This window comes from Ptychodera flava, unplaced genomic scaffold (genome assembly GCF_041260155.1).
Source record: "Ptychodera flava strain L36383 unplaced genomic scaffold, AS_Pfla_20210202 Scaffold_31__1_contigs__length_3010019_pilon, whole genome shotgun sequence".
NCBI lineage: Eukaryota > Metazoa > Hemichordata > Enteropneusta > Ptychoderidae > Ptychodera > Ptychodera flava.
In genome coordinates, this window is record NW_027248353.1 from 1,436,140 (window position 1) to 1,580,318 (window position 144,179).

General features: G+C 37.5%; 4 protein-coding genes and 2 long non-coding RNA genes across 6 annotated transcripts; 4 read left to right on the forward strand and 2 right to left on the reverse strand.

Moving 5' to 3' along the window:
• The first annotated feature begins 9,361 nt into the window (after window positions 1-9,361).
• LOC139127348 (tripartite motif-containing protein 2-like) lies at window positions 9,362-10,150 on the forward strand. The gene has a single exon (XM_070693264.1). It carries the CDS (start codon window positions 9,362-9,364, stop codon window positions 10,148-10,150), a length of 789 nt encoding a protein of 262 aa, XP_070549365.1.
• Window positions 10,151-19,375: 9,225 nt separating this feature from the next.
• LOC139127386 (large ribosomal subunit protein mL37-like) lies at window positions 19,376-56,480 on the forward strand. The gene is given in 11 exon segments (XM_070693301.1): window positions 19,376-19,503; window positions 42,760-42,932; window positions 43,341-43,530; window positions 51,179-51,218; window positions 51,221-51,279; window positions 51,575-51,713; window positions 51,956-51,982; window positions 51,985-52,088; window positions 52,090-52,144; window positions 52,822-52,970; window positions 55,980-56,480. Coding segments are annotated over 10 exon segments (1,140 nt in total). The 5' UTR covers window positions 19,376-19,503; window positions 42,760-42,813; the 3' UTR covers window positions 56,238-56,480.
• On the forward strand, window positions 32,943-33,785 carry LOC139127407 (uncharacterized). Its single transcript, XR_011550997.1, has 2 exons — window positions 32,943-33,206; window positions 33,608-33,785. It is a non-coding gene; the product is annotated as an uncharacterized lncRNA (long non-coding RNA).
• A 3,407-nt stretch (window positions 56,481-59,887) lies between the features above and the next one.
• LOC139127382 (uncharacterized) lies at window positions 59,888-69,027 on the forward strand. Its single transcript, XR_011550990.1, has 3 exons — window positions 59,888-60,059; window positions 67,539-67,638; window positions 67,985-69,027. It is a non-coding gene; the product is annotated as an uncharacterized lncRNA (long non-coding RNA).
• Window positions 69,028-118,796: 49,769 nt separating this feature from the next.
• Window positions 118,797-121,141, reverse strand: LOC139127349 (uncharacterized). Its single transcript, XM_070693265.1, has 2 exons — window positions 121,134-121,141; window positions 118,797-120,630 (listed from the first exon to the last, which is right to left on the reverse strand). The coding sequence occupies exons 1-2, from the start codon at window positions 121,139-121,141 to the stop codon at window positions 118,797-118,799; spliced, it is 1,842 nt and encodes a 613-aa protein (XP_070549366.1).
• Window positions 121,142-126,027: 4,886 nt separating this feature from the next.
• On the reverse strand, window positions 126,028-128,769 carry LOC139127350 (uncharacterized). Its single transcript, XM_070693266.1, has one exon. It carries the CDS (start codon window positions 128,767-128,769, stop codon window positions 126,028-126,030), a length of 2,742 nt encoding a protein of 913 aa, XP_070549367.1.
• Between the last annotated feature and the right edge of the window lie 15,410 nt (window positions 128,770-144,179).

Sequence of the window (144,179 nt, forward strand, 5' to 3'; positions counted from 1 at the left end):
ATAATATGTACATACACTGTATCAACAAGCTGTAGCAGGTGTTTCACTATGCTATGGGGAGTACAAGAGCTCACTCCTGATATACAAATCGAAAATAGTGGAATAAATCATCAAAATTTACAGCTACTGACTGTTTGAGGGCAGTGTCCAGCTTGATTTTACATCTCATACAAGGGTACTGATTAGTATATTAATACAGTCCTACTTCCTGGGCAACGGACGTTACTGGAATCCCTAACCAATTACTTTGATTCAAACCTAGTAATTGTTCTGGTTAGGAATATCAAGAATAAGTGGTTAGTTTTTGTTTTGTTTTGTTTTTGTTTTCCATCTTTCTCAAAACTCAAGGGTAGCTTCTGGATTTTTTTGGTAACACTGAGTAGCATCAGAAATTAAAATAGGGAATCCTATAGTCACATTGTTACTGTCACAAAATATGATCGAGGAATTTAATAGGAGACCAAAAAAACTGACATGGATTGGAAGGACTGTAAAACCTCAGTAACAGGACTGTAAAACACATTGTGAAATTTATCCATTACCAGTGTTTTCCAAACACCATAGCTGTGATGTGTCCTCACTTTGTACCATGCACACTATACTATAATCCCAACTGACAGGAATCATGGATGAAATCTAGATAACTGTAAAAGAAAAGATTTGCATATTTTGAGTCATCATCTCCTGATATTGATAAGAAAACACTTGCACTTCAAATTGAAAATACGGTGTCATCAATCAGGTTGAACTCACAGCGTACGGAACCTAGTCACCAAGTGGAGAAGCATCAGACAAAACCACTCGGCCAAATGGTTTAATAACCAAGCTAAGTTGTAATCTCATATACTGCCTATTTAAATACAAACACTATTCTGACAATGAAGCATAGAACACTAAATTCCTAGAAGGCCCAATCAATAAACACCTTTATCAACAAACACCCCATCAACAAACACCCCATCAACAACACCCCATCAACAAACACCTCTCATCAACAAACACCTCATCAACAAACACCCCATCAACAAACACCTCATCAAACACCTCTCATCAACAAACACCCCATCAACAAACACCTCTCATCAACAAACACCTCATCAACAAACACCTCATCAACAAACACCCAATCAACAAACACCCCATCAACAAACACCCATCAACAAACACCCATCAACAAACATCCCATCAACAAACAGATCATTGATACAGAAAGCACAATGATAGTAAATCAACAAACACGTACCTCATCAACAAACACCTCATCAACAAACACCCCATCAACAAATACCCCATCAACAAACACCCCATCAACAAACACCCCATCAACAAACACCTCATCAACAAACAGATCATTGATACAGAAAGCATAATGATAGTAAATATCTAATCATAAATTGCAATGCTGAAAAGAATAATGTTGTTGATGTATCACATATGCACAACATTGTTATGATCAAAATAAACATCCCATTATTGGCCATAGAGTTTACAGATTCTAGTGTTGTTATCAATGCATAGGTCAGCTACCTCAGTGAGTCACTGCCTAATTTCAGCGATCAGTGTTTACCTTACGTACATATTACACAACACCTTGTATAACGGATAAGACCATCCTTGATTTCATTGTGGATTGTGGAATGTGCTTAGAATGTCATCTGATTTTAAAAGGTAAAATATAATTATCATCTGGTGTGATCATGATGTTTTTCATTGCAAGTCTATTGCTATAATGTATTTACTGTCACTCTCTCAGAGGATGATTTTCTGTTTTTTTCTAGCGTTTGTAAACTAGTAGATTGGCACAAAACTAACATTGTAAACTAGTAGATTGGCACAAAACTAACATTGTAAACTAGTAGATTGGCACAAAACTAACATTGTAAACTAGTAGATTGGCACAAAACTAACATTGTAAACTAGTAGATTGGCACAAAACTACCATTGTAAACTAGTAGATTGGCACAAAACTAACATTGTAAACTAGTAGATTGGCACAAAACTAACATTGTAAACTAGTAGATTGGCACAAAACTAACATTGTAAACTAGTAGATTGGCACAAAACTAACATTGTAAACTAGTAGATTGGCACAAAACTAACAATGTTTTTATAAGGTAACTGTCATAATTCACCGAACCTAAATAAACACAACCCTTCTAAAACAACATATAATTAATTTTATTTAATTAGCTCAATTGCTTTATTAACCCTTTTCTTGCAAAGTAGCACTGTATCAGTTTACCCAATTTGGTGCATTTGAACAAATTACTGAACATTTGAAGGCTTCTGAAATCACATATAGTATACATGGTTTTTATGGACGTAAGCTATTGGAACAGACCAAGCTAAATGTGTGGTAATACGTACCGTACAGTTTTGGGTCAATACTGCTTTTCACTGAGTTGGCTGGATTGGGAATTGATACTGTCTGGCAGGAAAAGGGTTAATTAATTGGTCCAACTACATTAACAGCTTAACTATAATAGGGGGTAGACAATTTGATCTCCTAGGGGTATAAAAGATTTTTACATGAACAATACCAACAGATTATCACACCTTTGAAATAAATCTCCAGCTATGGATGGACACAGTCCCTCTATCACATATAGAGGGACTGTGGATGGTAGGATGGTTTTGTCAGACTACCCTATACATGATGTCCATTGTTCTTGCTTACTATGGGCTAGGTGTATGATGACCTGTCAGCAAAAGATTTTATGACATTAAGAATGGGATACTGATAAAGTTTCCTTATTTATGCTGCAGCTTTAAATATATATTTTTTTCCAATTGGAATTTTGCTTCTGTTGGTAAGGTAATAATGAGAAATCATTTTGTGTTCATACAATTTTAAGAGTTCATGAAAACTGCTCTGAAAAACTCCAAAATGACCACAAAATGACCATTTAAGTTAAAATATTCAAAAGTTTCCGTATCAGGAGGGGACCAACCATTCCTAACATCCTCAAAGTAAATGGAATAATTGTGTCCATCCCCTCTTTGCATTTTTGCAGTACTGTTTCAAGTCCTGCCCACAATGCTTATAAGCCTACTATCTAGAACTATAGGTAAATCACTAATGTACGTAGTTCTGTTTGTTCACAGACTGACAGTCAGTCCAAAATGACTTCTATTGCAATCACCATTTCCTCCAACTTTAATATGCTGTTATTCTCTTTTAAACTCTCCAGCTTCCTGATGCAGAAGTGTTTTGTGATACCCCAGCAGTTCCATGTCAACTTTTAGCTGTCATGTCATGTGAAAAAATCATCTCAACACAAAGAATAGGGAACATTGACATGCATGCATATTCAGCAACAAGATTACTCAGTGGGGGGTGGGGAAATAAAAATGCCACAAAAATGATGCCAGCTAGATGAAGCAGGGAGAAAAAATAAATATTCCCCAGTCAATCTTCAAGGCCTCCTCTAAGGATATGAAACAATCCACCTCTGATTCATTTTTAAATGAACCATTCGCTTACAATGAGATCAGAACTCTGCGCTAGAATAATCACACACACAGAGGAAATTTTTGCCAGTCCCCCTAGTTTCTGCTCATTTATACTGACCACCTGTAAGGCTGTTCGCTAGAAGACTGAGTATAAATTTAAAAGTGACTTTCAAAGGCAATGACAACATGACTCCTGCATACAACAATTAAAGTGATCTGCTGTGGTCTGACTCTTATTCTCCCCCTTCTTCAAGTAAGAAATACCATCAACTTACAAACACATCAAATATGGTGGATGTGTCTTTCATATGATACACGTAAACTGTAATGCTCACAGCCACTGAATATCATAATATCCATAAGCTATTGCAACCACTTTTTCTCCATCATTATTCTTGCTGCAGTATGGGTTGTTCCTCTACTCATTTCCAACTTTCAGGAATATGCTGTATTCCTGTAGTTACATGTCGACTTTGTGCTGAGTATTTCATTCCCAATTCACTTTTGTCATGTCATGTAGTAGAAATCGTCTCAACACAAACAATAGGCAGCATTGCCATGCAATCCTGTACAAAACAAAGATTCCTCTGAGTGGAAAGTAAAATGTCAGCACTGGAGGTTGAAAAGAAATGACAGGTGAAGCAGGGAGGAAAAATAGTACTCTCACAGTCTTAGCCTAACTTCAGACCCCCATCCCATCAGGGTATCACATGGTCCATGGCCAAATCATTTTAACATGGACTATAACAATGAGATCAGAATTCAGCTGCTAGAATAATCACACACAGAGGAAATATTTTCCATTCACCTCAGTTCAAACTCATTTACGGTATATCGACTGACAGTTTGTTAGACGATTGAGTACAAAATGTACATTATTGACTTTCAAAGCAGATTAGAAACAAATTCCTACACAAGTAGACCTACTTCATTCTCATGTGCCATCTCCTTGTCTCCATTCTTCAATAAGAAATAAATACCAGCTCACAAAGACATCAAATATGGATGTCTTTCATATAATACACCTAAACCATGAAACTCACAGCCACCGAATATCGCAATAGCCAAAAGCTAGGCTTGCAAAAATTAAAAAAACCTGAAAACCCATGCCTTCAGCAAACCATGTATAGTAACTGTGTATCACAGCAGAACATGTAGCTCTGAATTTTGGTGATGTGTAAACTGTGTTGATTGATTGATTGATTGATTGATTGATTAGAAACGACAAGTTATGATTAACCTTGGAAAATTTGACAACGACATGCCTTTTCACTGTTGAACCATTTTGATTGTGTGTGAAAATCTAAATATAAACTCACCATCACATCACTAGTTTCAAAATGTATGCAGAAATCTACACAGTACCCTACTCTGTGCTCTCCCTGGCCTTTCAAATTGTTAGTAAATTTACGAATTGGGTTCAAAATATATTAGTACATGTAAGCACAAATTATGTAATGCTGAGCCTGCCAATTTTAAACCAGCACTTTTGGCACTCAATGAATGATTTTAAGGGGATAGAAATGATGAGTGATTTCATGAGAGACAAAAGCAAACGAAAAATTCCTTTTTAGCTTTTTATGACAATTAACACTGTCTCATATTTTGATATGCATTTTCAAAAGATCCATCACATAACACAGTACATCATGGGTCATAAATGCTTGTAACATTGAAATGTCTTCCTTGTCTCAATAAATTGTGTCATTTTGGTCAAACGGCCCATGAATGTTATTCAATTAATTGATCTTTATTATTATTTTATTTCTCAGTGGTTGATGATTATATACCGGTATATTAATATATTAAGTTGTCATTAATATTATCAGTGTTTGCATGTAAGTTTTAGGTGCTAGAAAATATGTCCCCTGTTTTTCATATTTGGAAAGCTCTGTTACCTTGAAAGTATGGATGTCATCCATAGGTACAAGGTGGTGCCTCTATAGCTGCAGTCATTATGCCATATTCAGCTCTAAAATTCACTGATCAGAACATTGGCAGTCTGTGGTTTCACAAAACTTTGTCTCATTATAACTGCAAATTTAAGTGCGCGAACTGAAAGTGCAGTGATCCTGCTAATGTTTTCACAGAGACAGTCACATTTTTAAACGCTGCAGATGATCGTTATTTTTTTGTCTGGATAAACTTTCGTCGTGCGACTGTGCACAGCATTGTCTCTGGAGCATCAGAGAAAACTATCAGTATTCAAAACATTTGCTGAGACAGTTTCTTGTAAAATATTTTGAAGGAAACCTATTACAATTGGAAAGTTCACAGAAAAATTCAATCTGCATATCGTCAAATGACAAATCTATGACAACTAAGATTTCCGGCTCGCTTTAGGGCCTCCATGCACAGACAAACACTTTGCAGTACGTCGTTCAACATGCGCGTTCCAGACTACAGTTCGACTGTCTTTCAGGCTGACTGTTCTTGATCTCTTCTCAGCGGTTTCATTGTTTCCAATTTTTTCATATCAGTTGCCGTTTTTATCCGTATCTTTCTTTCCTGCTGACGATACTATCCATCTAAAGCATTTGTAACTGCCCACTTCCCTCGATCCGCTTCAACCGTCCATCGGAAAGTTGACAGTGTGTGAGTATTTGGGTATCTCAAACTACTGTAATGCATGGCACACCAGTATCTGAGTGCACTGAGTATCTTGAAACCTTTTCGCGCATGCTCATGTTAGCACAGGTCAAAGTCCAAAGCTATTGCTATGTGTTGATGCGCCGATGATAGGGGCAGAGTAGTTTTTGAAAGACGAGATATGACAGTATTTCCCGGAATTCATAATCTGAACCAAAAATCAGGCTTCAAAAATAACAAAATTATTCATAAATGGCCGACCGGGCATTTTTTTTTTTCATAAATTTTCATGTTTGTTCGTAATTTATGAACGTTACGAGCAACAGCGAGAGCACAGCTACTGTAGAATTGCATACAAAGTTCAAATTGTCCAAGTTTGCTCAAAAATCCTATCAATATCAAAGGAACTGCGGTGTTGCATCAAAAATCCTATCAATATCAAAGGAACTGCAGTGTTTGATCAAAAATCCTGTCAATATCAAAGGAACTGCAGTGTTTGATCAAAAATCCTATCAATATCAAAGGAACTGCAGTGTTTGATCAAAAATCCTATCAATATCAAAGGAACTGCAGTGTTTGATCAAAATCCTATCAATATCAAAGAACTGCAGAGTTTGATCAAAAATCCTATCAATATCAAAGGAACTGCAGTGTTTGATCAAAAATCCTATCAATATCAAAGGAACTGCAGTGTTTGATCAAAACTCCTATCAATATCAAAGGAACTGCAGTGTTTGATCAAAAATCCTATCAATATCAAAGGAATTGCAGTGTTTGATCAAAAATCCTATCAATATCAAAGGAACTGCAGTGTTTGATCAAAAATCCTATCAATATCAAAGTAACTGCAGCGTTTGATCAAAATCCTATTAATACCAAAGGAACTGCAGTGTTTCATCAAAATCCTATCAATATCAAAGGAACTGCAGTGTTTGATCAAAAATCCTATCAATATCAAAGGAACTGCAGTGTTCAATCAAAGATCCTATCAATATCAAAGGAACTGCAGTGTTTAATGAAAAATCCTATCAATATCAAAGGAACTGCAGTGTTCAATCAAAAATCCTATCAATATCAAAGGAACTGCAGTGTTTGATCAAAAATCCTATCAATATAAAAGAAACTGCAGTGTTTGATCAAAAATCCTATCAATATCAAAGGAACTGCAGTGTTTGATCAAAAATCCTATCAATATAAAAGAAACTGCAGTGTTTGATCAAAAATCCTATCAATATCAAAGGAACTGCAGTGTTTGATCAAAAATCCTATCAATATAAAAGAACTGCAGTGTTTGATCAAAAATCCTATCAATATCAAAGGAACTGCAGTGTTTGATCAAAAATCCTATCAATATCAAAGGAACTGCAGTGTTTGATCAAAAAACCTATCAATATCAAAGGAACTGCAGTGTTTGATCAAAAATCCTATCAATATCAAAGGAACTGCAGTGTTTGAGCAAAATCCTATCAATATCAAAGGAACTGCAGTGTTTGATCAAAAATCTATCAATATCAAAGAAACTGCAGTGTTTAATCAAAAATCCTATCAATATCAAAGGAACTGCAGTGTTGGATCAAAAATCCTATCAATATCAAAGGAACTGCAGTGTTGGATCAAAAATCCTATCAATATCAAGGAAACTGCAGTGTTTGATCAAAAATCCTATCAATATCAAAGGAACTGCAGTGTTTGATCAAAAATCCTATCAATATCAAAGGAACTGCAGTGTTTGATCAAAAATAGTATCAATATCAAAGGAACTGCAGTGTTTGATCAAAAATCCTATCAATATCAAAGGAACTGCAGTGTTTGATCAAAAATCCTATCAATATCAAAGGAACTGCAGTGTTTGATCAACAATGTTCATCAATTAATTGAATTTACATATGGTAAGATTTCATTCACTTATAAGCAAATAAAAGACTCATCTATTGAATTTCAAATTAAGAGCCCAGTGTGTCAAATTTGGTCAAAATCAGTCTAGAAGATAATACTCTCAATATTTGTTTATGAGATTCACTGACCCTACTAAAGTACAAGTTTCAATGACCGTCTGTCTAAATTAACGAGAAATGTTGTAGAACTGTAAAAACGTGAGTTCAGATGAATGTGCTATTTTCACCACAGTCCAGGAAGAATACTAGCTATTTTATTGTTTACAGTAGAATAATATCTGACGAATGACACACAAAGTTTAAACATCTGGTTCTGTAATAATATCTCATAACAGGTGTGAACAAGATCCATCGATTCAGATATTATTGTATTCCCTTTAGGGCTATCCAGGTGAAATAGATAATTTGCCTCATAAAATATTTTATGTAAAATAGTTTGATAGCTGTAAGTAACAATCAAGTTTTCCAAGTCTTATAAAAACTGCACCAATACTCCAGCACTAGTAAATGTTTTTTTTAACATTATTTTCATGGTTAAATACATTTTGTAACAAAAAATTTGGTTAGGATAATGTTAACAAAATTCAAAGTTTGTCTCATGATACTTTGTGAAACCCGACTAAAATTTATTATAAACTCAATCTGTATTAATATATAACTATTCCAATAGCAAACTCCATATAGAGATCCACTATATAACATGTTATACAATAAAACTAAGAATTTTTGAGGAAAAAGGAGTTTTATCTATGCTTGTTAAAACATTTGCAGAAAATCCCATAAATTATAATTGTTTGTTAATCATGATTTCAAAACATTTCTAGGTCTTTCAAGAGATATATTTGAACTACGAGTTTGATCAATAACTATTTTTGAGAGTTATGTCATAAGATGATTTAAAATGAATAAAACACTGATTGGAAAGCGTCATAAGAATATCAATTTCTCAATGAATATTAACTATTTCAAATTTGGTGAAAATCCATCCAAGATGAAGGAGTTGTGTCCTCTTTTGTAGTTCTAAGATTCTTATAATGAATTAATTAAATAATTATTAGAAATAATTTGAATAAATTACAACTTTTCAAAACACTTCAAAAAAGCAGCAAGAATTTTATTAGCATCTACTAATTCAAATTTGGACAAAATCGAGGCAAAATAAATGTCAATGGTCAACTGTAGCACTACACTCACTTTTTCTGTCAAAAGCAGTGATATTGGCATTATTTTTCACAAAAATGAATGAAAATATGGTTTTCAAACATGTTACCATGGTAACGGTGGTCTTATGGACTAGTTTCTGATGTGTTTGTCGATTTCTGCTGTTGCCATGGTAACAATTGTAGGTCAATGTCATGTTTTGATTACAAAATGTAGATTTTGTGAAGGTGGTCTGCTTTGATGACCTTTGACCTACATTTGTAATGGCAGGTATTGTTCCCAAAGACACAGTCAGAAATTTTTCAAGGCACGGCAATGGACCAGGAGAATTCTGGGATCCACGGGGATTGACAATAAACCAGAATAGACAAGTAGTTGTCAGTGACAATGGACCCGGTGACAAGCCTGGCAGTGTGAAGACAGTAACAGCAGACACTGCACAGATCATATCAACAATCACTTTTCATGGCTTGCCAAATATTTTCAGACCAAGAGATGTGAAAATGTCTAAAAACAATTTGTATTACATTGCCGACAATGGCAACAAATGCATTCTAGTGTGCGATGCAAAGAGTAGATTGAAACAAATAATATATATTGGTGAAGTGAATTCACCTCAGATATGTCTTGGTCCAGACAACACTGTTTTTGTAGCAGACTACAATGGCCGTGTGATAAAATACAGCAAGGCTGGTGAAATGATTTCAAGTAAACAACTCAGTAAACCCTACGATCTGACCATGAATAGCAAATATCAACTCATAGTGTCATGTGAAGATGAACATTGTATCTATGTTTTGGACAGTAATCTCAACACATTGCACACATTTGGACATGAACACTTAGTAGAGCCATGTGGAGTCAGTGTTGATGCAATTGGAGAAAATATTTATGTAGCAGATGAGAATAAAGTAAAGATCTTTAGTGCACAGGGTGAATACCTGACAGATGTAACTGTAGATGGAAAGCCTAACTTCATTGCAGTGTTTGCAGACGGTAGAATAGTTTATACAGATTACAGTGATCGCACTGTGCGTGTAATTTACACGTAAGAAATATGAGAAGACAGTTTATGCAAGTATTGCAGCAAATACAACTCTACAACACAACAACACCATCCAAAGTGAAAATTCCTCTTTTTTCACCAAAATCTCAATATTTCTCAGCCAAGTTTGGGCTAGAATTTACGTTAGGACGTAAAGAAGAGACTCCAAGTGAAATTGAAGTCATTGGTGAAATTTTGTATTTTTTTAAAGAGTAATTTTTTGCACAACTGTCAAGAAATTGTATTCTGGTTTGTTGAAGAGCAATTGTAATGAATGCAAGAATACAAATATTCTCATTTTTCTGAGAATTGTTGATATTTTCCCTGCCATGTTTGGGTTAGAATTTTACGTCTTGATGTAATTGATCAGGGAAAGTGGAAATTTAAATGATCAGTTGAAATTTTATATTTGTTTAAAAGAATATTTTGAAAATTGATGAAGGTATTGTTTGTATTCAATGGTTTGAGATGATTGCATTGCAAAATGTAAACATTATCATGGTTTTTCTTGGAAATACTTGAAATTTTCCATGGCATGTTAGGGTTAGAATTTCACGTCAGAATGTAATGAAGCTGAGAAAGTGAAAATCAAAGCAATCGGTTGAAATTTTCATATTTTTTACAAGTTGTGTTTTGATAATTTTATACATGATTGCATTGACAGTTGTATTCATTGAAACCATTGATCAAAGCATCGCTGTCAAATCTTGTCATATTTGCTGCAAATCAATAGATACAATGTTCAAACTTTACCTGTAGGTCGGCTGAAGTCCAAAGCACTTGTGATTTCTTACATTCCACTCCGATCACTCAAAAAAGGTCAGAATTTCACGATTTTAAACGGAAACACGGTCCATTCAGTCTGCTACTAATCCAAGACACACTGTTCATGTTGTATACGTCCGCAGGTTGACCTCATCACTATGATGAAAAATAGTGCGTAAGAGATTGCTTCGGTGATTTTTTTTGAAAGTGACATTTGAAGATTTTACTGATATTATAAAGCATGTTTTTTGCTTGATATTATTTTCGCACCTTTGTACAACAATATAGCATAAAATATTCCTTGTAAACAGTGGATGAAGTATGTTTACCCAACAAGACGGAATATCAATCCACTGTAGGGGCTGTTGATGATGTACAACACACATTATGGGCAACCCTATAAATGTTTGGCCGTAAGCCTTTACCCATCTTCCCTAAGCTATAATTTGAAGGTGAAAACTTGAACTGGGAAATTTTTATGTTGACTAACCGCAAATTTGAACAATTCATGCAAAAAAAGCCTAACAGATCATGCCTTCTGTGCGTTGATGATCGCATCGGCCCCTGACCTAATGTGCGCCCGCTAGGTGGCGCCGTCATCGTTGAACCTGACCATCACAAGCGATTTCAGTGATCGCATTCCTATACTGGATTTTTTTTGAATTTGAAAGACGGGTAAATAAAAAAAAAGTCAATCATTGTATTTATGTTTAAGTTGTGAATATTATCGTTCACAGATATGTAGGCCTATCATAGTTATATTAAGCAAGAATGTTCTATTATTTTATGTGTTTCTGAACCTATAGATGTGTTAGATTTCTAGCGGAGTAAAGGGTTTTGTTTGAACTTTCAACACTGAGTTATTTTCAATTCTATGTACATGTCTTTAAACAAGTTACTTCTACATTTCATATAACAATGGTAGACTGATCCATTTAATTTTGCCATGTAAGCTTACATCTTTTGATATTTGATCAAAAAATTGTCTTTGGCAAACGATAATGTTTGATATTGGTTGGCACAGTGCGGATTGTATTTTACTGTACGATACTCCTGGGAGCTTGTAATTTAAAGGAGATTAAATAAGTGTTTGCTTAACTTTGTGTGTTTTATCAGCATTAAAATTATATATTTTCTGTACACATCATTAAGACTGTCGATTACGAATTGTCTGTAAAATTGTCAAAATTTCGGGAGATTTATGTCGAAGTATGACATCTGTCTGCAGAATCCCCCATGCTAGTAAATGTGGATTTCACACTTTTGAGAACTTTCTTTGTAAGTTAGTCATGGTATTTTGATACAAAATTTTACATTGTATAAAAATGAATCATGCTAAGGTCCTTACTTCAGATTGTATTTTTCTCATTGATAGATAGATTGAATTTGTTGTACACTTGTTTTATAAACATGAAGTGATAAAACGATTTTTGTCAGACATTAAGCTTAGTTAGACTTGGGGCATGTCGTCTTAGTTTAAAAATTCTCTTCTGTTTCAGCAAAGCAGATTTTGTAGGCGATCCCACTTGACCTGTATTTGTAATTTTTTGTATCCTAGGAAGCCGAGAATTTATTCATTTAAGTAGGAGTAGAAAGAAAGTCTCAGCGTTACTTACTTTCAAGAGTTGCATTTGAAACATAGCGGTATAGTATAGCAGAAGGCTTTGTTGCCATCAGTAAAAACAACCTTGATAAACATAGATGAAAATGGCAGACTATTTCACAAATGTATTCAGGAGAAATTTAAACTTTTATGTATTACAGTATTTTCAGGAACATTTTATCAGCAGGTTTTCAAACTTGTAAATTTTCCTTTGACCGTAATAAGATGTAGAAATGTAACGAGGGCGGTAAACCTGTTCGCTATGTATTGTTTTCACGTTATTACGATATTTGTACGCCATAGTGTCTATACTGTCATCGGATTAACTTTAACAAAGACAACAACGAACGCACCAGCAAGGGTATACTGTGGATGCTCTTCCTGCTTCGTTCGTTGTTGACTTTATAGGTGACGTTGACTTTTCTCTGTTTCATGTGTTTAGACTGGCGGCTCTTCTTTGATCGTAGCTTTGTATTGTTTCTGGTGATGTTACAAATATTTAAAACAGTTTCCACTTGAAGTGCATTTTCAAATGCACGATTGGCAAAATTAGATATTATTTGAACCAAACACCATCTCGATTGAATTATCTGCGAATATTTGGCAGTTAATTACTATTGATGCAATTTATTGCTTTTTATCAATTTTTATCAGCTTGTTTTAACTAAGATGTGTGAATATTGCACAGTAGAGTGTGATTTAGAACTTGGTATTGTTGATTAATGAGAAATTTATATTCATTGTATTAGTGACTTAATGAACATAAGCTATCCCAATATGTCATTTAATTTTATTTCTTAAGAATGTGAGTCATCTACTTTTTTCACACCCTTTACATTTCGAAATCTATGCATAGAGAACTTTCAGTTTTGTCATGATCATAATTTTGCAAAATAGTATTACAGCTCTTATAAGTTTTCTTCAACTTGAAGGGATACTTTTGGAACATGTACAGCTGCTGTGAAATCATCACTATGAGTAATAAACTGCTTGAATTGTATTTATGTCTCTGTGATTTGTTTTACACCAGCATTATACTGCGTACACGAGCATTGCTAATTTCCCCGTACAGAAGTACAGACACAAACAAGAAGCCAAAGAAGCCAAAGATTCTTATCCAAAACCTAAACATCAATGGAAACAATAGCCATGTTAGATGTACCTGCCCATAAGGTCTATAGGTCCATAAATCTTTAGCACAGAATACGGAACGGTAGAGAGAAATCAAAGAGAAATATATTATGTAATTCCATTTAAACCACAGAAGTTGTCCGGTATGCCGAAGGAAGTGCAAGCGTCACCATCGACACGCGAAATGTTTTAAGTGACGATGGACCACAACAATTGTGCAGAGCATGTAAACGTTACTTAAAAAAAGAATAGAGGTTATCCAAGAACATCAAGAGAGTCTAATGTGTTTAAATTTTTACCTAATTGGCTTTTCACATGTCCGCGAGTATGTCTATGGGAGCCAGTGGTTGAGAGAAACACACGTACTGGGCTATAGACAAAGGCTTCAAAGTTGTCGAAATAGAGGGCGCACTCATATTCACTGCATGATGTCCGTCATACTCTCGCCAACAGAAAAACCAGTACAGAAAGTATCAACAGAAATACAGATTTACTTCCGATTGAAAAACAGAGAACGAAGTTTTCTTACAGACTAAATTTTATTTTGGTTTTTGATATTGTTTTGTAATTTCGGAATCTGTATAAAGGTTAATGAACGACACAACTGAACTTTTTCAAGTCTGTGTAAGGGTTCATGATCGGTACGAATTTTCCTCATGTAAGAGTTAATGAACATTACAAATTTTCCTTCATCTTGGGTAAAACTCCGTTGACAGGGACATTCAATGTATTTTCGTCATTGATACCTAATTATCAAGGATGAAGATAGAAACTTATAATGGTGACATCTAATTGTCAAGGAAGTAGAGTGATTTTTTGTCATTAACACCCAAATTAATCCCAGACAGGACCCTGGGACGGTTACGTAAGGGAAATATTATAGAACCATGATGTAACATATGTAGACTATGTAAAATTTAATATGATCGATGCCCAATAAGTGAAAGTTTAGTCTTGTATTTCTTGAAGGGAAGAATATTTAAATTATTCTAACCAATCAAGAATACTATCTTATTAGTGATTGGAGTCTTAACCAATGTAATCTACTGATGATGCTACAACATCTTTTAAAAGGGATGATCACCCACTATCTTCAGCTGGGCATCTGATGTGTAAACTTTACACTTCAGCAATAAATCACCATCGATTGACATCCAACAACTTTGTGAGTCTCTACTCTGTCCAAGATCTCACCTTACCTCTCAGCAGTGAGTAAACTCCCTAGACCGACGAGATAAGGCATAACAGTTAGATTCAGCGCTGACAGTAAACATGCGCATGCTTGACCAAATTCATCGCTTCAAGTTGTCAGTGAAAGGCATTAAAGCTCTATTTCACTTTATATCTTGCACTAGTGTATGTCAGCAGTCAAGCAATCTAAAAAATCTAACCATACAAACAAACTAACCGACTAACCAAAAAAACACAAAACCAAAAAAAAAAAACAAAAAAACTACTTAAGCGTTTAATTTTATTCTGGAGAAGTTTAAATAATAGTTCCTTGGCGGAATTTGGCGCTCTTAGACTTGTTTGAAGTCTGCGATTGCTGTTTAGTCCATGGTGTCTGTGTATGTACACTACTTTTCTGTTTTTTTTTTCAATTAGAGCACAGGGAACAAAGAAATCTGGTGTTGAGTTGTTGTTGTTTTTATCCTTGTTGTTGTTGTTGACCCTAAATTCAACGAACATAACTATTGTTTTGTTGTTCTTGTTCTTTTGTTGTTGTTGTTGTTGTTGTTGTTGTTGTTTAGAACGTAATGTGGATGTCATAAGAAATACTACTGTGACACTATCGTTATTCGACCCGATGCAACTCTCTCCAAAAGTACACCCTCTTCCTATACTTACAACATAGGGGCAGTTGAAATGTCCGTCTCCAGGGGTTGGAGCGGAGTAGGAGTGTCTTGGTCCAATCCTAGCACTGGATTTTCTTTTTTCCTTCACTGTGTCATGTATTTGTCTTTTGGCAATCTTACGCAATGTTTTTTATCACTGTGTTGCGTCTAATATCAATCTGATGCGTTTGATTGCCTAATGCGCTAAAGCAAGCGAGGATAAAGTCATTAATCTGTGGACGCTATCACCAGATTATCACCGGATTAACTTTGACAAAGATAACAACGAACGCACCAGCATAACAGTGTATACCCTTCCTGCTTCGTTCGTTGTTCACTTAATGGGTGACTTTCATTGGTTCCATGTGTTTAGACTGGCGGTTCTTCTTTGATCGTAGCTTTATAGTGTTTCTGGATGTAACAAATATCTAAAACACTTCCGATTTGAACAGCATTTTCAAACATTCTAGGTTTTCACGATTGGCAAAATTAGATGTTATATTTGAAGCAAACACCATCTTTATTGAATTGTCTACAAATTAGGGGCAGTTGATGCAGTTGCCTATTTCATTTTAAGCTGGCATGAAGACTGGATTTTTTACTAAGATTCGTTAATATCGCATTCTATGATGTGATTTAGAACTTTATATTTTACATTGAGATTAAGGATCTTTAGTGAGAAATTTATATCTATTGTATAGGTGACTTACTGAACACAAACTATCTCATTGCATGTTTTTTTTTCTTTAATATTTTGAGTAATCTACTGGTTTATTTTTCACACCGTTTCTTTTGAAATCTATGCACAGAAAAAGTTTTAGCTTTGTATCAATTAAAAATTGTGCGGAAATTATATCTCAGATGTTAAAATTCTTACAGTGTTTTGGCGAGTTTTTGCATATGGGTACAAGTTCTTTTGAATTGTATGAGTAATAAACTCTTTGAATTGTATTCCCGTCTCTGTGGATTCTTCACACTGGCAGAGACCTGCGCATGCGTACACAGAACTGCTCATTTCCCCGTCCAGAACAACGGTATTGACACAGCGAAGAAGAGAAACATTCTCAAAAATTTAATACTAACGCAATCCACGGGACTGTGGGCAATTGAAATAATAGCTACGTATGTGCATAGCGTAAAAAGCCAAAAAATAGATTGTACCAGCTGTTCTGATAACATGGTTTTCAAAAATAGGGTTGGTAGGTCGTCAGGATTTTTTTCCCAAAATATGTTTACTTTTAAATATGCATTTTTCAGGGGTTCAGAGCTGCCAAACACTGGCCGTAACATTTCCAGAAAAACATACCATACATATAGAAGGAAAAGAAAAACATAAAAGACATCCTCGTTCATGCAAAAATCAAATGCCAAGTAACGAACGCGTGATTTTATGGGGTTTTCTTTCTTTTTGATTTCGTGTTTACGTAGCTCTAAAATGTTTGGCTTAAATGTAAAGTTAAAACAAACAATAAAGGTTGTCCAAGAACATTAGAAGAGTCTATTATGTGTTTTTAAATTTTTACCTCATAGGTTTTTCACATGTCGGTGAGTATGTCTGCGCGAGCCAGTGGGAAATAGAAACACACGTACCAGCTCATACTTAAAAAGTTTCAAAGCTGTCGTGAGAGGGCGCACTCCTCTTCGCCGCATGCAACAGTCCGTCACCAAATAAATCGGTCCCAAACAGGCGAAGTATACATAAAACCTGTACACAAAGTATCAACAAAAGTACTGAAACACTAACGATTGACAAACAAAGAACGGAGATTTATCCTATACTTCAAATGTGTAGGCTGACAATAAACGTGAGCATATCTAACGAAATTCATTGCGTGTCTGAGGCAAGGGGTGTAGCTGTGTTTCACTTTATATCGTGCTCTAGTATCTGTCAGTAGTCCAGCAATCTAAACAAACAAACAAACAAACAAACAAACAACACAAAACCAAACAAGTAAACAAAGAAAAATGTTTAGCGTTTTATTGTATTGGAGAAGTTTAAATCATAAGTTCCTTGTCGGAATTTCACATACTTACGGACTTGTTTGAAGCACGGCGGAGAGTTTCGCCTGACGTGGGCGCGTGTTAATTATCTGCGATTGCTGTTCAGTAAGTTATGCAAAAAATTACAAAACGATTCTATCGTGTATTGGTCATTACTGATATATTCCTGCTAGAGTGTTTTTGTCCTGGCATTTGTAAATCTAATCACAATAATCTCTTCAATCGATATTTATTTGCCACCAGTAACTTTCGTATGCTCTTTCAATGTTTTGTACGAGAAATCGCGGGAAACGTACTAAGCCTGTCTGCCTCCAGGTTGCCCCCCCCCCCGCACCCTTTTTGTCTCAAAATTTGAGTTTGTCGGTAACGCATCACCGAAGGGATACATTTTAATACTGGCTTTTACATATTGTATCAGTGCTGACTGGAAGATTGAAATATCAACCTAAAGTTCCTGATAGCCGGCCGACATTTGAGTAACGCAAGGGACAATAAATTGCGACCTCTTGCGCCAAGATTTATTTATGTTTACAACAAAAACGTTTTGTACTGAAAAGATCTTCAGGTTTTTATATGAATTCACAGTACAATTAATGGCATGATTGTAGGATTTATACATTTATTGAATTCAATCACGATTACAGGAATAGTAAAGAAAACTAAAACAATTATGAAAACGCCATACAGTCTTCTTCTTTCTGAATATTATCAATGAAGTTCACAGTCCTAACCTAGCCATTTGCAGTACTGTGTCATTCAGGCGTATGTGGTGAAGAATATATGTATCGCCCTGGGACTCTGATCATGAATTTATAGGGCTACCAGACGTCATAATTGCAGTATTAGCCGATTGCAGATTGACCAGGCGGTATCATTACCATCTTTTGCTAAGTTGAAAAGTATAAATTTTCTGGAAATCTGAAACTGCAGTAGTTCTGAAGAAAGTGGACAAACGACTTTGATTATGTGCATATCATGTTGCCGGATTTTCCTCAAACGTCAGAAAAGTTTACCTGTAAGAGGCTGTAGTTTTGATCACAAGAAATCGCAACAAAAACTTCGCCGGGCGCGGCGCGGTCTAGCACACTAAAGTCGATATTTAAAGTACGGTTGAACATGTTTTACACTGTGACTTGGTACAGTCTCTCTTTCCCTAAAGCGATTAATATCTTAAAAGTTCAAAGTTTATGCAGCTTTGAGGTAGCGTACTTGTATTTTATCCGCGCACCTAGGATGTGACCCGTTCGTTTAGAGCTTCTTAGAAGAATTGAGTGTCTTCAAAAAAAAAAAAAAAAAACCCAACAAACCAAAAAACAAAAACAGAGATGTAATTATTTTCCGTACTAAAATATAAATTGTACTCTCGGTAGAAGGCTTAAATTACTAGGTGTACCCGATATCACTTACTTCACTGTGCATGGATTAAAGTTGAAGAGGAAACTCATTATTCTAAGGATTTGGCACCTCGATCGCTTCCTGTGGTTTCATACTCACGGATCAACTATGTAAAAGGATTGGGTGTTCGATATTGTATCAAACGGGATTAACTTTTGGGTTTGTCTAGTGCATTACAGGAAAGTTTTGCTGACATATAATGATTAGAAAAGCAACGGCAGTAATATTCAGATAGCAACTTCTGTATTAGCTTAAAATGTGGTCTTTGTATTATTAAAGTCAAGTTTAAATTTTTTGTTCTTGGATAAGTTTCGATGGCGCTGAAGTTATTGGATATTTGTCTTTTTTATTTTTGTCTTTTTTTGTTTCTTTTTATCAATTACTTTTGCTAATGAGATTCGATTCAGAATGTGAAACTTATCGCTGAGCCCTCATACAGGTCAGGCCTGCCTAATGAGCATCCTATGAGGGCGCCATCTTCTGTTCGGGCCTTGGGTCAGGGGTCATTCTTTCAAAATGTCTGCGCCCATGTGAGCAACTCCTCGCCAGTTTGGTACTTGCAAACACAAATACTTGACACGTCGCTTCGCGAAGCGACGTGTCAAGTGCCTGTACCTGCAAACATGTGAGGTAACGTAACTTTTAATCGACTATCCTCTGCCCAGGTTTTAGATTTTCAACGAAATTCCTGAGATGATTATGACTTCATTTTGCTTTTGTAAAATAAGAGAAGCCCAGGCCTCGTTGATTAGATGTAAAGGCGCAGTCTAGTTTAGCCTGTCATGGACCCACAGCTAGGCAAATGTAGCCCTGCGTACGATGCTGTGTGTTCCGGGCGCTGCATGGCCTGGTGGGGCCGTACAACGCTGGGAACACACCGCATGGTACGCAGGGCTGGACCGAATGGTATCTGTACGCTACTACCACAGTCGTTTGGAGAGCTATTCAGCGCTGGGACTATTCGCCCCATAGCTGCAATAATTGTAGCCCTTGGTTGGTGGGGATTGGGCTTCTGTCGTGCGGCTCGCGCCTTGCCCCAACCAGGGCTACAATTTCTTCCTATACCTGCTAGTGTAAAAGCTGCAGTGCGGATCTGCACTGCATGGTCAAGGCACGCACGGGGCCGCATTATTAGAGAATCTCGCCTTACCGTGTGCAAATTTCACTATAATCCTGCTCCCGGATAATGTTAGAGCCCTTGTAACTCCTATCGATGGTCAACTTTACTCCTTGCAGCTGAAAAATGACAGTTTAATGACTCAGGCGCGAAGTCAATTCGAACTGGACCGCCGTCGTTGAACTCTGTACCCAGCCGACTTGTACCATTACATTTTAGGGGTGGCCGACAGGTGTGAGGGAGCTGAATGAGCATGCTTATGGGTAGCCCTTCTCTGCCTCCGGAGCCAAAGCCGGACACTCTTGCCATACTCGTAGGACTAGTTTATGGGATTGAAAGGGGTAGGTAATTTTCATGACAATATATAACTCTTGGTGAATAAAGAGAGATACTTTTGCCGAAGTTCAACTACGCATTTTAATTAGTTCAATAAATCCTGTGCTCTATCTTCCCAACTTTCTCTATGTTACGTACTAGTTCAATAAATCCTACACGGGAACGGGTCCTTTGAAGCAGTTAGAACTTTGTGTCCATGCACATTGTTCAGAGGCGTGTGCCTAAGTTAAACTCCATAACTAGTTCAACTTTCACAACTAAGTTCAACCATCCACCTCCATGGTACAACTACATTTACAAGATGCCGCTGTTGTTCAATGTGGAAAGAGTGGTTCCAAGCAAAATCTGTTCGACTAAAAAGGTCACAATGTGTGAAGTGGGGTGCCAAAACGGCATTCTTGTCCATGACGGCGTGACTTTGAACATTTTTTTTTAAATCGGATATTTTCCATCTAGTATCAAAGTTTGACATATCGACGATTTCGGGATTACTGTGAAATCGCCGATCGACACTGGACTCAGCACTCTGCGTCTGTGAAATCGCCTATAGGCCTACTTACAGAATATTTATCGGCAATTTCCGGACTCTAGACGATACTACAATGACTAGCCTTGTGCCACGGCACGCCGGGTCTGTGAAATCGCCGATATTTATTTATAGTTACTTATAGTGCAGCTTTGCCAAATACTTTGGTATTTGTATACAACACGTAGGTATTTTACTGTTTTTGTATGGTCGTAGCATTTCTTAACTCATTACACAAACGCGGATTAGGGACTGGACATAAATTACAGGGGGGGGTGGGCCGGTGTTTTTCGAAAAACCGCTGCGTAAAAAATAGTGACCCTTCAAAAGTTCATGCACAAAAATTAGTGACCCTCCCCCTTATCCGTGCATGAAAATAAGTGACCCTCCCCTGTTACTCAATACCCCCAAAAAAACCGCAATGTGTTAAAGACCCCCTTCTGACTTGCTATACTTTTTAAGTCGCCCTCCCGAAAGGAAGGCAAAATGTGGCCGATATAACGCGTTGTCCAAAAAATATCAAATCATATGTGTGTGATAATTCATGTAAATGTACTTTGCTTGAAGTGGCAGGTAAAAAGTGCATGCCTGTACAAAAAATGTAATTTTTAGATTTTATCGATAATGTTGATTCACTATACATGTAGTCGACTATAAGAAAACTACGAATGTGTATTTTCCAGTATAAAACTAGCTATATCTGTTCATATACAGATGTTTAATAACTGATATAGATATACTTGATTAGCATGGGTTGTTTACAAGTGCACATGTGAACAAGATATTTGATTTTGGAATTTCTCTCAAAATGTTGATCCACTATACATGGGAGTCTATGACAAAACTATACATGGGAGTCTATGACAAAACTGTCAAAAATTTTCAGAATTAAAAATTTGCACTATTTGTGCATATATGGACCCTGAATAATTGACATAATTGTGCTTGATTAGAAGAGGGTGGTAAAATGTGCATCTGTGTACAATAACTTTGTTTTTGGAATTTCGCATAAAATGTTGATCCACTATACATGGGAGTCTATGACAAAACTGTAAAAAAAAATTTTCAGAATTAAAGATATGCACTATTTGTGTATATATGACCCTGAATAATTGACATAATTGTGCTTGATTAGAAGAGGGTGGTAACACGTGCATCTGTGTACAATAACTTTGTTTTTGGAATTTCGCATGAAATGTGGATCCATTATACATTGTAGTCTATGATGAAACTATGAATAATTTTTTTAAATACAAAACTTGGCAAATCTGTGTATTTATGTATGCTTGATTATTGATATTTATGTTCTTGATTAGACTAGAGTGGTTACAAGTCCATGTGTGTGCAAGAAATTTGATTTTGGAATTTCACCGAAATGTTGATTCACTATACATGGCAGTCTATGGTGAAACCCTATGAATAATTTTTTTCCAATACAAAAATAGGTAAATCTGTGCATTTATGTACACTCAATTATTGGTACTAATTTTCATGATTAGACTAGAGTGGTTTCAAGTCAATGGTTGTGCAAGAAATTTGATTTTGGCATATCACTTAAATGTCGATTCACTATACATGGCAGTCTATGATGAAACTATGAATAATTTTTTTCCAATACAAAAATAGGAAAATCTGTGCATTTATGTACACTTGATTATTGGTATTAATGTTCATGATTAGACTAGAGTAGTTTCAAGTCAATGGTGTGCAAGAAATTTGATTTTGGAATTTCACTGAAATGTCCATTCACTATACATGGCAGTCTATGATGAAACTATGAATAATTTTTTTCCAATACAAAACTTGGTAAACCTGTGCATTTATGTACACCTAATCATTAGTATTAATATTCATGATTAGACTAGAGTGGTTTCAAGTCAATGGTGTGCAAGAAATTTGATTTTGGAATTTCACCAAAATGTTGATTCACTATACATCGTAGGCTATGAGGAAACTACAAATAACTCATAGGTTATCTGATCCTAAATTGTTATTCAAACGTTGTTCGACCTGAAGCTTCCAGTTGTTATTGATGACACTATGCACTATTCTGAACAGTTTGTATTCTGTCAATGTCCTCAAAAAATTAAAAAATGTACATACAGCGACATGAACGTTTGACACCGACCTATACCCAATGTATTGTCAATGGGAGAATGATGTCAAATAAGTAATCTCCCAAATTGTTATTGAAAGAGTCATTATAGGGGACAGTTATGCACAATAGTGTTGAATAAGTAGAAATCATGACAACTTAAATCAATGTGGCTGCTTGGATCATATACACATTGTTTATTATACCTGAAATTTGCGCCCGAAGGGCGCGCCGAAAATGGTAATGGCAGAAAATGAAAGTGCCAGGAGGTATTTTTTCTTTTTTCAGTATTCCATAACGTGCACATGCAATTTCAGCTTTGATGCATGAAAAGAGGTGACCCTCCCCCATAGGCTTGCACAAAATTTTATGACCCTTCAAAAATGCTTGCGCGAAAAATGGCGACCCACCCCCAAAAAAACACCGGCCCACCCCCCCCCTGTAATTTGTGTCCAGTCCCTTACATTCCAGGTTAATTTTCTCACAGGACATTTATGTAGTCTCGCTTCGAACCATAGTGAACTTTACAGTGTGCATGATGAATTCAGTATGGAAATAGGGTCAATATAGGAACGACTTCCTCCAATCTGATTAAAATCAGAAGAAGAGTACAGCGACGTCTTCTTATGCGTACGCGGTATTCTCTCGCTGTCGCGTAGTGAGAGGCGACAGCGACTCGGAGAGAATACCGCGTACGCATAAGAAGACGTCGCCGTAGTCTACACCTGATTTTAATCAGATGGACTTCCTCCATCCGTTTGCTCATGACTACTTCAATAATGCAGTGTTTATCAATATAAAAATTTCGGCATTTTCTTGTCTGTCAACATACATCTTAATGATGAAGTAGGCCGGGTTGTATGAGGATTTCTTTACAGCATTTTCACATCTGTGCTTTTTCATGGATACATCTTTCTTTTTGTAACAAATGCCTTGAATCAGCATGTTTTACATACATGCTTTGATATTGACCTCAGCAGTTTTTGAATAAATCTGATAAAATTTGAAGCACCGAAGTAGTAGTAGTCACAGTACAGTAGTAGTATCTATTTAAAGCTTCCCATTTTTACACAAAGTTGAGAATGTTCCGGACTAATTAAACTCATGTCATGATGAGTGTGGGGGAAAATGACATACATAACATGATCAAAAACAGAAGTGGACCAAAAATGGACTCGTGAGATACACCGCACCAATCGACAAAACATGAGCGTGTACACCTAAATAGCTAACATTGACTTCTTCCTGTAAGGTCTGATCGAAACCACTTCAGTGACAAATCAGAAAACATGTACACAGAAAGTTCGCTCAGCAAAATGTTATGATCAACGATGAAAAAAATCTTTAAGTATATCTAAAAACAATTATCTTCATCTATATTCTGTAAAAGTATAGACCCTGGTCAGTTAACTTGACTAAAGCAATGTGACAAGAGTGATGTTGTCTGATGATTGTGAGTTGTGACAAAAAAGATTAAATGCATAAAACTGTAAAAACTAATATAAACATGTTTTTCTAGTATTTTAGATAGAACTGGTAGAAGGGAGATAGGCCTATAGTTGTTAACATCACTTTTAGAGCCTCCCTTATGAATCGGAACTATTTCAGCACATTTGAAACAGTCGGAAAGTGTACCACTATAAGTTTCAAGATTAAAAAGAGTCGCGAATATTTGTCAGACATTTCACCACTTTACAGCTCTGGCCAAGCGCTAGTCTGGCTCGAACTTCGCTACTAGATGATACTAGAGTTTGTTAATTAGGCGGGTAAATATCCGATATATATCGAAGATTTTATAGCCTTAGAGATCTATATCATATAGTATAGTAGCCGTAAATATCGATTGGATATTTTATAATTATATTGCGGTGTCCTCTTGTTGTCAGAGCATCTGTATAAAATGGCAAAGACGAGACGACAGACTTTGCATTGCGTAAATATCTCTTTCACTTCTCAGGAAATAAAGATGGCAAGTTCTTCAATGGTCACTGGTCTCTCTTTGCTTTCAGCGATAGTGGTATTCTAGCAGTAATTGAAAAGGAGCAAACAGTCCTATGGCCTTTTTCAATCCTTCGAAAAGATAGCGTTAAAATAACAACAACTTTACTGCCACTAGCGCGCTACTGTACTGCTAGTGCCACCGTTTTCATTAGTCCCTCACACCTGTCGGCCACCCCTAAAATGTAATGGTACAAGTCGGCTGGGTACAGAGTTCAACGACGGCGGTCCAGTTCGAATTGACTTCGCGCCTGAGTCATTAAACTGTCATTTTTCAGCTGCAAGGAGTAAAGTTGACCATCGATAGGAGTTACAAGGGCTCTAACATTATCCGGGAGCAGGATTATAGTGAAATTTGCACACGGTAAGGCGAGATTCTCTAATAATGCGGCCCGTGCGTGCCTTGACCATGCAGTGCAGATCCGCACTGCAGCTTTTACACTAGCAGGTATAGGAAGAAATTGTAGCCCTGGTTGGGGCAAGGCGCGAGCCGCACGACAGAAGCCCAATCCCCACCAACCAAGGGCTACAATTATTGCAGCTATTCGCCCCATAGACGAGTGTACAGAAGCGAGAAATACCCCAGTCTGGAAACAGAATGGCTATAAAAACCACGCCATGTCACATTCCGTGTCCGATTTCACTGTGAAAATTAGCAAGTTCATCTATCATGCAACCGTCGATCGTTCCCTATCATTCTAAAATTTCATACCTGATACTTTATCTGATTCAAAAACGCTCGTTTCGTGTGATTTTCGGCCGAATTCGACGGACACCTCGCCAAAACCTGGGGGTGAGCAACATTCCGGTCACCTCTTGGGTACCTCCACTTTACTGACGTTGGCGCCGCCTACCCATTAGGGATGACTGGAATGTTGCTCACGCTTTAGCCCTGCGTACGATGCTGTGTGTTCCGCTACAGCTAATCGCCCCGCTCACCACAGCCCTGCAAAGACCCGTACGTAGAGTTGGTGACTTCAAATCCATTTTTGGACTTGACGTAAAAAGCCAAATTACTGCCGAAATTCAGCGTTCTTGGGCCAAAGTCGTATCCCTGCCTACCTCAGCTACTCGATCGCTTCCAAAAATGCCAGTCTTTTATTCACTTTTCGTAATAGCCCTGCGTACGTACGCAGTGTATGCTGTGTGTTAGGAACGCACACAGGGAATGCACTGCGTACACTGCGTACGTACGCAGGGCTAGCGAGAGAGTTGCCGACATCGACGGTTATTTACGAAAAAAGAATAAAAGACTGGCATTTTTGGAAGCAATCGAGTAGCTGAGGTAGGCAGGGATACGACTTTGGCCAAGAACGCTGAATTTCGGCAGTAATTTGGCTTTTTACGTCAAGTCCAAAAATGGATTTGAAGTCACCGACTCTACGTACGGGTCTTTGCAGGGCTGTGGTGAGCGGGGCGATTAGCTGTAGCGGAACACACAGCATCGTACGCAGGGCTACTCATGCTTATGTTTTGGCCAGGTGTCTCTCGAACTCGGCCGAAAATCACAGGAAATGAGCATTTTGTAAGCAGATGAAGTATCAGGTATGAATTTTCGTGTGATTTTCGGCCGAGTTCAGAAGACACGTCGCCAAAACATAAGGCATGAAAAACCTTCCAGTCGCCCCTCATGGGTACGCAGCGCTAATGTCAATAAAGTGGAGGTGCCCAACGTCCACTGTGAGGTGACCGGAATGTTGCTCACCCCCAGGTTTTGGCGAGGTGTCCGTCGAATTCGGCGAAAATCACACGAAACAAGCGTTTTTGAATCAGATAAAGTATCAGGTATGAAATTTTAGAATGATAGGGAACGATCGACGGTTGCATGATAGATGAACTTGCTAATTTTCACAGTGAAATCGGACACGGAATGTGACATGGCGTGGTTTTTATAGCCATTCTGTTTCCAGACTTGGGGTATTTCTCGCTTCTGTACACTCGTCTATGGGGCGAATAGTCCCAGCGCTGAATAGCTCTCCAAACGACTGTGGCTACTACTGGTATATCGGCATGACAGGGCAGTGTGTCACTATGTATGGGCCTCTGGCATCCAGCATATAGCACAGGGCACAGAAATCAGTCCCTTGGGGTGGGAGAGGGGTGGGAGGGATTTTTGTGCAACGGTTTACTTTATTTGATTTTAATATGTAACAGGTCTGACCTGAGAGCGAGCGCAGCGTAGGGTATATGACGATATATACTATATCGTCATTGATGTTTTCAGGCAATTCTTGACCGTGGAGTGACGTCACTTTCACCTCACGCACGCGAGTGAGGTGAATTGGGATTTTACTATACAGGACAGTGAACAATGCAAAAATTATGTGATAAAGGACAGAACTTAGTGTTTATCATTGACATAATGTTGAAACTTTGAATACTGGTGTAAAGGTTGAAAAATCCACACTTCAATATTTGTTCTCACAGCAGTGTGACGCAAAAATGAAGTAAAAAACCGCAAGTTCCAGATGTCCGCGGTCAAGAATAGCATGCTAATTTCTGTGTTTGATGCATGATGCATATTTTGGTTGAATTGCTGTCTTTTCTAGAATAACATTTATATATTATTATAGCAATTTAACTCGGAAACGCCATGTTCACTAACGAAAATTATTTAAAACTGGTAAATTATATGATTCCGATCAGTTTATTGTAACAGGGGTGGGAACAGAGGCAGTCTAATGTAAAACACGTACTTCATATTCCCGTCAGTAGCTCTCAGCACACGATTTTTAATTCTCGCGTGAGTTGACCGTTCATTCTCACAAGAGTTGGCTTGTTTCAAAATGGCGGCGCACTGTGATGACCGAATCGGGCTTTCAAAAGTGATGGAAAATAGTCATTTTGAACAAATTTCACACTTTCTTTGAAACAGAGAGATTCTTTTGTCGGAAATACACATTGTAGAGTAGGATTTGTGGTAGATGATAACTTTAATTTCACGCAATCCATGTAAAAGTATTCAAAATGGCCGCCTCCATGGAAGTGCTCACTTTTCAAACTCGTAGGTATATAGAGATTCCATTCTAAATTTTGTGTACACGGGTTAGTCTTAATGCTTGCTTCGCGAGCAGCCTTCGGCCGCTCTCGCTGCGCTCGCTATTAATTTTGAACGTGGTATTTCAAATAAAGATTTCGACTCCACACCGCCTGACTGCTTTATACCGGTATATTACCGACAAGTTATTGTAAATAGTAAAATAAATTTTAATGCGCGTGGGACGGCTGTGGTGTTGACTCAATCAATTAATCCGCTGATACGGACAGCGGATTAGCAAGTTGGCAATGTTTTCGGAGCAATTACAGTGGTGTATACACAAGTTAGATAGGAGATAAGGACTTGTCGGTAATATATAAAGCAGTCAGACGGTGTGGAGTCGAAATCTTTATTTGAAATACCACAGTCAAAATTAATAAAATCAAATAAAGTAAACCGTTGCACAAAAAACCATCCCTCCCCACCCCTCTCCCAACCCAGGGGACTGATTTCTGTGCCCTGTGCATATAACCGGTAACACACAGCCCTGCCAGGCAAAATCAGCCTACTGTACTCTCCAAATCCAAGCGCCGGTGGGCCATGGACTCCTGCTTGCTACAGTTTTGTAGCCCACAGCTTTCCATGACAGTGGTGTGTGCTTTTACCATTTCCCAGTGTTCTCCCCAGGCCATTTTAGCGTAGCGGTCCCGCTACGCTTTCGCCTCTCCCCGCTACGCTTTGATTCTCCCCGCTACGCTTTGAAGTATTCCCGCCATCCTTTAGTTCACACGCTAGCGCTCTGCGTAGCTACCAGCTGTTGCATGCAGTGTTTTGTTAAGGCCGGTACCCCGGTAAATGTTACCTGGGTTCCCCAGTCATTTTACCGGGGTTCCCCTTGGTATATCAATGAAATCAGATTGGGGACAGCAGCAATGTTACCGGGGTTCCCAAATCATTTACCGATATTCCAAAACCTTAGCAAAAACACTGTGCATGCATTGTCTACACATTAGCGCTCACAGCAACTTTCAACCTGGTGAAAGAGTGGAAGGTGTGAAGTATGGTATGCGTCTGATAACTTGTCCGTAAGTGTTGAGAGGAACGTTAAAACAATAGAAGAATCGGCTGGGTTGTTCACAAGTTTTCATTCTACAACAACTATTACGACCAACAAAGACCTTCAGTCGGTATACATCGAGGACAAGTATTCACAGAGTTAGGCGGTGTAGCACTAGCGGGGCCTTTGATCACATTCCCATGCTTCGATCAACGAAATGGACCGCAAAAGAAACAAAAGAAGCAGTTGACTAGTGAGTGTTGATTATGATTTTACAACGATGATCTTTTTTAGTCCCCACGGACACCGTCCGGGGGGACTTATAGGTTTGGTCATGTCCGTCCGTGCGTGCGTCCGTCCGTCCGTTCACGCAGATATCTCTGAGATGCCTGGAGTGATTTCATTCAAACTTGGTACAAGGATTACTTCATATGTCATACAGATGCACGTCAATTTGTTTTGTGATACGATCCAATATGGCCGCCAGGCGGCCATTTTATTACGATTTTTTCATGTACAGAGCCATAACTCAGGCATGTTCCAACCGATTTTATTCAAAGTTGGTACAAGGACATCGACCAATGTCATAGATATGCACGTCGATTTGTTTTGTGATACCATCCAATATGGCCGCCAGGCGGCCATTTTATTACAATTTTTTCATGTCCAGAGCTATAACTCAGGCATGTTCCAACCGATTTTATTCAAAGTTGGTACAAGGACATCGACCAATGTCATAGCTGTGCACGTCAATTGTTTTGTGATACGATCCAATATGGCCGCCAGGCGGCCGTTTTATTACGATTTTTTCATGTACAGAGCCATTACTCAGGCATGTTTCGACCGATTTATTCAGAGTTGGTCAAGGACATTGACTAATGTCATAGATATGCACGTCAATTTGTTTTGTGATACGATCCAATATGGCCGCCAGGCGGCCATTTTATTACGATTTTTTCATGTACAGAGCCATTACTCAGGCATGTTTCGACCGATTTTATTCAGAGTTGGTTCAAGGACATTGACCAATGTCATAGATATGCACGTCAATTTGTTTTGTGATACAATCCAATATGGCCGCCAGGCGGCCATTTTATTACGATTTTTTCATGTAAAGAGCCATTACTCAGGCACGTTTCAACCGATTTTATTCAAAGTTGGTACAAGCTTATTGACAAATGTCATAGCTGTGCACAGCAATTTGTTTTGTGATACGATCCAAAATGGCCGCTGTGCGGCCATTTTATTACGATTTTTTCATGTACAGAGCCATAACTCAGGCATATCTCAACCGATTTCATTCAAACTTGGTACAAGGATTACTTCATATGTCATACAGATGCACGTCAATTTGTTTTGTGATACGATCCAATATGGCCGCCAGGCGGCCATTTTATTACGATTTTTTCATGTACAGAGCCATAACTCAGGCATGTTCCGACCGATTTTATTCAAAGTTGGTACAAGGACATCGACCAATGTCATAGATATGCACGTCAATTTGTTTTGTGATACGATCCAATATGGCCGCCAGGCGGCCATTTTATTACGATTTTTTCATGTACAGAGCCATAACTCAGGCATGTTCCAACCGATTTTATTCAAAGTTGGTACAAGGACATCGACCAATGTCATAGCTGTGCACGTCAATTTGTTTTGTGATACGATCCAATATGGCCGCCAGGCGGCCATTTTATTACGATTTTTTCATGTACAGAGCCATTACTCAGGCATGTTTCGACCGATTTTATTCAGAGTTGGTTCAAGGACATTGACTAATGTCATAGATATGCACGTCAATTTGTTTTGTGATACGATCCAATATGGCCGCCAGGCGGCCATTTTATTACGATTTTTTCATGTAAAGAGCCATTACTCAGGCACGTTTCAACCGATTTTATTCAAAGTTGGTACAAGCTTATTGACAAATGTCATAGCTGTGCACGGCAATTTGTTTTGTGATACGATCCAAAATGGCCGCTGTGCGGCCATTTTATTACGATTTTTTCATGTACAGAGCCATAACTCAGGCATATCTCAACCGATTTTATTCAAAGTTGGTACAAGGACATTGACCTAACCCTTACGATTTATGTCAGCTTGGGCCAAGTTTGTACAACATTGCTGTAAGCTTGCTGCAATCTTGAAAACCCGGCTGGTAACTTGTATCAAGGTTTGGCAAGCTTGGAAAGTATTGGAACTAAAATTAATACACTTGTACCAACTTTTGTTCAAATTTCATGCACGGTTGGCAGATACAATTTTCTTACAAGGTTTAGTTTTCCATACTTCGTTCAGTGAAGGTTGTAAGATGCAAAGTTATGATTTTGTACCTCCTGTTCTGTGTGACTCATTTCCAGTGTGCAATAATAATAATAATAATAATATTTTTTATGCTTGCTTGTAAATATAGGATTTACATCACATTTGTGGCAATAAAAGTGTGATACAAAAATAAGTTAAAATTTTCTTCAATAAAGATAAAGTATTACAGTATAATAATAGTAGCTAATAATAAATATAACTAGGTATTTCTTTGTTTATATAAAGTAAAAATATAGTGTATAGTATATAGTGTGCAATTGATCCGATGCACACCCAAATGAACATGTCATTTTACGTGGTATGAACCTACATCCATTTTAACTACTCTCACAACAGCTGCACGGACAGTTGCCGATGCAGGGAAAGACTTGAGCACTATCATTACGTATTCAAAAAAATGATTTTGCTAGACTCAATAGGTTTAAATTTCTCATTCATCACAGCAGGATTAGAGACAAACACATTCACAGACTTCACTCACAAGATTAACAAAATGTGAGTAAATTTTCCAAGTGAACAAATTTATTTTCCATTTATTTTCCACAACTGACAATCCAAAATTTTAAACGACAAGAACTGGTGGAAAATAGACAGCCTTTCACTTGTGGTTGTGCACAATTCAGCTGATTAAAAGCATCAGTTTTTCTAGTATATACGTTGGCAATCACCTAAGTTTCTATACCCAAAGACATGAGGCAAGTCTGAGCTGAGAGTTGAGTTTCGAGCTTACAAGTACGTATACAAGATTTGAGAGTCTCTGTAAAAATCAAGCAAACTTTTAATATTGTCGACGATCTTGTTTTGTAAATCGTGGTTGTTGTAAATCGTGGTTGGATCAACAGCTGAATTTTTAAGAAAATAAAACAAATTGTTCAACAGGAATTTGTATGTTTTTATAGCGAATTATATGAAAGGAAGAGAGTGCTGTTACGGACGCAATCCGTACACCTCTTTCAAAACAAGCAACAATAACGGGTCGTAGACTTATTGTTGCTGCAAATTTGTACCATAAAAATGTCAACAGACCAGGACTCTTCACTGTTGAAACGTACATAAATGTCAATGCTTTCAATGTTTGATATGCATGGAGGTAGAAAGAAAGATACATCAAGCACAGTCCCTCAGCTAAAGAATGCACAGCATACGTTACATATACAATCTGTGTCACTTGATCATCGATGCTGCCAACAAAATCTCGCCTTCAGAAGACGGGGATTGAGGTTATGGCTCATGTTTTATGCATCAGAGCTATATTGCAGTCCAAGCTGACTAGCTGTACGAATATCCAATACCGCTAGCTACTTTGCCAAAGCGTGAGCCGAAGCCGGCTGGAAGCAGCCGATTTGTTTACTCCGAGATCACCAGCTGGTTACGGTTTACCAAGTTAAGTTCGCGCATTGATATTGAATCTTCGTGCTGAAAGAACTGTACACTCTTTTGAGTATTTCCAATCATTAGTATATGATTATTTTCATAATTTAATAAAATAAATTACTATTTTGAGTTTGCAATGTACTAGATTAGGGTCGATCGAAAGTCAAAATCCGACGTTCACCAACAGGACTACGTTATACATCGCGTAATGATTTATTGATCTCACTTCCGTGAACGTCACAAGGATCGAACGGCTAAGTAAGATTTCTGTACCGTCGACTTGCTATTTGTGATTAGGGGTTATCTGGCGGAAAGTTTCGCGATCTTTGTATGGAATCACTAGCCGAATGACATCAAACTTTCGCAGAAATGTGTATAGAGTACCAGGGACAGACAGAGTTCTAAATTTGTGAACGCGAAAAGTAGCTAAAGATGCCGACTATATTTTCCGAGTAACTCGTACCGATGTGCTGTGCGTGCAGCACCGGAGAGACGTCTTCGGCGTCTGCGAGCCGTTCACAAATGCAGGTAGGTCGATGTAGCCGCATGGAGCTGGAACCTGATAACGTAAATTTGTACCTTGCATTGCCATTAAATTACTTATTCTGCAACCTTGGTACCGCTCTATTTAAACACAGATAAGTTTCGTTGGAAATTCGTACGGAAATACGGAATTCACTTTCAATTCACAACGATGCTAGAAAATAGTAAATGGAAAATAATTGCGAGATTTTTACAGACCGTTTGTCACCGCTGTCCGTTTTAAATATTATTAATATATGATTATAAATGTTTATGCAGTTGGTTTCTATGCTTTTCAAGTAACTATTGTCTCATTTTCAACTAATAATTTTTATTGATTTCATTCATCAAATTGCGGTCAAACAGTAAAGACGTACACTCTTCCCTCAACCATTTGTATTTTTCAGAATTCGTTGCTGGTACTGCAGTATAAATAGACAAGAAAGTCAGAAAACAGAAGCTAAATCACTGCCTTTGACAGTAATGTAAATTTCACATGAACCTTACCTTTATGAAGACATTTATGTCGCATGAAAAAACATTGGCATATACGGTAAAATAAATCGTACCCTAAAATTAACTTAACCTTTTGTTTCTCTGTTTTATTTTTTTTACTGTTTCTTAGTATTTCAGAAATACATCTACGCTGATTTACAGTCTGCAATCATGTTATTAGTCATGTTTAGACAGCTGATTTCACTACTCGGTGTACATATCTGAACTTTCAAAATGTTAAAAGTGTGGTACAACTACAAATGCACAAATTTTGCTGTCACTAAAGTGTGTTGTTTCTTTGGTTTCAGTATCTACAACATATTTAGTTTTCTATTTAACTGTTTGGAATTATTTTTCCTTGTAAATTGGTAAATGCATTTATTCGAGAGCTTACTGTTCTGGGGTTATGCCAACTTTTACAGGAATTTTGGCAGGATAAAATGCACAAAAGTATGAGCAGTGAACCCATCAGGGTAGGTAAAATGAAGTCTCCATGGCAACATACTGATAAAACTACAACCAGCAAGGAATGATGGGAAATCTACAACTTTGACACAACCTTTGAGGCTTGAAAATGAGTTAATATGGAGCATACAAAGTTTAAATGCACAACCTTGTTAAAACTTGATACAAGTGTGCAATACTAAACTTTCAACCAAGCTTTTAACAGTTTCATTTTAAGCTTGGCTGGCAAGCTTGCCAGACAAAGCTCCCACAAGCTTTGACTGAGTTTAAAGCCTTTTTTATCTCCAACCTTGGTTGCAAGATTGGACACGAACCTTGAGCCAAGTTTGCTCCAAACTGATATAAATCGTAAGGGATGTCATAGCTATGCACATCAATTTGTTTTGTGATGCGATCCAATATGGCCACTGTGCGACCATTTTGTTACGATTTTTTCATGTCCTGAACCATAACTCAGGCATGTGTCAAGCGAATTTGTTCAAAAGTATTTGTATCACAGACCTAATGAAGAGGACTCTATCCTCTCTGAGGACCTGTAATCAAAATACCCATTAACAAGTGGGGACTGTGTCATCAACGATGACTTTTTTTTGTCCGAGTACGATCACGATCGCGATCGAGTTCACATTGCATAAATTCCAATATGTCGGCGGCCATGTTGGCCGACGTGTTTATAACGTGTTGACATTGATCCTGGCGTCGCGTGTGGTTCCACTCTGACACGTTCTCTGAAAGATTTTACACCTGATTTTCGAGTGATTCTAGTCGTACTTAGTTCATGTCTTGTGATCATCTTTGTGGTATTTTTAAAATCAAGAATCGAACGACGATGTTCAGTGGCAGTGGTAGTTACGCGGGGAGGGGGGTCGGCTGGTTGAAATTGATCCCCGTGATGAAACATTATTCGCGGTGTTTGTCGTTCAAAAATGATATAAAACTCAATTACATTTGAATTGTGTAAAGCTTAAACTTATGAATTTTCCTCTTTGTTGGCAATTTTTGACAATTTTATTAGCAATATATGTATTAATGAAACTCCAACCAGACGAACCATTTCTTGCTTTCAATCTGAACTTGCTGTTACTGTTTGAATCTTCTATTTTAATTGCAATTGTACTATACTGTGCAGTGTGATGATTTATTTAAGTGTAATAAAGAGTTTCCATGATGTTCAAATTGCATACTTGTGTGTTACCATTGCATTTTGTTGTGAGTGTACATGAATGCCTGGGTGCATGTGCAAGCTTATATCCATATGCAAATATAAATTAATGATATGCAAATGATTATGCAAATTAGCCGCTACGCTTTTGCTTGATCCTGGGGAGAACACTGACTTCCCAATACACAAATCCCCAAGGAAATTGTGGACCATGGAACTTTTACAAGGCAATTTCTTGGCGACAATAAAAGAACCCAAATTACGTACATACTCTGACCATCTAGTAGCTGCAAAATTGTTGCTCTACGTTGCTCTACGGCGTTACGTACGACCTTCCACTACAGCTCTGCTGACTGTCATGGACAATATTCTCAATTTGTACCCCCTCACAAAAAACTACTTTTCTAACTACTTTCGGCTGAAATGAACTCAATTCTGATCTATGCCTACCCGAATGACTAAACCTCTCGCAAACTGCAAACAAATTTGCGGTCGTGACGTCCCAAACCGTAAGTTTTCCAGCGAAGCACAGTCAAGGGCCCACTGGGCAGCCAACATGTGTATCTTGTATGAACCACAGTCCCTCTGTGCATGAACGTATCTTATGGCGAGCTAATGGTTTGGGTTGTCACAAGAGCAAATATTTTCTGCAGGACTCTGCGAGCGGTTGAGTTATTCGGATAGGCATAGATCGGAATTGAGTTTATTTCAGCCAAAAGTAGTTAGAAACGTAATTTTTTGTATGCATTCCTCTGGTTTTGTCTATGGCAGTCAGCAGGGGGCTGTGATGGAAGGCTGTATAATGCCGTGAACATACAGCATCATATGCAAGGCTACCATCTTGCCAAGTGTCCACCATTGCAGTGATTCTGCTGCTCAAGTATATGCTTAGGACATATGTCCTAAATCGAGAAAAATCTTTAGGACAATCCCATAATCCTTTGTGGTCACTTGTTTACCTAATCGCACCGTTTGTGTCAGAGAATATTGTTTTTAACACACACATATACACCATAAAGGTACCAGCCTTGTTGGTAACCAACAAGGCTGGTATCTTTATTCAGAACGTACAATACACTTGGAAATCTGGAACACAAACAAATGAAACAATAAATTTGAATGTGAATACATCTCTGAGCTGTTTATCCCGTGAATTGTCAGAAAGATGAAATTTCAAGTCTCAAAGTGAGGTTCACAGACAAATTACGGTGAGGATATCACATAACTGTGGTATCTTCACTGTAATTTTGTTTCTGAAAATTACTTTAGAACTTTAAATTTTAACTGTCAGACAGGGTCATCTGCAACAGAAAAGCTTTTCCATAAGATGGCCCTGTCTTCACTCAAGACACTTGAGAGATCTATCTCAAATATTAGTGTTCCCTTAATTTAACTCTCATCACCATATCTTGATGGTTAACAGTTAAACGATTTCTGAGGGGTGTGGAGAATATGATTTTGTTCAATAAAACTTTTTGTGAAACAAATACTGACACTGTGTTGAATCTAGGATCAGAGAGTAGGGGCATTTTGGCCCATGGACTTCAATTTGGGGCTTTTTTCATTCATTAATGTCCATAAGATTAATTAATATTTATTTTTCTTACTGTTATTATTTATCTGGTATTATGATACTGTAATTAAGCAGTGTTTTAGCCAGGTTTTGCTAGCATGAGGACACAGTGACCCATAGTAGGTTTAAATGGGGACAAAGGACCCATAGTAGGTTTAAATGGGGACAAATTACATTTTTAAGGGACATAATATTTTTCAATAAAATAACACTGTACAGTGTCATTGTGTATCATCATCACCTGGTACTATATTTGATGTTAAATAGACTAGTCAGGTGAGTGCATTAAAGGTAAGTAATAGACCACTGGTGTTGTGTCAAATTGTACCAACATAAAACCTTCAGTATCATTTAGTTTACTGCATTCGCATAAACTGCAGGACTTCCCTAGATCACCAAAATGATTAGCCAACTCGTTAGCCAAATCAAAAATCTTGTAGCCACTTTGAACAACTTTTAGACAGTTTACGATTTCAAGTGTGGCAATAGCTTTGTTGGCATTCAGAAGTTCCAATTATACAAATCAAGATGTTTTGTATGTTGTTCATGATAATTTTTACAGTAAACAAATATTTGTTCAGTTTTTATTACATTGACTATCTGTGTTTTATGACATTAGAAGGATAGAAATATTTTTTCATTTCTGGTGGTAAACTTTTTCACCAGAAATAAAATTAGGTGGCAATTCTACAAGTCTGGTAGCAATGTGAAGTGTATATTACCACAGATACAGAATACTTCTTCAGCATTTATTCAGTATTCACAGTATGACAACTTATCATATATGTAAGCTAAAAGCTCCTCATGTGGCTAATTTATGCAGTCTTTAAAGTCATGTTGAAAATTTTGTGAGCCACACAAATAAAAATTTTAGATGAAGAAAGCATTTGGTAGCATAGTGGCAGTATAGATACAAGTATTGTGGTGTTTAAGGCCCTGGTGTTGTGTCATACGGTAGTTGTGATCAAGCAGGCTCAATAGCATCTTAAGCATAATATTTTTCTTGAGGACAAAAAGGGTCGGGCCCAAATTATGTAAGACAAGCAAGACACAATGATATCGTTCATTTAATTTCCCAATGTTTTTAAAAGTAATCATTGTATTAATGATTATGATAACATTTTAGCCCAGAAATATGTTCATTTGATATTTTGATATCATCAAGAACTGTCTGGTAATGTTCACTATTGCGTCATTAAACTGTTGGAATCTGCAAAATATTAAAATCATCCAGAATCACATCATTTCTTGTAGAAGTTATAGTGATTTGAAATAGGCCAATGGACAATTTTCATACCGGTAGTTCTACTTTTGAATTGTTGCTTTGATGTTAAGTTACCATGCAAAAATTGCAGTTCTCAAATGTGACGATTTGAAAATGGATATGCTTATTGCAACAACTGTTCACAATGTCTCTTTGCCATGACTCTTAATAAACTTTTGATTTAAAACTGACAGTCAAGCTAAATACCATTAAATTGGAAGGTACCAAGGACCTTTGAACATAAGATTGTACCTATTGGACCTCCATAGGTGGTTTCTTTGAACCATAATTGTGTACTTAAGGGGTCTTCATTCATGACATCACATGAGATGACCCAGATTTGACCTTTGAGAAAACCTCAGTTTTTCTCCTCTTCCCTTGTATTATGATTCTGTTTGTGAAAGTTTCCTTTGAAATTATGGTTTTTACTAACAAACTGAGTAGTTACAGGCCAAATTTTTATTCAAGCAAAGTAGGTAAAATTTGGACTCATAGATGACTCGGGACTCACAGAAGTGAGTCAGTGTATTCATGGACGTATCGAACAGCAACAATGTTTGCTTCACGTACCAGGGAATTTGTAACTTTGTAGAAAGGAGAGTAAACTGTTTCAATACATTGCAACTTTGTAGGAAGGAGGGTAAACTGTTTCAACATCTTACAACATTTTACTTTTAGCTGTAGTTTTCTGTTGAGGAGGCAGCCACTAAAATACAGCCGATGGGGATTGCAACTTTGTGCCTAAGGGCCTGGCCGATTGAAGTTGGTTTGTGACAATTTTTTCCCGGCCATTTGTCAGAAATTACAAAAAAACTTTAGGACATTTTGCAAAAAAACCGGCCATTTGCCGAAGGCCGGTGAGTAACTGAATCACTGCATTGTGAGATACCATGGCTAGGTAGAGCAGGCACTTTTTAAATACTATTATCATATACCCATGCCCATATTGCTACATCCTAGTGACGTTCAACGTAAAATATCAGCCGTGATATTTCACAGTAAACGTTGAGATATGCACGATGAACGTCATCAGTTTAGAGTTTTCCCGAACTACATTAGCAGTTTGTTGGTAAACAACGTAAACAACAAAATGGCTGCCGCTCCCCGCCTGCGAAGCGATGTCGCCGACGTAAAAACTTGAAGGGCTGCAAGGAACACGGGTATTTCTGGTTGCAAAATACGGAAATATCATGTTGAGTCTTGAAATGTTTTCCCATGGTATTTTTTTGGTCAAGTTCTAGCAAACATTCTGCCGTTCGCACGGCGCCTGCACTGTGCACGGTCTCCACCGAACAGGTAGTGAGCGCGTGGCGTGACAGCGATGTCGCGCGCGCAACGACTGTTGACATGGCAACTCTTAAGGTAAACTAACAAAATTGCGTCCCCTCTCTGCGCAAGCTCCATGCCGTACGACGATCAAAATCAGGATAGATTTAAAGCTGAGCAGTTTTTGATCGGATACAGTTGTAGTAGCATATTGCACCTTAAAATGTTCCTTCTGTGTGACGAGTTTTGTATCCCGGTGTCTTTCTTCTTGGGTTTCATTGAGATATGGACGACTTGCAGCGATGTCGCGCGTGATGTTGACATCTTCGTCGTATACTAAATGAATGAAGCCTGTTCACATAAACATTCTGATATTTATGCGCAAGGCGTAATAAAGTAAAGCCTCAAAATTAAAGATTTTTCGTTCTATTAGTAAAAATTCCCTAAAATTATGGGCATGGGTATATGATAAATCGGTTATTACCCAATATCGCCTGTTCCTTGTGTCGTATCAGCATGAGTGTCATTTGTGCTGCATCAGACACTCGACTTCGTCTCGTGTCTGACGCTGCACTAATGACATTCATGCTGATACGACACAGGAACAGGCGATATTGGGTAATAACCTCTAAGTATTCAGATATATGCTAAGATGATACTCCCAGCCTGTGAGGGTAGTGGGGACAAATTCATGTATGAATGAAGGAAAATCTTCTCTAATATGCATACGATCAAAATAGCCACCTTTTGATAAACCTGCCATTTGTTGTGATCTTTTGCCAGAAAAGTAAGCAAATGAAGCCCACAGGACTAATGACAAAAAAATGTTCGCATCTAACTGTTACTCGACCTCAAGTTTGATCTAGTGAGACAGATTATGTTTATGGCAATCAGTCCATGGTATAGACTGTAGAAGAAACACCAAAAATATAGAATAGACAAGGGATTATGAATACCGAGAGTCTTGTCCTTTCTGTGACCTACAGTATGTTGCTAAGCAATGTTGTGTAAACTACTGCATACATGTATATATCATAGAGACAAACCATTGTTTCAAATTGAAGACAGATGTGTTATACATGATGGCACAATGATCAAAAGAGACGTTCAAGTGTTCTTCACTTCTGCTTTTGTAGAAACACATTTTGCTTAATTTCACTGCATCAGGTAACTCTATTCGGTCACATAGGGGAAAGGAAAGGGTAACAAGTACCTATGTGGCACTGGTTAAGCCCACTAAGCTATGTTAACCACTCAAATACAAAAATATGATGTTTCTCGCTATTTTAGCTGTAAGAAATTCCTCATTTTCAGATTAATTCATTGCCAAGTTCAACTTTATCATCCACATGACTGTACTGTATGACTTGAACAATTTCTGTTTGTGTGATTACTCATGAGTATTCACAAATTTAAAAACAAATATGGCATCAATCTACATTGTACCCCATTGTTGACAAATTTAAGGTTCCAAGACAAGAAATTAACCATTTTAAACTAACAATTCTGTAGTGTTTAATAAGCTCAAAACCCCTGTAAATGTATATTTTCAGAAAGCCTAGATATAGGGGAACATTTTGGTACCATAGTGTCACCATTGTTTACATAACTATCACGTGACAGGTAATTTACATAACCTTTCAAAAATCGGTTTTCCCTATGTTTTGTTTCAATGCTTTGAGATATGTGGCTGAAATTCATGTGAGTGCAAGCTATCTAACAGGTCTTCAAAAGTGTGTCTCAGAATTTTTTTAAACCTCCTTAAACAGTTTTTATGCCAGAAAAACTTCCAGAGCAGTGAATTTTACCATAGTTGATTTCTTTAAAATTGTGCTCCAAAAAACTAAGCAAGGTATAAAAAATCTGAGACACACTTTGAAAGGGCATTGTGACAGCTTGCATTCCAGCAAGTTTGAGTCAGATATTTGAAGTACTGAGACAAAACATAGGGAAAACCGACTTTTGAAAGGTTATGGGATAGTTATGTAAACAATGGTGACACTGTGGTTACCAAAATGTTCCCATATATGTAGGCTTTCAGAAAATGTATACTTTACTGGTGTTCTGAGTTTATTAACCGTTAGAGGATTGTTAGATTAAAAAGGTCACATTTCTTGTCTTGGAACCTTAAAAGTCTGTAAGCAACACCTTGTCTAGGTATCGCCTCTTTTGCACGATTAAATTTGCATATTAAAACTAAACCACATTGACTCAATTCATAGTCCAGTCTTATTTTGGCTGCTAATTTGCCTTTGCATCAGATATTTTCCTAATTGTCTTATTCCTCGTCATCCCCACTGCTGATGAATAGAAAAATCCAGGGTCTGTTCTATTTTTGTGGAGTGCTGGTGGTTCTTCCTACCATGACATATCCTTTGGGGTATGTCTATATTCACTCATCACACAAACATCTTCAGATGAGCAATCGTTAATACTTAGACACAGGTCAAGTGTATTTCAGGTGCCCATTTCGTCAATGCAGTATGGTGTTTAGAATCCTAAAATATAACTACAGATAGTATTTTTAAAGAAGCTATCAAGTATCTTCACAATTTTCAAAAAAAAATTTTAGCTGGCATGAAGACCTCCTGGAGTTTACATTGTCTTTGTATATATTCACACAAAACTGGCAGTTCAGTTACACCAAATGTAGCTGTACAGCCATGTAGGTGCTTCCTGTGTCAATTACCCCGGTTGAAGTCTGTGTAGCTCTGCAGATAGAGCTTTACCTTCCCTGAAGTTCAGGGCTTGCTCAAGGGTCTGAGAATTTAAAAGGTTGTGGAAATTTTAGAAAATGAAGTTTTGACTTTTGCCAGCAAGTAGGTGTTTGTGAAACTGTGTGAAGACATCATTGTCATACACCAGTGTTAAGTGGCATACCGTATTTATTGTACATTGAACTGTGTCAAGCCATGTCAAGCCAAGCCAAACAGATGCTGATACAAGAGTGAAAGTCCAGCCTTGTCACAGGCCTGTGTACACAGTAATGTCTTTGCAGCACTGTATACTTACTGTACTTGTACTGTATCAGCACTCTACAGCCCTGTGCTGTGTTGGCAGACACAGACGTGTGACTCAAATTTTTGACGGGAAACACACTGTCTGTTACAGGAGTGGACATGTTTTTGCTGTGTATTTGAAAATTTAACAAGCATGGCACTCTTTACACCATGCGGATAGTGAACTTTATTACCATTGCATGCTATTTACACTACAGAAGTGATTTACTGTTTTACACTTTACATGAATAATGTGAGAGTACTGTGTGTTCAATGTAACATTTACTGTGTATAGATACCCTCTAGAAATATGGTAGTGTTTATCATTGTTGCAGGACCAAAGATTTACAAAGAAAAGGTAAAAAATAGAAAGCTGTCACAGACTTGGAATGCTGTTGAGGATACCAGAAATCCGCAGGATACAGCTACGTCACTATAAACCTGCAAAACTAGAAGAAATTAAAACACGGAGGAAACGCAATCCAAGTGTTTCAGTTCTCAATGCAAGGTAAGTACCGGTATGTAACATTGTGCAGTGAATTCTCTTGTAGTAAATGTGTATTCTTTTGAAAAAATTCTCTGATCAAATTTTAGAGACCTCAAATGAAACAGCTGTGCTGTGAAGGGGAGACTGCCTCTTTGAAGGTCAATGGCCTTGAAAACAGTGCAATCAGTGGTCATACCGGGTACTGTCATTTCTTTTGTTGTGTACATGCACGAATGTATTCATTACATTCATTGAAGCACACTAACATTGATGGAAAGTGCAGAAGGGGTAGATCTCTTACGAAAGGCAAGCTTCATAATAAATTGACTGACAGATTGTGAACGTATCCTACAACAGAGCTGCCAGTTTACAAATGTAGGTCCCGATATCATTCAAACTGTCACACCTGATTATGAATTTTCCCTTCAGGATTATAGGAGTTGAGCAAAAACATGAGCCAGTGGAGGTCCATGATTTTAGGAAGAAGGTGAAAAAGCCGATAGAGGAGCATGTCTTGTACAAAGAAGAGGCATGTTACTTCTTCCAGCAGAGAACCAGACTACTGGAGGGTGTCAAGCAAGCATTGTATCTATCCAAGTCTAAAATGATGGCAGAAGAGGTAGGAATAACATCAGACACTGGTGGGTTAGAGATTGTCATTAAAAAATGGACATTACAGACTTTACAAAGTCCTTTATCAGTCCCCGCGGGACGCAGTCTGGCGGGGACTTATAGATTGGGTCCCGTCCATCTGTCCGTCCATCCATCTGTCAGCAGCCGTTTCTCTGTCACCCCAGTGCCGATTTATTTCAAAATGTGTGCAAGGATAAAGTACTGTGGCATACAAATGTATGTCAATTATTTTGCGATACAATCCAATACGGCCACCAGACGGCCATTTTGTTGCAAATTTTTCATGCATTTGAACCATAACTCAATCATCTTGGAAACCAGTTTCATTCAATGTTGGTACACAGGTAAAGTACAATCATGGCATATGTATGCACGTCAATTTATCTTCTGATACGATCCAATATGGCCCCCAGGCGGCCATTTTGAATCATAACTCAACTATCCCTAAACTGATTTCACTCAGTGTTGGTACACATACCGGTATTAAGTACTGTACTATGGCATATATATGCATGCCAATTTATTTTGCGATACGATCCAAAATGGCTGCCAGGTAGCCATTTTGTTGTGATTTTTTCATGTTTTGAACCATAACTCAACTATCCCTTAACAGATTTCTTTCAAACTTGGCACACAGACATTGTATTGTAGTGTGCATGTCAATTAATGGTGCGATGCGATCCAGTTTATAAATGCAACTATTGATCTTGCCATGGAAAACACCAACAGCCATAACTTTACTCTCCCAAGTACACAAACATGACCCCCCCCCCCACAAACAACTGTCATGTTATTTCCCAACATTTAACGCTGCATATGCTCATGAGGGGTCACCCCTTGTAAACATAACCAAGGCCGCCACACTAAGTTACGGGTTGACTACAATGGTTGCATATTGCCACCTGTTAAAGCGGCGGCCGGTCTGTCCCAAGCAGTCTCACTTACCAAAGGTAACACACAATAACAGGTCAATTAATCTGAGTTAAATATCTGCTGAATACACGCTGTATTTAGATCACATTTGATCATGATTTTCTTGAATTGGGATCGGCTACTGTTATCGCTCGAGTGTACTTGAGAACACTCACCCATACATGTGTTACAGTAATACGCCAACACACTATCAAATGACCGGGCTCTAGTCACGACATCGCTGGCAAAGAGGAGACCTTTATTTCCAAAGGCCAAACAGGAGTCCAGTCAACAATTAAGCAAGTGACCGAAATCTACTGTACGTAGCTTGCAGAGCAATGCCCCCTGCAGCAGCTGCAAGGAGAATGTGTTTAGTGGTCTATGTGAACGTCGATGTCGAGAGAGTGGGTATATGGCGCTCCCCGTTCGGCTGTGGAGAATACGACTCCACTACAAAGTTTGCCCCCATGGTGTGGTGCAACCGATAATTCCGAGTACAGTTATCAAGTCAAGCGGAGGACCTGTGATTGGTCTTTTTGTGGTGTTATCTCATTTGAATGAGGATACAGACCCGCCCAACACTCAGGAGGTAAAGTTTGCGTAGCAGCGGTAGGTCTACACTGGGCCGTTCGATCGCTGTCATGACCGTTGTACTCACAGCATCTCTCAACACGTCCCTATGCGTAGCCATGCAATTTTCGTGCCAAATGCCGTCAAAACCCGCTCGTTTTGTGTATTTTTTCCTGTTATTTGACTATTTCTTGCCACGCATTGCTAGAAGAAGTTAGCAACTGTGATCAACAGTGGGTCATGAGTCAAGTCTGCCGCGGGGCCGGTACATTGTGGGACCGGTTCTCTTGTATCCGTGTACGTCAACATGGTGACCGTTCTCCCTTATCGATGCAACGGCGTCTCCTGTCTCCTGCTCTTGCTTGCCGATCATTGTGTGTAATTTTTGTGTGAGGCATTCCACTTGTTGCTGGCCTAAATATATAAACAATGTTGATCATTTTATTGATGTTTTATTGCTGTACTCTACATAGCATTGTGTACAACCAACGTGACTGTGCGTGATCAAACCCCATTTGTTCACTCTAACTTAGTGCAGTAGCTAATATACGGTATACTCAGCGATATAATAGTGTATTGATAATGTATTGTCTCAATGTTCGTAACCTTACACGAGTTTATAAATAGAATTACGCCACTGAAGTTCGTTTCCGAAGTTAATATTGTACTGTCGCATGATCTTGAGTCTTAGAGAGGCATTTACAAATTGAGGGGTCGCTTCCATCTCACTCCTATTGAAGTTGAGAAGGCTTACATTTACAAGAATTTATGTTTATCAACAAAAAATGTGCGCACGCGCAGTGTGACGACCACCGCCCTTTAACAATTGCCTTAAACAATTGCTTTTCTGAAAGAAACTGTACGCCCCTTTCATAATCAAGAATGGAAACTAGGGGCCACTGTGCAATGTTTATGATTAGAAAACTATGTTGATCTTGAAAATGGCAGTTGCACACTGCATTGACTCTGTGAGGAGAATTGTACTTTCAATGTCACAAGACAAATATGGACTAAAGAAATAAATATGATTCCAAAAACGTTAATATTAGATGAGAAAAATACTGCTAAAATAATTGTCCATAAAATAACCAGAGGATTATTCGTCCTAAAAAACAATGGCCCTCCTGCTTTGAGAAGTGAACTGGTTAATTAAAGTCATCAGATTTTCCAAACGTTAAATCTGTAGGATTCTAGGTTTCAAAATCTCATGGATTTGCCCTGCAGAACATTTTCTTTAGACCATCTAGAATGAATCACTTTCTTCAAACTCTCCCACAAAATGTAGGCTCTGAAGTTTTCAATGATTCATACACTGTAGGCCATGTAAAGAGACCTTATCTGTCTTTTGGAAAGAGCTGTTGAGTATACTGTTAAAAATGAGAAGTTCTTAATTGCCTTGTCAAAACCTTGCTGTACAGATGTATGCTAGTGATCTGTTTATGAATGTGTCCCTCATTGAGTCTTCAATGATGAAAGAATGTCAGATAACTCAACAATCACCCTGTCTTGACGATTTGTCCATTATCTGTCAATCTTGAACCCATCTGTAAATGTTTATTCTTTATCATTTTTGGACACCGTGGTGCTAAGCACCAAAGGTGTCCTTTGTCGCCACAATGTCTGTGTGTGTGTCCGTCTGTCCGTCTGTCCGTCCGTCCGTCCGTCCGTAGACAGATTTTGTTCCACTCATAACTTAAGAACCCTAAGTTCCAATGTCATGCAATTTGGTATTTGGTATGATCATGATGAGACTTAGATCTGATTAGATTTTGGTGGGTGTGGCTTATTAATTAATTGCTCATTTGCATATTTTATGATCTAGTGGTCAGAACCAGTAAGGCCTTTCACGATGCTGAAGTTAGACACGGTTTCGGATTCAGTTTCGGATTCGGTTTCGGATTCGAGAGACTGAAAGAAATTTTATATTTTCAGCCAATTGTTACACTGTGGAATACTGGATTTTCCTTACTTTCCCTGGACCTTTTTTCAGCTAAAATAATATCTAATCACACTAGACAAAGTGAAAATAAGATCACAATGCATATATTTCATGGCATAAATTGTGTGCATATATTCACAAGTAAAATGGTTAAAAAATAGAAATTACAGAAAGCTTCATAGGACTCTAATTTAAAATTTAAAGGAAGTGTCGAGCAAGGAAAACAATATTTACAAAAACATACTTTAATCATTTTATATGTCACAATGTGTGTCACATGGTTTAATGTTAATATGTTGTATTAATTTGATGTTTTGATTGATGTTGTTTTACATAAATTGCATTTTGAATGTACCATACTAAACTCTCGGACTAAACTATCAGTTAATATGTTGCGTAATAAAGATAGCATTGAATGCATTTCTTTGAATTGTGCGTAGTACTGTTAGCTTGAATAGTCTGAACTGCATAATGCCCATAATTGAGATCGACAGCTCATAAGTTGTAACTTTTGACTGATTTTTCAGCAGTTTTGTCTTGTGTAGTCATGCATTACAGTTCCTAAAGTGTTTTGATTTTTTAAACTTTATAAATTATGATTATATATGAAACATTTATGTCATGAAATACATGCTACATTTATGTGATAAAATACATGCTATTTGTGCAGTCATTTCATCTAGTTAAAATATCTCCTTGTGTATCAGTAGTTATTATATTCTTCAAAAAAATAATAACATAAGCTTGAAATATAATAATCGCAAACATACCATTCCATAATCCAATGACAGTAGGTCGGAATTCGCAAGACAATAGTTGTAAACATAGACACAAAACAGCACAGAACAGACAGTAAATAGACGGTACACAAACAAAGTCATATTCATGAAAGAAAGATATATGGACCTCTGGCCAGAAGACCAAGAAGTGATGTCAGGTGTTTCGAAAATGGTAAGCGCATCCTGCCCCACATGTGGCACCCGCCATATATCAATCTATAAGTCAGATAGGTAGTGGTCACTAACTAAGGCCCAATGTCACCGATGCCATCAGTGATCATTTGATGAAGAGAGATATTGTATTTATCTACCAGCTTGCGATACCTGCCAAAAAAGCATTTGAATGTAGAGACAAGTCTTGCTCTGGTGTAACCTTGATTTAATAGTTTGTAAGAGAGATGGCCATGTCTCTTTACAAAATCACCATATGAACTGCATGCTCTAGCATATCGAATAAGCTGGGAAATGTATACCCCATAAGCTGGTGAGAGTGGAATATTACTTATGAGGTGTGGAAAATTGATGATACTAAAGTTAAAATCATCTCTCTTGTCATATAGCCTAGTAGAAAGGTGACCATTAGAGTCAAATTCAAGTAAAATGTCCAGATATGAAGCAGAAAAGGCCATTTCTGTAGTTTCTTTAATCTCCAATGCTGGAGGATAAATCATATAAAACTATTCTCAGTTATTCGAATCCGAAACCGAATCCGAAACTGAGTCCAACTTCAGCATCGTTGATATTTCAACCTCGTGCCATACTTTCTGTGTGTCGCTACGAGATTCAGTTCCTGCTACGTCTATCTACAGTCACACCAGTGGAGCCAGTACGACATTCGGTAAGAGGTTTATTTTTGTATCCGTATTTAGAGCATGTGTTAACTTTGCGTGTACCGATAATAACTGTTAGTGAATGAGAGGTGAGATTGTGAGAAGCTGTGTGCGGAAAGAAACGGCCTAGAAGGTTATCCAAAGCACGTCACTAATAAGTCGTGTTAAAACTGATAAGTCGTGTTAAAACGTGTGGCAACATCTCACCACACATCGAGTATACAGTATGGGCCCTAATTATGGTCTAGTTTAAAAAGAGTATCTAAATTTACGAGCGATCGACTGTAATAGTGTTTTCAATATTCACGGAGTTCATTCGAAAAATGTTAGTCGCGTGATGACGACGCCATATTGTTTTACAATTGGGGCTTGGGCGTGCATTAAAAACAACCGTTCCCCTGATTTCTACCACACTTCGATTGAAATGATTCTTATAGTGGAAACTGAAAGTTCAACCCCGATTTGCGAGAATTTTTGGTTGTTTTTGGGCATCGTAACTTTTGTGGAGTACGAGTCGGGGGCCCCTGTAAGGTGTGCCGTCACGGACATAGCGGAGTAAGCGAAATGTGGTGTTTACATCATGGTTCAAACTAGGATATATTTTCATTTTAATATACCGAGTCTGAAAACAAATGACCCTCCTGGTTTCACTTTAGTAAATTACTATATCTTGTATTTTCACTGATATCGTGAAACTTGCCAAAATGTGAATCGTTGCTATGATTGGCGGAAGCGTTTTCATGCCCTTCGGCATGTCGATAGGGGCCATGAGGTAAATTTTCTCAGTAAACGCAATATCAAGAGAAATACGAGCGTGCGGAAGTGGGGCAAAGAATATGTAAAGACATTTAACACTTCTAAATAAACAACAATTATCAAACGTTTATAACCCATGTGTTGCAAAATGTAACTGGCGCATTTTTCTTTCCGACCATTGTACAGCGGTGCACGGACAGTGGGCTATCGCCACCGGAAATATTCACAATATAGCAAGGCATTTCTGTGTTCAAGATATGACGGTCGATGAATTTCATTCGGTTGTAAAACGAATTTTAAAATTACCCCTCTGTGTCATAGTGTGGCGTTCAAATTATGGCTAAACATTTCAGTTTAAAATGTTGAAAAATGAAGTGCAGTCCACAGTTTGTTTCAACACATGCATATTTATTACTGGTATGTTATTTCATTTCAATAATTTAGCCCATCTTTAGTGTGTATTTTTTTATTTCTTTAGTCCATATTTGTTTAGCAGTGTTCTAAAATTTTTGAACAATTTGCAAATTATTCTGATGATATTTCAGATGCATATATTTGTGGTGATGATAACATAGTTGGTACTTTGTACAAAGATTGTGAATTTTGTGCAGTCCAGCTGCAATTGAACATCAACTGATAATGGTGTATTAGTTTCCTATTGGATTTATCTGTCAGAATTGCACAAATCTGTGCTGAATTAGAATAATGACGCTGATCAAGAATCGCATCTGATTTCAGTTTTACAGTGGCTATTGGGAGAATGTTGTTCGCAGAGGAAATGCATAATGTGCATTGAATGTAAAATCAAAATATTTAATATGAAATTTAAATCATTTTAGTGAATCATAGCTAGACAACCTATCTCTGACATATTTTTCTTTCTTTTGCAGTACTGGTATTCACTGTGTCTTTACTGCAGCTGCTAATTAAAAAAAGAGCCAAAATAAATCAGAATACACACACTTAATACACAGACATTTGACAACAACATCCAACAGTGACATTGACAATACATACTAACAAGCAGAGCTTGTTAGTTCTAGAATATACAGAATATTATCTCACATAGTGAGTGTCTGAATATTATTCTGAATTGTATTCCAAAGCACATTCTGAAAGTACTCTTCTGAAATATCCAATAACAGTATCTTCTGAATACTTTCTAGAAATACTGAGCTTTTCATAGTGCACCTATGCACGTATTTTGAACTATCATTGATAGCGAAGGCAGTGACAATAAACATTTAATATTTACGTGCATTATATATTTAATTGAACTTGACATTTTAGAAGTACACTGACAAATATGAAAACAAAAAAGAAAGTCAAAAAGCATCAAACCTTGCAAAGAAATTATACATGGAGAGCCGAAGGTCTTCCCAAAAAGCCAATATGAGATTGTCTCAATCAGAGGTGATGGCAATTGTCTATATCGCGCTATAAGTTATGGGATCTACAATACTGAAGATTACCACATACAAATCAGACTTGGTGTTATTGATTATTTAACTACACATTGGGATGATTATGAAGATGTAATCAAAGTTGAATATGCAAGGTGGCATATCCAAACGAAAGAGGAATATGCACACTATATGAGCAGACATGAACCAGGTTTAGCTACATTTGCAGGTCATATTGAGTTGACTGCAGCTGCTATTGTGTATAATGTATGTATCCAAGTACATCTTGACCCTGCAAATAACCCCATAGACACTGTTGGCATTTGTGTTAACACACAATTCTTATTTAATGTGCAATGGTCAAACACTATCCATGAAATATCTACACATCTCCCTAATACACTGATGACCCACGGTGTCCACTCAAGTCTCACTTTGATTTCAGATGCCATCAAGGTTGCAACATTTTGCAGACACAGTGGAGATACAGACCAGGAAGAGGAAGTGTTCAGGTCAATAGAGAAATCACGACTCTTTGATGAAACTGTTCTCAGAAAACCATGGAGACGGAGAAAACGTGGGCTCCACCAGAGAGATTTAGGTGAGAATTTCCAGTGTTTAATTATGAAGCCACAGTGTAACTATAATTTTGGGGTGTTTCTGAGTAGATCTTTTGTGCCCAAGCTTGTGCTTTTCAATCTGTTCCGTCTCCTTCCAGCCGAAAGGTAACAATGTAAACTTTGTGAATTGAGAAAAATATTTTCCAATGTTGTACATTTCTGAACTATTCTATACTTTACATTTGTTCCTCTGTTGGAAGAATCTCTCTTTTTATAATAAGTTGTATTTATATTCACATTACAGCTATACTCAGCTAATGTGTTTCCTGAATCTCTGTGGTCGACTTACACCACAGTATCCCAGCCTTCTCCAGAGAGCTATCGTCAATGACTACACACTAGCAGCACCATATCGCAGAGGTAAGACTCTTTGGAGAAATTTCATGGAACCTTTCATATCAAATATTTAAACATGCAATAAGTGACATTTAGCATGTTTTCAAGACTTTCAATCTGTATGGACAAATTATACTTTCTTAGTCGACTCTCTCTTGGAGAAAAAAATGAACCGAAATCGTAGGAAATGCATAGAAAGTTCAAGATAACAGATCTTTCATAAAATCAAACTTTATATTCCCTTGTCTTTCATGTGTTTCAAACAGGCAAGGATCGCATACAGATTGGTGGAAGGTAGGTTCTCTCATTACGTCAAAGCTACCTCTGTCGCCACTGGCAACAGATGAAGAAGTCCAGGATACGGCATCGCATCAGTTGGAGTCATTGTACCCCATCGCGCACAACCATTGACTTGGCATCATTACATCACTACAGAGATGATCATGTAACAACAGGTAAATTCTATAGTATTATCTTACATCCAGAAAAGTCGGGGATTACAATACATTTGGATCACTAGAGATGGGTTTATAATAATTTATTTATGGTCGGAGCACAAGTTTTCACAGTACCAGTATGTTTCTTTTTATTGGCACAGCATATGCAATGTGACAACTTTTACAATCACATTGTGCAACATAATATTGTACATCGCAAATTAAAGAAAATAAAAGTTGAATTCTATTTTTTTCCTGCAAACTGTCCATAATACTAGTAGATTGTTAATGTTCCAATATTTTCATCAAATTGTCAGCAAAAATTGCATGACATGTCCTTCCATTTTCAAAGACTAAAATGAAATGAAATACTTTTCTTCAGCTACTATTCTATTGACAATCGTGCTATAGGAAGGTTCATACGTGTATGTATACATGACTATACAGTGGCCATGCGCATTTTTTCGGACACAGGAAATGTAGCCACGCTATTAAATTGTACTGTTCCACTATACAGATCATTTTTATCATGTGTCTGAAGCACTGCTACAGTGCAGTGTCACACACAGCATTGGAATTACTGGAGAGCATACAAATCTTTGTTGGCAAAATCTGCACATACTTTAATCACCTAAATCAGCTAAATTACAGGTTGGGACTGTGTCATTTACAATGACTTGTTTACATGTTTTCAGGTTTAGCGGAAGGATACCCCTACCCACATGCACATCTACTACTGGTACTGAACACTGAGGGCTGGCTGCCTGAGCATCTCGATGCCAAATTAATTCTCTTTGCCTTTGGCAACTGTTTAGCTAGAGCTAAGCTACAATACGGTGTCCAGGTAAGAATTAAATGGCTGGGATTGGATGAAACATGAAAAAACAAATTCCATTATGACACAACAGAGAACGTTCATGATACAGTGTATTTATTTGCAGCGTTCTTCTTAGAATACAATCAGAATGGCAAGGGCACCAATCTGCTTCAATGTGCTGTCTCTCTATGCTCTGATGGCCACCACTACACTCTATGCTCTGATGGCCACCACTACACTCGGCCAGATCGCTGTTGTCTACACTTCCAGCTAAGTGTTGTGTACAAGTGGTCAGTTCATTTCATTCCATTTCTTTTTAAATCAATGTATCCATAAATGGATTTTCATGCATTGAATAAATAGAATACAGCACAGATAAAATTAAAAACAGTCAAGTAAGACTAAAGTAATAAGAAAGTCAGACAGAAAATAAAACATGGAAAATGACAACTCTTAAAATAAATGCCAAGATATAAGGGAAATGGAAAAAGTGAAATTGGGCAGATAAAAATGGCAAAATGAAGAGCCAAATCACGTACAAGCTAATGAGTCGGATGAAAGTTTAAAACTAAGTCATGAAAAGTAACTTGGCTGTAAAGAGCGAAAGAATAGAATTTTCACAGCTTTTTCCAGTTTGAAGTATTGTATGACATTTTTAGCTCCGCTGTCAGCGACGCGGAGCTTATCAAATAGGTTGATTTTCCGTCGTCGTCGTCCGTCGTCGTCGTCCGTCGTCGTCGTCCGTCAACAATTGCCTTCTTCTCTGAAACCGCCTGTCCGATTTCTTTGAAATTTGATATGCAGTTTACTTAGGGTGACCTCATTTAGATTTGTTCAAATCGTGGTGAAATTTGCATATTTGTATTTTTAGCTCCACTGTCAGGGACGCGGACCTTATCAAATAGGTTGATTTTCCGTCGTCGTCCGTCGTCGACCGTCGTTGTCGTCCATCGTCCGTCGTCATCCGTCAACAATTGCCTTCTCCTCTGAAACCGCAAGTCCAATTGCTTTGACATTTTATGTGCAGTTCATTGGGGTGACCTCACTTGAGTTTGTTCAAATCGTGGTGAAATTTGCATATTTGTATTTTTGGGGCGTTTTTTGGTGTTTTTGGTAAAAAATCTTCTCTGAAACCGCTTGTCCAATTGCTTTGAAATTTGATATACAGTTGACTTAGGGTGACTTCAGTCAGATTTATCAAATCGTGGTGAAATTTGCATATTTGTATTTTAAGGCAATTTTTGTAATTTTTGGTAAAAAGATCTTTAAAAATCTCCTTCTTCAAACTACCAGTCAGATAGCTTTGATATTTGGTACATATGTCCCTAGGGATGATCTTTTTCAGATTTGTTCAAATTGTGGAGAAATATGCAAATTTGCATTTTTCGGGCAATTTTTGCCATTTTTAGTCAAAAAATGTATTTCTCAAAAGGTACTGGTCTGATAGTTTTGAAATTTGGTATACAGGTTTCTACAGATGAACTGAGTAATATATATTGAATCTCTGATGAAATCTGTAATGGTCAAAAAATGTGTTTCTCAAAAAGTACTGGTCTAACAGCTTTGAAATATGGTATACAGGTTTCTATAGATGAACCAAATTTAATCTTTTGAAATTATGATGAAATCTGCAATTTTTGTTTTTAGGGGCAATTGTTGCCATTTTGGTCAAAAAATTTTACTCTCAAAAAACTACTCATCAGATAGCTTTGGTTGACATGTTCTTAGCGATGATCTGATGTGATATATTCAAAGTATGATGAAATCTTCAATTGTGTATTTTTGCAGCTATTTTAGCCACTTTTTTCTGGCCACTGCATTGAGCTATCAAAGATTTCCACCTTCTTCATCAACATGTATCAAAAATAGTTATTCTCTACATAAACACAGCGGAGCTATATCGGCCGCTAGTCGCTTGTTTAAAGTTACCACAGTCCTTCTGCCATTGCTTTCCTCACACGAATCACAGTCCACGAGAACAATTTACTGTTTGCATAGGCCACTTTATAGAAGATTCTCTAAGCCTTTGGCTATGCATAGAGGCAGTATTGAGACTTGAAAATTCATGAATGCCAATTCGAAATTCTCCATTGACATATTTTGTGTGGCGAATAAAATTTGGCATGTGAAATTTTCACCTCACACACAATATTTCTGCAGCATTACAAAGATACGTATATAGCCAGTCAGTGAAATTTTTCTTATGCCTTATAATAATTTGGCTGCAACAATTGTTTCTCAGTGCTGAACATGAAGCGTGTAAGAGCATGTCAGTGAACATAAATGTTATTTCATGTAACTATCTAACCACTTGTTCCGCTTAGAAAAGCAAAAATTACAGTTTCTATGCTGCCATCTTGACTTTGCTGTTTACAAATAATTTTCATGATGAACATTCTAAGCTAATGGTTGTTTTCATTGCAAGACATATTATGTACGCGAGTTTAATATCAAAAGAATAAAGAAAACTAAATTATTCTGAGGGTTTTGTATACTGCCATATTGAAGCTGTTGTACATACACATGATTGTACCCAAACCCAAATGTGTTATGCAAACATTCAGGCTTGCTGCATGTAGACAGTACTGTATGTCTCAATAAGGGAAATTTCAATGATCTATTTCCACAATCATCGTAACTACTATCAGATATAACAACACTGATCCTTTGATATTCTTGGAAAAGAAATACCAAGAAACGTAATCACAAGACAATCAGTATGATAATGTTGTCATGTAAGACAATCATCTTCTCTATTTCAATCCCATGAATCACCATAATCATCTGTTATGCTCTTCAGCATATGATTAGATCTATTGATGTCGCTGAAAAAACTAGAAATATGCACATACAGAGTACTGTCCTTTGATCATATAGTTTACCTTCAGTGGCATTTATAGATGCAGTACATATTTAGGAAAATTGAGTTGAAAAGACAACAGAGTATTTGCTGGACACCAAAGGCTCAAAACTTACATCCAGAGGTGCAATACTATTTGAAATCAAATGATCACTTTACTCTTTCATTTTCTGCAGAATGAAGATGTTGATTTGGAAACTCCCATTGTCACACATGCTGTCGGTACCAATGGACGGCGGTGGTCATTTGCTAGCTTCCAGCTGAACACTCTGAAACTGAGAGATGATGATGGAATCAAAAACATGGTGTGGTTGGAGAGTAATAAATTGCTTTATTGGACAATTACAAGGAAAGACAAGAGAATCGCTGGTGTGAGACCTGAAGTGTTCAGGAAATTCCTTGCATACTACCTTGATGGTGGAGTTTCAGTGTAGAACTGTGGGTCTTTTGTTTTGCATTACAGAGGACATAATACAACAATTATTTGCAGTCAAATCCCCAAGAACAGCGTATACTCATATGCAAATTTAATTCTGGTGTTTTCGAGACAGCGATACCATATGCATTCATGTCACAAATGGACACATATTTTCATACCTCAGTTTGACATCACAGTTTCATCGTAAGTGTATAAGTTTCCACACAAAATGGTGAATAAAGCCTAATCTTCAATATTACAGCTTCAGTTTGTCATTGGACTCCTCTTTCTGTATGTATAATCTCACGGAGTTGTTGGTGTCTATTTTTTGTATAACACATATTTTGCCCAAACAAGGGACTACCTACCCAAGGGCAGGTGACTGTTTAAGCTCCTGACATCAGGCAAATGGTCTCTTGCCTCAAAGGTATTTAATCCCATGTTTGGAAAAAAAACCCGTTTTTATTAAAAAAGTGTCTCACAAAGATTTTGCTCCAAATTTAGGAGTTTATTTGCAAAAGACATCATACAATTTATCGCTTTGTTAGATTAAAAATCATTTAAAAACAACTGAATAATTTCATCATCAAATGGCGCATTGACATAATTACATACTGTTATATTGTTGATCGATTTTCGTGAATAAGTTTCGAAAATCTGGATTTCCCATGTAAAACATGATTTGATCATTTGTATATCCAAAGTTGTCAAGATGACTATGTTTGGACAGCTACATCATCAACATGTTGCTATTACATCATGTGGGGTATACCTTCTTTGATTTTAGAGGCATGTAATAGCTCGTCTAGTGAGCTGCCAAAGGTGGTCACAAGCTGCACACTAATATGCCTGTGTCAGTTTATCACGATAAGCTTAAAATTCTTCATGGCATGGTCACTGCCATTGCAATCTCATGATTCTTGTGATTGCATCATCGTGCATCATGGCCCAGCTTCCATTGATTTTTACACGTAGACACTTGATTATTGATATTAATGTACTTGAATAGACTGGGGTGGTTACAAGAGCATATGTGTACAAGCATTTACTTTTGAATTTCACCGAAAATATTAATTCACTATACTTCGTAAATTATGAGAAAACTGTGAACAATTTTTTCAATACAAATCAGCTAAATCCGTGTATTAAAAAACGTTTGATAATTGATATACAGTTCGCCACATGTCCCATATGTTTTTGTCTCTTGTCTGTCATAAGTTTTAACAGTTCAAGGTGTTCAATGTAAGATGCCGTGCTTGTTAAGCTTGTGGATAATTGTATGTATTTAAAAGAATAGGTGAATTTTGTCGGTGATTTTCTGTTCAGAAATATGACATTGACAATCAAAGGTTAAAGGTATACTGTCACCTGTTCAAATTTTACCACAGTTACCATGGAAAGAGAAAATCTAACCAATCACAGACTTTAAGTGGTGGCGGCTTTTAAAAACAGCGCCTCGTGTTGGCATTTTGAATAACAAGGAACGGCCCTTTGACCATATATGGGCATATTTAGATTACAGGTGACTGTATACCTTTAAGCTCTAAAATCAGCTTTTGTGAAAGGCAACCCTCCCCCAATTACCCAGCCCACCCCCACCTGTAATTACTGAAGTCTCTTCACAGGGCAAAGTGTTGGATTTAGTCATAACTATGTATATTTTGACGTCTGCGTAATTTTCATGACGGAAAATTTTAGTCTTGGAAAGGAAGGATCGTACTGACTACAGTTACAAATGTGGGCTTTATGTTGACCTCCCCTTGTTTTAACAAAAAAATGAACAGAACGACCTGGAAGATGGTAAATGAGAGAGTTTGCATGTACCGGTAAGCCCATATGTCGTACCCAAGGGGATGCATGATAAGGTAGTTTACTCAGGTAAATCTGCTTACTAGCTAACGGTCAATCAAAATCAAAGTGTTGGATATGAACCATGGTATGATGTCATTTGCGCTGATGTGCGTATTTAAAATTCCAGCTGACAGGCAACGTGCCTGTACTTGGGAACGGCAGTTTTATGGTTCACATGTCTAGATCACGTGATTTATATTAAAGAATACCTGCTTGCCAATTCAATTTTGAAGGAAAACTTTCCTCTCGAAAGTCACACAGTCAAACCATTGGGTTCCAAATTCCCCGGTTCCAGGGGTCAGCGTTGTCGTGCATGTAAACAATATTTTCATCTGTCACATGCGTTTATTGATGGTTTACATCATATAAGATCTTCTGGCAAACTTTGGCCATTTTGTTGTCAATGCGAAGTATGAGTAGCTTAAGAAATTTTAAGACACTAAAGATTGATTTTAAAAAATAAAAAATTGGGAGATTTATCTGTAGAGCGGCGCTGCATAAACATGCCTGTCAGCAGTCTTCGATGGACTTTCTCTATCACCTTGAAACTTTTCAAGAGACTTGTCAGTTTTACTTTTGTTTTTAGCGAATGGTTTAATTAACCCACGTAATTGCAAATTATGACAACTCCAAGAGAGTGCATGTATTTTGAATAGTGAAGATTACAAACTTATAAATGATTTAAGTCAAAGTTTAATGATCTTAAGTAATATCACACCCGATTACCATAGTGGTACCTTCCAGAGTGCAAACATACTCCACACTGACTGGTAACAGCACACATTTATAATGGTGGGGCCATAATAAAATTCTAGCCTACAAGAGTTTCATAAACACATTGCTGATACCATGCTGTGTAGTGCCAGAGGTTTCACGCATTGAATAGGATGTCAGAGGCTTTATAAATTAATCTTGTACAGGTCTCATTTCCACAACTGCCTCAAAGGTTAGTAATAACTTCGTGGGCTATCATCAGTATATCGCGATCATTTCAATGATGGAGCTGCCTGTCAGCAAGCAAATTATTATGGAAATAGAATTGAGATGACCGAACTGGTGCAGTGATTATAGAAAACATCTACCTAACGTTGTGTGCAACTTATGCAGCTATAATGCGATATAAGACACATGTCTGTGTTACCATTGACGCCTGGTAAGAATCGTTAATCATTACCTCAGTTCGACGTAGTGGTTGACATGCATACTTAAGGTAATATGCACCTCGAAAGTGAAAGACTCAAACTTTCGCTCTAACTTTCCTCAAGGAATCTTTCAATCATTCTCTTTCAAAATCAAGAATAAAAATAGGGGGTCACCGTGCAAATTTTGGTACTAGAGAAAGAAATAACCCAAGATTTACCGATATTAGAAATTCAAAATGGCCGCCATCCCTGTGTTAACTCTATGGCGAAAAATAAAAATTTTCGAATTTCAAAAAACTAAGCCGGTGATAAGTTTTCTTTCACCAAGAGGTTTAAAATGAACCCCCACATGTGGTATATCAGAAGAGAACTGTAAATGTTTGAGAGTCCGAATGTCTGTCCCCGAGGTGCGTTCTACCTTAATGAAGTATGGCGTCCTGTTAGTAATATCCCAATGCCAATTCGGGCCTAAAACGCTTTGAAATCTTGCTCGATAATCACGGAATGAATACTAAGTTTTGTTAAGAAAATCACACATATCCTAGGAATTCAAATCACTGGATTTCAACGGTGCGAATTTTTTAGAGTTTGAGTGAACCCATGACCTCGTAAACGTTTTGAATGTTACAGTATTGAACACTCAGCTTTTGTGTACACAATTGTGACACACATCAACCCTTTGAAGTGTTTTCGTTCACTGCATTTCAGTACGTTTGTAAGACAAGACGTCTGGTTTTATCTACCGGTACCTGGATATCCAACCTCCTTATTTAGGATATAAGTGAGGATAAGACTAACAACATTTCAACAGTCAGTAATCAGATTGGTGAAAGGCTAAGGAACAGGTAAATCTTATACTTCCCATTTTTGACTTGTCTGTATATAAAGTATCCATAACTGGCCCATAATATTTAAAATAGATGTTGCATTGGCTTGATTGAGTACTTGAAAATATGATCCCAACCTGGAACAGATTCTGTATGCTATTATATGTTACAAGACGTGGGTGTGAATTAACAGCAGAAAAAGCATGTGGCTTTAAATACAAAGAGAGCAGCTGTTGGCAATAGTGGACGCCATTTTGTTTGAAAGTTGTGGAACACTTCCGTGACCCAACAGAGTGTGACATGTCAAGTTGCCGAACATATGTCGAAAATATTGAGCGACTTAATTGTGGAAAACGTCATTAAAATACCCTTAAATAACATGGAATTCGTCCGTTATAATGAATCACTGGTAATAGTATGGTCGCAAAATAGGAACTTTGTTTACGCAAAAGGTCATGTAAGGGTGAGACCTTTAAGGATTTCATGTATCACACTGTCTCAGCTAATGCAGGGTTTCTCAGCCCAGGCTGTAGTACATGAGCCATGCTCCGAAGTTTACAAGACTGGGTGATTTAGTCTAGTGTGTGAGCTGTGGAAATGAACTCTGCCCTTGAATAGAGTGTCACCGACTTCCAGAAAGTCCGGTTTCCTGTCATGAGTTGGCCATATTTATTCGTATTGAAACATGGACAGACTATAGTTTTCAATACCGGTTCAGTAGGTGTCGAACCGATAATGTCCCAGCAGAGAAGAGAGCTTTAATTTGTAAACATATATTAATGAATCAATATCAATGTGGCTATTCTTTGCTCACGGATCGTCTGATACATAGGTTAGCCCCAGAAGTTATATTCAGTAAATCCCTATAATACAACCGGAAAACTGAACGGATAGTTTGAATTTAACGGATTCTCCACCAAGTTCAGTTTCCCTCGCATGAAAGTTTTGCAAATGCAATAACTGATTGCATGACTAATATAGTTAGTGGCCTCAGTCAATGTCTTGCCAGTTGAACAATATCTTAACTTCTATTTTGACGACTTATCCATTGAACATTACTAGGCCTAATGTTCACTCTACTCTGCAAGAAATACTATAATTTTTCATTTCTAAATTAAACTGTATTACCCAAGTATGACAAGGTCTCTTCTGAGGAGAACTTTTTCCCCAAAACACCAATTATTAAAATTTGCACTAAGTATGCCTTCAACACCCAAAACAATGAACGTGCATATGTATGGCACAGTGTAGAATCCTTGTACCTAGTTTGTAAGGAATAGAGTGTCTGAGATGTCGGCATGGACGGACAGACGGAAGCTCGTAGCTTAATTCATGAATACCCTCGGCCTTCGAGGACTTAAAGTTTCCACTAACAGTTGATCCAGTGGGTACTATGCAGTTGACGATGACTAGTTCTAAATATCACAGTATATCAATAATATTTATAAAATATTTTCATGAAAAGCTCAAAAAACTAAATGAATGAAAACAAATAGAACTAGTGAAACTATGAAAAGTGATGACTAATGCAAATGCACATTGTACCAATCGCAACGTTCATTCATTACTGTCATTGACCATCACTAGGATTACATAGGATAGACATACCATTGACGTGATTCATGAAGTTAAGCCAGGCTTGAATACTACGATTTTATGCTTGTGTGGAACCAACTCATCTTGCAAAGTTATCGCATGTTTTGGTATTGCGACAGTTTGTTTTAAACTATTTCCATTCGCCGATGTGTGATGGTCTGAAAAGCGAGAAACTTCCGTTTCATTATCGTGAAAGAGCGAAGCCAATTGGCCGCGCATACTCGGCACACCATGGTGTGCCATCCGCCTACATTTATTTCATTCGACGTTGCCATTAAGTACATATTGGAACTCTTACATTTCGACGATAAACTTGAATGTAATGAGATTGTGTAGGCTTCAGATTGTGTTTATGTATCGACACCTGTGTGCGGTGTATTGAGAGTGTCCCAGTTAAACAGGAAACAGACTAAATGTCATAAAATACTAGTAGAAAGCTAAATTTCGAAACATGATCTGACATTTTTTCACGAGATTGTATTTCCTGAGATTGCCGCGGAGATTGTTGGTTGTACATTTCAGTTGTAGAATCTTGCCCGGCTTTTCACTAAGACTCATTTACAAACTGTCCAGGGGTGAGCATTTCTTTGAGGGCTCCCCTGGTGACCTAAATGCTATGAATCAATGAAATGTCGAGGTGCAGCGCTGGTTTGAAGTAAACAAGTTTTATCACGTAGCTTATATCCCACTGAATGGACTCAATTGACGGCCACACACCGGTACTTTCAATTTCGACACACAGGCAATAACAGGCCAACAAGTATACTGACTGCTTGCTCTGAAATATTGGAAGTTTTGACGCAAGAGTGTTTGATTGTAGGGGCAATAAGTAAAATCGCAATAATGAATATGATATGCCTTACACTTTATCGCTTGCTATGGATGATTCCAAATCAGACATTCCTTGGTAATGTGGTTTCAACTGATTCCTTTAAACAATCTTCACACTTCCGAAGTTGTCGTTCATTATTATCGAACCGTAAATTTATAGCAAGGCTAACTTTGTGTAGTTTTATAAATCGAAATATGGAAAATTTGAATTTTGGAAATGAATGATCGTACAGATTACAGTAACTGTTATAAATGTGGGCTTTATGTTGACTTCCCGTTTTAACAAACAATGAACGGAACAACCTGGAAGATGGTAAATGCACGTAAGCCCATGTGCCGTACCCTAGGGGACGCATGATAAGATAGTTAGGCCTAAATCCGATAAATCTGATTTTGCAACCAATCGGCCAATTAGGTGTTAAATATGAACCATCAAGTAAAAAACGTGGTACTTGCAAAGACCAGTGTATGCTTATATACCTGTTTGAAAATTTTGAAGGCAAACTGTTTTCCGTTGTTCTGTTCACTGTTTGTCAAAATTCACCGACTGAAACCAATGTGTTGCATAATTATTGAAGGTTACACTTCCCCATCCTTTCAATTGATGCTAATTTGCATTCAATGGTCAGCGTAGGCATACATGCAGTCACAGCTTTCTTTGATCCATCACACATATTTGATCGTTCATACCTTACAAGTTCGTAGATCTCCATGCAGATTTCGACCATTTCGACCATCAATGCTACCGTAAATTCGTATCTGTTAAACTCTGAGTAACCCAAATATCTTAAGACACCCCTCATTGATTCCACCTATTGCCATTGAGAGAAAAGTCAATAATTCGGCTGTGCATGAACATGTCTGTTAGCTACCTTTGATGGACATACTCCATGACTTTGTAACTTCGCAGGTGACTTACGGGTACAATTTTGTTTCTAGCTATGTAAGTACTTCACATATGGTTTGTGTTAAATCGTGTTAATTGCAAATCATCAAAACGCTATGAAAATTAACGTACCTTGTACAAACTATGATCGAAAAATTTAACTTAGGCATCGCATCTTCAAAAACATCGCACCCCATTTCCAAAGTGGTACATTCCCGAAGGTAAACATATTCTGAATTGCCTAGTTATTCCACTCTTAGGGAAGGACGATAATGCAATTCTACGTTAAAAGGGTATAACATATAAACAATGCTGAACACATAGCGTTTGTTTACACAGTTGTTATACACATCTACCTGTCGAGGTATTTTCGTTGACTGCGTCTGTGTGTTTTCAATACATGACGTCTAGTTCATCGCTTAGAGCCTGGATATCAGACTCCTTATTCAATATACAAGTGTGGACAATACTCATAGCATTTCAACAGAAAGATATCAGATTGGTGAAAGGCTAAGGAACAGGTGAAGCTCATGATTTCTCATTGTTGATGGGGTCACATTTGACGAATTCCTAGCTCACCTGAAACATTTAAGGTAGATGTTGCAGTTGCTTGATTAAATACCTGTGGATTTTGTTTAAACCTTGAACAGGTTTTCGATGCAACCATCACCTGTATGGTATTGGGCCCATGTATTACAAGACGTGAATGTGGAAAAAAGAGCACAGCAACCGGATGTCGCAGCTGCAGCTGATGGTGAATGCCAGCTAGTTTAAATATTGTTGTTCGCTTCATAACTTTAGCTTATCGAAGGGGACGGGAGTTCTGGACTTTCGCTCCAACAGTGTCGGGGGTTTTCTGTTGTCGTTGTCCAGCTATAGATGTAATACATCACGTTGCCAAAATAACCTGCAGTAGTTGAAACCAGATCTTATCATAATGATTCAATATCAATATCAGCTTATTCTTTGGCCTTAGATCGTGCGACATATAGCCTAAAATTATATTACGTACCCCTATGTTACACCATGAGAGTTTAAATTTAACTGATTCTCCAATAAGTTCATTCACTCCTTCATGAAAATTACTAATGCAGGCAAATCGTTCATATCCAGTGGCCTGCATGAATAAAATGCATTGTTCACAATATCTAAAACTTCTGTTTTGACAACATATTCATTGAATACTATTGCTATTCGCATCTAGAGAAGCTAGAAAATGCAAACATTTGCTAAGTACAGTTAAGATGTAGCATACCGCGAATTTATAACGTTGTTGTGCAATGGTTTCCAGTGTAGTTGTCGTTCCTTGGATCAAGTAACAATCACACGGTACGTTTTCAACCACATTTGTAAACAAGTAGAGGCTTTGTGTGTTGGTTGTTTATCAGCGCATAAAACAGGCAAAAACAACAGTAATTTTTCGTTTGAATTAATATGCGAATAAATTGGGCTAATTCAGCGTTTGTTTTCCTACCGCTCATGGTAAATCTGTAAATGAACTTAAACAACATCAAATTTCATACTTTGCCTTCGATCTTGATATGATGCCAGCGACATTTGGGCAACGTGTTCAATATTCTGTTGCATTCCGCGGCATTCGTAACACACAATTGTCCCATGGAATTTTAATGTGAACTGAAATTAATTTTACACCATATGGATGCTTGCAACACATTACAACATGCTTCATTGACTAGTCGAAAAACAACATCTAACATGCAAACATGCGTGCAATGCTACCTTGTTCAACGTGTGTAATAGGCTCGGTTTAACATCAGGAGATCACGATAGGAGGCAACAACTGATACTGATACCTAACTTTTATTTATGAGAAGATTCATTCCTTGTGTAGTGGACTTTTCAAGCGAATGTTATAAGGGAATGTTGATAGAGAAACATTTTTATATTTCCGAAAAGGCCTCATTTGCCTTTAGAGACTATCCAAAGTCATGTCAAAATAGTATTTGATATTATCAGATATGAAGCGTTTGTTTGAAGTAAAGTGATAGTGGCGTTTGATCATTGTACGTTTGCTAACCGGAGGTAAATGTGATCCACAGCTCCCCTTAAACTTAATGCGATTTGACTTTGCTGATATTTCGCAGAAAGATGTGATCCCTTCTCACCTTAAAGCTTCGAGCTTCCATACGCCTATGGAATACGGTCTATACGGTCTGTACTAAGATCCTATATTTAGGGGCCCAAGTCTGGGGGCTGGGCCCTATTGTTTTTGTAGGCGATCAAGATTCTTCTTCTTCCTCTTCATGTTCTTCTTCCGTAACTTTTTTGCTCACCTAGAACTCAAAACACGCTTGACGTAAACTTCTCAAACTTGCAGGGTTAATAGGTACCTATGAGTAGTCGTGCCTTGACCCTATAAATTTCGATTGGTCACATGACCTGGCGTCCATATTGGATTTTCAAAAAACCTTAAATTGGCTCCTCCTGATGACCTTGGGATCTGGTCGATTTGAAATTTGGTTTATAGCAAGCATGACCTTAGGTCTTGGAAATTTGTTAATAAATCGAGTGCGGTCGCGTGTACATGGCCGCCATCTTTAAAATCTTCTTCTCCAGAACCAAGGCACCGATTGACCTGATATTTTGAGTACTTTTAACTTTGCGAGAGGCATATGGATCGATTACATGGTTTGGCCGCCATATTGGATTTTGCAAAAATCCCAATTTTATCTTTAAAAATATTCTTCTCCGGAACCAACTCACCATTTACTTTAACATTTCACTTGTGTCATCCTTAGTTTTAAATACTTAGAAGTTTGCAAAAATCATTTCTATCGTGCGTGGTTTGGCGGCCATATTTGTTTTGCGAAAAACCTAAGATTGCCAACGAATAATATTCAAAAATCTTCTTGTCAAGAACCATCGCACAATTTAAACTGAAATTTTGCTCATATTGTCATTAGTGTAATTACTTTGAAGTTTGCGAAATACATATGGATCGGTCAACCTGTTTGGATTTCACAAAAAAAACCTTTAGTAATCTCTCACTGTCACCAACATTACAAATATCTTTATTTAAATTAGAGATAAATTAGAATTTAAGTTTGTAAACTTAGTCTATGTTACCAAGACGACCGTTAAAAGCAATAACCAAAGGCAATTGCTTTAATTGTTCACAGATAGTAAAGTACTGCACTGTATACATTATTGCAAAGTGTGTTACAATAAAACTTGACCTGGCAGCAAGATAACCTTTCCCTCTGTTGTTTCACACCTGGAGCTATCAGTAAAATGTAGTGCTGCAATTATCTGTTTAATTTACCTCGACATAATATCATGACGGAAGGAAATGGTACACTTTCTTTCAGAATCAAAGCATAATTTTGTTCTTATTGCTTAGAAGAAACTGTCGAGAAACTGTAACCTTTTAAGACATTTAATCAGTATGAGCTGATTTGGATTGGTTCAGTGTCACAGTGGTGTAATTGAGGTAAAAGGCGTTTTACTGTGGGACTAGTGAGTGACTTCTTTGAAATTGTCTTGATTCTTTCTATTAGTGTCTTATTCACGATTCATGCGCTATGTTTTAAGTAATCGAGAACTTTAATTTTGTTTACATTATTTGTGGGAGAAACGTAGTGTTTCTATCTGATTGGAATATTTAGCACGAGAGAATTGCTATGAGAATCATCATTGCAATAGTATGATGAAGATATGAAACTGAATCATTGTAATTCAGGAAAAATTATAGTTCTTGCCAATAGTACCTTTTCAACTCGTACGCTACTTTCATATGAGTTTCAACACGTATCTTTTAATTGGTAACATATGAAACTTATTAAAACTATTTAGACAAGCATTAAATTTTGTAAGTGTACACAAACATATCGCTAAAAGCTCATGCCTCAAGGAAATTTTGTGGCTAAGTATGGTCAAATTTTTATGACAGGTTGTCAGATATCTACTGAGATAGTACTTGAGAATGACCATTATTTAGCGTTATCAATGCCATTATTTTGACTTGACTCTATTTTCCCTTTTCGGTATTTATGTTGCAGAAATTCCTGCAGTGTATATTGACCTAATTCATGGATAGGCCACTCCTTCAATAGCATGGCATCGCTACGTTTTAGCAATAAACTATTGTAGTTCATGTGTGCATACTATCGTTATGTATTTTATACCTAACTGATAGTCTTTATTTACTCTTTTTTGCTGTGTAGACGGTGGTTACTGGTCAAATTTACATTAAAACAAAACAGACTGAGTGGTAATCGTTGACACAGCGATGTCTTCGACAGAAAGTAGTTTTCGAGGTACAAGGTGAGTACGTCGATGCAGTCAATTGTTTCAACATCCAAATAAAAAGGATTTACAACTTCTCTTCTTTGTTGCTAATTTGTTGTTTCGCGGTTGTATCGCCTTTTACCGTTTTCTATAGCTTGATTTGTTCCGGTAACACATGATTGACGCCGCTGAAAACGCGTTTCTACGAGTATATGCAAAGTGAAGCGAAACCCTTTAACCTTCCAAACTTCTCCCCGTTAAGTTATCAGCTTTTCATTTAAAAGACGTTTATTTCATGGAAAAATTACATCAATGTTATTCAAATAGTACTGCATAGTGACACTATAACATTTCATTGTCTGCCATGTGTTTCATATTACAGTGACAAAGAACGTCCGGTTGCGTTGGTCGTCTGCTCGTACCTTGGCGTGCAAATCACTGGTGGAGTGGCCGCTGCTGTTCGACAACTGATATATTATTTGCACGCAATAGGGTTGACAATTTATTGCACTGCCTTCAAAGTAAATGATGAAGAGCAGAACGAATTTCGCAAACCTGGCACCAATCTCGTTTATCCAAACCCTCCGCGTTTATATCGTCAAGATAAGCAAGAAATTGCATGGCTTCATAATCATAGGACGTATTTTTCCTGACATAAGTGAATTAAAGTCAATTGAAATGATCTTCAGTTTTAATATGGTGACATCAATACCAGCTTCCGCTATAAGAGAAGATGTCTTTCCTGATGCTTCATTTTACGTTGTAAACCCGTATAAACTTGACACCCCTTTGAGTATTCTTGGTTACGATGAATATCGATACAAAATTTGGAAAGAGTTTGCAATAGATAGTAGTAAGGACACAAAAGCCGTATTTTCGATCGGTTCAGAAATATTTGACGACTTTGATGATCACTATCAACGTGTTGACGAGGTTATAAATCACTTTTCTTTAATGCTTACACCTGATGACAATCTTTTCGACATTAAACGCTCCAGTAAAATTCCTACAAGTGGCAAGTTTCAGATTGTGATGTTCGTTGACGAAGTTGATATTGAAGCGTTATCGAGCGAATCTGTATTAGCACAAGTTATGAATCATGTGGCTGAATCTTTACATACGATTAAAAAAGAACCTCCAAAGTGGGTCATTGTTTCAATACCGAAAGGTCGCGAGGATGATTTAAAAAGTAAATTAAATCCTAATTCTCATCCCCATCTCAAAATTGAATGTAAGTCATTCGAAGTTTCCGAAGCCATAAACTTGCTACAGGAATCGCATTTACTTATTGTGCCTCCATCTTCCATCAACTCGGTTAAATTGTCACTCTCTGCAATTGCAATCGGAATCCCACTTCTGGTACCACAGTATTCGTCTAGTCAAAAGGCAATCGACGAGTATTTACCTGATTTAGATGCATGTGAAAGCGCTATTGATATGAAAGTAACCACACCGAGCTTTTGAGAAAAATAAACGGCGCTATTAATAATTATACCCGGTATACTGAGAAGGCTGCGGCATTGAGGAAAATGCTGAAGGTAAAGGCGAAGAAAGTATCAGACGATGTAAAAAATATGTTGATTACTTTCATAAATCAGCATGAAGATTTCAACCTTGCCAATACAGGAGAAGAAAAATCTGAGATTCCAGGTAGGCATCTTTTAAAGAACCGCGATCATCTTCATACTTGAGTAGCGACATCAAATTTTCTAATCACATTGGTGATGTCAACTTTATGATACACATTTTTACACTGCCATTTCCCTGAACTATTTTAGAAAGTCATCCTAGTATTCTTTGTGCCCTAGGTACATTTACCTTTCGAAGATGGTTTACAATATGTTTCTACGTTTCCTTGCTACACGCCAGTTTGGCTTTCACTAGTCTAGAAACATTATCTAGATAAGGTTGCCTTAATTTCCATTGATAAACACAGCTTTTTTGCTCAACATGTCTACAGGTCAAATGTCTCCTGGAGATGATAAATCCAGATGCCATCCTAAACCTGACCAAGAAGAAACAGGGACAAAAACGCTCAAGCTGAAAAACGGTCAGTACACCTTGTATCTCTTGTGAAAATATTAAAAAAAAACTTGCTTAACGTCTGTTGTATGAAAATGAATGTAAAATGAGCACGCAACTATTCTCAAATCGACAGTTCCCCACTGTGTGTAGAACATGAAATATATACAGTGTTTTTCGCATTATCTGAATGTAATCCCGTGTTCTTAAGACATGTGACTGAAACAAGTTCCGAAAGTTCTACTGTTCATTCTCACTCATTCTTGAACCGAAGGCAACATGTTATTGCTGAAAGAGGAAAAATAAATGATGTCATTTTTACGGATTCTTTACAAGACAGACTTCTAGCAATAGGGTCTATCATATTTATTTAAGTGAAGATTTAGATTATTGCCCAATGTGTCTTATTTTAGGTGATGATCCACAGAAAGACAACCAGGGGACTGGATCAAGTACAAACAACGGCAGTGATGGTAAAGAAAACCATTCCAGTCCTGATGACACAAATCGGCATCAAAATACACAAGGTAGATATCAAAACTAACTGTAATTTGGCTCTACTCCAGATCCACCAGTGTATTTCAGGGTATAGTTCGTCTCCTACCTGTATCTCTTGATGTGCAAGGAATACAGCTCAAGACTTAGATAATGCCATTCTACAAACTAACTTGGTCGAATCGCAAACGAAGAAATACTTGTTTCAGTCCGAAGTCAACTATTCAAGTACTTATAATTCATTCTCCCCGAATCCATGAATATTGCTGTTACTATTTTTTGACACGGCAGTAGATTAATTATTGGTTAAAATGTCAATTTATAGTTAACCGGTAGTTTTGAAAGTAATCAAACTTGTACTATCGTTGTTACTACTGTTTGATTTTAATATTCGATTTTGTTGGCTGTCTCTGCCGATGATGACATTTCTGTCAATACTGCTGTAAAGTGCAACTAGTTATTGTGCCGTCTATTGTATTAATTACATAAAAATATTCATGAATTTTTACAGGTCACATTAGTGTACGATTACGTGTCAATGGTGGTGTGCCCGAGAACGACAGACCAATGCTGACATAGAGCATGATCTATTTAGACATGCAAGCACTCAAACAAATGCTGATGATTATATGAATAGAGTTACAGCGCTTCATCCAGACCTTACTGGAGAAGGCGTTAAAAAGGGGAGCCTGAACTTCATCATAGGATGTGGTTCTTCAGATGCAGCGGACGCCTTGTGGAATGCCTACAGTAGAGGAATGCTAGATAGAATGGCGGATGAAACATTTCTATCCATACCTATTCTAGATGATATCGGTGCCAGGATGTTGTCTTTGGAAACATTTGTAGATTATCAGGGATACTTACAGTGTAAGGAAGAGATCACACGTGGAGGTATGCGATGGTGATTTTCATTCATGTCTTGTAAATTTATAATTTTATGCATCTATGTTTTTCAATCAAAAGGTTGACTACCTGTGCCAAATGCCACTTTGCATTCGCAGGAAAAGTTTATTTAACACAAATATACAAATCAAAGAACTCAAAATCAAAGAAAAGACATTGTTGTAAGCATTGTCATGATATCTCCACGGATCACTCAAGACATTATTACAGATTCTCCACTACTTGCACATTCTCTTTGCTTAGATATCACCTGTCAAGTATCTTCAGAAGGTCATAAATCACCGGATGATGTGTGTGACGTCGATCTGGTAAGCATAATGAATATGGAAGCTGAGAAGCAGGCGAAAGAACAAAACATCAGTATCCAATGGAAGCAGATCGAAGTGAAGACAGAGACCAAGGACAAGTTGCAATCGACAGTCTTCAGTGACAGTCAAACCTTCAGCGAAAGTGAGAAATCCTGTATTGATGAGTGGGTAACGCTGAAAAGAGGAATACAACAATCTTCTGACAAGTTGGTCCTCAAGGAAGACGGGGAAAAATTGAAACAACAAAAGAAGATGCTTACCTACGATGTGTTATCAATCAAACTGTCACGAAAAGAAAGGTTGAAGAACTCGAGGATGTGAGATTATCTCATGACCGGATAATGAAAGGTTAGTATACAGTCATGTTAGAATAAGGCGTACATTTCCTGAGTATCACACACATATTTTTAGTCCTGTGTTCAGTACGTAAGAGATTATCCATACTAGTGGCTATATCTCTTCGGTTCAAAGATCATATTTTGAACTCATTGAAAATTGTTGACCATAATGTTTCTCTAAGCGTCGTTCTTAGCCAAGTCAAAATCAATATGTATTTTATTTTGTTTTCTTGTTAAGTGCAACATTTATGTCGATTTTGGTGCATTGAAAATATTGTTTCTCCTCAATTCTGCTGGTTTCGTTTAGACCCCTGATGACCCCATACTTACTTATCGATTTTCTCTTGAACAAAAACACTCAGTCTGATCTCAAAACTACAAGAAAGTGTTCTACATGGTATTAATTTAATTTAATTTAATCTTACAAATTAATATTGCCTAAATTAATGTTGCCTAATGTTGCCTAAACTGTCATTACACCTGTTAAATGTAAACAAATCGTACTGTTTTCAATAAAATGACTGCCATTTTTAAGTTTCACACTTGAATACCAACTGAGTGCAACAGATTGATTTATTTACCCGATATTCAGTTATTGATGTGAAATAGTATTACCGCGGGCGCTAGAATCATTGCCAACTTCACAGTTCAAAAAGTTTTACTCAGCAAGTGGAAATCATGAAAGTTACATTAGTTTATAATGTTGGTAGAATGAATTGAAGGGACAGCTTAAGGGCAATAAGGCGAGAGTGATACTTGGCCGCCTATCTTGGCTCAATCACTCGACTCACTGATAGCCAAAGGTGCTTGATTTGAAGATATTGTACTGAAGCCGATTAAAGAAAAAAGCCAGTACTAAGATTCAGAGAAGAAGGCGTTTCAGGGAAGATGTTTTAAAAAAATAATAAGGAAATATTGGCTAAAATACAACATAAATTTCAACAAAATCTGAACAAACCTGACTTAGGCCACCCCTTTCAACCAATCGGACAAACGGTTTTAGGACAATGATTTTCTGACCAAAGCACGTAAATTTGCCCTGAATTCGGAGAAATGTTTTTAACAAAAAAGCTGGGACAACTACAAACAAAATCAAAATATGCAATTTCACTAAAATGTGAACAAACCTAACCTACGTCACCCCTAGAAACGTGCATACAAAATTTCAAACCGATCTGAAAGCTATTTTAGAAAAGAAAATTAATATACATCGATGCGAATTCTAACAATCTGCAACCACAGCAGCGAAAAAGGGGTTTCAGAGAAGAGCTTTCACTGAACGGGGGAACAATTTTCCCAAAAAAAATACCAAAATGCAAATCCTGCCACAATTTGAGCGGTCCAGAAATAGGTTACCCTGAGCAATGAAAATAGCGGTTTCTGAGAAGAAGAGGAATATTGACGGCTAAAAGGAAAAATCAGATGAGGACTGAAACTTGTCCTTTGTTTCAGCATACTTCATCAGCAGAGTAGTCCGTAATTATTTTGGTTGAGATCTTCCCAGTTCATACCTTGTTATGATAGTAAAATTGAAATTTGAAAACAAGATTTTTAGTAGCTCATTAAACATACAACTTGTAAATCATGATATGCAACACTTATTTCAATTCATCAATGTTTTGTAAAGAGTAATATCTCAATCTCATTCCATCCAAACTTCGATTATGAATACGATAATTTATGCAAATTAGACATTTTCTGGCTTGGCGCTGCCATACCTTTTGAAATAAATTAGCTGCTGTCACATTGATAAAGTAAATGCACTGTAGAACACTACCCTGATTTTTGTAAAGTCCCCATTGCAAAAGAGTTCTGCATATAATATACATCATATGCCCATTACCGTATCAATGTCTCCTCTGACGTAAGAACATAAATTATCAGCTCTTATATGGCCCGTTACATGTTATGATGTTGTAAACACTTTTTTGTTGTTGTAATACATGTAATTTTCACACGGCAACTCAGTACCAAAACTAAACACAAATTTCCTAACTAAGTAAATCGATAATCTGAAGACGGTGATATAGGGCGAGGCGTGGGGAGCAGTGGTACTCAGGACATGTGCTGATATGTAATTTTATTAAAGATACAGAGACTATCTTTTTTGCCTCTATACCATCAACTTACAAACACATCCAATATGGTGGATGTGTTATTCATATACCTTAACTATGAAACTCACAGCCACTGAATATCACAATATCCATAAGCTATTGCAATAACTTTTCCCTCCATTACTATTCTTGCAGCAGTACAGGTTGTTTCTATTCTAAATTCCAAGGCATTCTCAGGTATATGCTATAAGCCTGTAATTACATGTCAACTTTGTGCTGAATATTTAATTCCCAATTCACATTTGTCATGTCTTGTAAAAGAACTCATCCCCACACAAAGAATAGGGAACATTGGCATGCATATGTGCACAGAAACAAGATTCTTCTGAGGGGAAAGTAAAAAAATGTCAGATTTGAAAAAATGCCAGGTGAAGCAGAGAAGAAAAATAGGGCTCTCTTCCAGTCCCAGTCAATCTTTCAGGTAATCCGCCCACGGGCATGACATCATATGGTCCATCGTCAATTCATTTTACATTGAATATTACAATGGGATCAGAATTCAGCTGCTAGAATAATCACACACAGGGGAAATCTTTGCCAATCACCTCAACTGCTGCCCATTTATATGCACTGACAGTTAGCTAGACAACTGAGTGTAAAATCATGTATTTATTTTCAAGGCAGATTTGAACTAAAATCCTGCATTAGTGATCTACTTTATCCTCTTGTGTCATTTCCTTGTCTCCATTCTTCGAGTAAGAAATACCATCAACTTACAAACACATCAAATATGGTGGATATGTCTTTCATATGATACACCACAACTATAAAGCTCACTACCACTGAATATCAGTATATCCACAAGCAGAGCTTGCAAATATTTCCAAATCAAAGTGTGACTTGAGTGGTCACCTTGGCAAATAGGTATGTATTAGGGGGACAGTGCAGTGACAAAGAATATCAATTCAAGCCAAGCACTCAACGCAGTCACTATTAATTATATGAAGATCAAAGTATGTGCATAGAATCATCATGTTGGCTTGAGTATGTTTTAGAAATGGCCGAGGCCAAATGATGAAAAAAGTAAATCGGAGATTAATATGCAGGCGATGGTCAACCAAACTGAATACCAGGTTACACTTTTAACTTTTGTTTATATTGTATCATATGTACAATGTACATAGCAAGTTTCATCAACTTTGGTCAACTTTGGTACAAATGCATTTTTAACATGTTATACAAAAAAATTAAGAATTCTTAAGGAAAAAGGAGTCTTATCTATGCTTGTTCAAACAATTGAACGTTATCGATCGATATCCTTTTGTCCGAAATTGATACATTGTTGTCTCGCTCACTCGCGTGTAGTCACCCCCCCCCCCCCCCCGTTCACAATGGCGCCAAACTACGCCGAGGTGCGCCAAAATGTGCCGAAACGTACGTAAAAGTATCACCAAAACTAAAAAAATTGTCGTCGATTTAATTTCAGTACAGGAAACCAACAGATACCTTCAATGTTGATATTTAAGTGTATAAGTCAATATATGGGTTATTGTGGAAATGTTTATGACATGACCTCAACACACGAGCGCCCGGCCCGTCCAACAAATTTTCGATCGATAATCTATTGAAAATAACTTGATACAATGTTCGTCGTTGTCAATAGCGCTGTTCGATAGAAATTATGCTTCGCGGAATAACGTACACTGAGGCATACCTCGGAGACATATGTGAGAGAAAAACAATTGAATGCAACACAGACTTGGAATGCGGAGACATATGTGAGAGAAAACATTTGATTGCGACGCAGACTTTGAATGCGGAGACATATGTGAGAGAAAAACATTTGATTGCGACGCAGACTTTGAATGCGGAGACATAAGCTTATGTGAGAGAAAAACATTTGATTGCGACGCAGACTTTGAATGCGGAGACATATGTGAGAGAAAAACAATTGAATGCGACGCAGACTTTGAATGCGGAGACATATGTGAGAGAAAAACATTTGATTGCGACGCAGACTTTGAATGCGGAGACATATGTGAGAGAAAAACATTTGATTGCGACGCAGACTTTGAATGCGGAGACATATGTGAGAGAAAACAATTGATTGCGACGCAGACTTTGAATGCGGAGACATAAGCTTATGTGAGAGAAAAACATTTGATTGCGACGCAGACTTTGAATGCGGAGACATATGTGAGAGAAAAACAATTGATTGCGACGCAGACTTTGAATGCAGAGACATATGTGAGAGAAAAACATTTGATTGCGACGCAGACTTTGAATGCAGAGACATATGTGAGAGAAAAACATTTGATTGCGACGCAGACTTTGAATGCGGAGAACAGGTAGTTTTGGGCCACCGTAGGTTGTACACAATGCTATGTAGAGTACAGTGAAATATATAACTAAGAATCCGGTCCCACAACGTACCGGCCCGCGACGACTTGGCCCACAACCAACTGTTGATCACCATGTCTTACTTCTCCTAGTATTACGTGGTAAGAATACTAAAATGACAGGAAACAATAGACAAAACGAGCGGGTTTTCGCGGCATTTGGCAGGAAATTGCACGGCTACACCGTGCATAGACGTATCGAGAGATCCTGTGCCCCGGTCCTGTGCACGGTCATGGCAGTGATCCAACCGCTAGCTGGTGTAGGCCTAGCGGTGCTGGGCAAACTTCGTTGTTGTACCTCCTGATTGCCGGGTAGGTCTGAATCCTCTTTCAAGTGATATAACCCCCACATAACAAGAAGACCTATGAAAGGTCCTTCGCTTGACTTGATACCTGTACTCGAATTCTCGTTTGCACCCCCAAACGGGGTAAACATTGTAGTTGAGTTGGATTCTCCACAGCCGAGTGTAGCGCGCCATATACCGGTTTGACACGGACGTTCATACAGACCACGGAACGGAACAGATGCAGAGATGCTTGTTGCTGCAGCGGATATTGCTCTACGAGCTGTAGATTTCTGTAGTTTGGGTTGTTGTCTTTGTACTCCTGTCGGGCCTCTTGAAATGAAAGCTCTCGTCCTTGCTAGCGATGTCGAAAACTAGAGCCCGGTCGTTGATAGTCTGTTGGCTATACATGCGTACATGCGTACGTCTAGCTCTATGGCTCGAGCGATAACAGTAGCCGAGCCCCATTCAACTGATTCAAGAAAATCATAAGCAAATATGATCTCAATCCAGCGTGCAATTATTGTTCAATATTCAGCAGATATTCAACTAAGATTAATTGACCTTTTATTGCGTGTTACATTTGGTTAGTTGGTACGCTTGTGACAGATCAGCCGCCATTTTAACAAGCGGCAATATCGCAACATTACAATCAAGCCGTAACATGTGCGGCGTTCTTGGATTTGTTTACAACAGAGGGGACCCCTCAGGAGGATGCGCAGCGCGACGACCACTGCGCTTTAAGCGACTTGTTGTTTGGTTAATAATATTTTTTTCTGGCTATGTCTTTTTGGATACTTACATCATCTCTATTGTCATTTCTTAGAAAACATCCAATATTGTTTAGGGTAGCACACTGTTGTTCAACTGTTTTACTGTAGCGTGAGCTTTGAAAGACAAGTCTTCATTTGATGGAGGAGACTGTGTCTTCAAAGCTCATGCTATACACTGCATAAAAACCCTATAATACTTACTGTATTAACATGGATTATTGCCTGTATTTTAGCTGAAGAGTGCATATACAGATGAATACAGTCAAGAATCCACTTTTTGTATTCAGCAAGCCTGTATTCATGTGGATTCATGTGAATTCACGTATATTATATTATAATACAGGCAACTCATTAACGTAAATTTATCTGAATTATCGGGTTTTCATGCAGTGATAGTAAAACAGTTGGTCAACAATTTGCAACCTTAACAATGTTGGTATCAGTCAAGATCAACACGGCTTTATAAACTTATTGAGAAACCATTGCCTCTCTTCCTTGAATTTCAAATTCCAGGCTTACCCCAAAGTATCGACGTCTTGTTCAATCCATGTAATAATGGGGATATCCTTCACTTATCATAAAATCTTGAATGGTTTCTGATTCGAATGCATCAATCAAACCTTATCAGATGGATTTTTGTTCTAATAGTTGATGAACCTTATTGTCAATATAAATTGAGCGAAATGTGTGATAAAATATAACATTAATTTTGGGGAAAACACCGCTGGTTTACTGTTTCAAAATCACAAGAGATAATAAAAACATTACAGTATATCTAAATTTTACAGAAAATCCCTCTTGAAGTTAAATGGTAGAAAGTTTGATGAAGAGGATCAGGAACTTGCACTTCTCTACTAATCTGCTCACAGAAATACTTTTTAAAGCAGGCAAGGGTCATAAAAATATAATTGAGAGGCTCAATATGTTTGCAGCGATTTTGTGTTGAATTCAATCAATAATTTAATGGTAACTGATGATACTATACTACCATGACACACAAATGCATTGGACATATAGCTGACTGAACAGCGCCCTCTGTAGTCTGATAATTCAAGTTTACATGCATGTTATTCTTTGTGTTCATTCATGAAAGAGCAATAAACAGTAACATCCTGTCATTACTTTATTTTTAGCCAATTAAAATTTATGAAACATCTCCTTAGTTTTTGCATTGAATCAACAAACATATAACGAGAAACAAGAAACATAGCCAAATGGCGTCCAATGTTGCCACAATGTCCGTGTGTATTTGTAGTTGAGTATGTGAGTGTGTGTACTGCGTATGCGTTTTGTTCCTATCATAGCTCAAAATCTATTTCTCAGAATGTGATGGAATTTGATACTTTGCAGCCAAGATGCCAAAAAACACAAATGACATATCCAAATGGATAAGAAATTTGGTTCTGATAGCAGTGAAATGGGACATTTGAAGATGAGATTCCACCTGACGGACAGGTTGACTGCTTGACATCTTTCATGGTTCTTCTCCGGGAATTGCAATGCTGCTGAACCAGGAAATGGAAAGTGTAAAGCATTTTGACAAAATCTACTTTTAATCATGGAAGGATGTGTTCTCTGTCTTGCTAGCAGATACACTGACAAATAAGCAGGAATATTTGGAATGCAGACTGGGAATCATCATCAGTTCTAAAGTTGGAATAACTCAGATTTAATACAAGTTATGTAGTTTTAGCAAGAGACTGAAATTACAAATTTTACTTGCCTCTATCTTAATCTTAAAATAAACACCCTCCAACCAAACCAGTGACCCAGTAACCATGTTGAATGACCAGATGAATGTAAACACAGTTTGCACCTGGCTTTATTACGGGACAGGGTGTTGTTCCATGGGATTGGATGGTTGTAGGAAATTTACTGTTGACAATGCGTTGTTTTATGTTCGGAGGCTGCCTGTAAGCTATGAGGCCTTGAAATGCAATAAACTAAACTGTAAGCTATGATTGGCTTTTCTGGGATTTCTTCTCGGAGTATTGTGTCCTCTCGTATGATTGGATGGAGTTCATTGACTGTACTGTTCGATTTCTTCAGCTGTGTACTTTAAGTTACAACCAGTGATGATAATATAATATCTGACGGAGAAAAGGCCACCTACACCTATAAACTAGCTGAACTTTGTACTCACAACTACTTTGAAAACAGCAAAGAACAGACAGTAAAGCACCGGTACACACAACAAAGTCGAATTCATGAAAGAAAGATTTATGGACCTCTGTTCATCTTCATATTCATCTTCTTTTCAGACACCGCTAATTCCATAGCTTTGAAAGTTAGAGCAGTGTTCTCACCAGAAAAAAATATTGTGGGACATTTTGTCCCGCTGACCAAAATAAAAATGGGACAACAGATAATTTTGGTGAGACAAGATAAATATGTTGAAAAAATCAAATTGCAAATACGAATCTTATTTTACGCATGGGAAAAATAAAGGACTCAACAAATAATTCATCTTCTAACAACTGTTTTATAAACACTCAGTAAGCACAACCGTTGGACTTTTGTTCTTTCCAATTTGAAAGGGCACTGATAAAGTTGAATTTGGGGCCCTCTACCATAATAGTTGCTAAAGTGTCCAGCCGTTCAGCACCAAGTCGATTTGTGTCGTAATTTTTATATTGATTTGCACACTGAATCTCCTTTCACAGTCAGCAGAATGAAAGTCAGTGTTGTGGTAGCTATCTTAATCAGATTATGAATCCTGTCCCACGCATGTGTGTAAATAATCATCTCATTTTGACGTGTTATTTTGGTTTCGCCAACCAAAGCTACGAATTTTAATTGCCTAGCCTATTGATCGAAGTATGGACGTAAAAAAAGAAGTCCATGTTGACCGTGTCATCACGCTCGGCCTTATATAATATACTTTAATCACATGCACAAGCCAAATTATTTTTGCAAAATAATATCTTCCTCAACAACCATCAATACACAGTGGGCAAGTTGTCAATCATTTCCAGTCGTAGGTCGCGTGAGCGAGGAACAAGGCGTTGGTATACTGAGCAAATGCCTTATGATCTCAAACAACACGTATCTTCCGCGAAGTTATACACGGTTTCAAATGTAGGAAAGACTTACAAATTTATCTCAGATAAAGTTACGCTCTTTTTCGAGAACAAAAATATAATAAATCTTAATGGCGCGAACACTGTAATAATGTCGCAGCCGACCATACCCTGGTTGCAATGCTTACGGAACACACGGTAAACGGAACCGTCATTATAAACGGCCTGGCTGGTCGGAGGAATGTGAGGGGGGTCATTCAAAATGCTGAAAACTTCAAGGGGAGGGGTGGTTGCTTAAAATGTGGAGAGGAAGAGGGATTACTAAATTTTATGTGTGAAATTAATTTAAACACCTCTCATACTGGACCATTGCACACATCAATTTCTCAAAATTTTCGAAGCGAGAGGGGGTATCCCCTCTCTCATTCTCTCCCCTTAGGGTGTTCCAACAGTTTTACTACTAAATAAAGGCAAATTGAAAATAAGTCTCCGATTGCACCAGGCTGCACCATTACACACAATAATTTCTCAAACTTTTTCATGCAAGATAGGAGATAGCCCCTACTGACACCTTCCCATCAGCCTAATGCATGTTCTCCCCTGTACTTTCAAATTCTGCCAAGTCAGATATCCTAGTGAAAACCCTGTCATGATACCCATCCAAATTAAACAACATACTATGTGGTTGGTTACTGGTTATAGCGTGAGCTTTTATATCTGTATTTTTTGTGACTTTGAATTTCATTTTGATGGTTTCACCTTTTTCAACCGTCATGAGATAACCGATGATCATCTAGCAGGGTACATCAGGATTTGAAAGGTTTCTCCTATAGCTGTACTTTGTAAATTTTACAAATACATGTATTTCTAAGTGAGGGGGGGGTTCACTCAAATTCATCATGGTTGGCAAGGGTTACTCGAAATTTAGGAGTTTCCGATGAAATCCTCCCCAAGTCGTTTATAATGACGGTCCCTAATGCGACCAGCTTCGAGTTCGTTGTTTTCGAAATTTGTTCATGTTCATCCTTGGGGATGTACATGATTTACATTCTTGTGTTTTCGTAGTTCGTATGATTGTAGTTTTGATCGTACCCATGACGCCTCCAGCTTGTGCAACCCGATCACGTACAATGCGTGCCACAGACACTTGTAGTTCAATACACGGCGGCCGCTGTGTGGTATACAGATATGCATAACGATGATCAAACAGCGGCCATTGTGTATAGAATAATAGAATCCCACACTCCCAAGGACCTGGGATCAGATTTTTCACACGAGTTGGGGATATTTTGTCTCACACGAGCTGTAGGTGAGTGTGAGACAAAATATCCCCAACGAGTGTGAGAAATCTGATCCCAGGTCCTTGGTGTGTGAGATTCTTTTTCTCACATGACCACAAAATGCGTTAAATTCACATTGGACACGTACAACATTATCCAAAATCGTGACAAGTCTGTCGTCTGCCACTGTACTTTGACCTGCTTACTTTGCAGCTCTGCTCCGTGTGATACTCGTCGTGCCATTGGATAACATTTTGCGCGTGGAACGAAACAGACTGTTTATCATCCAATCAGAGCTCGTGTAATATTTACTGCAGAGTGTGGGACGGTTTCTGAGAGTGTGGGATCGATTTTTCTCACACTCTCGATCCCGCACTCCAAGCGGCCAGGAATGTGAGAATCATAAGTGACTGTGGTCAGTACGCCCTCTGGCGGGTATTGCTTCCAGATTGCCTCGGTTTCAGCCAGGAAGTGTTACTCACTTCGATCATTTACGTCTATGGTGGGAAGTACCGGCTGTATGTAGCCGGCTATACGGCTAGCTCCAAGAAAGTTTATTATAATTCCAAATGCGCGCCATTATTGATGGACATCAATAACGCTTATTCAAATCATGCTGGAATTTGTATTTTGGGGCAGTTTTCCGTGAGTTGGTCAAAAAATCATCTCCCGCAAAACAGTTTGTCCGATTGGTTTCAAATTTGGTGTGCAGGTTGCAAAAGGTGACCTAGGTCTGATTTGTTCAAACTGTAAGGAAATGTATACATTGTGGGATTTTTCTAGATATTTTTTAAAGGGACAAGGTCGGCTATTTTTCATGAATTTTGTTTGATACGATATACTACGTATATTGTTCGACATGTTGAAAGATACTGATTGAATGGGTGACCATTGCGCATATTCGACCCTGGTTTTAGACACGATACATGAAACCTTCACGAAAATGAATTAATGTTCATGACCATTAATTCATTTTCGCGCTGGTTTCATTTGTCTAAAACCGGCGTCAACTATATACATGGCCACCAATTCATTCAGTATATTTCAACATGTCGAACAATATAAGTAGCATCTCGTATCAAACAAAATTCATGAAAAATGGCCGCCTTTGTCCCTTTAAAAATATCGTTGATACTCCTTGGTTGACCGCTCTGAAACTTGGTCTTGGGGATTTTTGAATTGATTTACGTAAGATGTTCAAATCATGCACTTTGTGATTATTAGTGGGTGATTGAGCCAAGGGGTCAGCAACTTGAAACATGATCTAGGTGGCCAAGTATGTATCACTCTCGCCTTATTTGTCCCTTCCATTCATTCTACCAACATGATAACCTGACTTCTGTGATTTCCACTTCTTGAGTATAAATGTGATTTAACCGTGAACTTGGCGATGACTCTGGCGCCTGTGGTTATACTACTTTAATAACTGAACATTGATTAGATAAATCAAAATGTGTTGCACTCAGTTGCTACCCAACTTAAAAGCGGTGGTCATTTTGTTGAAAACAGTATGATTTGTTTACGTTTTAGTTGATACAGAAGGATTCAACGCGCGCGCGATTGATAAGGCTGGCAGTGTTCCAAATGCGCGCTATTGCAAGTGAAAATCGTTACCGTTTACATAGTTTTCTAGGCACTATCTTCTTCTGATATTGTGAAAATGTGTAAAAGCTTTAAAGTAGGCCAATTTTTCATCTGTTGAAATGAATTTCGGCAAAATTATAGACACCACCAAGGTACATAAGGCTAAGCGTTTTAGAAAATTCTCAATATTTTTTGTGATATGGCGAGAATAGGATCAAAATAGTCAAGTATCACTACGTAAAATTTCAGGAGATTTTGAGCAAATTTAGAGTAGCTAAATATTTTCAAAAATATGCTGTGCTAATCTGCATACTATGACGTCACGCGTTTCATGACTAACAACCATGCGTATGCTCGAATTTGGTGCCATTGTTTTGCATCTTGCAGTAACTACACAAAAAGTCATATTTTCGTGGATTTAACAAATTTTCCTTAGCAACGGTTGCCCACATACTTAAAAGTTGTAGGAACAGCTTTGGTAAAATCTGCACAAATTAATGCCATGTAGGACACTTGTAGTTTTTGTAATTCTTACATCAGAATGAGTTTCTTCATTCAAGAGAAAATTGATAGGATGAGTACGAGGTTACCACGGATAATCCCTGATGTATTATGAAGACAGTACTGAAAAAATATATGAGTATACTATCTAGCAAATTTACGCCTCATTCTAACGTGATTATACACTAACCTTTCATTATCCGGTCGTGAGATAATCGCATGTTCTCAAGTTCTTCAACCTTTCCTGTAGTGATATATTTCATCGATAACACATCGTAGGTCAGCATTCTTCGTTTGTTGTTTCAATTTTTTCCGTCTTCTTGGAGGACCAACTTGTCAGTAGATCGTTGCATTCTTCTTTTCAGCGTCACCCACTCATCCATACAGGCTTTCTCACTTTCGCTGAAGGTTTGACTGTCCCTGGAGACTGTCGACTGCATCTTGTCCTTGGTTACTGTCTTCACTTCGATCTGCTTCCTGTGGACACTGATGTTTTGCTCTTTTGTCTGCGTCTCAGCTTCCATATTCATTATGCTTACCAGCTCAACGTCACACAAATCTTCCGGAGATTTGGCACCTTCTGAAGATACAGGACTGTTTGTATCTGATCAAAGAGAATTTGTAAGCAGAGGAGAATCTATAACAATTCTACGAGTGGTCCGTGAAGATTGAATGACAATGATCACAATAATGACTTTCCTTCAATTTTGGGTTCTTTGATTTGCATGTTTGTAACTTTTCGTGCGAATGCAACGTTGATGTTTGGGAAACATAGCCGACCTCTGGATTTATAAACTGAAGTGCATAAAATTGAAAATGTAAAATTTACAAGACATGAATGAAATTCACCGTCACATACCTCTGCGTGTGATCTCTCCTTACACTGTAAGTATTCCTGATAATCTACAAGGTTTCCAAAGACAGCATCCTTGCACCAATATCATCCAGAAATAGGTATGGATAGAAAAGTTTCATCCGCCATTCTATCTAACCGTCCACTGCTGTAGGTATTCCACAAGGCGTCAGCTGCATCTGACGAACCACATCTCATGATGAAGTTCAGGCACCCTTTTTCAACGCCTTCTCCGGAAATGTCGGTATGAATCGAGGTCAGTCCGTTCATGTACTGCCGAGCATTTGTGTCAGTGCTTTCATGTCTGAATAGATCATCCTCTATTTCAGCCATTTGTTTGTTGTTCTCTGGCACACCACCACTGACACGCATTTTTACACCCATGTGACCTGCCCCAAAATCATAAATATGTATTTTGCAATTAAGCAATACACGGTACGATAACTATTTGCATTTTTCAGCAATATTATGTCGACAGAAATGCCATCATCGGCAAACACAGCAACACTAAACGTTTGATCTTATGATCATTCGATGTTGAAATTACAGGATATTACAAGATAGTAACAACAACAGTAAAAGTTCGATGACTTTCGAAAAACATGGGGCAAAAGTCCCTGAAGCTACTATAGATGGTACAGAAGACGTACATAGCATGATACAAGATATAGTGAGAGCACAGGTCATTAGGCAAAACAGTGTATTCTTATGGCAGAAGAACTGTTTCAGTATGGCTAATACTTGCAGAGCCCCCTATACACACAGGCACTCATCAATAGCCAGCATAGAAAACTGCCATCTATGCCTATAAAATGACAAAATTGCCCGAAATATAAAATTGTAGATTTCATCATAATTTTGATAAATCAAGTTTAGTTCATCTCTAGGAACCTGTATACCAAATATCAAAGCCATAATACTGGTACTTTTTGAGAGAAAAAAAATGATCAAAAATTGCCCCACAAATGCAAAATTGCAGAGTTCATCATATTTTGAATATATCACATTTTGAACATCCCTATAAACCTGTATACCAAATATCAAAGCTGTCAGACGACCGGTTTTTGTGAATAAGTTTTTGACCAAAAATGACAAAAATTGCCTTAAAAATACAAATTTGCATACTTCTGCACAATATTTCTACGAATCTTTAACAGGTTCCCCCTAGGGACCTATATCCCAAATATCAAAGCTGTATGATCTGCGCAATTTTGAAGGGGTACATTGTTAAAGATTTTTTGACAAAAAATGGCAATAATTGCCCTAAAAATAAAAACTTACATATTTCATCACACTTTGAACACAACTAAGTGAGGTCATTCCTAGGGACCTGTATACCACATATCAAAACTGTCTGACCAGCGGTTATGAAGAAGAAGATTTTTTACCCAAAACGGATTTTGAGCAAATTTGCATATTTCAACAATATCAAATAACTAACAAAAGATAGATTGTCATACCCATATGTTGCATTAACACAACAAATAGCAAGTCTGTAAGTATTGAGTGGACGGACTTCCTTACAAACGAACATACATACATACATACATACATACATACATACATACATACATACATACATACATACATACATACATACATACATACATACATACATACATACATACATACATACATACATACATACATACATACATACATACATACATACATACATACATACATACATACATACATACATACATACATACATACATACATACATACATACATACATACACACATTCATACATACATACATACATACATACATACATACATACATACATACATACATACATACATACATACATACATACATACATACATACATACATACATACATACATACATACATACATACATACATATACATACATACATACATACATACATACATAAGACAGACAGACTGAATACGGCGCCGGATGGATACCCATACCAATAGCTTCTTTAGACTATAATCTATAGTAGCTAAAAAATTAGAGATTATCATTTTCAACCAATGAATCAATCCAACTAATACAGTATGTCAAGAAAATGGTAACAGCCATATCTAGGGATTTAGGGAGAATGAATTATAAGTAACTAGAAATATGACTTCAGGCAGAGGAAACTATTTCTCCCTTGGGATTTGACTAATTTAGTTAATACAATGCCATTTAAGGTAATATGCACCTCGAAAGTGAAAGACTTAAACTTTTGCTCTAACTTTCCTCAAGGAATCTTTCAATCATTCTCTTTCAAAATCAAGAATAAAAATAGGGGGTCACCGTGCAAATTTTGGTACTAGAGAAACAAATTACCCAAGATTTACCGATATTAGAAATTCAAAATGGCCGCCATCCCTATGTTAACTCTATGGCGAAAAATAAAAATTTTCGAATTTCGAAAAACTAAGCCGGTGAAAAGTTTTCTTTCACCAAGAGCTTTAAAATGAACCCCCACATGAGGTATATCAGAGGAGAACTGTAAAAATTTGAGAGTCTGAATGTCTGTCCCCGAGGTGCGTTCTACCTTAATTTATTCAAGTTTTTAGCTTTATTCCTTGCACCTAAACAGATGAAGGTGGAGACGTACTAATGCTCTGAAGTACACTGGTGGATCTGGAGTAGAGGCATTTCACAGTAAATATTGGTATCTACCTTGTTTATGTTGATGCTGATTTTTATCATCAGGATTTGAATGGTTTTTATCACCATCACTGCCGTTGTTTGTACTTGATCCAGTCCCCTGTTTGTCTTTCTGTGGACCATCCCCTGAATAAAACACATTGGGCCATAATCTAAATCTTTAAATAACAAATATCATAGATACCATTGCTAGAAGTATACCTGGTACTGAATCCGAAAACAGACATTGTTTACTTGTTTCTTTTCTATGCCAGGTATAACATCATGTTGTTTTCGGGTCAAGGATGAGTATGAACGGACAGTAAGATTTCCAGAAGTCGGTTTAAGCCAAATGTCTAAAGAACACGGGATTACATTCGGATTAAATACCAAGTGAACACACCATACATTTGACGTTCTACACATATGAGGCCTATCCATTTGAAAATAGGGTTGTGTGCTCAGTGTTCACAGATTTTCATACTACATACATTTGCCAGTCTTTCCAAATATATTTTTCCGCACAAAATATAAGGTGTACTGACCGTTTTTCAGTTTGTACTTTTTTCTCTCTGTTCCTTCTTTATTCGGTTTTGAATTAGATCCGTTTTTATCGTCTCCGGAATACATTTGACCGAAGATATGTGCAGCAAAAAAGCTGTGTTCATCGATGGAAATTAGGCAACCCCATCAAGATAATGTTTCTAGGCTAGCGAAATGTTTCATTTTAAAATTTCAGGCGTGATGTTATAAATTTCCCAACATGAGAGTCAAATGATATGGTTAGATTTATAATAAGTTCCATCTTGCATTCAGTATCTAAACTACAAAGATCTTTGATAGTGCACCATTCATTTAGTCCATTAACTAAATCCTTTAATTCATATATTGATTAATCAGTTGGCGCGAAGCAGTTTGCTGTATACTTGTAATTCTTGACAGCACCAACAATGACACACTTACGAATTTAAGTTTTTAAGTAAACCAATTGCAAAGTATGGCAACGCCGCTTAAACCAAAAGTTGACATTCATATAATTATAAATACAACATCACACAATTCGGAGTATACGTACCGCCTCCAAGCCCAGGCCTCTGGGCTTCTGAATCACTTGGCGATGATGGAGGACTTGGATTAACGTTTGTTTCATCCGAGCGCTCTTCAGGTAACTTGTGACCTGTGGATGTTTAATAAAATGTACTTTCATAATAGAAGTAAACATTTTGCCTATTCATGTGTTCAATAAATGTACACACGCAATAACCTTTATGAAGAAAGCTAATGGTTAATAAAATCGCATCTGTCTTATTTCTTATAATGTCGCTAAGTACGTGTACATGCCTGATTTTCTTCAGATTCCGTTTCATGTGTAGGGTTTTGGTGACTTATACTTGAGACTTCACCTTGTGTACATTTGTCTGACAATAAAAAGTACAATGAAAGAGGAGAATTAAAAGACGTGAAGTACAGAAATGCCAACCTCTTCACTACACTTTCATACCCCATAGTAACTATAGACCCCACCATCTGTGTCTTATTGCATTTCTTTCGACAGGGTGGTTTAAGTCGAATGCAACTTATAACACGATTGAAACTAATTTGGGATAATCGGATATTCATATTTTTCAAATTTCTAAAAAGTGATGGTGCTCTTAAGCTGTATTTTGCAATATTCAAATTACTCATAAAAAGCGTATAACTTATGAAGAAAAGCAGATGAGCTTGTATTTGCGGATCAAACCGGTATTACTTCACTACCCAATTATCCCAAATTTGTTCCAAGAGTGGTTTATGTGAAAATGCTTAAAGGAGAGTGACAATGGAACATTCGAGCAATGGAGACACACGCAAAGCTTAGACTTTAATAACTAAATAATTTTCTATTTGTAGCCCAATATCTTCCCCTTGTATACATGACAGGTGTTTAAAATTAGCGGGTGAATTTTGTCTACCTAATGAAGCACTAAAGAACGGAAAAAAGTGTTCATTCATTCTTTCATAGCTATTGAAGCACAGAAACAGTGTCATACAGTTCTTAAAATCACTGAAAGTCCAAAGTACGACACTGAACCGGCAATTTTGGTGTCCAAAATAGCTTTGTGATAGTCAAGTTTAGCTCCAGCTCAGATATTCTTATGCATATAATACAACAATTTAGGGCAAATAATTTCTTTACATATAAATTTTAAGGACACAAAGAAGAAAAAGGATACCATTAGCAGAGTGATCAAGTCTGAAAGAAAACGGTATTTTAATAGTAGTATTAGTAGTAGTTTTGTTTATTATAGTGACATGAGGTTTTCCCTCCCAGCCCAATGGGCTTATATGTCACCTAGAAGCAAAAAATATACAGTACAAAGAAAGACGGTGCACAATAACAAATACATTGTTTTCTGTGAAAAAATTTTTCACGTGTGTTCACCTTGGCTGCAGCGCCCTCAATAGCTTAATTTACATTTTATCAACAAAATATTGTCTTAGACTTACGTTCAGTAAAATAGTATACGTCATTGTCCTTTATTAAGAATATGTCGCAGACCACTGAGGAAAAAACGTATTTTCAGAATAGGAATGTGCTTGCACGACGAGTAGGGAAGGGGTCGAACGTTGGCTATTGCTTTACTAAAGCTCCAATGTACTTGGACAAGAGAAGATTCGAACTGGCGAGAAGCAAGAAAACGTAGAAATATATTGTAAACCATCTTCGAAGTAGGTAAATATCCCTGGGGCGCAAAGAATACTAGAAGCCCTATTAAAATAGTTCAGGGAAATGGCAATGTAAAGTTGTGCATCCTACATCTGACATAACACATATGATTACAAATTTGATGTCGCTGCTGAAGTGATAAGACTATTGGCGGATCTTTATAAGATGCCTACCTGCAGCTGGTGCTTCTTCCCCTGGGTTGGCGAGGTTGAAATCTTCATGCTGATTTATAAAATCAATTAACATCTTTTTTACATCGCTTGATAATTTCTTGGCCTTTACCTTCAGCATTTTCCTCAATACCACAGCCTTCTCAGCGTACGGAGAATAATTTGCAATAGCGCCATTAATTTTCATCAAAAGTTCGGTGTGGTTACTCTTCATATCAACAAAGCTGTCATACGCATACAAATCAGGTAAATACTCCTCGATTCCCTTTTGACTAGACGAATACTGTGGTACCAGAAGTGGGATTCCGATTGCAATTGCAGAAAGTGACAATTTAACCGAGTTGATGGAAGATGGAGGCACAATAAGTAAATGTGATTCCTGCAGCAGGTAATGGCTCCGGTAACTTCGAATGATTTATAGGTAATATTAAGATAGGGATGAGATTTGGGTTTAATTTACTTTCTAAATCATTCTCGCGTCCTTTCGGTATAGAAACAATGACCCACTTCGAGGTTCTTTTTTAACCCTGTGAAAAGATTCAGCAACGTCATTCATAACTTGTGCTAAAACAGATTCGCTCGATAGCTCTGCGATATCAATTTCGTCAACAAACATCAAAATCTGAAATTTTCCACTATCGGGAATTTTAGTGGAGCGTTTAACATTGAAAAGATCGTCATCCGGCGTAAGCATTAAGAAAAGTGATTTATCACCTCGTCAAGACGTTGAAAGTAGTCATCAAAGTGGTCAAATATTTCGGAACCAATCGAAAATACGGCTTTTGCATCCTTGCTATTATCTATTGCATACTCTTTCCAAATTTTGTATCGATATTCATCGTAACCGAGAATGCTCAAAGGGGTGTCAAGTTTATAAGGTTTACAACGTAAAATGAAGCATAAGAGAAGACGTCTTCTCTGATAGCGGAAGCTGGTATTGATGTCACCATACTAAAACTGTAGACCATTTTAACTGACTCTAATTTGCTGATGTCAGGAAAATACGTCTTATGATTATGAAGCCATGTGATTTCTTGCTTATCTTGACGATATAAACGCGGAGGGTTTGGATAAACGAGATTGATGCCAGATTTGCGAAATTCGTTCTGCTCTTCATCATTTACTTTGAAAGCGGTGCAATATATTGTCAACCCTATTGCGTGCAAGTAATAAATCAGCTGACGAATAGCAGCGGCCACTCCACCGGTGATTGGCCAGCCTAGGTACGAGCAGACGACTAATGCAGCGGACGTTCTTTGTCACTGTAATACGAACAAATGTCAACATTAAAATGTTATACTGTCAGCTTGCAATACTATTTGCAAACATTGATGTCACTTATCGATGAGATACACGTTTTCAAAACGAGTAGATGATAGGTGAATGTGTAGCAGTTTAGTATATTAAAGGGTCTGGCGTCGTATTTTCACATTCGCCTAGAAACGCGTCTTCAATGGTGTTATTTCCATCTTTACCAAAACAAATTAAGTGCTAAGAAATAGTAGAAGGCGTGACAACAACGACACAATAATCGCACTGAGAGAAATCATAAATACAATGTTATTTAGCTGTAGTAACAATTGACCTCATCGATGTACTCACCTAATTGCATCTCGAACACTACTTCCCTTTGAAGACATCGCTGTGTCAACTTTTGCAACCGGATCAGTTTTGTTTTCAACGTAAATTTGACCAGTAACCACAGTCTAGAACGAAAAAGAAAAGTCAAATAGAGAACATCAGTTCAGCATACACGACATAAAATGGCATATACAAAATTTATTGAACAATTGATCGCTCGAACGAGCGACGGCATGCTTTCGAGGGAGTTGGCTGCCCATGAAAATTATTATTCTATACTGCAGTATACACCGCAGCATAAATACTGAAATGGAAATAAGCAAACAGTCAAAATTTAAATGGATTAAAAGAATTGCTTTGAATGTGCTAAGTGTTGGTCATGTTGAAGTTACCGACAAAAATAGATGGACGAAAGTCCTGCCAATGTACCGCCACTTTTTTCGATTTGCATTGCTGAAGAACAATTTTCAGGTAGATTATTTCTGACATTTGTGTCAACAAACAATGATCGTTCGGTGTAGCAACATTAATGCAATGTCATCAGGTAATATAACATAAAAGTTGCCTCATGAAGCACAGATTTGCATTTGCGGTTTTTCGATCACCTTTAACAATTAAAAAACATTTGATTCGGATTTCTTACAATAAAAGTATTTAGCCAAAACATAACACACAATTCGTCATTTAGAATACTTGCATTCTTAACAGTCATACGGTTTTCCAATACGTCAATGTTAAGCTATATGACCTATTTATCATTATTGAAGCACTTGTATGATATTACGTTGGATATACCGCTAACATTGAACTTATCATTCTTACGTATGTAGCAACTGCTATCATTTTTCAAATAAAGGGCAAATACACTGACCTTAGGTTTTGAGAAAGGTCACAATGAAAATAAATGTAGTTTCGTGATAGACTTGGACTTTATCTGTTTCTGCAGTACTTATGGCTCTGACCTAAACATGGCATGAAAAAATGAATGGCCTAATTAAACATCAGTGTCTACTAGGTACTGTAGACAGTCTAAAGAGTGGCTCTATGAGTGGGATTCAAAGGTATCTGTTGAAATTTCTTACGACAAACATAACCTCGACTTATATTAGGAAAAGGTCTAAACATACCGAAAAGCTTCGCAAGCGATAAAAGTTGTTCAATAACACGTTTATATTTGCAGGGGAATACATTTAAAGGACGTATTCACGGTGATATTTTAACAAAAACACAGTGCTGCTGTTAAAGTTCAAGATTTATTGATGACACTTCAGACATACCAGTTTCTTCCACCTAGCCTATCACTGGGTAAGAAACCCGCACCGTTAGTTTTACTGTGAAGGCTATGTGACTGCACTGGCTATTATACTAAAGCAGCCGAAAGAAATTGTTAGCATGGACCATAAAATATTTGTTTTACGAATCTAACAGATTAGTTGACGAGTGAATGCGTTTGCTGTAAAGTGCAGCTATCCTCTCTGCAATAACAGTGTGACGTGACACTTTTAATAACGCTGCATTTGATCGATGATTTTCATTGAAATAATTTGACTTAATTGCATAAGGAAATCATGCAAACACTGGTCCTTTATGCCGGCACCAGGTAATTTGTGGTTCACATTGCAGATCTTTTTACCATAAGCTCAAAGAATTGAGTAAATAGTGTTGTCACATGTCTCTTGAACAGCAACGAGATTATCCATACCAACTGAGATATGTTTAATCTGTACTGAGTCACTCTAAAGAACTGAACTTTAAAATGGTGATGCAAGTGTATACAAATCGTTACCATTTACAAGACGTTACACTAGTGCACATGAAAGCCAATGTTGCTAAGTTCCCTGTTCATAACTTATTAACAATTTGCCAGTATTACTCATTTCACCATTCATTGCATTGAAAATACTTACGTACGAAGGCTGACAGAACTTGGTGGAGAATCAGTTAAATTCATACAAGCTGTTCAGCTTTTTCTGAATGAATTGTAGCGACTAACTAGACACAACTCCTGATCAACGTATCGCATGATCCGTTTGCAAAGAATAAGCCACACTGATATCGATTCATAGTGATAAGATCTGTTTACAACTTCAAGCTTCTCTGCCAGAACAGTATCTGCTTTATATTCACTGAATCAATCATGCAAACTGTAGACTGTACTAGTTGTGAATAAATACAAATAACTTACGACAGGAAACAATGGACTTTTTTGAGTTCAATGACACTTTATTCAAAGCAGAGTTCATTTCCGCAGCTACTAGACACAAATCAGCAGGTGTTTCAAACCTCGGAGGATGGTTCATGTAATATAGCCTTGGTAGAGAAACCTGATCTGAGCCAGTGTGACAGATGAAATACTTCAACGTCTCGCCATTTACATGACCTTTTGCATAAACAAAGTCCATATTTGACGACAGATCTATTACCAGTGATTCATTATCGTTAGTGCGAAACTGACAAATTCTATGGTATTTAAGAGTATTTTGATTACATTTTCCCAAAAAGGTGTCAAATATTTTTGACATGTGCAGCGTTATTTCGGTAACATCACACCTTGTCGGACAACCACTGGAGGACCATACGCATACTATACAGGAGACAAAATCCAGAAACCTCCCGCCATAAGCTGAAGTTCTGAAATGTTCTACAACTTTCAAACAAGGTGGCGTCCAGCACAGAGTGACGCTATCTCTTTTGTATTTCACGGCATCCGCTTGCTTTGTTCTTTTTACAATCCCACGTCCTGCATCATACAATACCATACAGGTTAAACTTTGAATTTGAACCTGATCAAGGTTTAGACAATATTCCTAAGTTTTTTATCAAGCCACTACACCGTCTACCTTAAATACTATAGATGGGCAACGGATACTTTAAATGCGGCCTGTCAAAAATGAGAACTCATAAGATTTACCTGCTCCTTCGCCTTTCAGTCATCTGATCGCCGGCAGTTGAAATGCTATGAGTAATGCTATGAGTAATGCTATGAGTAACATACAAATGTCCACATTTGTATGTTCAATAAGGACTTAGATTAAACTGGACATCTGATCTTTAAACTTATAGCATCAGCTAGGCGACTGATGCCGTATGTTGTGGGTTCGAATCCGATTGAAACTAGCCGTATTTTCTACCCTGGGTAACACTGCTGGTGGACAGAATTGTCCCCGAGGTTATCGTTCGCCCAGTTAAAGCGATGAAATTCGGTTTCTTCGCTTCGATAAAGTGTGCGATGTATGATAGTGAGCATGCGTGCGTGAGTGCTTCACGAACTCTACAACGTGTTGAGCGGTCTCAGTCAGAAAAATGTAACAACTTAGCCGGCTATTGAACCACTCTTTTTTGGGAGTGGAGATTTAGCCGAGCGGTTCTGTCTATGGCCTCTCAGCTAGGCGACTGATGCCGTATGTTGTTGGTTCGAATCCGATTGAAAACTAGCCGTATATATTATACAAACGCAGTGAACGAAACTCTTCAACTGATAGATCTGTATCACAAGCGTGTAAACAACCGCTAGGTGTTCAGTAGGGTAACCTTGAAAACGTTTGTGAGGTCATAGGTTTACACCAAATTTAAATTTTTACGTTGAAAATTCGGTTGTTTGAATTCCTAGTGTAGTGTGTAGTTTTCTACACAAAGTTTAGTGTGTATACCATGATTATCGAGCCAGATTCCAAACTTTGAAGGCTAAAATGGGAATTGAGATAATTTTTAACGACGGGACATCACACTTTATTGAGTTTGCATGCCAACCATTCGTTCGATTGTTCGACGGTTTAAGGTAACGATAACGATTGGCACTAGTCCCCTCATGAGAATCACTTAGCTTCCTAACTACTATGTAATGCTTAACAAGTCCATATCCAACAGCTTTGCCGTTTGAAGGCCTTGCTAAAGGAGTAAGATTGCTATAAGGACACTTGTGATATCCACAAAAGTAGTGGACCTGTTGTAGATTGATTTTTCAAGACAATTTACAATATAGACAGATTTAACATCATTTAAGGGAATTAGTCGAAATAATGAAGTAAGGTCGTTTTAATACGCCGTAGATTTGGTTTCATACTGGCGAGGTAAACATTGGAAAACATATCATATAAAATATTTACATTGCCTTCCAAAGCATACGCTGTAGGGTTGAAACCTCAAATGTTGCTTAGCATGGAGACAGTACCGGCCATAATTATAGGCCAGTGATTATCTGTGTGTCAAAGTTGACTGTGCCTGGTGCGTGGTCTCAGTTTTCTCATTCATTCGGTTCCAATTTAACAATCTGATAAAACTTGTTTACTTAATAGAAGAGTTGCACGTCGAAATGCCATTTTAGAATCATTCATAGGTGTCATTCAGGTCATTGGGAACGGTCCGAAAAAGAGAACTCGGCCTATGACAGGTTAATCGGTGAGCGTTTCAACGTTTGTTAAAAGCCTAGTAAGATTCTACAACTGAAGTTTACAGACGATAATCTTAGAGGCTATCTCGAAAACATGCCCGGCCATGTTTTATGGCAGTCAATTACATGGCCTGGATAAAATACCTGTGACCTCATGACAATATGTCAGTTCATGTTTCCAAACTGTATAATCTAGTTGTATTTGTGACCTTAATTTTGTATCCTATTTAACTAAAACACTCTGAATAAAACTCATGTAGGCTATGATACCAAATAAGGAATCAGAAGCCTACCGTAAGCGCTAGTGATATTGCAAACCATAGAGTCGTAACGTAAGGGAAGAAATACATATCAATACTCAATAATCGTGCAAATATAAATAAATGGTAAATTTACAATATCTTGAAAAAATAAATGGAAGGGGTGGGCGCACCGGTGGTTTGCAGAATATACCTGCGTTCTGTAACATAAGTGTTGATCGGCCGGTTGGCTCATTTGTCCACCACCACAGTGGAAAAGAATTTTATGGGTGCATGTTTTTCAAACTACAGAGGGCTTTGACCTATCACAGTGCTCTGAATAAATATAGCTGTAAACAAAATGTCGCTGTACCAAAACATTCAATAATGTGTAGTGTAAGAAGTGTTCCGTACAAACATAGCATCGTAGTATTCAAGCTTGGCTAACTTCATGAATCATGTCAATTGAATATGTTACTCAACATCATTCAGGGCTGATTAATGGCTTTGGTGCATTCAGGGCTGATAATGGCTTTGGTAAGTGAACGTCGCATCGGTACAGTCTGCATTTTTGATCGCATCCGCGCTAGGTTCTCTCTATTTTCGTCATTTTTTCATATCTTACCTAAACTATTTTAAATGTTCTCGATGTACTATGTTATTCATAGAGTAGACCTCGTCAATGACATAGTAGCGTATTGATCAATATCGCATTGGCGTTTTAGACGCTTGTATTTGTTCTCATGAACGACAACTGCGCCGGAAACTGCAATAAAGCAATTAGTTATTTAATTGTATTATCGAAGACTTTCAGTATTTTTTATGCATCTGTAGTGGTAATTGGAATTTTATTCAATGAATAAAATTTCAGAAGACAAATTTTAGATTTGTTAACTTTGCAAGGTAATTGTCTCAGGCCGCTGGCTATTAATGAATGCTTGCATAGTTGCTATATTTTCTCATTTATTGTATTGGAAAAGTTTCATGTAAGTTATGGTAGGTCTTGGCGGAGAATCCGTTAAGTGAAAGAGTGAAACCTTCGCTCCAACTTTCCTCAATGAAAGTTTCAACCTTTCTGTTATGAAATCAAGAATAATGATCAATAGTCAGTGCAAAGTTTGGTAATAGGGGAAAATTTAGCGATATTTGAATTTAAAATGGCGGCAACAGCTGTGTTAACTCTATGGGGAAAATGAACTTATGGTTTTAGATAAACTAAGATGGTAAAACAATTCCTTACTCCGAGAGCTCTTAAATGGTTCCAACAAGTGGTGGATCAGAAAAGAAGAAATATGAGAGTCAGACACATGCACATCAATATTGATGTTGCCACACAACTGACGGCATATTATGCAGCCAGGATCAGCGCCGGGGCGTGCTCTATTTTGGTCCTATTTGTATCACTCATGATCATTTTGTGACGAATACTCTTCCTGTTCCTCTTTTTAACCGAACGAGTAAACATAGAATGATATTTCCCTTCTCACACTGAACTTCGTTGGTTCGCTACCAACTGCGGCTATCATGCTAATTGTAGTCCGTTCACGTTGAAATACGAATAAATACTAGACGATTGGGCTTACAATGATTTGGAAGTTCTTGAGAGTTTATGAAAAGATAAAGTTCATTTTCGCAGCACGTGCTGGACAAATATTTTCTGGTGTTGTAATCTTCGGATTTTTTGCTCATGGAATGCAGCATGAGAAACCTTGAATGAGTTCAGACTTTGTGATACACGGCATCCTTCAACGTCTCGCTCTTCACATTACCCTATTCACAAAGAAATTCTCTAAATTCCAATCAACCATCACCAGCAGTTCATTATTTAACAAGCTAAACAGACAAATTCTTTTTTTATTTTGATAACGTTTTCCATAATGGCGCTAATGATTTTTGACATGTGTGGCGTGATATCGGAAACGTTATAGTTTACATCCGGTTGGACAACGACTGAAGGAAAATCACCCATACTATAGTGGTGAAAAATCCAGAACTCTACCCCTCGAGTGGCTAAAGTCATGACGTGAACAATAGAATTCAAACAAACTGGCGTCCACAGTCGCCTTCAGCTACTCTCTTTGTATTTCTGATAATCACAACTTCTGCTTGCTGTACACTGTTATCACAACCGAGTCTTGTAACATATAATGCCATAAAGTTATTATTTGAGTCGAAAACCTGTTCTTTGATATTTACGAATATTTAATCAAGCCATTGCAACATCTATTTATAACATTTACGGGAGGTATGACTTCTTTAAATATGGCAGCATCATAAATGAGAAATCATAATGTTTACCTGTTCCTTCACCTTCCACAAATGTGATTGATTGCTGTTAAATCGCTATGAGTATTGTCCACCCTTGTATCCTGAATAAGGACTTTTAATATCCAGGCACGGACAAATCAAACTAGACGTCTGGTCTTGAAACGTATAAAAACGCAGTGAACGAAAACATTTCAATATGTAGATGTCTATCACAACTGTGTAAAAAACGCGAGGTCATTGGTTCACAAAAAAACCTAAAAATTTGTCCCTTTAATTCCAGTGATTTCAATACCTAAGACATGTGTGGTTTTCTGAACAAAGTTTAATAATTATTCCGTGATTATCGAGCTAGATTTTAAAATGATTGTGGCCCGAATCGGCATTGAGATTATTTTTACTGGACACGACACCACACTTCATTAAGTATGCGCGTCAACCAGTTGTCCAATTTTCCGACGGTTAAGTTAATGATTAACGATTGGTACCAGTCGTTAATGGTAACGCTGACATGCGTCTTATATCTTATTATAGCTGCACAAGTTGCACATGACATCACTAGATGCCTTTTAAAATGGCAGTGTCGAACTTCTATTATAACTTGCTTGCAGATAGACGAGTCAATGAAATGAGACATACTGAAGTTTAATTTATAAATTTTCTAAAATCCGAAATAGAGCGTGGAACCTCAGCTGCTTTAAAAAGTATATTAGCTAGGCATTAATATTACTCATATGTCTACAAATAAACTTTACCTAATAGTCACTTGGGAGGTTACAAAGTGACTGAGGTGATCCATCGAAGAAAGCTGATAGGCATGTTCATGCAGAGTCGAATTACCGATTCATCCCCAATTTCGATTGTTTGAATCAGCTTTGGGTGTTTTGAAATATCTGTGTTACTCAGATGGTAACATTGACAACTCAACTATTATGGCCTAAACCTGGAGATCTACGAACTTAGAAGGTGGCATGAAGGATCAATAAACTCGTGGACCAACAACAGCCATGTCTACGCTGACCTGAATGCAGATTTAAACTTAAGGAGGTGTAACCACCAATCAGTGTGCAACACATTGTTTGGCTAGGTGACTTTCGAGAAGACAGTTTGCCTTCAAAATTTTCAAACAGGTATACAAGCATATACTGGTCTCTGAAACCGTCACGTCGGTTAATTGATTGATTAGTCATCGGCAAGCAGATTTATCTGAGTAAACTATCTTATCACGCGTCCCCTGGAGAACGGCATGGTCTTACGTGCCAACTCAGCCATTCACCCTCTTCCAGGTTGATCTGTTAAACAAAATGAAGTCAACATGACGCTCACATTTATAACTAGTCTTTACAATGCTTCAAAGGATTCAAATTTTCCCTCATAAAAATCACAGTGACTGTTTAATATTGTATTATTGTATACCCAGTGGACTTCGTGATGTCAACGCATTTGACCTGCTATAAATTCACGATTCTATAAATGTAATGGACGATAATGTTGCAAGTTTTAAAATCGTTTCAGAGAATCAGTGGAATCCATATTATCAAGGTAATTCTGACGCAAAGCAGATTTGGAATGATGCAGGCAAAGATAAAGAGTAAATTAAATATTATGTTTTACACATTGCCTTCACAGTCAGAAGCTCCTGTGTTTAAATTTCTAGTATTGCAGAGCACACACAAAAGACAGGCCATAATTGTCTGCTAGTGATTCTCTGTGTGTCAAAGTTGACGGTGCCTGGTGCGAGGCTCTCAAGTGCTCTATTCATTGGGATCTAGGCAACGAGATAAAACTTATTTACTTTATAGAAGCGCTGCACGTCGACATTTCATTTTATCATCAGTTGTTGACTAATGTGGGTCATTCAGGTCACCAGGAACTGACTAAAAGGACAACTCGTCCCTGGATAGGTTATTAGGTAGGTTTTTGGTGAAGTGCCAGGCAAGGTTCTACAACTGAAGATTACAAACGACATTCTTAAGGTAATATGCACCTCAAAAGTGAAAGACTTAAACTTTTGCTCTAACTTTCCTCAGGAATCTTTCAATCATTCTCTTTCAAAATCAAGAATAAAAATAGGGGGTCACCGTGCAAATTTTGGTACTAGAGAAACAAATTACCCAAGATTTACCGATATTAGAAATTCAAAATGGCCGCCATCCCTGTGTTAACTCTATGGAGAAAAATAAAAATTTTCGAATTTCGAAAAACTAAGCCGGTGAAAAGTTTTCTTTCACCATGAGCTTTAAAATGAACCCCCACATGTGGTATATCAGAAGAGAATTGTAAAAGTTTGAGAGTCCGAATGTCTGTCCCCGAGGTGCGTTCTACCTTAAAGGGAATAAAAGTATGGCAGTAAATCACATTGCTCTGATAAAAATTATTTAATTCCATGCCAATATTTCAGTTCGTGTTTCCAAACTTAGATACCTACCAGTATTTATGACATTGATTTTGTTCGCTCTTCAGATGATACACTCTATAAAACACATACTGGTTCGGATATTCACATAAATCTGAAGCCCTCATGTGCTTGTGACATTGGTATCTTCATGGTCGTCATGTAACTGTTCGACTAAATTTACACTCGATAACGATGTTTAGCCGCGGGGACAGATATTCGGACTCTCAAACTTTTTTCATTTCTGTTCGTATCTATCACTTGTGGGTGGGTAATTTGAAAGCTCTTGGTGTAACTTCACGTGCTCAGATTCTTCGAAAATCGAAATTGTATTTGTTCTCCATAGAGTTAACACAGGGATAGCGTCCATTTTGCATTTCGGTAAATCTTGAGTAATTTGTTTCTCTAGTTACAAAATTTGCACGGTGACAGCCGATATTTATTCGTGATCTTGAAAGAGAATAATTGAAACATTCTTTAAGGAAAGTTTGAGCAAAAGTTGATATATGGGTTTTTATCACTTTTTAGGCGCATACTACGTTAAATGAAATAAAATGCAAGTGGCCGACACACCATTATGTACCGAGTAATCCCTCCGTTCTGTTGCTTGAGCGGTGTTCGGCCGCGTGGTTCAGATCACTCACTATTATAGTGAAACAGATTGCCGTAAACTTATGTTTTCTTTTCAAACTATAGCGGCACTTGGACCTATCACAGAGCTGCTTATAAAAACAGATTTAAACACACTATCGCAGTTATGAAACATGCAATAATTTTGCAATATGAGTTGGTTCCATACCAGCATAATATCATATATTTAAGCTTGACTTGACCTCTGCATTGAGTGAACGTGGCGATCTGTACCGTGCAAATTTGCATTATGTAAGCTTTTCCTAATTTCGCTAGTTCTATTCATTTAGCACATTTTCAATTTTTATCGCACGTTACCGACAATATGTTACCAGTATTCCGATGTACTCTGGTGTTTATAAAGAAATAATCATCAATGACATAGTCCCCGCTGGATAAAGTGTCAGTACGAATTTTTATCTCTTTTAGAATATGTAATTGATCGCAATTTGGGATCCAAGGTTCTGCTGAAATCGATCATTGCCGTGAACTGAAGTAAGACCATGCTGAAATGAATGGCTGCCAGGAAGCCATATTGGAACACGCCATAATACAGCCATCATTATGTTTGTCAGATTCCTTGTCCTTACTCCAATTTTTAATGAGATCTGCTTTAAAAGGATATGTCTACATAAAGGCTCTTGATATGACAAAATGAAATAAAAGGCTACCTGGTAGTGGAAATAAATTATACTATGACAAAATTTGACACTAATATGAAAATCATTTTACAATATCCTTGTGCCAAATTAGAAAGATATTTGATTGGCCATGTCTCTGTAATGTCTCTGGACACGAAAACATCCTAATAAATTGATATCCTGCATCCATATTGCATTGTGTTGCGACACAAATTGAAATGCACATTGTTTGTATACCAACTCTGAAACTGTCCACACCGGGCAATTTAGCAGGCAACCCGTACCAGAAAGAAGGCCTACACTAACTCAGCACAGCGGAATAGAATCAAAAGAAAGTGCATGTAACGGCTCTATATATTTAAAACCTCACAGAAATATTGCAGCACACTTTCAGAACATGGTGTGCAGTTACACGCTAACCATTTAACACCATCAGACAACTACTGGTATGCCCGAAGGATCCCACACCATCGAAAGACGTATGTGGTCCTATTTATCACATCCGATGTGAGGGTTGTGGAGATAATGAATGCAAAATGGACTATATTGGAGAAACAGAACGATCCTTGCAAGCACGAGTGAGAGAACATCGGCGTCCAAACCTATTCACAATGATTCCCCGGTCATAATTTCATGGTAGAAAAAGTGAAAATGTTTGATCGGGAGCAGGATTGGTTTCAGAGAGGTATTAAGGAAGCGATATACATAAGAACACATAAACTAACGTTGAATCGCGATGGCGGACGGTATCAACTGCCTCGAATCTGGGATAACATTTCAAGATCACGCACGCGCAGTGGTGCTAATCACCATCATCGATAAAGACGGCTGGATAGTTGTCGAAAGCTCTGGATAGATAAATAATTTTCCGGTACAGTACAAAGTATATAGCTACAAGAGTATTGTATGTCTGCACAGATGAGTCTGCATCATTGTATCGAAGTAAATATATGCTCGAATTTGTTTTCGATACTTTTGGAAGTTACCCTCACAGTAATTGAGGCGGATTGAAAGTATGCAAATCACATGAATCAAGTATCAGTAGATCCGACCAAACGTTGTACCTGTAAACCCGGTCGTAAAAGAGAAAAGACTTATCCGACTTTATGTCGTCAGCCGCCAATATAAGGCGCACAGTGCTGTAGTCCAACAATGAAATACTGAAATGTGTTTTTGCATCGTCCATGATGAAATACTCAGCTTGACTCACTGCCTTTGAACAAATCCAAGTATTCTAGACTTGCACTGATGTTAATCAAACATGAAAACAAGACAGACCAGAGAGGAATGTGATGCAAAACTACAAATTTACAACCGTATTTTTATCTTCCGTATTGAAATCATCAAAGTAAATCATCAGGTTTTTACATAATTTTTATAATGTTCAAGTATTGCTTGTTTTTGAACAACATTTCGTTTCCCCTAACATTTAAAGTTCGGTTCACAACGTTAAACAAGGTTTAGCTAATCGATTTATTAAAAAAAAAACTTTCACCATCTACTCAATACACAGTTTTACGGATCTGTATATTATAAACATCATATAAGTAATAGATACTGCCTCTACGTCTATGTGCACATTTTTCCTTTCAGTGAATTTCTTAGGGCCAGCATTGAACGTACGGCAGGTAAATTTCAGTCGGCTGTAGTCTGCTGCGGAAAACTTATTTAGCATGAAACCGTGGCGTATCCCTGTTCGCTGCTCAAATAATTCTGGAAAAACGTGAGATTTTGTAAGCTTTAGTATAAATCTAATGTACTTACTTTCTATCTGCAACCGTATGAAAACACTGGCGGTGATTACCTTACTGGTTCTCATCCCGCGTTTTCACCACTGTCATGTTACTGGTATGTTATGGAAAGGTGGGAACGATAATTTGTTGTGCGCAAACGTGATGCGCACTCTGTCAAACTTTCCGATCTACTTGATCCAGCGAGCACATTTTGAAGAGATTCAATTCCAAGTATACACTATAATACGAAAGCTAAGGAATAAATTGATGACCTTATTTCCGACTCATCGTCTAACCTAAATGAGCTTTTGATAGGAAAGATACAGGTGTAATATTTAGACCATGATAATAATTTTGTATACCTTTGAAAAACATAAATTTAGGTTCACATTCCATTCAGAACCAACTCTAAACAGACCAATCACAGCAACTACATCATGGTACCAATACAAGTGGGCTAACTGAGGGAAAATTGAAAACACATTTATGATATGTGCTATGTATGATGGTGAGCATGCGTGCGTGAGTGCTTCACGAACTCTACAACGTGTGGAGCGGTCTCAGTCAGAAAAATGTAACAACTTGGCCGGCTATTGAACCACTCTTTTTGGGAGTGGAGATTTAGCCGAGCGGTTCTCTCTGTGGCCTCTCCGCTAGGCGACTGATGCCGTATGTTGTGGGTTCGAACCCGATTGAAAACTAGCCGTATTTACATGAAAGTAAAAAACGAATAGCAGATGAAAGGAATTAGATTGACTGCATTACCCCTCACCACAGGTGTCCGGAGTTGCGGGTGTACATGCATAGAGAGAAGGGGAAGGTTTTGACACGATTTTGCCTGCCGGACCGTGAATCCAAACAAATATGGGGTTTAGAGTCAAATAAAAGGTCTATGACGATAGCAAAATACCTCTTGCCTTTAACGCTCAAGTTTCAAGTGGGCAAACCAGCCTTTAGTCTCAATATCGGCCCGAAACTCTCTAGTTACCCTGGTCATCAGGCTGTTACGTACAGCAGCACCGCGGTTCTCCTAATTAGCATTCCAGATGAACCCTGACCCACAACCGCTAAATTTAAATCCGCCATCAAACGGGCTACAGATACTGATGTACAACGTCCAGCTTTGCGTTTTGAACAAACCCAAGTCGTGGATCCTTTACTATCATTAGCTTGAAAGTGTTTTAGAAAATATTTTAGCAAAGGTCACGAGTTCAAATATAACACCAATTAATCCACACTGAACTATGGGTAATTTGCCCAACTCAAAATGTCTGACGTACGTAAGACCCTGATAATGTACTTGATCAGCAGTTTGGGCCAAAAGTGGGACTTAATAACTATGAACGCGTCTCAGAGTTGGTCATTAAACACCAAAGGTATTTATCTATTGAAGGACGGTAGTTTTTTGACATCATGCGTTAATATATGTGGATTTTTATCGTCTACAGGATTTCGGAGGGCAAAATCGTGTCAAACCTTCCCTTCTCTCTATGTATACTCACAGGGAACTTAGTAATCTCCACGGACCTGTGCCCCTCACTGAGCTGTATTCTGCGGGATAGCGCAAGGCGCAAGACGAATCGAGGCGATAGGAGTGCGCCCTCTGTTTGGCAATGGTGTAACTAACATACTGTACCTAATGTCTCGCCATTTTTCCCGCATAATTGCCAAAATGTACAGCAAATACCAGAGTTAAAAATTACACAGAAAACGATAGCTTTCTAATCGATAACTATAAATCAAAGTTGTTTATTTATTTACAGTGCGAGGTGTTAGAAACTTGTACTTTGTGAGGGTAGGAGTCATCAGAACAGTCAAAGTTCAAAGTTCGTAGGGGACCCGTATCATGTGACAAATGTATACTGTTGATGAAAGTTACAACATGTTTGCCATGACATACAGTAAAATAAATGTTGCAGCTATGTTGATGTGATGCATCTAGTTATCGTGCATAAAATACATCGCTAGTAAACGAGAAAGTAACATTAGCGCAGTTCCGACCCCCTCCCTGTATATGACATCGGGTGTACATACGGAGTAATTAAAGCCTTCGACCGAGAGTATAATTCAAATTTCAGTAAAATGATTAAGTACTTTTGAGGACATCCGATTTCTCTAACGTCCCAACAAAACAAACAAATAAACAAACAAACAAACAACAAACACATCATAGAGATTCGATTATGACGAAGCTTAGACGAACGGGTTAAATTATCCTAGGTGAACGGATGTTATACTAGTATTCACGTTCATGTTCATCCTTGTTCAAACCTGTCAATGCAAGCACTTTGTGTTGCCATTACCTGAAAGTTGAATGAGATAGCACAGGGGTATCTGAAATTTTATGACGTCCATCGCTATGGGAAATGTAATACCTCAGACTGGAGCAAGTCACGGGTGTCAATAGACTGGATATCGACTTTGCGATCGGCAGCATCCGAGGAAGTGTGTGTTGCGATTTCTTGTAATCAAAACTACGCTCTTTAGGTAAATGTTTGGTGATTTAGGAAAAATATCAGGCAATATGATGTGGACATAACCAAAGTCGGCTTGACGAAACATAATTATATAATTATGTGCTCTTTCTTTAGAACTCCTGCAGTTCGAGGTGTCCAGAAAAAAATACACGGTTCAGCTTTGTAGAAGATGGCAATGTTCCCCTTGTGAATAATCTTCGATAGGATAATATATGAGTCTGAGATCATGGCGTCTGGTAGGATTCTTCATCACATACGCCCTGAATGACACAAACACGATTACAACTAATTTAGTATAATTGGATGGTGAAGTAATACCGATTTAATCTACAAGTGTAATCTCCTCTGCTTTTCTTTTTGAGTTACACACTTGTTTTTATGGCTAATTTAGAAATTTGAAAAATATGAAAATCCAATTATCCTGAATTAGTTACAGTCGTATTCACAGTTTATTAATATTTTCGCTCTCGGTCGGCTCTGACGCAACATGTAAACGCCAACGTTAAACATATCCTCTTGGTAATACGTTACAGACAAAATCAAATTTTGAGACAAATACGCAAGGGGAGGGGGCTGGGGACCTGGGGGCAGAGAGAGTCACACACCGTCGGGCAAAGCGACATTTTTTACCCACATTTTCTGGAATTTACTGAGAGGAACTAAATATCAATTGAAAATATGGTGATTAGATATTCAGATGACAGGACCGAAACACTCTGGAAGGAATAAATCTCTTATGCCAAATGCATGGTAGAATATTTTTGTTAATTTTAGCGTTATTGCTAAATGGCAACCACATTTACACACGCTTATGTCTGCCGAAACTCTCCGCCGTGCTTCAAACAAGTCTGAGAGTGCGAAATTTATCCAAGGAACTTATGATTTGAACTTCGCCCAATAGAACAAAACGCTACTGTAGTAATTCTTTGTTTGTTTGTTTGTTTGTTTTCAGACTGCATGGCCAAGGCACCGAAAGTGAGAGCTACACTCCATGCCTCAGACACGCAGTGAATTTCGTTAGGCATGCGCACTTTTATTTTGAGTCTACACATTTTATAATACTGAACAAATCTCCGTTCACTTTCAATCGCCATTGTTTATGTATTTTTGTTGATACCAAGGGTAAAGGATTTAGGTAGATTTTGTCTATTGGTGATAGGGTGACGGACGGCGACGGTGAGTAGGAGTGCGCCCTCTGTTACGATAACTTTGAAACCTTTCTTTATAGCTAGTACGTGCGTTTCTCTGGCCTCGGCGGTGCGTGTAAGCACCAACCCATTGCGCAAAAATACAAACACGTTTGATGCACTCTTTCAATGTTCTTGGATAACGTTCATCGTTTTTGAAAATCACTTTGCCCTCTGCAGATTGTTATGGTACATCGTCACTTTGAACATTTCGCGTGTCGATGGTGAATTTACCAGACAGTTTGGTTTACTTGATATTTCAAAATATCCCCCCTTTTGATTTCACTCTCCTGTTCCGTGTATTGTGCTATAGCTTTATAGACCTAGAGACTGAGTGTCTATACCTTTGGGGCAAGTATACATAAATGTAACGGCTATTGTTTCGAATTTGTATTTTGGATAACAATTTTTCGCTTTTTGTTGATGTCAATACTTCTATACTGACAATTCCCATGCATGTAAGCAGGACGCTGCTGATGTAAAGAATTCACAGAGACAGGAATGCAATTCAAGCAGTTTATTACTCATAGTGATGATTCAAAAGCAGTTGTTCCAAAATAATCCCTTCAAGTTGAATAAAACCTGTAAGAGTTCTTATGTGATATTATTTTCGCAAAATTATGATTGTTACAAAACTAAAAGTACTTCTGCATGCATATATTTCAAATGTAAAGTGTGTGAAAAGAAAACGGATCACAATGTTAAAGAAATAAAATTAACTGACATATTGAGAAAGCTTGCGTACGTTAAGTCACTAATACACTGTTTATAGATTTCTCATTAAAGATTTGAAACCTCAATCAATAAGGTCAAGTTTTTAATCAATTCTACAATGAAATATTCACACATCTTAGTTAAAAAGCAGTTTTCATGCCCGCTTAAATTAAAAAAAAATCACATCAATGTTAGAAATGGTGTTTGCTTCAAATATAAAATCCAATTTTGCCAATCGTGCAAATCTTAAAATGCAGCCTTTTGAAAATGCAGTTCAAATGGAAAGTGTTTTAAATATTTGTTACATCATCAGAAACATTATGAAGATACGATCGAAGGAGAACCGCCAGTCTAAACACATGGAACCCAGAAAGTCACCCACAAAGTCAACAACGAACGCACAAGCAGGATATCCGTTATACCCTTGCTGGTGCGTTCGTTGTTGACACTGGCAAAGTTAATCCGGTGATACTACTGACACTATGGAGTACAAATACCGTAATAACGTGAAAACAATACATATGATTGTTAACAGGTTCAACGCCCTCGTTACTTTCTACATCTCATTGTGGTCAAAGGAAAACTTACAAGTTTGAAAAACTGCTGATAAGAATGTTGCTCAAAATACTGTGACACGTAACAGTTTAAATTTTTCCTGTATACATTTGTGAAACAGTCTGCCATTTCTATTTATGTTTATCAAGGTTGTTTTTACTAATGCCAATAAAGTCTTTTACTACGGTACCTGTATGTTTCAAATACAACTCTTGAAAGTAAGTGTCGTTGAGACTTTCTTTTCACTCCTATTTAAATGAATAAAATTCTTGGCTTCCTCCGTAGACAATACAAAATTTACAAATTCAGGTCAAGTGGGATCTCGATCCTCACATATCTACTTTGCTGATACAGAATGTTTGAATGAAGAAAACGTGCCCCAAGTCTAATTAATGTCTGACCGAAATCTCTCTATCACTTCACATTTTTACATAAAACAGGCGTACAACACATTCAATCTATCTATGACAAAAATACAATCCGAAACTAGGACCTTTGAATGATTCATTTTTATCCAATATAAAATCTGGCGAGAAAATACCATGATTAACTTCCAACGAAGTTCTTAAATAAATGTGAAGTCCAAATTTACTAGCATGAGTAATTCCGCTGACAGATGTCATGCTTTGATATAAATCTACAGTAATTTTGACAATTTACAGGCAATACGTAAAAATTAGTGTACAAGTCAATCAAGTTCTCAACAGTCTTTATGATGTTTATAGAAAATATGTAATTTTAATAAAGCATACAAAGTGTAAAAAATCGTGATTCATGAAGTAAAACCCATTTAAAGTACAAACTCTAAAGAGAATCGTACAGTAAACTATAATCCACATTGAACTGTGCCAATTAATATCTGCCAAAATCCAAACATTTAGTTTGCTGAAGACAACGTTTAGACTAAATATCAAGAGGTACCGGTGTAATAACGAAATTGAATTGATCAGTCTGCCATTGTTATAGGAAAATGTAGAACTGTTTTAAAAATGAATATAAAATTGAAAATACCTCAATGAAAAGTTCACACAAAACCTTTGACCCATGTTAAAAAGTCTAGTACAACCACAGCGGAAAGAAATCAGTCCCCTGGTGTGGGGAGGGATGTGTTTTTTGTGAGATGGTTTACCTTATTTGATTTTATTAATTTTGACTGTGATATTTCAAATAAAGAGTTTGACTCCACACCATCTGACTGCTTTATACATTATCGACAAATCCTTATCTCCTCTCCAACTTGTGTACATACCACTGTAATTGCTCCGAAAACATAGCCAACTTGCTAATACGCTGTCCGTTTCAGCGGATTAATTGATTACGTCACCGTCCCTCCACCCACGTGGAGGGACGGTGATTACGTCACAACACAGTCGTCACACACGTAGAATAATGCGGACCAGTGTTCCCGCTAAGGCTTATTTGCGCGCCAATTGCGCAGTGTCTCCGACTGCTCTCGCAGTGAAATTTCATGTTTTGCGCAACTTTAGTCTCAGTCATTTCGATCGGTAGTTTTGGAAACGATAACTCGGGGTGAAATGTGCGATCTCGGCGTAGATTTTACTTCCGCGTTCGGGTTTAGCGCCCGTTGGTGGCGCAGTTGCCACCAACATTCATTGTACGTTGTGACGTACCTCAGTAAATTAGCATATACATGAACGGACCCAGCTGTGAGACAATAATCCGACGTATCTCACACAGTCCTGGAGGGACCGTGATCTCAAGTTGCGCACCCTCTTGAAACCTCAGAGGGAACACTGAATTGCGGACGTATACAACATGAACAGTGTGTCTTGGATTAGTAGCAGACTGAATGGGCCGTGTTTTCTGTTAAAATCGCGAAATTCTCAACATTTTTGTGTGATCGAAGTGGAATGCAAGAAATCACAAGTGCTTTTGACCTCGTCCGACCTACAGGTAAAGTTTGAACATTGTATCTATTGATTTGCAGCAAATATGACAAGATTTGACAGCGATGCTTTGATCAATGGTTTCAATGAATACAACTGTCAATGCAATCATGTATAAAATTATCAAAACACAACTTGTAAAAAATATGAAAATTTCAACCGATTGCTTTGATTTTCACTTTCCCAGCTTCATTACATTCTGAAGTGAAATTCTAACCCTAACATGCCATGGAAAGTGTCAAGTATTTCCAAGAAAAACCATGATATTGTTTACATTTTGCAATGCAATCATCTCAAACCATTGAATGCAAATAATACCTTCATCAATTTTCAAACATATTGTTGTAAACAAATATAAAATTTCAACTGATCATTAAAATTTCCACTTTCCCAAATCAATTACATCAAGACGTAAAATTCTAACCCAAACATGGTAGGGAAAATATCAACAATTCTCAAAAAAATGAGAATATTTGTATTCTTGCATTCATTACAATTGCTCTTCAACAAACCAGAATACAATTTCTTGACAGTTGTACAAAAAATTACTCTTAAAGAATACAAAATTTCAACCAATGACTTCAATTTCACTTGAGTCTTTTCTTTACATCATAACGTAAAATTGAAAGTTTTGATGAAAAAAGAGGAATTTTCACTTTGGATGGTGTTGTTGTAGAGTTGTATTTGCTGCAATACTTGCATAAACTGTCTTCTCATATTTCTTACGTGTAGATTACACGCACAGTGCCACTGACATAAACTATTCTTCCGTCTGCAAACAATGCAATGAACTGAGGTGTTCCATGTACAGTTACATCTCTCAGGTATTCACCCTGTGCACTAAAGATCTTTATTTTATTCTTATCTGCTACATAAATATTTTCTACAATTGCATCAACACTGACTCCGTGTGGATCTACTAAATGCTTATGTCCAAATATGTGCAATGTGTTGAGATTACTGTCCAAAACATAGATACAATGTTCACCTCGACATGACACTATGAGTTGATATTTGCTATTCATGGCCAGATACCAGGGTTTACTGAGTTCTTTACTTGATATCATTTCACCAGCCTTGCTGTATTTTATCACACGGCCATTGTAGTCTGCTACAAAAACAGTGTTGTCTGGACCAAGACATATCATAGGGTACCTCACTTCACCAATATCTATTATTTGTTTCAATCTACTCTTTGCATCGCACACTAGAATGCAATTGTTACCTTTGTCGGCAATGTAATATAAGTTGTTTTTAGACATTTTCACATCTATTGGTGTGAATATATTTGGCAAGCCATGAAAAGTGATTGTTGATATGATCTGTGCAGTGTCTGCTTTTACTGTCTTCACACTGCCAGGCTGGTCATTAGGTCCTCTGTCACTGACAACTACTTCTCCATTCTGGTTATTGACAATCCCCATGGCCTCCAGACTTCTCCTCGTCCACTGCCATACGTTGACAATTCTCTGATTGTGCCTTTGGGAACAATGCCTGCCATTACAAATGTAGGTCAAAGGTCATCAAAGCAGACTAGCTTCACAAAAGCTATTTTTTGTAAACAAAACATACATTAACCCTAAACTGTTACCATGGCAATAACAGAAAATTACTGAAAGTAATCTGTTAGACCATCGTTACCATGGCAACATGTTTGAAAACCATTTTTCTTTCATTTTTTGTGAAAAATAATGCAAATATCTCTGCTTTTGACAGAAAAAGTGAATGTAGTTCACAACAGTTGACCATTGACAAGGAATAGTTTGGTTAGAAAGAGAACATTCACTTCTAAGTGTACTTTATTTAGAACAAATAGGTAACTTGGTTAATGCAAATAAGCAGATTGAATTAGATTATCCTAACGAAAGTCAGTACTCACATATTTATTGATGGATTTTGATTAAATTTGAAACATCGGAGTGTTTTTGAGACTGATAAGTGAACGACGTTGTTTTCATTTAACAAAATTTTTAATTTATGCATATAGACTAATTAATTAGGATAACTATGAAAAAGGATGCAACCCATTTATTTTTGGATGGATTTTGATAAAATTTGAAACAGTAGTCTAGATCTTCAAGATATACTTTACGCTTTTGTAAAGTTTTTAACAAAATTGTAATCTATTCAAATTAATTAATTTAAATTAATTATGTAAACTACAAAAGAGGATGAATTTTCACCACAGTTGAAAGTGTTTACATTTCTTTGAACGTTGGTGCTTTGGTGATGCTTTTTAACCAGTGTTTTAATTCGTCGTAAATCATCTTATGACATAACAACAACAACTCTGTCAAAAATAGATATAGATCAAACTAATTGTACAAGTATATATCTCCAGAAAAAAGCTTAAAATATGTTAAGCTCTTCATCAGTTTACTGGGATTTTCATAGTTAATATTCGCCAAAATTGGTATAAATTACAACAACCTGACTGGTATTTGGTCTGTATAATTTAAGAGACGCTAACCGATTAAAATGGGTCAATATTAGACCCTGATTCTGCATATGCAAACGCTGTAAGATCGCCATTTTATTGAGGGCAAGAGCAAAAATTCAGCGATCGGAAAAATAAAATGCAACTAAAACAAGTTTCGTCGAGAAATTCAAAAAACTAAAACGACAGCAATTTTGTATATATATCAAGGAAACACCGTGCCACTTTTCACTATAATTGGTTCAGAATTGAGAAATTTGAACGAGCGATAGTTGTACGGTCTGTTCTGTACATTAAACGCAATTGTTTTCTATGGGAAATCGAGCAGAGTAGACACATCGTAAAATGAAAAATACATCTGAAAAAAACCGTTGGTTTAACTTTTTCATTTCGCTGTTATTTTTTATAATATTTGGTATGACACATATCATGAAGGGTAACTAAACTCTATGTTTATTTTTTTTAGTTTCCCTCTTTTTTATGAAATGACGAGTTGAAGATCGTTTTGCTGTTGACTGTGTTTTTACTTGATTTTGCATATGTCTCTTATCGCTTACGTATTTTTGGAATTTCCTTGTGAAATTCTTCCCAAAATATTATAATTGTAAGGGCAGCATATACGGGAAATAGGACCTGTTGCTCTTTCATTAATATTTAGATGTGCAGCAAGGAAATACGGCGAAATTTTCAACATGACGCGGGAGGTGAAATTGACTCTCCGAACGCGCACTCCACGTAGTGCACTACGGCCCAAAGGCGCCCCATTTTGTACGGTATAGGCCCTATAGCGTCCCGAATTTTTGCCACACTACGTGGAGTGCGCGTATGTGTGGCAAAAATTCGGACGCTATATACCGAGGGTATATACTTTGAATGCGGAGACATATGTGAGAGAAAAACAATTGATTGCGACGCAGACTTTGAATGCGGAGACATAAGCTTATGTGAGAGAAAAACATTTGATTGCGACGCAGACTTTGAATGCGGAGACATATGTGAGAGAAAAACAATTGATTGCGACGCAGACTTTGAATGCAGAGACATATGTGAGAGAAAAACATTTGATTGCGACGCAGACTTTGAATGCGGAGACATATGTGAGAGAAAAACAATTGATTGCGACGCAGACTTTGAATGCGGAGACATAAGCTTATGTGAGAGAAAAACATTTGATTGCGACGCAGACTTTGAATGCGGAGACATATGTGAGAGAAAACAATTGATTGCGACGCAGACTTTGAATGCAGAGACATATGTGAGAGAAAAACATTTGATTGCGACGCAGACTTTGAATGCAGAGACATATGTGAGAGAAAGACATTTGATTGCGACGCAGACTTTGAATGCGGAGAACAGGTAGTTTTGGGCCACCGTAACAACCAGCGTGATCGCGCGCGATCAAAGCCTTTTGTTCACTGTGTCTGCGTGCAGTAGACTCAGCGACATAATGTGCTGAGTGTAGTGTCCCAATGTTCGTAGCTCTACACGAGTTTATAGATAGAAATACACCACTGAAGTTCGTTTCCGATCTTAATATTTTACAATTGCATGATGTTGAGTCTTACAAAGGCCTTAACAAAGTGGGGGACTGCTCCCATCTCACTCCTATTGAAGTTGAGAAGACTTATGTTTACAAAATTTATGTTTATCAACAAAAAAATCACGCACGCGCAGCGCGACGACCACTGCGCTTTAAAATCAAAGTTTGACTTTTTCAATGTAACAAACAATTTCTTTCAATACAGCTCCTGCAATGACTATGGGGTTCTGAACACTGTCATAAAGTGTGTCCAATAATAGCTGTACTTTGTGATGCCACCAATCAGAGTCTCATTGCGTCAGCAAGCTAAAGAGTGGATCAGGATAGAGTGTGGCTGTCCTAGCCACCATGTTGGCTACATGCCCTTTATCATGCGCTGTACATTTTTAATAATTGATATTGCTTTCAGCACATTGCAGGGACAGTGAATACAAATTAATGTTGCTATCTGTGTTGCTATGGTGTCTTGGTGTAATTGAAAATGTTTGTCACTGAAATTCATCTTCTAGTCCTGTCTATTCCATTCCTGGATCAAATTTCAGTGTCATTCTCAATAGTAGAGTGATGGCTCCATCATATGGCTGCAAAAATAAATTCAACTTTATTAGAACACCCAATGATGCAATGCTATGTTTACTTGAAGTTTTTTAAATATCTCAGTACTACCTTGCTGTAGCTCTATATTGCTGACAGCAAAAATATGAGTAGTGAAGCATACCATACACCACATATATATTGACATTATGTGAAATATCCCTATCAACAAACAGAAGGACATAGCTTTCACTAACATGAACAATCCGGATCAGCTCCAAAATTGGAGACTCATTATGATAATGTATTCCGGCATTCAGCCAATCATCGACCAGATTACATCATTAAAAGTACAGGTCACGCTGGGTCACAAATTACCCACCAAGTGTGATCGGCAGTTTTGGGCCGCTTATTAAGCCCCTGTCTTGTGAATTTTGACGAATTTCGACAGTCAACATAATCCACGTGTTCTGCAGAAGGTCATGTCCAACAAGGAGTCCGATTAGTGAACAAATATTCGAAATATTGACGATTCATTTCTACCCCCAGTTTATCGATTTCGCTCAAGTACCGAGAATCATTTTGTGGATGTTTGTCATCTCTATTAGAAATACTGTTATAAAGGTTATTTGTGTAGGTACGCGTATAACATTTTGCAAGGAAGAAGAGCAATGTCAGAGCTTTAAAACGATACCTGTTTTGTAGTTGTCAAACGCAGACTAAAAATGGTACGCGATTTTGAAAATGTGTTGACAGAGTGGCCACACAACTGTTCCCCATACGGTAGAATTTGTATCGCTGCCATCACCGATACAAATGGGGTATTCTGAACGATCTGTGTAGGTACACGATTTTATATTTCGCAGGACTTCAAGCCAGAGTCTAGGAATCACAGCGATATATGGGTTTGGTTGTCTTAGCCAGAAAAAAACTGGTACGCGCTTTTGAAATTGTGTTTTGACAGAGAGGCCACACAACTGTTCGACATTATGACAGAATACGGCGCAGGAGTTCGACACAGTATGGCGTACGTAACGAAGGACACATGTGGAGGTTGCCAGGAAATACAATTTTTACTGATGGCGCGCTGGCCGCTGATTGGCTAATGAGAGTGGGGAAATATTATGGTATAGCACTCCAACTTTGGAGCTGACCCGGACTGATGAAGCATAACATGAAGTATATATATTTTACTATGGATGTCTTGAAGATCCCTTACAACAAACAGAAACACAACTTTATCTTCTGATTTTTCTTGCTTAATCACATATAAACCAGTTGATTTTCATTAACTTAGCCTCATAGTAATACAGATTTTAACAGAAGTGTGTGTCACAGTACTCTTCAGGTATTTTGACATCTGAGTTTTGATGATCAGATATGAAATGGTAAAATTAGGAAAAATACTGATGCAAACCTTGATTTATTGTTCTGACCAATCAAAGTTTCTTTTAATATAATTCATTCACACTAAACATGTGCACTAACATGTATTCTCAAAATGCTGACAGCATGATTTCCTGATTGAATGTAGTTAATTAATATGTTACATGGACACAGCTTAACCTTGTCAACAGCACAGTGAATCAGGGCTCGAAAATTCTCGCCGCCCGACGCCCATGACAAGTGAATTTTTAGTCCGGGCAAGTGAAAACAACATTCTCCCAGCCCGACGGACAAGTGAATTTCAATGAGGCCACTGTACGTACGTGCTGCCACTCTCTAGTTCTTTGAGTGTACCGCTTTCAATATGGCCGGCCGATAAAATACCTCTGTTCTGCATGGTTACAAAATGGCAAAATATTGACGTCTTTAATGCACGCTCTTATGTTTTTTTTCTTCTCATGAAATCATGCCTCCTCAACAGAAACTAGTAACAGCTAACAATAAAATGTTGTAAAGTGTTGAAACAATTTACCCTCCTTCCTACCAAGTAACAATGTATTGAAACACTTTACTCTCCTTTCTACAAAGTTACAAATTCCCTGGTACGTGAAGCAAACATTGTAGCTGTTCGATACTGCAATCAGGTCCCTCTCAGTCCCTCGGACGGACCGTGCTACAATACATCATGGTCGAATACACTGAGGCTTGGCTTTGCCTCTGTGAGACCCGCGTACCGGTCGTCCTTTTTAGTTCAAGTTTTACCTACTTTGCTTGAATCAAAATTTGGCCTGCAATTACTCAGTTTGATAGTAACAACCATTATTTCAAAGGAAACTTTCACAAACAGAGTCAGAATACAAGGGAAAAGGAGCCCAAAAACTTGAGGTTTTCTGAAAGGTCAAATCTGGGTCATCTTATGTGATGTCATGAATGAAGACCCCTTAAGTACACAATTATGGTTCAAAAGAAACCACCTAGGGAGGTCTAATAGGTCACAATCTTATGATAAAAGGTAACTTTTTGGTGCTTTCCAATTTAATGGCATTTAGCTTGACTGTCAGTTTTAAATTAAATTTTATTAACAGTTATGGCAAAGGGAAATTTTCAACAGTAGTTGCAGTAAGCATATCCATTTCAAATCATCAAATTAATATTTCTGCAGATTCCTCCAGTTTAATGATGTAATAGTGAACATCATCAGACATTTCTTGATGATATCAAAACATCAAATGAAAATGTTCCTGGACTACAATGTTATCATTATCATTAAAACTATTATTACTCTTTAAAACATTGGGAAATGCTTAATTAATGCTATTGAGCCTGCTTGATCACAACTATGACTCAACACCACAATACTTGTATCTACACTATAACTCTGCTACCGAGTACTTTCTTCTGCATGGAAAATTTGTATGTGTGTGGCTAACAAAACCACTATAGACGTAGGAGACCCTTTTAACATGGCGTTGACTATTTCCTCCACGACTATAGATTCGAATTTATCGTTGATAACAAGAGTTCCGTTAACTCACATGAGTCGACGCACACCAGCCAACATCACACGCTCCGACCAGTAGAAATGTACAGAAGTCAAATACCTTTAGCGAACTGCACCCGTTTATTCCGGAACGCTGATCCCAAACACTTTAAAACTGGATGTAACATCAACACTGTAAGCTCTTATCTCCTAAATTTCGTGAAGTCGGTAACTCCATCAAAACTCTGTAGACTTCTATAAACTCCGTAAAAACTGATAAACTCACAAGGCTGCGACCAAAAAGTCCGCAGTGGTCGACGCCATGCTTCTAGCCTCAATGTCAATAAAAACTAGCCCCATATGGCCGATGGGGGCGCAAACTCAAACGCGGGTAAATTTGGTTGAGGCGTCCTTACACCAGCCCTCAAAATTGTCCATAAAACAAATGGCAATTTTCTCCTAACGACAGTCCTTTGATGCCTCACATAAATTAAACGCTGAAATTACATAACAAGTTCAAAAAACACAAAAATTCAAAAATTTCAAACACGATCTTTGAAAATCTTGATCTCACTTCATATCGACCATGCCCAGACCTCGTCTTGGTCAAACCATGCTGCCAAGCATGGCACACATCCCTCTGAAAACTCCATCCATCATCATGGACTGGCTTCAGTTAATTACATATACTGTCCACTAACTGAGATCTTCATATCACACAGGAAAACTCAACTGGTAAGTTCACTCATCCAGGCACTGGTAGCATATAAATAAGTGTTAACACTGTGATAGTTCTAATCTGCTTCCAATAACACGCAAAGTTTGTCATATGGTCTTTCTAAAACACTGTTCTTTGTCTTCACCATTACTCTTCTTACCAAACCTTTCCCATCTGGCATAATTTTGATGACTCTACCTAATGGCCATACATTTCTTGCTGTATTCTCATCCTTGACTAAGACTACATCTCCAACTTCCAAGTTCCTCTTCACCTTGAACCACTTCTGTCTTTTCCTGCAGGGAAGGTAAATATTCCTTATCCAACGCTTCCAAAACAAGTCGGACAGGTATTGTACTTGCTTCCATCTGTGAACTGCATACATGTCATTCCTTTCAAATGGTCCAGGTGAAAGTGCTGCTCCTTTCATATTTAACAACATGCTTGGAGTCAATGCGTCTAGATCCTTTACGTCATCCGAAGACTTTGTGATTGGACGGCAGTTAATAGTGTGCTCTACTTCACATAAAAATGTCCGTAAACTCTCATCTGTAAGCTGCTGCTGTTTCACTAAAGACAGTAGTAATTGCCGCACAGTACGAATCTGCCTTTCCCACACTCCGCCAAAGTGTGAACCATAAGGCGGATTAAATTTCCACTCTATGTTATCTTGCAACAAGTTGTCTTGGATCTTCTGTTGATTCCACTTGTCAATTTCCTCCTGTAGTATTCGTCTTGCACCTACAAAATTAGTGCCGTTGTCAGATCTTATCATCTTTACTGGCCCTCTCCTTGCGATAAATCTTCTCAGAGCATTTATGAAGGAGTCTGTACACAGAGAGTCTGTAACTTCAATGTGAACTGCCCTGACTGCAAGACATGTAAATATTACACCATATCTCTTCACTGATGATCTCTTAATCTTCACTTCAATCGGACCAAAGTAATCAACTCCAACATTTGTAAATGGTGGTTGATGTGGCTGTACTCGGTCAGCTGGCAAATCAGCCATCTTCTGTTCTCCTAGTTTGGCCCGCTGGCGTCTGCAGATCACACACTTGCTCACTATACTTCTTGCCGCTGAATTAGCATTCAGAATCCAATAACGTTCACGCAGTTTGGATAAAATGTAGTGCCTTCCAAAATGCTGATTCTTCTCATGAATTTCACGCAATATCAACTCTGATACATGTGACTTCTTTGGCAAAATCACTGGATGTTTTGACTCCTCAGACAACATAGACAGAGTAAGTCGTCCACCAACGCGTAACAAACCATCCTTTCCCAAAACTGGATCCAATCTGTGGCTTCCTCGGGGAATCCCAATTTTGCTGCCGTCATTTCCCTTTTGTGCCTTCAAGATCTCTATTTCTCTGGAAAATGTGCTTTGTTGGACATATCTAATGATGGCATGCTCTGCCTGTTCCAGATCTTTCACTGTCAATCCTGGTGGCTTATCTTGATCGCAGTCTGTTTCACGCTTCGAAAATCTTGAAAGCTCCTTGATGAATCTTTGAATCCATGCCACTGATCTTCTCAGTCGATACCAACTGGAATAATGTTCTATTAGACCTTGAATGAGATCTTGTGATTCACTTGCCTCTTTTGTGAGTGCCTTGGCGTTTTTCTTTACCTCTGGATCACCTGGGTCAAGTTGACCATCGATGTTACCATCCCTTGACCACTTACTCTGTGCAGTCCATAGAAAGTCTGGACCCTGCAGCCAACGTTTGTTGTCAAGAAATGCATCAATAGTTTGACCTCGTGAACACTCATCTGCTGGGTTGTCTTTGCTGTTTATGTATGCCCAACTTGATGGTTCTGATCCTTCACGAATCACTGCTATTCGATTTGCCACGAAAGTATGAAATCTTGTGGTTTCATTATTTATATACCGCAACACTGTTTTGCTGTCAGTCCAGAAGAACGATCCGCTGACTTCTAGATGCAACTCCTTTCTGAGTAACCCTTATGAAAATTTTAGCCTTCCCGACAAGATTTTCGGGAGCTCTCCAGAAAAGGTCCCGCAGTGGTCCAGGAGCTCTCCAGGACCATCTTTCCGGGAGAGCGTGGCATTGCTATCAAATTAGGTTTGCTGGATCCCTCCCGGAAAGATTAATGTCTCTCTGCAGGACAGGTTAGCTGTCGCTCTGCTGGACGGTTATAGCTGCCGCTCTGCCGGGCTGGTTAGGTGTCGCTCTGCCGGGCGGGTTAGCTGTCGCTCTGCCGGGCAGGTTAGCTGCCGCTCTGCTGGGCAGATTAGCTGCTGCTCTGCCAGGCAGGCTAGCTACTGCTCTGCCAGGCAGGCTAGCTGCTGCTCTGCCATACAAAAATCAACCTACCTTCTGCAATCTGACTAACATTTACTCCAACAACCTGAAACTTATCACTGCTGCTGAAAATCAGCCATTACCAAGCCATCATCTCACAACCTACACCACTCTGCTGCCCCCCCCCCCAAAAGAATGCAAGGGCTAAAAATTTGGTAGGAATAAAATTTAATCCACCATATTTTTAAAGCCAATCAACATGACCGATATAAAAAATGTTCAAGTGTCCGTAAAGTCCTTAACTTCATATTGTCACAACGACGGATTATTCTGAAAGACTTGTACTTGTCTGTTACAGCTTTGGTTATTGCTTGACTTGTCATCTTGAAGTTGTCCTATGTGTAAGCTGGAAAAAATATAAAAAAGTTCAAGTCAGATATAAAGTTTATCAAACTTATGACAAAATTATGTATGCAAGTTAGAATCCTCGTTGGGGTTGAAAATTTTGACTCGTTCAACAGCCATCAAACATTGAAGACTGTGAAATTTGCATGTATTCATAAAATAAAGAAAATGTTCCCTCAACTTGTGAATGACAAAATGTGATTTATAGCAGTAGTCTAGTATCAATCTGTTCACTTGCAATTTGCTTCAAACTAGGAAAGTAGTAGAATCATTGCATAAAACAAAATTTAATTTGCAGATGATTTATCCCCTGCAGTTATTCCGTTAAGATTGTTGTAGACTTCACCATGCAAAACTCGCTTGGTTTGAGTACGCTTCATTGCATACCTACATGAACTTTCTAAAGCCAAATTGAAACATTGTAAGAAAAAAGGTAGGTCTTTGTACTGAGCTTATATCTAAGTTGCTTATCAAAAGGTTGCAGCATTACCGTAATGCAATAGAATATTGTATGCATATTTTGTGATGTAAGAGTTTATGTAGAACTTCAATGAAATATTGTTATGAAATATTGTAAATTAATTACTGATTCCCCTTAAAATATGCCACCAAAATATCTACAGGTTACATATAAACAAATGTCAAAATACGTTAATAAAAATTTTAAATAAACTTCAATTTTAAGGACACAGATGTATATTGATGTCATAGAGAAGTACGTTTTGGAATACATGTAGCAGGTACCAGACTCGGTCAAGAGTTTGAGAACTTAATTCGTATCCAACAATTCCTACATGTATTGTTCTTTCTTTGTTTTATATCTGTCCTTTTATATCGTACATTGAGGGAAATTTGTATACATGAGCAAAAGTTTTACCTTTGCCAATGCAAGAGAGAAGTATATTATTGTAGATAATAGTATCGGCATGTACTCCATTTTTGTGTACACTGTACCACGGTCCCTCTATCGTTGTACACTCTACGTTCAACCTCACGAGTTATACCAATTTATTAGAATTCATACAATTGAACAGTATTACTCGAGAATTGCGCCGAACAAATACAGTAAAAAAACTACGTCTTCACGTCGCCAGAGAAGGCAAATCGAAAATTTACTTAGGGGCTGGTCAGTTTCTTCAGCCTGGGGGGGGCGGTGGATTCATGGGGGGGTCACCCTGTTTTTGACTTTGGTGATAGGGGGGGTCACCATGTTTTTGAAATGCCCAATAGGGGGGGTCAGTGTGTTTTTGAATTTTGAAACAGGCTCATCATTGCCTAAAATGCTAGTGTCAGCCACAAATTTCATCATTCAGTTGTATTTTTCGGCGCGCCCTTCGGGCGCATAACTTTAATAATCAGTCATATTTTTCAGCACGCCCAACTTTAACATATCAAGCATACATACATCAGAGATATCTGTATGTTCAATATTTTTCAGCGTGCTCTTCAAGCTCATTACTTTAATATATCAGACATTTTTCAGCATGCCCTTCAGGTGCATGACTTTAATATACAAGGCATATACCGTATATCAGAGATATCAGGATGTTTCATATTTTTCGGAGCGCCCTTCGGGCGCCATACTTTAATAAATAAGAGATATCTTGATGTTTGCTCAGTGAAAGTGTACCATTATGAAATCTGCATTTCATATGAAAAGGATGACAAATTCCTGATACTTTTCTGTTCTCTCTATGAGAATTCAGTATGAGAAAGCAACATGCACAAATATTTCACAATATATATTTGATACAGTGACTTATTTTAGGGATAGAAAAATGACAAGATATCTTTCCTTCTCATTGATGAAATTATTTTCCTTTGTGTCACAGGTTTTCTGTAGAAAGATGCTTTTTTATGAACAAAATAACAGTTAAAAAAGGCAGTTTTTGTCATTATTAGCTGTGCTTTTATGGTTTCAATGTTACAAGAGAAGGTCCTCTCAGACACTGTACACATCAGATTTGGCTAAAAAGGCTCTCTATGGCTCCTCAGGAGATTTAATTGGATGGTTGGCAAGTCTTAACACCCATCAAAGTTTTTGATTCACTGCTTTTTCCTCTTTGATATTAATGATTGTCATCCATTTCTGTACAACAGTTCAGGACATCTGGTTAAGCATAGAAAGTGTGAAATACATTCACAGCTCATTCAAAATACAGCTCATTCAAAATGTACTGTATTCAAACTTTAAGATTGACACTTTGAAATTCCTATCTTACAACTGACATGTCAACAATTTCATTAAAACATAGAATGACTATTTAAAATATGAATATATGTAAAATGTAAAATATAATTTATATATACGTATATATATATATATATATATATATATATATATATATATATATATATATATATATATATATATATATAGATATATAGATATATAATTTATGTCCACCTTTTGTTTTACCTATGTCGGCGCCGGGGGGGGGGGGGTCACCCTGTTTTTGAAATTTGGAATAGGGGGGGTCACCCTGTTTTCAAAATTTGGAATAGGGGGGTCAGCCACTTTTTGACGTCGGCAAAAAATAATCCACCGGCCCCCCCAGGCCGAAGAACTGACCAGTCCCTTACCGAAGTTAAACGATCGCCAGATCCACGGGGATTTTATGGTGAATCATTGTTCAAATCGACGAGCGATCGATCTCCACAAGCTGATCATGACGACGATGACTTTTTACGCGTCGTAAACATTGCCTATAGGTTTTACATACATAGTTAGCGTGTATGAAGTCGTCACGACGATGTCAAACAGCAAATTTACGCGAAATTTTGTCAAACTTATAGGGAAAAATCAGCGACAATTTACTCAGTAATTCAAAGGTCGTCAACTGTCCAAAAATTGCCGCTGAGATTTGACCTTTGATTGTTTTACCAATCTGACCAATCATAACGAAGTCTTCACATGATCTATGATGTCATCATGCGTGATACTATTACTTCCGGTACAAAGTCCTCGCGATCGCTGCAGTGTAACTAGCATGAAGTACAGCGGACTTCAAAAGAGTTTAAAAAGTACACTGACGGAAAGTTCATTGAAAAAACCTAGAGCGTTCGATCGACTATCCAAGCAACAGTACATTGAGAGCTCCTGTGGCCATGACTAAGTCGCGACACGATGTCAGAATATAGCAGGAATATAGTGGCGAAACCCTACGTATAGCATTCCCATATGCCGCCGTGCTACAAGTTACAACTGTGTATCGTACAAAGGTACTACTACCGTAAATCTATAGTGTGCCTTTTCGGTTTTACGGGACCCAAGTTTCAATGAAAATTGTATTCTTTGCGACAGAGTGAGATACGAAAACCAACGCATCAGTTCAACTGTGTAAACTTGTGTTCGCGTGTGTTTCTCTGGAGAGTTGAGGTTACACGTATTACGTGCACGGACATGCATCCATGGGTTGAGAACACAATAACAATAATGAAAATGGATTTACAAGATTTATTCCCTTGTCTTAAAAACTTCAAAAGTCGGCGATTTAGTAACTGCACTGATCAAAGTAAAAATGATGTTTTGGAAATAATTGTCGATGAGATAATTTGTAAGGTCAAATATTGTCACAGACGTGATGTAAATCCTATAATAAAAGCAAGCAATGAAATGTTATTGTTATCAATTATTATTTCCTTCGTGGACTACGGCCGATTTTCTAGAGATTTTCGTTGCTGCCATGAATTTAATTTTGAATTTTCTTACGGATTAATTTATCATTGGCTCAAAAAGTAACCTGATGGGCAAAGAAAACATTTTCATAGGAATCTTTTGTGGCTGCCTATAGTGTACTCATGAAACAGCATTGTTAATCATCAGAATACCCTTTTTAGCAGTTTGTAGCTCGATCGCCTCAATCACATCATAGCAGCTTTTACTGTCTATTAATTATCACACTGTGAATGAACTATTAGCACTGCAAACCCACGCTCACGTTCATACATCGCTTGGGCTTATGTCTACCATCTGCAAACTTCATTTATTTTTATTTTATTTTTTTATATTTGTGATAGACAATACCGCAGCAAATATTAAGCTTTAATACTGATCGCCTCTGTGCAACTATGAACACATGTAAGTCGATCTGTCCTCTGCTACCTCCATGGTCTGATAGTCAAAATACATTAAGTGCAGAGATGCTGCTCCACTCCTATCATTTTCTGTCGCTCTACGGGACAGATTTGTTGTTAGATATATCTGATCAGCCACAATTATTAGGCCACTAATGTTCCTGCCACTAATGTTATCTGCTTCAACGGCGCCACTCTAGCCTTGGCCATCAGAAAGGCACAGTGAATGTTGTCGTTCTTGTCAATCATCCTAATGTATGACACAGCTCCGTACCCAGACTCGCTTCCATCGGAGAAGTGATGTAACTGTATGGAATCTGTATCACCATATTCCTCAGGCTTAATACACCTAGGGACCATGAAGTGCTCTTCTAACAATGGTAGATATCTCATCCAATCTTCCATCGTTTACGTTGTTTACTGGGTATCTCATCGTCCCAGTCCAATTTTGCTTTGCAAAGCTCTTGGAGTATTATCTTCGGTGGTAAGAGGCGCGGAGCTGCCATGCCTAAAGGGTCGTAGACTGAACTCACAATTCCCAAATACCTCGCCTGGTTACCGGTTTATCTTTGACTCTGTTCTTAAACCAAGGACGTCTGCTTGCACGTTCCACTGCATGCCCAAGGCTTGTTCTGAGGGCAAACTGTCTCTCTGTAAATCCAAACGTTTCACTTCTTTGGCTCGCTCCTCTTCTGGTATTGTCTCCAAAACAGAACAATCATTGCTGATCCACTTTGTCAGTCTGAATCCGCCTTTGTTGCATGTGTCTATCAGCCTTTTGGCCAAAACCTGTCCTTCTGTCTTGTTTGGAACTGCCTTTAACATGTCATCGACATAAAAGTTGTTATCGATGGTGTCCTTTACGTTAGGGTCACATGACTTGTCTGCACATTTTCTCAAGGCATAGTTGGCGCAGCTTGGTGATGACGTGGCCCCAAAAATGTGAACTTTCATCCGATATTCTGCTGGAGGTTCATTCACGTTGCCATTTGGCCACCAGAGGAAACGCTGGTAATCTTGATCTTCTTTCGGCACTCTGACCTGTGAAAACATTGCCTCAATATCCGACATCAGTGCTATTCGATCCTGCCGAAATCTCACCAATACTCCAAGCAAGGAGTTTGTCAAATCAGGACCTTGTAACAACTCTTTGTTCAGTGAAGTTCCTCTATACTCAGCACTACAATCAAAGACGACTCTTATTTTACGCTTCTGAGGGTGGTAAACTCCGTGATGAGGAAGATACCACTTCTTTCCATCATGGCCTTGTAACGCAGACTGTGGCACCCTCTCAGCATAGCCCTTTTCCACTATACCTTCAATAAATGCCGCATACTCGCGATAATATGCTTCATCTCTTTTAAACCGTTTCTTCAACTGGTTCAATCTGTATTCTGCAACCGTTCTGTTGTCTGGCAACATAACATTGTCCTTTCGAAATGGTAATGGTACCTGGTAATGTCCATCATGGTACTCTGTTTCTGTATCCATCATTTTCATGAATCTTTGGTCCTCTATTGAGTCTTCAGGTTTATCATCGATAGTGCGCTCACTGAACTCTCTGTTGAAATAATCCATCAGCTGCTGGTCAACTGCTGGTCCTACCTGTATTCTGTTCACAACAGCCTGGTTTATATCGTCGTCTGCCATGCCAGCCCTCATAAGGGATCCATTTACAACCCAGCCTAGGCGAGTGCGAACAGCAAATGGTCCCTGTCCTTGACTATTAATCACTTCCCATGGTTCGAAGGCATCTGGCACGTTGTTCCCTATCAACAGACCAATTTCTGCGTCAATACTTGGCAGATGTACCCTTTCTAGATATGGATAACTCTTAATGTCAGCCTGGGTTAAGATGTCATCCGTTGACACAGGAATTTTGCTCTGAGTATATGCTGGCGGAAGCCTAATCAAGTTACTTTCCTCCAGGTCAGTGACCTCAAGGCCTTTGATGATATGGCTATCAACCGTTTTGTTCCCTGTAATGGTATGCAGATTTACTTTAGTCTTCTTTCCACCAACATTCAGCTGTTGTCTGACTTTGTCTGTACAAAATACAGTGTCACTTCCGTTGTCCAAAAATGCATATGTCTGAACACTTAGTCCTGTGGCTTTACATCTCAATTTGACTGGTATTACCACTGGTTTATAAGTATGCTGTTTTGGCTTTATGGTTTGGCATGTAGCATCAACCATCCTTACTGTTGTCGTTACTGCCTGCTCATTTTCAGCACTACTGTCAGGATAATGCAATACGGTGGGATGTTTCCTTCCACATGTCTCACATGTCAACTTGTTTGTGCAATCCTTAACAAGGTGTTTTGCATATCTGAGACAGCCATAGCACAGGCCCTTGGATCTCAACAGCTGTTTCTTGTCCTTGTAGTATTTTTCAGCAAAGATCTTGCAATTCTGTATTTTATGATCGGTATCCGTGCAACATGAACACTTTACATTATCACTTGTCTTCAGTTCTGTCAGCAGTTTTTTTTCTGTACTTACAGCCGATGTAATACGTTTCTTGACATTTCCCTTCTTGGCAGACTTTGTAACCATCTTGTCATTTGTCGAAGTATTAGTCAGGTCACCAAACAGCTCTTGAGTTGCTATCTTGTCTTCCCTGTTCACAAATTCTACCAAGTCCTTGAAACATACTGCTCTGCTCTGTAGTATATCAAATGTCTTTGTACGCCATCGTTCCCGCAGCTTATATGGCAACTTGTAAACCAACATCTGCAGGTTCCTGTTGTGGTCCAGCTCTCTCAGATGTGGCTCTCCTTTCATGGCATTGTCACATTTTGTCAAGAACAAAGCGTACTCCTTGAGAGCAGATTTGTCTTCAGATTTCACTTCAGGCCAGGCTTCAGCTTGTTTAGTGTAAGCTTTTGCCATCACATATGGATTCCCATACTCATCCTCTAACAATTTTCTTGCATGTTCATAGCCTTCCTTTGGGTTCATGTGTATACAGCTGCTTACAATCTCTTTCGGTCTGCCTTCTGTAAACTGTTCAAGATAATACAGACGGTCATCTGGTGCCTCAGTGTTCACTTCTATACCATGTCGAAATGCACGAATAAAAGCCTTATACTTCAGAGGATCACCATTGAAAGACTCTATCTTTTGTGGTGGGAGTGCTGCGCGTTTATTGTGCTCTATCAATAGTTTTGTTACAGCAGAGATGTTATGATCACTGTTGAAAGCACTGTCATAATAGTTTACGCTCGATGTTGGTTCAGGATTCTGTCCAAATGCCCCACTGTCATTAATCCGCAGATTTGCATCACTTCTGTGCATACCGGTATTTTCATTGTAGCCACTTGCTCCTTGCAAGGTATTGTTGACTGGACTTGCACTGGTTTCGTCAACGCCAGCCTTACTGTCACATGTATGGTAGCTGCCCACATTAGAACCACTTGCATAGCTTCTTGGTCCACACGTACATCACCTTTCATTTGCATTTGAATAGGCGTCTTGAATAATTCTGGTAAGCCCAAGTCCCCAAGACTTTCTTCATCATGGTTTTCAAAGTGACGATAAACTTCTATCTTGGCATTCTGTTCAGCGATTTCTGTTTTTATTTTCAGTAATTCCTTCTGTTTCCGTATTTCATGTTGTTCTCTTTTCTTGTCTTAGCTTTATTTGTGTTTCACGTTCCTCAAGTGCTTGCTTTTCTTGTAATGCTGCCATACGTGCCATAAGCTCAGCTCGTTTTGCTGCAGCAGCTATCATTGAAGCATTGCTCCGTGTGCTTGAAGCTCGCGAAGATGTTACACTTGACCTCGATGACCTTCTAACATTTACCTGAGAAATACTATCTTCAGGTTTCACAGTTTCTGCCAACAATTTCTCATGAAGACCATTTTCCATGAGCCATGCATTCATTTTCTGCATAAATTCATCATAAGCAGTCACACGAGGCAATAACCAGCTGTTATAATCTGTTTGACTTTCATCCTGATTGAGTACACGACGGTATTGCTGATCAGCATGTTCAACATTTTCATATGCTGTTCTGAGCTCTTCTAATTTGGTCTTTACTAATACTCCATTTACTTTATCTTTCGATAATTCTGTTATCTGATTAATCAGACCTGTTACTCTGCCATACACACCCGATCTGGTAGCCTTTAATCTATTTCGTTCGTCTTCTTTAAATCTTTCAGTCTTAACAGAGACACGTTTTTCATCGACGGTGTTTGCCGCGAACAGCTGTTTACCTTCTGGTGCTATCGCTCCTTCCATTTTCGCATTAGTATTCAATGTTGTAGACATTGCCGAGCTCTCATTTGTGAACTGTGACATCAGCAAGTACCCCAGAATACAGAAATACACAACGTGTCTGCCACGCATGAGAACAAAAGCGATAATTCTCAGTAAAATCCGAAACGGAAACTGCCTTATATTCCAGTATGTTCCTCGAACATGCGCACACGCATGTATTTTGTCGTCTTTGACACCACGTGCTTTCCGTTCAACTTTCAATGCCTTCAAGCTACCAGAACTTTGAATACTGTCCGATCACTGTTCTGCCCAATAAAAGTAACAGTTTTTACCATATAGACGTAGGAGACCCTTTTAACATGGCGTTGACTATTTCCTCCACGACTATAGATTCGAATTTATCGTTGATAACAAGAGTTCCGTTAACTCACATGAGTCGACGCACACCAGCCAACATCACACGCTCCGACCAGTAGAAATGTACAGAAGTCAAATACCTTTAGCGAACTGCACCCGTTTATTCCGGAACGCTGATCCCAAACACTTTAAAACTGGATGTAACATCAACACTGTAAGCTCTTATCTCCTAAATTTCGTGAAGTCGGTAACTCCATCAAAACTCTGTAGACTTCTATAAACTCCGTAAAAACTGATAAACTCACAAGGCTGCGACCAAAAAGTCCGCAGTGGTCGACGCCATGCTTCTAGCGTCAATGTCAATAAAAACTAGCCCCATATGGCCGATGGGTGGCGCAAACTCAAACGCGGTAAAATTTGGTTGAGGCGTCCTTCAACCACATAGGAGCTTGTAGTGTATATGTATGATAAGTTGTCATAGTGTGAACACTGACTCAATGCTGCAGAAGTATTCTGTATCTGTGGTAATATACACTTCACATTGCTACCTGATTTTTAGAATTGCCACCTAATTATTTCTTGTGGCAAGAGTTTGCCACTAGAAATGAAAAAGTATTTCAATCCCTTCAATGTCATAAAAAACACAGATAATTAATGTGATAAAAACTAAACAAATATTTCTTTAATGTAAAAACTATCATTAACAACATACAAAACATCTTGATTTGTAAAATTAGGAACTCCTGAATGCCGAGAAAGCTGTTGCTTGAGATCATAAACAGTTTAAAAGTTGCTCAAAGTGGCTACAAGATTCTTGATTTGGCTAATGAGTTGGCTAACCATTTTGGCGACTTAGGGGAACCCTGCATTTTATGCACCATACCACGTACCGTGGTAGCAGTAAACTAAATGATACTGAAAGTTTCACATTGGCAGAATTGGACGTACAACACCGGTGGCCTGTTATATACTTAACCTAAGTGCACCTACCTGACTTGCCTATTTAACACAAGGTACACAGGTCATGATGACACACAATGACAATGTACCGGTGTTGTTTTATTGAAATACATACATGTCCCCCCAAAATGTAATTTGTCCCCATTAAGAGTACAATGGGTACTGTGTCCCCATGCTAGCAAAAGCTGGCTGAAACACTAAGTATGTATACGTTACATAAGATATTGTTTTGATACACAGAATAAGGACACAAATTTATCAGTAAGTGACAGCTACGGTTTCTTTACAATGACATGAATAAAACCATACACATTTACTCCTTAAATCATCTGAAATTCAGGGCAAGTGAATTTTCTTCCTGACAAGTGAAATTGCAAATTCACTTGCCCTATGGCAAGTGAATTTTTTTAAAAAATTTTGAGCCCTGTGAATGGTAGAAATGCACGTCTGACTGTAGAGGCGCTCTTCTACTAACTGATGATAACAGGAGAAGTCTTGTGTGCTTGACAGAGGACAATGGTGGCAAAGTGAATGACCAGCTGCCACACAGATCTTTTGCCTTGACGTCTTCACTAAACTGATACAATATGATATTGCAGAAATTTGAGACCGCTTTCTCTTGATTTTGAATTTTGGTCACAGAATGAAGTATGGTTTCTTCCCTACTTATTTTGATCATTTGCATAGATTGACTCCTTGTTTTTTTTGTGAAAGCAGTGCTTTTGTTTTTAATGTCAACCACAATTACTTGGCTCTACTCCTCAGAGCATGTTGATATTCACAGTATTCAGGTCCACCTGTACATGTGTAGAAAGCATTGTTACTGTTGACAAGTGAATTATAGTCTGGACAATAATTCGAATGGAAACAATTAGTGTATTTTACATGTACTTGTGTTAACATGACTATATAGCAGGTGTTTCAGCATGCTTTGGGCGAGTAGAACAATGCCTTACTTTTGACATATAAAACAAAGATGGGTGAAAAAATCATCAAAATTTACAATGACTGACTGTGTGAGGGCAGCATCCAGGTAAGTTTTACACGGCTTGTGCTTGGTATATCAACAGCAGTTCTGCTTCACAAGCAACAGACATTACTGGAGCCCCAAACCAATGTACTTATCTACAAATAGCAGAAACACTGTTAACAGTGGTACTTTTAAGTTAATAAGATCTAAATTGAGAACTAGCCTTACAGTGTAATTTCATAAAATATTTCTGTCCTGATCCCTTCTCTGATGAGTGATGGACCATTCAGTATTGTTTTGTATGAGCTGCAAATTCCTACCAAGGTCAACATCATCTCTAACTTTGACAACCAATATAAAAGGATTACACTTCACCTTGTACCCTCCCTGTACTTCCCTAAGATGTACATGTATTGTGGAAATCATTCACCTCAACAAATACTCATGAAGAAAATCCCATCAAAAACTCTGTGATCCAAGGTCAAGTTGATAATTGTGAATAATCCAATAAAACAGCTTGTCATCGATCATAGTCGGGAATGTAAACATGTTTTCGTGCACAGACAGTTGTTTGTTGACTATTGTTTTCATAGTTTGTTTTTAATGTCAACCATAATTGCTTGTTCTACTCCTCAAAGCATGTTGATATTCATAAGGCCTAGTTCTCCAGCACTCCAATTCAAATTTTGTAAAGAATAAATGGCTTATTTACTTTGCAATGTTCTCAGAACACAAGGGTAGCTACTGGTATTTTTGACAACATTGATTAACATTAGAAATTCAAATTAGGAACCCTAAAGTCACATGTTACTGTTCCACATGTATGGCAATGGTAATAAAAGAGGGCAAAAAATGCTGAAATGAAAGAATTGTCAAACCTCAGTAACAGGACAGTAAAACACATGTAAAATTTACACATTACCAGTTTTTTAACACCTTGGCTGTGATGTGTCCTCACTTTGTACATGCACACTATAATACAATGCCAACTGACAGGAATCATGGATGGAATCTAGATAATCAAGAAAAGAGATTTGAATATGTTTGAGTCATCATCTCCTGATATTGAGAAGAAAGCACTTCAAATTGAAAATCACATACCCTTAAAGACAGTTCTGACATTGAAATGGAGAACACTGAACTCCTAGAAGGCACCATTAACAAACACCCCATCAACAAACACCCCATCAACAAACACCCCATCAACAAACACCTCATCAACAAACATCCCATCAACAAACACCCCATCAACAAACACCCAATCAACAAACATCCCATCAATAAACATCCCATCAACAAACACCCCATCAACAAACATCTCATCAACCAACACCCTATCAACCAACACCCCATCAACAAACGCCCATCAACAAATACCCCATCAACAAACACCCTCATCAACAAACACCTCACCAACAAACCCCCATCAACAAACACCCCATCAACAAACATTCCCCATCAACAAACACCTCATCAACAAACACCCCGTCAACAAACACCCCATCAACAAACACCCCATCAACAAACACCCCATCAACAAACACCCCATCAACAAACACCCCATCAACAAACACCTCATCAACAAACACCCAATCAACAAACATCCCATCAACAAACACCCCATCAACAAACACCCCATCAACAAACACCCCATCAACAAACACCCCATCAACAAACACCCCATCAACAAACACCCATTAACAAACAACTCATCAACAAACACCTCATCAATAAACCATCTCACAACAAACATCTCATTGATACAAAAAGCATAATTACAGGCAATATCTATTATCTAATTTTTATGCTGAAAACTCTTATACCGGTACATGCTGAGAAATGTTGGCCACGTGTCACATATGAACAACATACATCTTATTACTTTCTAATATTTAATGTGGAGCATACAGTTGTACCAAGGGGCTATCAATACATACATCATGACTTTCTGAGTCGAATCCTGGGATCATGTGTAATGCACTCAGAGTACATGTGTTTCTCTCAGAAGAGGGCAAACCCTGCCATCTGGTGTGATCATGATGTTTTATCATTGCAAGTCTATTGCTAAAAATTCACTGTCACTCTGTCAGACACTGTCCGGAGACAAGATGACCCAAGATGTTTAAGGTACCTTATGCCGATTCTAAAAAAATAGCCCTTTTCATGCGCCCTCATACATAGTTCCACATTCACAATGTTGCAGCAGCTAGCCTGCAGATGGAGTGATGCATAGAACTCTGGGCTGGTCAGTCTGTTGCATACGGGTAGGTGCATGACACATTGCTTTGATATTCGATCGAAGGCCGGATCAAAGTGTGGGGCTGAAGGCTGAACCTTGGTACTACCTGAAGTAGTGTCTATTTAATGAAATGGAGCGGCATGGCATTTGTCAAAACATTGGGCTTACAGCTGTTGACGTAGGAGGATGGGTTTTCTGAAATTTGTCTCAGGTTAACTCAGGTACCGGTATATGGTTTTTAGTTAACCGTGGACCATTTGATATCCTAGGGACTTGGAAGATTTTTTGGGGGAACAATTCCAATAGGTTATCTCACCTTTGAAATAAAGCTCCAACTGAAGGTGGCAGTATGGTTTTGTCCACACACACCTGATTTCCATTGTTGTTCTTTACTATGGACCGGCTGTACGATAACCTGTCAACAAAAACTTTTTATTGCATTAAGAATGGGATACTGAAAAAGTTTCCTTATTTATGCTGCAGCTTTAAATATAACTTTCCCCATGTGGATATTCACTTGTGTCTGTTGGCAAGGTAATAATGAGAAATCATTTTGTGTTTTATACAATTTTGAATGTTCATGAAAACTGCATCTCAATAATGACCACAAAAATGACTCATTTAAGTTTTAATATTGAAAAGTTTCTGTGTCAGGAGTGGGACAACTATTCCTAACCTTCTCAAAGAAAATGGAATAATTGTTGCCCATTCAGCCTATATAATTTACCTGACCTAGAATTAGCTATATCGCTGAATAACATTAAGGTGGACCGCGTACAAGACTCCTGCATACAACAATTAAATCGGCTCTAGTCTGACTCTCATTCTCTGAATTCTTCAAGTAAGAAATACCATCAACTTACAAACACATCATATATGGTGGATGTGTCTTTCATATGATACCCTTGAACTATAAAACTTACAGCCACTGAATATCACAATACCCATAAGCTATTGAAATAACTTTTCCTCCACATTAATCTAGCTGCAGTACAGGTTGTTTCTATTTTCATTGCAACTTTCCAGATTCTCAGGTATACATGCATGCTGTATGTCTGTAAATACATGTCAGCTTTGCAGTAAATTTCATTCCCAGTTCACATTTGTCATGTCATGTCAGGTAAAATAAATTATCTCGAAACAAAGAAAAGGGAACATTGGCATGCATATGTGAACAAAATCAAAAGGGGAGTGAAAAAAAAATCAAAATTAGCAGGCCGAAAACAAATATCAGATAAAGTAGAGAGGAAAATTAGCGCTTTCACAGTCTCAGCCAATCTTTCAGAACCCCACACCCAGGACATCACATGGTCCTCTTCAATTCATAACAATGAGATCAGAATTCAGCTGCTAGAAGAATCACGCAGACAGAGGAAATATTTTCCAATCACCTCAGTTCTCAGTTCAAGCTCATTTACATCGTCTAACAGTTTGCAAGACAACTGAGTATAAAATGTATATATTGACTTTCAAAATAGATTACAACCAAACTACTGCATAAGTGATAATTCATTCTAATGTGCCATATCCTTGTCTTCATTCTTCAAGTAAGAAATACCAACAAAGACATCAAATATGGTTGATGTATCTTTCTTATGATACACCACAACTACAGAACTCACTACCACTGAATATCAGAATACCAATAAGCTAAGATTGCAAATATTTCAAAGAAAACTGAAAACTCCTCCCTTCAACAAACCATACAGTAACTGTATGTCACACAGCAGAAATTGCAGCTCTAGATTTTGGTAATATATGCACTGTGTGTGAACTGTGTTGACAAGACTGACTGATTGATTTCAAAATTCATGTTTTGATTAAGATTGGAAAATTTGATAAATACATGCATTTACACTGTTGGAAACCACTTTGATGTGTGAAAATCTGAATATACGGTAAACCCAACATAGTAGTCTCAAAATGTATGCAGAGATCTACACAGTACTGTAGAGAAATGCATACATTGATCAAAAATCCTTTCAATACAAAGGAACTGCAGTGTTTGATCAAAAAATCCTATCAACATCAAAGGAACTGCAGTGTTTGATCAAAAATCCTATCAATATCAAAGGAACTGCAGTGTTTGATCAAAAATCCTATCAATATCAAAGGAACTGCAGTGTTTGATCAAAAATCCTATCAATATCAAAGGAACTGCAGTGTTTGATCAAAAATCCTATCAATATCAAAGGAACTGCAGTGTTTGATCAAAAATCCTATCAATATCAAAGGAACTGCAGTGTTTGATCAAAAATCCTATCAATATCAAAGGAACTGCAGTGTTTGATCAAAAATCCTATCAATATCAAAGGAACTGCAGTTCAAGAACTGCAGTTTGATAAAATACTATCAATATCAAAGGAACTGCAGTGTTTGATCAAAAATCCTATCAATATCAAAGGAACTGCAGTGTTTGATCAAAAATCCTATCAATATCAAAGGAACTGCAGTGTTTGATCAAAAATCCTATCAATATCAAAGGAACTGCAGTGTTTGATCAAAAATCCTATCAATATCAAAGGAACTGCAGTGTTTGATCAAAAATCCTATCAATATCAAAGGAACTGCAGTGTTTGATCAAAAATCCTATCAATATCAAAGGAACTGCAGTGTTTGATCAAAAATCCTATCAATATCAAAGGAACTGCAGTGTTTGATCAAAAATCCTATCAATATCAAAGGAACTGCAGTGTTGATCAAAAATCCTATCAATATCAAAGGAACTGCAGTGTTTGATCAAAAATCCTATCAATATCAAAGGAACTGCAGTGTTTGATCAAAAATCCTATCAATATCAAAAGAAACTGCAGTGTTTGATCAAAAATCCTATCAATATCAAAGGAACTGCAGTGTTTGATCAAAAATCCTATCAATATCAAAGGAACTGCAGTGTTTGATCAAAATCCTATCAATATCAAAGGAACTGCAGTGTTTGATCAAAAATCCTATCAATATCAAAGGAACTGCAGTGTTTGATCAAAAATCCTATCAATATCAAAGGAACTGCAGTGTTTGATCAAAAATCCTATCAATATCAAAGGAACTGCAGTGTTTGATCAAAAATCCTATCAATATCAAAGGAACTGCAGTGTTTGATCAAAAATCCTATCAATATCAAAGGAACTGCAGTGTTTGATCAAAAATCCTATCAATATCAAAGGAACTGCAGTGTCAAAGGAACTGCAGTGTTTGATCAAAAATCCTATCAATATCAAAGGAACTGCAGTGTTTGATCAAAATCCTATCAATATCAAAGGAACTGCAGTGTTTGATCAAAAATCCTATCAATATCAAAGGAACTGCAGTGTTTGATCAAAAATCCTATCAATATCAAAGGAACTGCAGTGTTTGATCAAAAATCCTATCAATATCAAAGGAACTGCAGTGTTTGATCAAAAATCCTATCAATATCAAAGGAACTGCAGTGTTTGATCAAAAATCCTATCAATATCAAAGGAACTGCAGTGTTTGATCAAAAATCCTATCAATATCAAAGGAACTGCAGTGTTTGATCAAAAATCCTATCAATATCAAAGGAACTGCAGTGTTTGATCAAAAATCCTATCATATCAAAGGAACTGCAGTGTTTGATCAAAAATCCTATCAATATCAAAGGAACTGCAGTGTTTGATCAAAAATCCTATCAATATCAAAGGAACTGCAGTGTTTGATCAAAAATCCTATCAATATCAAAGGAACTGCAGTGTTTGATCAAAAATCCTATCAATATCAAAGGAACTGCAGTGTTTGATCAAAAATCCTATCAATATCAAAGGAACTGCAGTGTTTGATCAAAAATCCTATCAATATCAAAGGAACTGCAGTGTTTGATCAAAAATCCTATCAATATCAAAGGAACTGCAGTGTTTGATCAAAAATCCTATCAATATCAAAGGAACTGCAGTGTTTGATCAAAAATCCTATCAATATCAAAGGAACTGCACGTTTGATCAAAAATCCTATCAATATCAAAGGAACTGCAGTGTCAAAGGAACTGCAGTGTTTGATCAAAAATCCTATCAATATCAAAGGAACTGCAGTGTTTGATCAAAAATCCTATCAATATCAAAGGAACTGCAGTGTTTGATCAAAATCCTATCAATATCAAAGAACTGCAGTGTTTGATCAAAAATCCTATCAATATCAAAGGAACTGCAGTGTTTGATCAAAATCCTATCAATATCAAAGGAATTGCAGTTTTGATCAAAAATCCTATCAATATCAAAGGAACTGCAGTGTTTGATCAAAAATCCTATACAATATCAAAGGAACTGCAAGTGTTTGATCAAAAATCCTATCAATATCAAAGGAACTGCAGTGTTTGATCAAAAATCCTATCAATATCAAAGGAACTGCAGTGTTTGATCAAAAATCCTATCAATATCAAAGGAACTGCAGTGTTTGATCAAAAATCCTATCAATATCAAAGGAATGCAGTGTTTGATCAAAAACTCTATCAATATCAAAGGAACTGCAGTGTTTGATCAAAACTCCTATCAATACCAAAGGAACTGCAGTGTTTGATCAAAAATCCTATCAATATCAAAGGAACTGCAGTGTTTGATCAAAAATCCTATCAATATCAAAGGAACTGCAGTGTTTGATCAAAACATCCTATCAATATCAAAGGAACTGCAGTGTTTGATCAAAAATCCTATCAATATCAAAGAACTGCAGTGTTTGATCAAAACCTACAATATCAAAGGAACTGCAGTGTTGATCAAAAATCCTATCAATATCAAAGAACTGCAGTGTTTGATCAAAAATCCTATCAATATCAAAGGAACTGCAGTGTTTGATCAAAATACTATCAATATCAAGGAACTGCAGTGTTTGATCAAAAATCCTATCAATATCAAAGGAACTGCAGTGTTTGATCAAAATCCTATAAGGAACTGCAGTGTTTGATCAAAAATCCTATCAATATCAAAGGAACTGCAGTGTTTGATCGAAAATCCAATCAATCAAAACTCATTCAAAGGAACTGCAGTGTTTGATCAAAAATCCTATCAATATCAAAGGAACTGCAGTGTTTGATCAAAAATCCTATCAATATCAAGGAACTGCAGTGTTGATCAAAAATCCTATCAATATCAAAGGAACTGCAGTGTTTGATCAAAAATCCTATCAATATCAAAGGAACTGCAGTGTTTGATCAAAAATCCTATCAATATCAAAGGAACTGCAGTGTTTGATCAAAATCCTATCAATATCAAAGGAACTGCAGTGTTTGATCAAAAATCTATCAATATCAAAGGAAACTGCAGTGTTTGATCAAAAATCCTATCAATATCAAAGGAACTGCAGTGTTTGATCAAAAATCCTATCAATATCAAAACGCAGTAAAGGAACTGCAGTGTTTGATCAAAAATCCTATCAATATCAAAGGAACTGCAGTGTTTGATCAAAATCCTATCAATATCAAAGGAACTGCAGTGTTTGATCAAAAATCCTATCAATATCAAAGGAACTGCAGTGTTTGATCAAAAATCCTATCAATATCAAAGGAACTGCAGTGTTTGATCAAAAATCCTATCAATATCAAAGGAACTGCAGTGTTTGATCAAAATACTATCAATATCAAAGGAACTGCAGTGTTTGATCAAAAATCCTATCAATATCAAAGGAACTGCAGTGTTTGATCAAAAATCCTATCAATATCAAAGGAACTGCAGTGTTTGATCAAAAATCCTATCAATATCAAAGAACTGAGTGTTTGATCAAAAATCCTATCAATATCAAAGGAACTGCAGTGTTTGATCAAAATCCTATCAATATCAAAGGAACTGCAGTGTTTGATCAAAAATCCTATCAATATCAAAGGAACTGCAGTCAAAGAACTGCAGTGTTTGATCAAAAATCCTATCAATATCAAAGGAACTGCAGTGTTGATCAAAAATCCTATCAATATCAAAGGAACTGCAGTGTTTGATCAAAAATCCTATCAATATCAAAGGAACTGCAGTGTCAAGACTGCAGTGTTTGATCAAAAATCCTATCAATATCAAAGGAACTGCAGTGTTTGATCAAAAATCCTATCAATATCAAAGGAACTGCAGTGTTGATCAAAAATCCTATCAATATCAAAGGAACTGCAGTGTTTGATCAAAAATCCTATCAATATCAAAGGAACTGCAGTGTTTGATCAAAAATCCTATCAATATCAAAGGAACTGCAGTGTTTGATCAAAATCCTATCAATATCAAAGGAACTGCAGTGTTTGATCAAAATCCTATCAATATCAAAGGAACTGCAGTGTTTGATCAAAAATCCTATCAATATCAAAGGAACTGCAGTGTTTGATCAAAAATCCTATCAATATCAAAGGAACTGCAGTGTTTGATCAAAAATCCTATCAATATCAAAGGAACTGCAGTGTTTGATCAAAAATCTATCAATATCAAAGGAACTGCAGTGTTTGATCAAAATCCTATCAATATCAAAGGAACTGCAGTGTTTGATCAAAAATCCTATCAATATCAAAGGAACTGCAGTGTTTGATCAAAAACTCCTATCAATATCAAAGGAACGCAGTGTTTGATCAAAAATCCTATCAATATCAAAGGAACTGCAGTGTTTGATCAAAAATCCTATCAATATCAAAGGAACTGCAGTGTTTGATCAAAATCCTATCAATATCAAAGGAACTGCAGTGTTTGATCAAAAATCCTATCAATATCAAAGGAACTGCAGTGTTTGATCAAAAATCCTATCAATATCAAAATCATCAAAGGAACTGCAGTGTTTGATCAAAAATCCTATCAATATCAAAGGAACTGCAGTGTTTGATCAAAAATCCTATCAATATCAAAGGAACTGCAGTGTTTGATCAAAAATCCTATCAATATCAAAGGAACTGCCAGTGTTTGATCAAAAATCCTATCAATATCAAAGGAACTGCAGTGTTTGATTAAAAATCCTATCAATATCAAAGGAACTGCAGTGTCAAAGGAACTGCAGTGTTTGATCAAAATCCTATCAATATCAAAGGAACTGCAGTGTTTGATCAAAATCCTATCAATATCAAAGGAACTGCAGGTGTTTGATCAAAAATCCTATCAATATCAAAGGAACTGCAGTGTTTGATCAAAAATCCTATCAATATCAACGAACTGCAGTGTCAAAGGAACTGCAGTGTTTGATCAAAATTCCTATCAATATCAAAGGAACTGCAGTGTTTGATCAAAAATCCTATCAATATCAAAGGAACTGCAGTGTTTGATCAAAAATCCTATCAATATCAAAGGAACTGCAGTGTTTGATCAAAAATCCTATCAATATCAAAGGAACGAGCGTAAAGACAGCAGTGTTTGATCAAAAATCCTATCAATATCAAAGGAACTGCAGTGTTGATCAAAAATCCTATCAATATCAAAGGAACTGCAGTGTTTGATCAAAAATCCTATCAATATCAAAGGAACTGCAGTGTTTGATCAAAATCCTATCAATATCAAAGAAACTGCAGTGTAAAACAGTGTTTGATCAAAAATCCTATCAATATCAAAGGAACTGCAGTGTTTGATCAAAAATCCTATCAATATCAAAGGAACTGCAGTGTTTGATCAAAAATCCTATCAATATCAAAGGAACTGCAGTGTTTGATCAAAAATCCTATCAATATCAAAGGAACTGCAGTGTTTGATCAAAAATCCTATCAATATCAAAGGAACTGCAGTGTAAGAATGCAGTTTGATCAAAAATCCTATCAATATCAAAGGAACTGCAGTGTTTGATCAAAAATCCTATCAATATCAAAGGAACTGCAGTGTTTGATCAAAAATCCTATCAATATCAAAGGAACTGCAGTGTTTGATCAAAATCCTATCAATATCAAAGGAACTGCAGTGTTTGATCAAAAATCCTATCAATATCAAAGGAACTTGCAAACCAGTATCAAAGGAACTGCAGTGTTTGATCAAAAATCCTATCAATATCAAAGGAACTGCAGTGTTTGATCAAAATCCTATCAATATCAAAGGAACTGCAGTGTTTGATCAAAAATCCTATCAATATCAAAGGAACTGCAGTGTTTGATCAAAAATCCTATCAATATCAAAGGAACTGCAGTGTTTGATCAAAAATCCTATCAATATCAAAGGAACTGCAGTGTTTGATCAAAAATCCTATCAATATCAAAGGAACTGCAGTGTTTGATCAAAAATCCTATCAATCCAAAGATCAATATCAAAGGAACTGCAGTGTTTGATAAAAATCCTATCAATATCAAAGGAACTGCAGTGTTTGATCAAAAATCCTATCAATATCAAAGGAACTGCAGTGTTGATCAAAAATCCTATCAATATCAAAGGAACTGCAGTGTTTGATCAAAAATCCTATCAATATCAAAGAACTGCAGTGTTTGATCAAAAATCCTATCAATATCAAAGGAACTGCAGTGTTTGATCAAAAATCCTATCAATATCAAAGGAACTGCAGTGTTTGATCAAAAATCCTATCAATATCAAAGGAACTGCAGTGTTTGATCAAAAATCCTATCAATATCAAAGGAACTGCAGTGTTTGATCAAAAATCCTATCAATATCAAAGGAACTGCAGTGTTTGATCAAAATCCTATCATATAAATCAAAGGAACTGCAGTGTTTGATCAAAAATCCTATCAATATCAAAGGAACTGCAGTGTTTGATCAAAAATCCTATCAATATCAAAGGAACTGCAGTGTTTGATCAAAAATCCTATCAATATCAAAGGAACTGCAGTGTTTGATCAAAAATCCTATCAATATCAAAGGAACTGCAGTGTTTGATCAAAAATCCTTTCAATATCAAAGGAACTGCAGTGTTTGATCAAAAATCCTATCAATATCAAAGGAACTGCAGTGTTTGATCAAAAATCCTATCAATATCAAAGGAACTGCAGTGTTTGATCAAAAATCCTTTCAATATCAAAGGAACTGCAGTGTTTGATCAAAAATCCTATCAATATCAAAGGAACTGCAGTGTTTGATCAAAAATCCTATCAATATCAAAGGAACTGCAGTGTTTGATCAAAAATCCTATCAATATCAAAGGAACTGCAGTGTTTGATCAAAAATCCTATCAATATCAAAGGAACTGCAGTGTTTGATTAAAAATCCTATCAATATCAAAGAACTGCAGTGCAAAGGAACTGCAGTGTTTGATCAAAAATCCTATCAATATCAAAGGAACTGCAGTGTTTGATCAAAAATCCTATCAATATCAAAGGAACTGCAGTGTTTGATCAAAAATCCTATCAATATCAAAGGAACTGCAGTGTTTGATCAAAAATCCTATCAATATCAAAGGAACTGCAGTGTTGATCAAAAATCCTATCAATATCAAAGGAACTGCAGTGTTTGATCAAAAATCCTATCAATATCAAAGGAACTGCAGTGCAAAGAACTGCAGTGTTTGATCAAAATCCTATCAATATCAAAGGAACTGCAGTGTTTGATCAAAAATCCTATCAATATCAAAGGAACTGCAGTGTTTGATCAAAAATCCTATCAATATCAAAGGAACTGCAGTGTTTGATCAAAAATCCTATCAATATCAAAGGAACTGCAGTGTTTGATCAAAAATCCTATCAATATCAAAGGAACTGCAGTGTTTGATCAAAAATCCTATCAATATCAAAGGAACTGCAGTGTTTGATCAAAAATCCTATCAATATCAAAAACTCATGCAAAGGAACTGCAGTGTTTGATCAAAAATCCTATCAATATCAAAGGAACTGCAGTGTTTGATCAAAAATCCTATCAATATCAAAGGAACTGCAGTGTTTGATCAAAAATCCTATCAATATCAAAGGAACTGCAGTGTTTGATCAAAATCCTATCAATATCAAAGGAACTGCAGTGTTTGATCAAAAATCCTATCAATATCAAAGGAACTGCAGTGTTTGATCAAAAATCCTATCAATATCAAAGGAACTGCAGTGTTGATCAAAAATCCTTATATCAATATCAAAGGAAC

What these genes read in the sequence shown, in the direction of transcription:
- LOC139127348 (XM_070693264.1), top strand. Translation starts at nt 9,362, where the DNA reads ATGGCAGGTATTGTTCCCAAAGACACAGTCAGAAATTTTTCAAGGCAC.
- LOC139127350 (XM_070693266.1), bottom strand. Translation starts at nt 128,769, where the DNA reads ATGCACAGAAGTGATGCAAATCTGCGGATTAATGACAGTGGGGCATTT.